The sequence below is a fragment of the Lepidochelys kempii genome, chromosome 6 (genome assembly GCF_965140285.1).
Source record: "Lepidochelys kempii isolate rLepKem1 chromosome 6, rLepKem1.hap1, whole genome shotgun sequence".
In the NCBI taxonomy this organism is placed as follows: domain Eukaryota; kingdom Metazoa; phylum Chordata; order Testudines; family Cheloniidae; genus Lepidochelys; species Lepidochelys kempii.
Window position 1 is genome coordinate 26,639,074 of NC_136385.1, and position 104,156 is coordinate 26,743,229.

General features: G+C 49.6%; 1 protein-coding gene across 2 annotated transcripts; it reads right to left on the reverse strand.

The window, feature by feature from the left end:
• Positions 1-1,975: 1,975 nt before the first annotated feature.
• DUSP8 (dual specificity phosphatase 8) lies at positions 1,976-85,132 on the reverse strand. Of its 2 annotated transcripts, XM_073347225.2 has the most exons (7): positions 84,837-85,132; positions 65,693-66,071; positions 49,857-49,995; positions 16,092-16,258; positions 12,623-12,782; positions 11,887-12,010; positions 1,976-11,243 (listed from the first exon to the last, which is right to left on the reverse strand). In XM_073347225.2, exons 2-7 carry the CDS (start codon positions 65,921-65,923, stop codon positions 10,115-10,117), a joined length of 1,950 nt encoding a protein of 649 aa, XP_073203326.1. In that variant the 5' UTR covers positions 65,924-66,071; positions 84,837-85,132; the 3' UTR covers positions 1,976-10,114. The 2 variants fall into 2 exon arrangements, with proteins under 2 accessions (XP_073203326.1, XP_073203327.1); XM_073347226.2 differs by lacking the exons at positions 49,857-49,995; positions 65,693-66,071; positions 84,837-85,132 and adding an exon at positions 26,914-27,268.
• Positions 85,133-104,156: the final 19,024 nt, after the last annotated feature.

Below are 104,156 nucleotides of genomic sequence, written 5' to 3' on the forward strand. Positions count from 1 at the left end.
TCAGACTTAACAATTACTGAATTACTTCGCAAACACTAACTAATGTATGCTCACAATGACCAAAGCAGGCTGTTACAATATCAGGCACTGCTAGATCAAGAGGAAGCTGCGAGTGTTAGAGGTCATTGTTGGATAAACAACTCCTCCCGCTCTAATTTGGATGGGGCATAGTTGGGTTGCATTGCAAAAATGTAAACAGATATAACTAAACCTCCTGTGTTCCTGTGGCTGTTTGGAGTGAAGTGTGTTCTGCCTCAGTCATGACCAGGAACACCTCCCAGCGGGTCCAGTCTGAAGCAGAGACTGGCCAGCTTTTCACATTGTGTGGGTGGGTGTTGACAGAGTATGTGCATGAACAGATCATGCATTTTAAAGCCAGAAGGGACCTTTATGGTCATCTAGTTTGACCTCCTGCATAGCATAGGCCATAGACCCTCACTCAGTAATTGCTGCATCAAAGTCTAACTTGCGGCTGACTAGCCAGTGATGAGCTGCCAAAATCTTAACGGGTTCCCTTTTCACCCCACGAGGGGGTCATTGCCCACCCCCCGGGACTCCTGCCCCATCCAACCCCCCCCGCCCCCCACATTCCTTGATGTCCCCCCAGGACCCTTGCCCCATCCACCCCCCTCCCCTGTCCCCTGACTGCCCCCAGAACCAGGCAGGAGGGTCTCGTGGGCCACCGTAGTGGGTGCCCACCCCACCCTAAGAGCCAGAGGCACCTGCTGGGGGGCGAGGTGGGGAGTCCCGGAGGTGCTTACCTGGGGCAGCTCCCAGGAAGCATCTGGCAGGTCCCTCTGGCTCCTAGGGGCAGGGGAGCGTAGCTGGGGGGGAGCAGAGGGAGCGGCCGCTCTCCCACTGATCACATCAAAAGTGGCGCCTTAGGCTGGAGTGCCCACATGGGCTGGAGCACCCACGGGGAGAATTTGGTGGGTGCAGAGCACCCACCAGCAGCTCCCTGACCCATGCCCAGCCCCAGCTCACCTCACCTCCGCTCCGCCTCCTCCCCTGAATGCGCCACCCCGCTCTGCTTCTCCGCGCCCCCCCCAGCTTCCCGCGAATCAGCTGTTCGGTGGGAAGCCTGGGAGGGCTGAGAAGCAGGCGGCAGCTTCACACTCAGGCCGAGGGTGGCGGAGGTGAGCTGGGGCGGGGAGCGGTTCCCCTGCATGCCCCCACCCCGGTTACCTGCTGCAGCATGGGCTGCCCTCCTCGCACCGCCCCCGCCCCAGCTCACCTCTGCTCCACCTCCCTGGGCCTGAGCGGGAAGCTGCAGCCTGCTTCTCAGCCTGCCTCAGCTTCCCATGCGAACAGCTGATTCGCGGGAAGCCTGGGGGCGTGGAAAAGCAGAGCGTGATGGAGTGTTCAGGGGAGGAGGAGGAGCGGAGGTGAGCTGGGGCCGGGGGTGGGGTGGGGAGCTGCCGGTGGGTGCTCTGCACCCACCAAATTTTCCCCTTGGGTGCTCCAGGGCTGGAGCACCCGTGGAGTTGGCGCCTAAGGCACCACTTTTGGCCGGTTAAATTTAGAAGCCCTTTTAGAACCGGCTGTCCCTCGTGGAACAACCGGTTCTAAAAGGGATTCTAAATTTAACAACCGGTTCTAGCGAATCAGTGTGAACAGGCTCCAGCTCACCACTGGAGCTAGCAGAAGACATTCAGTCTTCATTTAAAGATGTCAGGTGATGGAGAATAAACCACATTCCTTGGTAAGTTGTTCCAATGGCTAATCACCCTCACTATTAAAAACACGCCCCGATTTCCAGTTTGAATTTCTCTAGCTTGAGCTTTCAGCCAGTGGACCGTAGGTGGACAGATCTTCCAGCAGGGCTTACCTGTGCCGATGGATCCCACCCAAACCCATTTCCATGTGCAACAGACACAATTTGAGCCTGCTCTCCCAAGAGCAACTGTTCAGGATAGGATCCCATGGCAACCCCCACACGATGGTCTCACCATCAAAGAACAAAGCCAACACCGGCTGTTAAAACATCTTTGTGGGCATTTATTACAACACATTGTTCCAAAGTACAAAAGAAAGGAAAAGAAAGAGGGTAAAAAAGCACTGCTGTTTACAGCCTCCAGTAATAAATAAATAAAGACAGGGCAGGGCAGAGCTGGTCTCTCGGTCCTGCCAGGCACCATCTGACTTCAGCATTGGTGTAACAGGCAGGAGATGCGTTTGGTTTCAGTGACTAACTGAGAAGGGAATGGAACACAGTGGGCTGGTTGCAAGATACTGTCTCCCCACCTAGCACTTACAATGCATTCCAGGTGCCCCTGTCCGTTCTGGACTCAATCTGTCTGCTGAGGGGCACTGTGTGTTTGCTAATGAAAGGCCTGGTGCTCTCCCGTACGGAATTGCACATTAATGGAGGCTAAGAGTGCTCAGCCCCTCACATGATCAGGCCCCAAATGCACAGCATTGTCTGCGGGGCAGGATCCTCCACCTGCCCAGCCACATTTAACCCCCTAGCCATCTCTGCCTGGAAATGCACTTGAGAGAGGAAAAATGGAGCCCAAACTGGATTTCTAGAAGAGCTGGAATGGATTATACATATGGCTTCTGAGAAGAGGATAAAGCCTGAACTGGATTTCTCTGCTCCTCTAGAATGGATTTTGAGTAACAAAATAAATTCAACACAGCACAAGGAAAAGACGATTCCTATCTAGAATAAATCACTCATGTTTGAGACGATAGGCCATTGCATGGCTGCTCTTGGAAGGGCAATATTAATCCCCTTGATTTAAAATGACTTCTAACTGGGCTGGCTAGTTAAAGAGATAATATTTGATACTGCGGTACAGAGAGGATTCCCTTCCTATTGCACTGATACTTTCTCCCAGCCCTCCTCCCCACCCAGTTGATTGGGTACTTGTAGGCTTCAGGACGAGTCCAGACTATGGGTACAGGAAGCAAGTGCTAGGTACTGGCCACCAAGGTTACTCAGAAATCTTAACCCTGCTTCCTGTGAATTCTTAATGCTGGAAAACCATAGTTATTTCTGCCAGCAATACATGCACTTATGGGGCTGTTCCCCCTCTCTTCTTGCATCCCTATCATTATTAGAGACCAGTCTGATCAGATCTCTCTTTGCCCATGGGCTGGTCTTCCACCAAGCCCCTTCTGGGCAGTCTGGAGCTCTGCTGCCCTAAAACTGAAAATCCTCATTCCCTAGAAGGTGTTGCTCCTTGGACAAAGGAAGATCATCGGGTGGCTGGGAAACTGAACCCAAGAAAGCCCAGGATTGCTCCCTAAAGTAAGGTACGATGGCTTTGGGCAGTGGGGAGAATGCTGCCAAAATAGCTGGTGGTGCCAGGCCATTAAACCATTCCTGGTAAAGATGAACTTCCTGGATTCAGCCACCAGACTGGGGGATCCTAAGGGCATGTGTGCATTGACTGTTTCCTGGAAACCAGGTCAATTTTCCTTTAGTTTTAAGCTTGTGCCTTTAAATTCTCCATTCCTGCTCCCTACAAACTTGAGTAGACTCCAAGGCATGCGTGTGTGGGTGTTGGGGAGAGACAGGCATTGCCCTGGGCTTTGTTGGTTTCAGAACCTTTGGAGTTTTCACCCTTACAAATCCACTCACGTGGGCCTACCAGTGTGTGTGCCTTCTCCAGGGCAGCTAATGAGCTAGGCCTGGCACAGTATAGCGCAGCCAGCCCCAGACTGGTGGGGCAGGTACAGGGTTGAGGCAGGTGGGGAATGGAGGGGTAGTTGGGGGGTGGGGGTGGGGTCTGCACTTATTCACAACAGAGATCCAAAGAGCAACATACAAAGATTAAGAAGAAAAAATTACACAATAGTAATAATAATAATAATTAATAAATACTTAAATCTATAATTCATAGATTGCAATTACAACACTGATAGTTTATTATTGGTAGTTTAAGAGGGAAGGCAAAGGGGGTTTCTTTTGGGTGTAGGCTTCCTAAAACAGAGACATGACAGGGATGCATGGCCAGAAAAAGAAACAAACACAGAGACAAGAGGTTGGGAACACAGCACAAGCTAGGAAAATACCTTTGGGCTTCAGTGTTGCCAACTCCTTTCCTCCCAGGCTCCCTCCCTTGCCAGTCCCCTGAAGCTACAAAAGACATGGGGATGCTGCAGGGGGTCAAGGAGTTGGCCAGTTATGCCTGACTGAGTGTGGCTCAGCCTTGCACTCCTTTAGAAGCTGGGAGATAAGAGGCACTCTAGAGGAGGGTCATCTGGGTAGCTTTACAGTCTGCCCTTAAGAAGGCTGAAAATCTATCAATTCGCACCTGCACTCCAAGCAATGCAGCTAATGCAGAAAATGATTGGATGATCTAAGCAGCAGGGCACAAATCAGATGCTTTATAAATTCATTCGATAGTCCAATGAGGGGCCTCATTTACTCTCCTTAGGGCCAATTCTACTTCAACTTAAATCAATGGGACAGAGTCTGATCTCACTTACACTGCTGTAAATCAGAAGTAACTCCACTAAAGGCAAGGGTGATACATCACTGCAAACCAGGCCCAAGTGAGATCAAAATCAGGCCAATGACTCTGTGGACCAGAGGTTCTGGCTGACAGAGTTCATTAAACAAATGCGGTAAGGAACGGGGACCAATTAGGCAACAGATAGAATCCTCCAAGGTAACTAACCTGTTCCTTGATACAAGAGACAGAAAAGATCTATTAAGCCATGTAGGGCTTCATCCAAAGCCCAATGAAGACAATGGGAAGACTCTTATTGAGTCCAATGGCTTTGGATCAGTCCTACCGCTCGAGGCTAGTGGAGGAATCTTCCCTTAGAGGAAATTTTTCTAGTGTTTTTCTAGTGTTTAAAATGATGCAAGTGCGGGGGCTGCCAATCCCTCTCACAAGAACCATCAGAAAGGGCAGGGCAAATGCTCGCGTATTCACAACACTGATAAGATGGGTTATAAACGCTCCATGGCTCTTAAAACCTTTGGCTTAAGTGCAGAATGGACAGCGGAGTAGGTGGTCACCGCAGTGCGTGCAGACGCAGCGCTGCCAAAAGGCACTGCTGACAGTCTAGCGTTCTTTGGGGGAGACTAGATAAAAAAACAAGAGACCCCCATTTTTGCATGCACCACAACAGCCATGTCTCTAAAACGCCACAAGATGGCAGCTGTTCAGAGCCCTGCTGCTATTTCTGAGCAGGCAGCTGCTCATGTTGTTCTTCTTCACTGACCCTGTCTGCTTGTTGTTCGTAGTTATAAAGGTTGAGATTGCAGTGTCAGGCGGAGGATGGCCTGGATGTGTCCTAGAGCACAGTCTGCCGTGACTTCATGCAGGACTAAGGGGTTGAGCTCCACCATATCTCATGTCACGTCTGTCATTAGGATGTGTCTACACTAGATTTTTAACCCCCAAATTTCCCACAATTGCAGCTCTAACAGTGGTATTAGTGCTGGGGGGTAATAGCGTGGAGCTCATAATTCTGTGTACCACTGTGTCATCCGAGCCCACCCAAGTCTTGAGGTCACAGTGGTAAAAATGCCAGTGCTTGTCTACTCTAGAACTCTACTGTAGCTATTCATGGGTAGGGCTGGACCAATGCTAGCAGTGGTGGTAAGACCCACTGCAACAGGCAAAGGGAACTCTTAATTCTCTCTAATGCTGTCGGATTAAAAGACGGGAGACAGCAACTCTGGGCTGAGCTGGTGCTGGCAGCTATGGAATGCCAGTTGTGGTGGAAAGGAAATACGCCTTTTGGTTCCCTCCCGGGATCTCTGCTAGCCTCTGTATTGTGTCTTTGGGGTGCTGTTGCAACTGCTGCGGTTCATACTTCTCCCAAGCTTCAACCAATAATGTGTGAATAGGAGTGAGGGGTTGCCTGGAGGCACCCTCGTTAGCTCCTCCCTCTGCACTGCAGTACAGCTGGGTCACATGTCATGGAGGGGAAACTATCATGAACTTCACCGCTGAAGAGGTCTCTGTACTAACTCCAGTTCTGGTGCAGCAACCTTGGGAAGATCAAGGGCAGACCCTACATAAACAGATGCCTGTGCGACTTGCAGAACAAGTGTGAGTCATTTACTGCCACTAAGCAGCTGGATGGCTCTTCCCCCATCATAAGGCAAGTATCCTTTAGGAATGCTGATCGATACTGTTGAAATCATCTGAGAAGCTGTGTTTCTCAATGGAGACACTTTGGTACATGACAGCCCTGCTTTCAGGTCAGGTTGATGGCAACAAGGATACACATGGGGATTCTCCATTTGTGGTGCATGATCCTGTACTAGGCTCATGGAACATAGGTAAGATGTGAACATGGAAACACTGTCCTGCTGGCATATTTCACAGTGTAACCACTGATCAGCCAATTGACCTGGCTTGGCTGAGAATCTCTGAATTTATCTGCTGAAATTTAAAAAGGGGGAAAAAAATTTAGACAAACATTTGTTCTCTTTTTTGTGACCAGCTTCTAGGGTTGGTTGGAATTTTTCAAATTTCACTGAAAATGCAGCAGAGAGAGAGAGAGAGAGAGGAGTGGCAGCCCAAAAAGGGTTAAAACACGAGACAGGTCATATTGCAGCCAATGGTTACTGGGGGTCCCAATGGTTAAAAGCTGAGTGGGAAAAGCTCAAGAAGCCCCTTGGAAGCTTTTCTTTGTTGTAAACCCCCCGATCTAGCTGGGATGCTATGTAATACACCAGTTCCCTTAGAATCACCGCCTCGCCATGGTCTCCACACACCTTATCTCTACACTGGATGGGGGTGCAAGAAAGAAAGGGGAAGGGTTCCTCCTACCTCCTAAAACATAGTAGTCGGCAACACTGATGCTGATTTGAGGTGCTCACTGTAAATATGGATGCTGTGTTTTTTAGGAGAGAGAGTTGAAATAAGTATCTACCCCCCTTTCAAAACAGCTGTAGGAAAAAGAGGAATGGGGTAGGCAGAGGGATCCAACCATCAAAACTTGTATTTTATTAGTACTTCAACATGGAAAATCAAATGCATTTAATCACCCAACTTTCCCCTGCCCCACTACCAACTCCAGAACATTTTGGGGTACCAGAAGGGATTATTTGAGGTTTCCATGCTTCTCACTTAACCCCTTTAAAAAAAAAATCAAGAGGCTTAATGCCAGTTATAAGCCTCCTTGGAGATTCCCCTCCCCCTTCCGCCTAGGACACGCGCACATCAGCAGAGACAGACAATGGTCAGAAGGAAAGTGACAATCTGATGCCACCAAAACATTAGAATTATTATTGCAGCTCCTCACGGCTTCGGTCTGTGGTTAAGTTTTAAACCTGAGATCATTATTTTTGTCTTGTGTAGTTTGATTTGAAAATAAACACAAACAAACACAAAAGAAAAAGAAGGGAAGGTGAAAAAAACCAAAGAGCTGGTTGGGGGGCGGGGGGGGGGATCTAAAATTGCACACAACACACACATGAACAAAAACCCCTGAGGTATTGGCTTGGAAACCAGCATGATACTAAAAGGAGGAAAGCAAAGTCAGCTACAGAGAACGAAATGTGCTTTGCAGCAGAGATAGATCTGTGCCCATAACACCAAGCAGCAGCTCAGCAGCAAGGTCTAAGCATGTGTGGGAGAAACACCGTTTTTGGGGTGAGGGCTTTGCTCCCCTTTGAAACAGGGACTTTCATAAAGGGGAGAAGCAGCCAAATGTGTCTGAGAATCAGAACAGAAGCCACTCGTGCCCCTTTGTCATTTTTCTCTTGACTGCGCTTGCTAAGTGATGGAAGCTTTCTGCACTGTGTGCTCATTGGCCTGCTTGAGGGCTCCCTCTAGTACCCTTGGCTTCAGTAACAGCAGGACCTGGCCCTTCCTCAACACCTGTGTTAGCTTAAAGGTCCCACCTGGGCCCTACGCCACCTCTAAAAAAATAAATCAAGGGAAGAATCCCACGCAGGAGGCCTTCCCTAGGAAATCCTCACCCTTTACCCACCCGAACTCCCAGAGGGAGACGGGTTTTTGGCAGGGATTCCCTTGGAGGCTAGCATCCTACCTTCTGCTGGGTAAGAACAAACCATCATTCGCTTCAGTCACTCTGAAAAGGTCAATTAACAGAAACTCTCCGAAGCAAAATCCCAGGAAAAGAAAAACAGTGAAACCAATCTTCTTAGCAACACACCTGAGTGTGGGAGGATGCTGCTGCAGAGGGAGGGAAGGAGTGGGGGTTGGAGATAGGAGACTGGGGTGGGGTAAGGAGGGAGGGGCATGTCCTCACACTAACATCCCAAATCTTGGGTTTGGTTCTTAGCCTTCCAATGCATTTCCTGGTGTTTCCTCTCATTCTTTTCCTTCCTGATTGGCTTCTCCTGTGTCTTTGGACTGTTTTCCCTCTGCCCCATGTCACTTGCACACCCACAGGAGCCCCATTATCATGCTCTCTTACACACACACACACACACACACAGAACTGGTGCTGGAGTACTGAGCAATATTGTATGCTAAGCACTCAGAGGTAACTGTCTAACTGTCTCGCAGTGGGAAACCTGTCGCTGTCCTCAGGATCCCCTGGGGTTCATTCTGGTACTATAATAAATAACTCTATTTGTTCCTAAGGATGAGGTTTGTATTTTCCTCCAGGGTGCAGCCCCTCTGGACAGCCATGTGGAGTAACACTGGGAGAGTGAAAGCAGGGCCTTGAGGGCTTTTCATCACAATCTCACCCATGCACAAGAGTGAGAAGTGTTCCCTATTTCTCCTGGACCCCACCTCCTCCCCAGAAGCCCCCTGAGCTAGTGGGCAAGGCAGTTCCTGATGGGAGTTCACCCCGCACAGAACCCTTCGAGCATTATTTAGGGAGTAATTTTTTCTCCAAAAGGACCCAGTAACCTCCAAATTCTCCAATACAACCCAGTATGGGTTGCTGACCCTTTAATTAAAAGCCTCCTCTCCTCCCTCATTCCCCACATCCCAGAACCCATCCTCCGTTTTTTTCATCGTCTCACCCTTCCCCTCCTGGTTTTCCCATAGACCAATGCCAGCCCTTCTGTCCCACAACTGGGAGAGGAAAAGATGCTATGGCTTTGATGGAGACAAGAGAGAATCAAATAGGAACCAAGAGGTAAAGCAGCAGCTTTCAGGAGAGAATTTCCTGCTCAGTTTGTGTTGAAAGAAGATGTTTGTTTTGTTTTGTTTTTTCATTTTTAAAAAGTGCATGAAAGATTTTCCCTGCCCCGGTTTTGCTTTGTGCGCAGGGAAGGGGGAGTCTGTGTCGCCGATGTGCGCTACAGAAGGAGTCACAGGCTGCGGATATTGCTTAGAAACTCGTGTTTCAGATTTAAATACCGTAGACAGTAAAAACAGAGCTGAAAGTACCGCCCCTCAATGTCTGCAAATCATTGCCAGAATGAACAGCTTCAATAAATTAAAACAAAACCATTGAAATATTATTTACGTCTCAATAAAAATTGCAGTAAAACCATTTACCTTTTTCTTTGTGTGGTTTTTTTATATTATATATAATATATATTTATATATGTATAGGGCTGCGGTAGTGCAGCATTATTAAGATACTTAGCCAGAAAAAACACAGGCAGAACATGCTTAGTGCACCAGGATGAGAAAAAGGCTTAGGGGAGGAGCTAATGCAAATGTCCCCGCCCCACCCTTGAGAGGGAGCCACCTACCTTCCGTCCCTGACCCCGATACAAGGGACAGAGAGCTGGGGTGAGCAAAGCCTCTGCCATTTCCCATTGGTCAGGACAATGCTCTCTTCTAAATGAAGGCACCCTTACTTTTTGATTGCACATCTGCGGAGAAAATATAACCTCCCCCCCCCGCAGAATTTTAAGCTGAGAATGATGCTCAGATGTCTGCCCCACTTCAGTCAAAGATCAGCTCTTCCATCACCCCAGTGAGTCGCTTTCTGCCCAAGGGGTGAAAAGGTTAATCGGCTCCTTCCTCCCAAAAGGGAATGCAGCCAGGGTGGAGGGTGAGGAGGGGAAAAGGAGACCAAAGGGGAGGGGCACTAAGCATGCACTGTCATGTTTCCTGACTTTGGATTCATTCATCTTTGTTTTGTTTTGGCGTGTGTGCACCTGGGAATACACACACAGGTATAAATACTGTCCCCACCCCACCCGCACCTTGCCTCTTCCCAGTTAAATATCCACCCCTCACTCTCCAGTGCCCCAGGACGAATGTCAGGACACCTCAATGATCTCCATGCTGCCCGAAAAGCTAGACTGTTTGCCTATTTTGCCCAGGTCTTCCCGGGACCTGCCCTCTGACATGGTCTCCTCGAACTCCATCTGGCAGCTCCTCCTCTTGAACTGCTTCTCCGTGGCGGCATCCTCGTGCCAGCTGTGCCGCCCGTCCCTCTGCTCCGCCCTCTGCTTGTCCCTCAACCTGATCTCGCAGCTGCCCTGCAGGGTGCTGCAGCTGAACGAGGAGTACGAGGCAGCGCTGGCAAACAAGGCCCCGCTCCCTCCGCCGCCCACCGCTGAGTCTGTGCCAAAGTACCAGGGATTCTCCGATGACGGGGTGCTGGGTGATTCCAAATGCACGCCCCAGGCGCCGACCCCCCCTCCGCCGGCAGAGTTTGGTGTCGCAGCTGGCTGTGTGGGCTGCTGTCCCACGCCAGGGAGGCTCAGCCGCAGCGTCTGCTTGAGATTGTCCTCCACGCTGGTGCTTTTGTGCACGGCACACACCCCGCTGAAATTGAGGCTCATCCCGTGGGCAGGGGAGCCCGCCTGATGCCTGTGTTTCCGCCTCTGCCTCACCTTGGCTTCCAGTAGGAAGTCCGGCCCGCTGGGCCAGTCGGGACTGTCCGGCACGGGCGAGAACTGGCACAAGCCATTAGGTCCAGAAGGGCTGTCCAGCTTGCAGAGCTTGGGGGCTTCCCCGGTGTCAGCGGGGCCTGGGGTGTCCTGCCTCAGGCTGGGGGAGTAGGCTGATTTGATGTCCAGGGAGAAGGAGCGCTTTAGCCGGTTGGTGTCTTGGATGCGCTCCGAGGACAAGTGCAGGCCGTTGAGTCCTTGCTGTAGTGCTGTGGGTGAGACAATTTTGGGAGCTCCTGCTGGCCTCTCGGGCTCACTGCGGGAGGGTGCCAAGCTTGTGCTTTTCGATATGTCCTCGGACTTTTCTGAGGTAGAAAGCTTCAGGTGCCTGTTGCTCTCAGGCACTTCAGCTGGGTCTGGCTGGGCATCCCCCTCACTCCTATCACCTTGGGCCTTCAAGGCCTTGAGGAGCTTCAGGCTCCTCTCGTACTCCAGGAGCTGGCCCAGGAAGTTGAAGTTGGGCGATATGGATGGGCGCCGGTCTTTGACAAATCTGCAAGGGTAGACAAACAGATGGGGTCATGACTTGGTCTTTGGCCCACCACCTAGGCTACCTTAGCTCTGCCGGCCTCCTCAGCGGGAGAAGCTAGTGCATTCTACCAAAAGCTCAGAAAGAAACAGGTGACGGGCGATCCACAGTGCCTCAGGGCAATCTGCAGAGAAAGCTAGGACTGCTTAGGCTCTAGGAAATTTATCGCCTCATTCTACTTTCCCATGGGCGCCCCCCCATGGCATGCTGTCCATTGTGATATTTCAAAACTGCTCCTGAAGGACAGCCCTCTGCCTCCCATGAATGTAGGGCAGCACCAACCAGCTACTAGGCCAGCCTACACCAGATTTCAACCTAGTCAAGGGTTTTGGTTCTTGAAGCTGAGCCCTTCATTTCCTTTGACTGGGGCAACAATGAGGGGCGTGCACGGGCACTGCTCTGTGGTAGGGCACACAGCATATACCCCACCCAGGGCCCAGTGTCAGCCTAGCAACGTGTAACTCAATAGAACTCAGGAGAGTCATTCAAAACAATGCTTTGAAACCCTTTCCGACAGCTTCTCTCCGCCTGCGCCCGCCTGCTTCCCTTTACTAGAGCAGGGGTACATTCACGTACTTCCTCATTCCCCTCATCCAGTTGCACCTACCTGTAGGCGTCGTCTGAAGACATGCCCATGGTCTTCATGATGTAGGCGATGGCAATGGTGGCTGAGCGGGAGATCCCTGCCAAGCAGTGCACCATCACTTGGCCGCTGGATACCTTGGCCTTGTCTGCAGCACGGTACAGAAAGAACAGCTTTCAGAGGGGTGCCCCTAGAGTTTGGACAGAGTCATTTCATCCTCTGTCCCTGTGGAACATCTTTGTGATGCCGTATGTCTAGTGGCCAGCACAGAGGATTGGGAGGCAGGACTCCTGGGTTCACCCCCTGTCTTTGTCAGTGACTCGTTACTTGACCCTGGGCTAGTCTCTGCACCTCTCTGTGTCCCCATTACCCCATGCATAACATGGACATAAGGACACTAGCCCTTGTTTCTCACTGAGACCCTCAAATAAAAGGCTGTCTTACAGGAGTGGAAAGTATGATCGTTTGCACAGAGAGGGTCACACTTTCAAATGACTTTGGTGCTGGTCGAGGTGCCAGGTTTTCTCAGGGAGGACAGGCTTCTTCTAGTGGCCGAGTGTGCATGTTTCACTGTGGGTGAAGGGACAAGGTCTCTCTGGACTAAGAGAGGAGCTGGGGGAAGAAAAGCCTGGGTTTTGTTGGCTGGGATAGGCAAGGAGTGAGGAGTCCAGCTCTCAATGTCTGGGGCCACCACAACAAAAATCAAGACTGGAGCGGGAAGAAGTAAAGAAAGGCCCAGAGAGCCAGGGAGATGCCTCACCGATGAACTCAATGGACTTGTCCAGCCAGGGAAGCAGCTTCTCACAGTAGTTGTCATTGACAGGAATGCGCATGAAGTGACTGTCACAGATGAAGTCTGGCTTGGGGCAGGAGTTGCTGGCATTGAGGACGTAGCTTATTCCATTCTGAGTCATCAGGTCCTGGTGACAGAGAAGACACAAGTGATGTGGGCTCAGTCAGTACAAAGTGGGACCTTCCCATCTACACTCTCATAGGCCTCATGCACTCCAGTGTTGTTGCCGTGCAGTTCCCCCACCGTTGCTCCAGTGTGATTCGAAGTAGCAACCTGGGGAGCACCAGCACAGATGAGCCAATGAAGCATAAGCCAGTGTCATACGGACCTGCTCTGAGCATGGTTAAGCTGCCTGCAGTCTCTCTGCACTAGTTCTTCCACCATTGCTCCCGCACTGTGCTGCGGCATGAGGGTCTCACATTTGGGGTCCTGATCAGGTGTTGGGGGTGCTGACCACCTTGCCCTTCCCATACTGGTAAAGAGAAATGGGTCCTGGCTAGATGGCAGGGAGGGGAAAAGACTGAGAACCCCAGAGCTAGAACAATGGTGGGAAATTTTAAGGAGGAAAAACAGAATAGTCTTAGGGTTACATCTACTGTGGAAAAAAGCTTAGAGGGGCCAGGTTCAGGGGAAGAGAGCATCTTACTAGCAGAGCTAGTATTCAATGAATGTAGCCCTCTTTTCTGTTCTCAAATCACCTGGCAACAAGTCAAAATTTCCCACAGATTTGTTCACTGTTTGAAACTCTCCACTGCGTGATTTACCGGAACCAGTTTCAGTCGATAAGAGACTTGTAAACTGTTTACTGCTGGTATCATTTCCAGCATAGGAGATTGGCAATTCACAACATTAGCTGTTTTGTTTGGGACATATTTAGGTCATGCGATTTCCTTTTGGGATGAATGTAATCATGGCTCTGGAGTGAACTCTTTGGACGAACCAATTGAGAAGTAGCTTTCCATGAGTGTTCTGCCATAGTCATTACTAGTCACCATTTCTTCCCAGCGTTTCTGTCAGTAACCTGACTCGCCTGCATGTTTACAGAAAGTGAATGAAAAAGTCAGAGGCTAGTTCAAAATGTCTAGTGAGTGTTCATGGATCATTTCTTGCCATGTTCTGCTCATTGGGCACACGTACGTGACCTCTCATCCTTCCCAGAGACAAGGCTAGATTCACCAGTATGCATTGCCAGAGCAGCATAAAACAGCCAGAGTGTAGTGGTGAATATGACCTGTTGTTCCCCCGAGAGTGGAAATCCAAGCCAGATTATGTCCAAAACCAGGGAGACGATCCGTACCAAAGATCTGATAGTTCTAGTCCTGTGAATGCCTGTTCTGTGCTATTTCAGGGAGAGGCGGAGGAACACAGAAATGAATGGAAGGAAGGAGTTGAGAAAGAAATAAAGGTGCCATAAAACAGACAGTGATTAGGGAAATGGAGAGATAAAAGAAACCTCCCCTGCCACAGGCTGAGCCCTGTAGCATGGCAGCAGTGAGGTGCAGAGCTGCGTAGGGTGACCATACGTCCTATTTTGGCAGGGACAGTCCCTTTTTTAAGCCCTGTCTCGGCCATCCCAACAGTTTTTTTCCAAAAGGAGGCATGTGTCACGACTGCTCTTGCTGACTTGATCAGCTGGCAAGAACAAACAGGACAAATGGCCACTTTTGTCTGGGGTGTGGTGCAGAGGGGGCGAGCAGAGAGGGGGGGAGGCAGCGCTGGGGGGAGGAGGGGAGCAGCATTCCAGCATGTGGGGCCCCCCGCTGGGTTCCAGCAACCGAGCAACAGCCTGGCATGCGGGTGGGGGGTTTCCAGCGACCGGCAACAGCATTGGGGGGGTGGGGGGGGCGGGAGCCTTGGATAAGTCCCGTTTTCCCTTTGGGAAATATGGTCACCCTGGATTTGCGTGCTCACAAGGGACCGTGCTATCCCATCACAGAGGGTTGTTCTCTGCCAGCCCTGCTCTCTAATGCCCTAGGATACGAGGAGGGAGAGTCTCTTGTCCTCAATAACGATCACCAGGGCGCAGAGAGGGAAGCAAACACCTCTCAGAATGAAGGGGTGAGCAAAAGGTCGTGCTGAGATGGGGTGGGGGGCAGGGTTGAAGCCCAGTCAGTCTGACGCCTGATGTAGGGCTCTCAGGGGACATGGCCGAGATTTCCTCCCTGAATTCCATTTAATTCACCCTGTGGTTCCTGTCCTAACTAAGCTTACATAAGAGTCTCTTCCTCAGCAGGCTCCCTAGAAGCCTAACCTCAGCTCCTAGGAGCCAGCCCAGCTCCTGAGCTCACATTCTTGGCATTTTTCTCTTTTATTTCCTTCTACTCCCTGTATCTAAAAATTTCTCTCTCCTCTTTCTGGACCACCCCCTGCTCCTCTCAGATGCTTCTCCCCTGGCCCTCTCCCCAGGCGAGAATGTCTGACTGGCTCCCTCCTGCCCACGGTAGGCGCTCAGCGGAATTTTAACTACAATTTCTGTTTCTTTCTTCTCTCATTTATTTTTTTCTTCTCTTAAAACAAAATTCCTTCCCTGAGGTGACATCACTTCCCAAGCACTCTGGCACCTTTAAAAGGACAGTACCCCTCTTTTCCCTCTGCCCTTCCCTTCCCGAAGCAGATCTTTGTCTATTCCCAGGCCTCTTTAAAGAGCTCTTTGCCTTGGACTGTGGCTGCTGGTCCCCTCCCCACTTCCCCCGCCATGATTAAACATCCCAGCCTAACCCCTCTCCCTCTGGCTGCCAAGCTGGGCATGGAACAGCTGAAGTCAGTGTTGGGAGCCCAGCTGGCAGGGGGGATTAGTGGGGAGAAGCTGGCTCCCTCTGTGTGAATCTCGCAGGGGCTCCTTGGGGCGAGGCACCCTGGCAGCTCTTCTTCTTCCCCCCTTCCCAGCTCCATTGTGCCCGTTCTGCCTCTTTCCCCATTGCTCCTCTCTGCCCTTCCAGCTCCCCTGCCCCTTCCTGGTTTGGATGCCATTGCCACTCACCAAGCCCAAAGAACTTAAAACTTTTCTATGTGCATTTTCTTGGCCATGCTCCCTCACCCTTTGCCACGGCTGAGCATGGCAGTCAGGGGAATCAGGCAGCTCCCCTCAGGTTGCGGAGGGAAGGACAGTCCTTCCTCACACATCCCTTCAGGACTGAATCAAACCACGGCAGGACAACACCCCTTCCAGCCAAGAACTCTGCCAGGCTCCTCCTGCGGATGCTCTCCACAGCCCCCCCCCCCCAGGCCTTTGTATGTATGGGCCATATCCGTAGCTCCTTATTTGGCGAAATTGGGCAGGACAAGCCACTGAAAGTTACACGAGCATTGTCCTCAAATGGGAAACAGACAGCTAGCTTCCCCCACGTGCCACCCCGACTGGACAGGCCTGTTCTAATTGATTAGGGACAACAGCAGCATGGGGCAGGCATGGGGCACCCCACCAGGAAGGCCATACCTTGTTTAGGACATCTTTCTGGGAGCCCAGGTAGAGATGAGGCAGGATGCGGGTGGGGCCAACATTGGCCACTGGCAAGCATGGCTGGGAGATGCTCATTGGCAAGATGGCAGCTGGTTTCCCTTCGCAGAGTCCTGGGAAGCAAGATGAGAAGGTGGCAAAGCCCCCTGCAGACAGAAGGAGGAGATTTAGACTATGTACAACTCTCCAGGACAGAGAAGGTCTCTCATTGTGTGTCTGTAAAGCACCTGGCAGAACAGGGTCCTGATCATGGTTATTGCTTCTTGGTGCTAGCATAAAACTGGAAGAAAATACCAACAGTCAATTATAACCAAGTCAGCCCCATAAGAGACCTGTATTGAGACCTGTAAGAGACCTGATGTATTATGTGTGTTGCCCCACTATTTCCAAATTGAGTTAGTACCATCTCCCCATGTAGTCACAGTGGGGTAAACTGTTCTTCATATATTTACCTAATACATTGATCACCCCCACTGTTGTTAGGAAGATGGATGGGTGCGTAATAGTCTGCTGGTATTTAACTGATTGTAGGCAACCAAGTAGCTTAGCGATGGGCATCAGTGTCAACTTACAGATAAAGAAAATATACTGAAACTGCAGGGGGCTGTGGGGGAACGCAGAACTAAATGACCTATGTTAGAATTTGGCCAGGACCCCAGGGCTAACCCTCTTCCTCGTATAAATAGTTCCATGGGATTTTTAGTGGCTACAAGTGGTCAGCGCCAGGATTTTAGATCTGATCCAAATGACAGCAACCCCAGCAGAACAATGGTTTGCTAGCACTGTACTGGGCAGTGGCTCAAGGGAAGAGGGTCAGCGAGGGAACATGGCAACTGCTCTCTGCGGTACTTATGTGTTCTTTGGAGGTCTTCAATCTAATCAGTTGGACCCTGCTTGGCTTGTGGGTTTTGACGGGATCATAGCACAAATAGCTGCAGGCCTTTGTACTGGAACAGGATCAGCGTCAGAGTCACGCAGTGTTTTAAGTGGCATTTACCCCCCTTTCCCCAAACACACAGCTCCTGTCTCTTTCCTAAATGAATGGCTCCCTGATTATGCAGCCCTGTGTACAGTGCTAATTAGAAAAATGAGTCCGCACACAGAGGAGGAGGCGGGAGGTGGGCGGCTGGGATGCAGAAAGTATTTGGACCGAGAGGGTGGAATCTGACTTTTTTTTAAAACAGATTCCTGAGCAGTTTTTCACGGTCAGATGTTGCTAAACGTGATAGCAAGTAGTGTCCGATTCACTGCGTCAGCCCCGGCTGCAGCCCTGCGTGTGTCAGTTTTGCTCAGATGGCCCCAACCACCAGATTCAGAGGAACAGCTGTGGGGCAGCAGAAGCAGGTAGAGGATGACAAGCGAAGCTAGAATTCTGAGAACTCTAGTCCGAATACAGAGCAGCTCTTCAGAGGCTGAAAATTCTCGCCAGGCTCACACGGCAGGAAGGGTGAAACAGGGAGGGAATCTTGTTGCACTTTCTGGCCAGGGACCTCCAAGCGCCATATGAACCTATACAAATCCTCACCTCCCCATGCGATTAGGTAACAGCATTAGTTCATTTTGCAGATGGGAACACTGAGGCTCAGAGAGGTGAAGCGACTTGCCCAAGACCAGTGGCAGAGCCAAAAATGGGAACTCAGGCTTCCTGTTGCCACACCTCTGCTAGGCCGTAGCCTAGCCAAATGCAGGATTTACCGAGAGGAGCACACAACACGGTCCCTCCTTGCATTGCTTTAACTTTGTTATATATGCAAGAGACCTGCATTCTTGAGGAAGTTTCCTAACACCCACCGACTCCTTTCTCCACACACAGAGTTAGGCCTAGCAACCCTTAGCGAGAACTACATCTGTCTAGGTTACCAAGCCGAGTGCTGGTGTACAATACGAAGGGTCCCCAGTGGTGTAAGTCCCCACTCTGTGATTTTGATAGTTGGGACTATAGATAAATACAGACTGGGAGTTTCACAGAGGCTGAACAAAGTTCCTGACTCCTGATTTTCATAGAGATCTGGATGTCTAAATCCATTAGGTCCCATTGAAACTCCCAGCCATTGTTTCGATAGGGACTGGTTCTGTTTCTATAGAGATGGGTTCAGTTAAAATAAGAATCCCTGCCCTTGAACCCAGTCCATCTCCATAACTGTACTAAAACTTCTACTGAAGTTCACTTAACGACCTTCCACCAATCCCTCCCCCAGGTCATACTCAGCAGGGTCCTGCCAACTTCCCAACAAACCCCTCCAAGAGTCCCCATTCTTACCTTATTGGATCCCAATGTGGGATTCTGATGAGCCCTGACTAGTGCTGAAACCAAATCTCCAGTGCTCTGGGGTAAAGTGGGGGAGGGGTTGACACAATGGTCTCTGCAATGCTTAACCCTCATGCAGACAATGTTTGATAGCAGCAGCCGCCGCCGCCAGGCCTCACAGACTGAATGCCTGAGTCCTGGGCCCTGTCTCTGCTCAGGTGGGGAAGAGGTCCTCAGTCCTCCAAACAAGGGAGATGCCTCATCTTCCATGCCATGGGACCTCCAAGTTGCTTTGGACGGACACCAACCTCCTTGCCGTTGGTGCTCACTTTGAGTCCTTTGAAGAACAATGCCTTTTCCCAACATAGCCACACAGCAGCCAGCTCAGTTGTACTTGCCCAAAGAAACCACCATATTGGAAGAGAAATTGATCTCCAACCTGCAATATGTCTCCTCTGGCCACTTAAGCTTTCCTGTGTTGCTGGCAGTTATCACAAGGACAGCTCCCAAGACTTTGGAGATGTGGGATATGAAGAGTTAAAGCACCTTCCAACACTTCCTCATCCCTGGTTCCCTCCAACATGACATCACCCCCCTCAATTGGGATATTAAATCAGAGTGAAAGAAAGACGCTTGGCACAGGTGCACACAAGCTCTGGTTACTCCTGCTCCCTCCCTACCCACATCAATCTCACCAGGAAGCATGAATCACGAGGCGGAATGGGGTGTGCACATGACGATTTGAGTGCAAATAGCCCACATCTGGAGGCTGCAGTAGAGGTTCAGTGGACACATGCAGCCCTCTGGGCAGCCAAGCAGAAGGGCTACCTGTTGCTCCCTCCCAGAGACACCTTTCCTTCTATCAGTGCATCGGAGCCAAGGGAAGGAAAACAACCAACCTCCTGTATTTTCATTTGGAGGGTGTATGTGTGGGGAGGTATAGTCTTGCAATGAATGCATGGCCGTACCAGAGCCAAGCTTGGGCCCCTAGTCCTGTGTCCACTCAAAAGGCTTAGGAAGTCTTAGTAGCACAAAAAAGGGTGTTTTTTATCTGGAGCAAGGTGTGCGCCATTTCCCTGGAGTACAGGCTAGGAATGAATGCCTGCCTCCCCGCCCCTCTACTTTGCTCGTGTTCATTATTGGCCCATACAGCTCGAAACTCTCTTTAGGAGCCAGGCGTGTTAGAGGTGACATCATAGCTAAAGCAGGCTGGCACTTGCTGTGACTCTCCTAGCAATGCTCCCCCTCCTCTTGCCCCCGCCAGCACTTGCCTGCCTGCAGATCCTTTGCTGGCTCTGCTGGGGAAAGCACAGGCAAGTGGCACAGGGGGCTGGGAAGTATGCACGGGGAGATTCACTGAAAGGGACAGAGTCACCCTTGCCCCAAGTTTGTACGTCCCAACCACCCCTAGGGAGGAGACATGCTCCCTGTATGGCCCACAACAAAGTAGCTAAGCACATGCTTAACTTTAAGCAACGTGAGTCATCCCTTTGAAGTCAAACTACTCTCGTGCTTCACTTCTGTGCTTTGCTTGACAGGGACCTATCTGAGCAAAGCGTTTACCATTTTCTGCTCTGTCCCTTCATAAACCTCATCCCACAGCATTCTGGTGGCGCTACAGGGCTGTCCTTATTTCCCTTCCCAAACATCACTGCTCACAGCCATAGACCAATCCCAGGGTTTCAAAGGGAACTGCGGAGACAGCCTTGAGCTGAGGACAGCAGGCCTCCAAACTTTCAGGGATACAAAACCGAGCCCTAGAACATGCAGCTACAGCATGCTTTAATTTTTGGAAAGCAAAGCGGCTTCTTAAAATCACCCCAAAGGCAGGAACTGTCCCTGGCAGCATTCCAAGCAATACTTGGGCTTTCCCTTACCTACACAATACTCCATGTTTTAGCATTAATTCAGAACAAGAGGGAGCAGTTCTAGTCTTTTATTTGTAATGCTAACACCTCCCTGGGGCTGGCAGTGGGATTCTCCTGGCACGCATGGAACTAAGAGTGGGGGTGACAATCTGTATTTGGGGTGGAGTGGGTGGAAAGAGATCTCAGGTTTCCTATAGATGCTCCCTCAAGCAGGAGCACTGGCTGAGGCTTTTGGATAAGGAGCTGGTCCCTTGCAATGCACAGAACCTTATCCTTGGCCTGGACTCCAGCATTCCTGAGGGCTTTAGAAAACATTCCCTATTAAATCCAATGTTTTCCTGGCTTCTAGAGTTACCTACATCATGCGAGGGTGGAGCCCAAGCGAACAGAAGGATGTGTGTGGATGTGGGGCCTGAGGCTAGGAGAAGTGCTGATACCTGCTACTCCCACTGAAGCGGAGGAGAGAAAATTACAGGAGGTGAGTGCATCACAGGATCAAGACGCTGTTGGGACTCCCCACTTATCCCCAAGCTTCATGGATCAGTCAGTCTCTCTGAAGAAAGAAAAATCCTTCTAGCTAAGGCTCTCAAAGAACTTTACAGATAGTAAGGAACTTAGCACCCCTGGGACATAAGGAATTGTTATTGTTCCCATTTAGCAGATGGGGAAACAGAGGCACAGAGTGCCTAAGTGACTTGCTCAAGGTCACACAGCAAGTCTGGGAACAGAACCCTGGTCTCCTGCCTCCCAGTCCTGTGCTTTCACTACTAGACCCTGCTGCCTCCCTCCCTTTGTAAAACTACCCAAGCGTCCCTGTAAGAGGCTTTTCTCAATGCTCTAAACAGTTTGCTGCTGGTGGCAGGAGTCGTGCTCGCCCAGGAGTGCAGCATGGAGTTCTTGCCTACTGTACACTGAAAGGAAAGAGGCTATTTCTTACTTCCAGCCCTTCTCCTCTTCCCCTACCCCACATCCCAGACTCTCATCCCCCTCCCCCTGCCACTTCCTCCAGCCTCAGATTTTCACAGAGGATATCAGTGACAATTGCCCATTGAAAACAAATTTCACTGGGAAAACTGTGACAGTTCAAGGGTGAGGGCAGTGGGCCTTGGAGTTCTTTAAAAGCCCAGACATTTGTCAGAGAAAGTAGCTGCCGTTCTCTTTGAGTTATAACATCTTCATATACCACCTGGCCCGCTGGTAGATCGCGGAGAATCAGGAGAGCTTCCCCCCGGGACAACAGGCGGGTGATAAATACAACAGTCAGAGGGTTACAGAGAGAATAAGGAGAACAGTACAATCATCTCACTACATGCCTGGATAATTAAGAGCCAATGTACAAAGCACATCTCAGCAAACACCAAGACAAAAATAGATGCACACTCGAATGGTGCTTAGCTGCTTTGTGCCACCAACACAGGGGAAGAAAATACATTCACAGACATAGCCTAGGAAAGAGAGAAATACAGGTGAGGGTCTCCATAATCACTGCTGAATAATGATCAAACCTGGGATCTCAGGGTTTAAAAGAAGCTGCCTCCATTGCCTGCGCTAGGAGACAAGCTTCACATGTGGCCTAACCACTGTCCTCAGCTGGCACAAACTGGTGTCGCTCTACTGAAGTCAATGGAGTTGATTTACACCAGCTGAATATCTGGCCCATGATTTGGACAGTCATAGAAATAACAGTCGAAGGACTTTTCTCTAGACACCCCCACACATCAACAACGCCCACGGTGTTCTAGACCATGTCGAAGAATTTGGGGATAGTACAAACCTAGTGGGCCATCCAATCCATCTCTCTGCCAGTGCAGGACTGCTCCCGATGGTGTGTTCCATATGAACCTGTGCAAACTGTAACAAGTTCTAGGTGAAGGTAGGAGCAGAGTCCTATTGTTTCGGCTCCTGGGTGGTAAACCCCAGCTTTGTGGATATATACATCCATAAAGGGAAGAGTATTGTAGAGTATTAAGAACAGTAATAGACGCAGGTGCAGCAGAACAAGAGACATCCCCTGCTGTCCTTATTCACACTCAGCCAGGCAGCACAGAGCCACTCCATCGCCGCTCTCACTACGATCACAGGAAAAGCCCGCAGTTGTGAAAGCAGCTGCAAGGGCAGGGGGAAGGGGACTTTGATAAAAGGTATGCACTCAGAATCAAAAGATACCAGTGTTTGCCGTCCCAAGGGAGGATGGGGAGAGAGGGAAATGTGATCCTCATTCTCCTCTAGGGATTAAAGGGCTTGGAAAACCCTTTGAGATATGAAGGCAAGGCAGAGAAATGTGGGGAAGTACTGAAGTGAGATCAAAAGGGACGTGTGGCACATTAAACAGGGCCATCCGCATTCCCCACTGTTAGAACCAGCGGGACATTCCACTCGAGCTTATGGGAGTGTGTTGGGCCTCGTTAGCCGTGATGCTTTGCTGCTCCCAGACAGGTTTCCTTGCAGGCTGGAAACAACACCTGACGCCATGGAGGGCCCAGAGAGTGTAATGGGGTCATCTTGGCTTGAAAACCTGTTACCCCTGTTGTTTTGAGGGCCTCAGGCTCCCCGTTTATTTCCCGCCGCATGGGCTCACCCCTCCAAGTCTCCACTGAAACACCATGCTTATCTGTGCCACTGCGGCCTCGGTCCTGCTCCCATTGGAATAAAAGGGAAAACTTCCACTGACTTCAACTGGGAAGGATTAGGCTTTATATAAACAACCCCCCCCCCCCCCGGGTAACAAGCGCCAAAGTGATGCTCTAACACAGAGACAGTGCTTTGCTCTCGGAGGTGCTCTCTGGCACTCTCCAGCTCCCATGGGTGCCTCTGGCGCACTGGTGCACGTGCTTTCCACAAACACCCCTCTCCCCTGAGGGCATAAGGGCTGTCTGTGGTAAGCCATACTGGACAGCAGAAAAAAGTGTCCCATGTCCTCACCCCTCCCTTTCTTTTGTGCACGCAACAGGGAAGGAGGGCTGCACTTTCACACCAGCAAGAGCAGAGCTGTCCTGAGCAGAGAAGAGGAGGGGGACAGGGGCACAGCCCCAGAGCGGCAGCCTCTGTTTGAGCTAGCTGGCTCACGGGCCATTCTGCCCCATCTTCCTCTCTCTCCGGGGGCAGCCAGTAGACACTGGAGGTTTGTTCTAGGGACAGGTTATGGCTGGTCCCCATCTTTCCAATAACTGCTGTTTAACCGCAGAGGCTGCTTCCTGGTATGGCTGTGATGTCAGGTACCTGAGCCGCACTGCAGCCTGAAACCCCGCCTTCTGGTATGACCCAGAGCGGCACAGGACCTACTCCTGGGAGATAAACGCTGCCTCCACCTGGAGGTGCTAACGTGCATCCGCTGTAGGGTGAGACAGTCCCTGCTCCCCCAACAGCTCTGTGCCTTTGAGTGGGAGAGTCACCGTAGGCTCCTCCCTCGCTGGGCATTGGCGTCGGTCAATGCAGGCAGCGGGCTCATGATTCAGAGATGCTCCCTGATGAGCACGTGGAAAAGGTGCAGCAGTGCATGCAGTTGCCCACGCAAGTCAGGTACAGCCTTATGAACAATTAGTCTCATGTTGCTCCTGCACAGCCCTGCCAGGGCTGGCTCTCACTCCAGGATTACATAAAGCCATCTGCTTCCAGATCTCCTGCCCCTCGACAGGAAACAGCTCTTCATGCTGGTCTCTCTGTGATACCGCCATTTAAAACCTAAGTGCTCATAACTGTGGCTGGGCTTCCCAAGCTGCTTGGCAGTGCCAGCAGTGAATCCACAGCCTCCGATGTGCCCGGGGATAGTCATTACAGGCTTTTAATCAGCCGGACGCATTAAGTGCTCGTCTTTGAGAAACAGAGATGTCACTTTCCTCCTTAAGGGTCAAGGCCTCAATTCAGCAAGGTATTTAAACACATGCCTAAGTGAAAGGACAAGTCCCACTTAAGTCAATGAGAGATGCTTAAAGTTAGGCATGTGCTTAAGTACCTTGCTGAACTGGGGCACAGACCCTATAGTCCTTGCTTGGGCAGCGAGTCAATGAGAGTTCAGTCTGAGTAAAGACGTGAGAACGGCACGATCTGGCCCCTAAAAAATACCAGCCCTTTGTCTCTTATTCAGTCTCAGCTAAACCCACCCTGTTCTCCTAGTCAGTGACATGACTGAACATGCTGGCCAAGATTCCTTCGAAGCAGGGCAGAGAAAGGGAGAAAAGCACATAGAGCACAGGGGCTGGACAAGGACAGCTGCCTTCAGATACCAAAGTAGCATCATTTTCTCGGCCTCTGGGAAAATCCCTCACTGAAGCATTACCTCCCCTGGCTCCTACCTCATTCTTTTGCTTGGTGGCGGCCCAGTCATGCCAGCTGCTGAGTGAGATGATGAAAGGGCATTTACTAACACCCTTACTCATCACCCTTTGGAAAGTTTCTTGCTGTGGGTCAGGGCTTTCTGCTCTCTGGGAAGTTTTAGATTTCCCCTCTGCCCCACCATCCTCATCATTTCTCCACTGGACGAGGTCCCATGTTTGGCCCTTTTGTTTTTGCACAATGACTGTCTCAATGCACAAGAACGTCTCCCACCCCACCAAGCTTCCTGCTGAAATAAGTGTTACAGCCATGGCTGGGTCTCAAGGGCTGGGGAGTAAGTATCACGGCTGGTCAGGACCCAGCACTGCAAGAGCAGGGGTGGCTGCAGGTCAGGACTGAGTTGTATGGGCACCTGCATGGGAAATTTGTGGCTTTCTGTGGTCTTCTCCATAATTAAGAAATGAGTTCTGGTTTCCCTTCTTCCCAACTAACTAAAGATCCTGCCCTCCGCTCAGTCAGGTCAACTCGCCCTGTGCTGGACAATGCCTACATACGTCTCCAATATTCCTTTTTGTAGAAGACATGGCCAGAACTCCTTAGAGCATTCCAGATTTGGCCTCACTGATTCCTTACACAGGGATAGACTAGAAGGCCCCTTCAGCTGTGTTTGCTGGCTCCCCAGACCCTCCTTCTGCTCTGTGTTTTATGGCCTACGAGCATATATTCTCTATTCAGGGTCTTCCACTCCGTCCAACCTTATCACAGTGGAGGGAACATACATCTATCCTCCCTGCTCCTAGTCACGCTGAATCTCACAGTGTTGTATCGACTGACCTCTCTCTTTATACCCTCCCGCTCCCTTAGTTTGGCACCATCAGCAGATTTCAACACCCCATTGCAGGATCTTCCTTCCAGGCGGTTGGTATGAGAAGCAGATGAACGAGCGCCCCATTATTGATCCATGTACGTTCCCCACTTGTCCACTTCCTTCCCTCCCAAACTGCTGCCACCCACCAACCTTGAACCTGCTTTGGCTGTCCTGGCCAATACTTATTCTTGATTTTATGCCAGCAGTTGTTGACCTCGTAGATTCATCCTCTGAACCTAAAGACCAGGTAAGCCTTGTTGCCTGCTCCTCCCCTCGTCTTGCCAACTGGGTTTTTGGTATGTCCTTAAAAAAGAAAGCTCCAGCCCCCAAAGTTGCTCTTCCTGATTTTCCCCTGGTGACCGTGCCTGCTCTGGACCAGCTTTACTTGTTCTAAGTAAAGAAGAATGTGTCATTTCCACGACTGACCTATTACTAATTACACCATCACTGGGTTATGTGGCTCACACCACAAAAACATGCCAAGCTCATTTAGCAGATTCCCATTTTAAGGGATGACGATGGTTGGGGGGGCGGGGAGTTGCTTGATTAAACCATTTGGTAAACTAGGTCATTCGAGGCTAGGCATATTTTAAGCCGCTCTATTTCATTTCCCCCTTTCCTCCTCTCACCCTAGTGCTGTGGAGCTAAGACACTGTAAAATCCCTTTTTTGAAAAGGCACTTGCAAGAGGGGAATTCAGTGATTGTCTCAGTGGGGGAGAAGTGAAACGGGCAGCAGGGGCTATTTGGTTGGTTGGTTGGAGGCAGGGTGAAGCAGTGTCATTTTCTGAATATTGTTTCTGTGAACACCCTGTCCGTAATCATCACTTTCATCTGGGGGAATTGCTCCCTTTGGCCCCTGCCCCACGGGAGACAGATGACGATTGCTTCACTGGCCCCTCGCAGCCCAGCAACTAGTGCACAATGCTGCTCAATGCTTGGAGTTGCCTACAGGAATGCACCATCTCCTCTATGTCCTCCCGTCCTGGAGGCGTGCAAGTCGGGGTACATAAGGACGGAGCCCCCCAACCTTCCTCCTGGGAGTGTTCTCTTCCACCCCTGCTTAGCCACTCCAAATTTGCAGGATTTAGTCCCAACTTAGCTAGTTCCACCAAACAAGCAGCACTCCTGGTTTCTAGATGGGAGCCCAAGCAAGTCACACGGGGAAACCCAGCTGACACCACCTCCTAATGCCAGTCGCATCCTTCCCTCTCCCCTTGCAGTCAACAGCAGAACCTCACCTGCCATACTCCGCAGCAAAAGATCTCATTTCTTCTTTTGCCACCCCCTGAATCCCCTGGAGGGACGGGCCAGATGCCCTCCAAAAAGCTTCCTGAAATTGCAAAGGTTGAAAATTCCTGGTATTCCACCCCCATCCAAAAATGTTCCCTGGATCCCTCTATCCTCATGCCTGCAAGATGCCAGCTGCCTGACACCTTTACATTGCCTGCACATAAGCTGCTCTGCAAAGACAGCCTCTTACAGCATGGGTCAGGCTCAGCAAACAGCCCCCCCAGCCCCCAAAGGAAAGGAGCTAGCCAACAAACCTCGCATGTCCCTGCTCTCCTTCATCCTCCGCACCCTGATTTTCAGCTTCATCTGCCCCTCATGCATGTCCATCCAGAACTGGTCCTCGGAGGGCACAATCATAACATCCAGAGGCATCCAGGCAGCTGGGCTGCGTCTCACAGAGGCACTGCTTGCCCTAGCAAAACAACAGCTGACAGGCAAAAATAATAAAAAAAAAAAAGCCTGAACTCCCCCCAAAATCCAGGGTCCAGGAGGAATTAAAATAAAGGGGGGGGGAAGATGGAGAAGAGAGAGACCCTAACACCCTTTCCCAGCACTACAGCTTCTTTTCTCTCCCTTCTCTCCCTGCCTGTGTGTGCGCGCACCTCCAGCGAGCCCGAATGAGCTCAGCACATGAGCAACAACCCTGCTGATCACAGCTAAGGGGTCAGGCATGCAACCGCATTCCTTACTCAGCACACAGACACGCAGTTTAACTCATAGGCTACACCACTGACACATGCTTCACTCAATTGCTTAAAGGGGCAACATCCCTTTTTTCCCCATTGACCTTGCTTGCTCTCGGAAATAATTGCTCCCTGAATGCCTGCAGGCGAGGGCCAGCTCCCTGAAGGCAAGAGGAGCTGCAGCAAACAGACCTTTGTTCCATTTGAAGTGAGTGTGATTTACTTTGATGAGTTAAGAGTCCTACAGTGAGTTGAAGGTAGAAAGCTCTGTACTGTCTATCTAATGCAATTATCCAGGGTCCATCGCCATGGAACCTAAGCACCAACACAAATGCTAAGCACAGTGTTTTTATGGTTCTGGATGGAGCGCAGCAAACCTTTCCCCATCACCCCGTGTTCTCAGTGGTAGATACAATGAGGAGACTGGCTTGTTTCTTTTTAACTCTTTGATATTCTTTTTCACTGAAGCCTGAGAGCAGAAGGTTTTTCTTGAGAAAAGGAACTGGGGGGATGGGAGGAATAATCTGGCAGAGATGTAGGCTGCAGGTGAGGGTTGCTTGGAGGCCCATCAATGATGAGAAGGGAAGAATGGTCCAGCAGTTAGGGCACTCACCTGGGATTTGGGAGACCTGGTTTGAGTCCCTGCTCTGCCATGGACTGTGTGACCTTGGAGGAGGCACTCCGTGCCTCAGTTCCTCATCTGTAAAATGGGGATAACAACACAACCCTACTTCACAGGGGCATTATGAGGATAAATCCAAGAAAGATTGGAAGGTGCTCAAATACTGCAGTGCGGTGGGCCATATAAGTACCATAGAAAGAGCAAGAAGAAGGGGTTGATCTGGGATTAGTGGCTACACTGGATTTAAGTGGCAAATCAGGTCACCCTGATTGATTTTGCGGAGGTGGGGCTGGAGTTTGAGGATTTGGAGGATCTGAGTCCTGTTCAGTCTTACCACACCCCTAACCTCAGCACCTGGTGTAACTGCTTACCACTAGACACAGAGTTCTGCTTGCTTCCTCTGTCAGAAAATCCTGGGGGAGTTCAGAGAAATCAACAGGAACAAATTCTAAGTGATTCTGTGGGCAGTGTTGTTGTAGCTGTACTGGTCCCAGGATATAAGAGACACCGCTGATGAGGGAATATCTTTTATTGGTGTTAATGAGCCACTTCACTTTGAATGGCCTCTTAAAAGGCGTGTTAACTGCTTATGCTCAACAATCTGTTCCACCTTGTATTTAGCTGGGAGGCTGAGTACATTTCCCAGACCTGAAGAAGAGCTCTGTGGAGCTCAAAAGCCAGATCTACACTATAAACTTACATTGGTATAACGCCATTGCTCCAGGGCGTGGATTTTTCACACCCCTGAGTGACACAATTATACCAACCTAAGCCCCAGTGCAGACGGTGTGATGTTAACAGGAGAAGCCCGCCTGTTGACATAGCTACTGACTCTCACACAGGTGGATTAAGGACACGGATGGGAGCTCTCCCGGTGGGGTGGCGTAAGAGCATCTTCACTGAAGTGCTCCAGGGGCACGGCCGCACAGGCGCAGCGTTTTACTTGTAGACCTGCTCTGAATGACTTGCCCAGGGTCACGCAGGAGGTCTGTGGTGGGGCAAGGACTTAAATCCACTCTCCCAAGCCCTAGGCTAGCGCTCTAACTATTAGGCCATCTTTACTCTCTCCCCCTCTGCTTCTTGGTCTCTATACTGAGTGGTGACGCAGGCCATCCACACAAAGGCCCCAATGCTGCCCAGTTACAGTGGTCGATTTTGTGACATGGTCAAGCGTTCATTAAGACCTGGACTGAAACCTCAGAACTCACACGGGCCAAACACTCATGAGAAGACAACTTCCAATAACTCCCAACCTGCAGTGGAGTCAAACCTGCAGGCTAGATGCAAACGGCTCCCTATCCCATCTGCATTCTCCTAAGCCACAGCCTCTTCTCTATTTGAGACACTCCTCCATACGTACACCCTACAGTCTACTGAAGGAGACGCATGCATTGCCAAGGCTTCTTTTCAGGTGTACGTAACTTTTCACTGTATTTTACATGAATGGTCTGTTCCCATTCATAATGTGGCTTGATTCATAAACTGTGACCTCATGAGCAGATCCTCTTCCTCTTTTGGGAGAGGAGTATTCGTTCCCCTTCCCTGGCTCCCACAAACCCTTGGAACTCTTTAAACATCTCATCACAGTTCTTTAAAGGTTTCTTGTTCTGAATTCTTCCCAAACCTCCAGGAAATTGCTCAGGATTAGACTAGGCAGATGGGACACACTGTATCTTTGAACTCTGAAGATTTACAGGCGGAGAAACACAAGCTGAGTTATACATGGGAGACATCAATGTTTTTCCTTTAAGTGACATCACGTGAGATGAGGTCACCAGCACTAAATGAACTCCCCTTCCCCCCATCCCCCCCCAGCTCGTGGAGCCAGTGTTTTAACGAGGCTTGTTATTGTGAGTTTTATTACTGTCAGATGTGGGTCAGAGCCTCAGGTTGGATAACACTCAAAGCACATTCAAACCAGGTTGGAAAAAATGATCAGTGTTAAACCAAAAGCAACACTTGGGAACCTGGGAAGTTGTTCCCACAAGATGGGGTCTCTTCCCACCAAGCACAACATTGACTAGCAAAGAATATGGGGACAACAGATGTTGTTGCACTTCGTGATGGTCCTGTCCATGCTACACTTGAAACGGTGATGGGGGAAGTGTAAAACATGCTTCTGTCACGTAGTGCAGATTCTCATTGTCTACCCAGGCGGGCAGCTGAAATCATGGGGAAATTTCATAGTCCTGTCTACATTGCATGGTCTCATCTATGCTGCAACCATGTTGGAGGACAACTCCGCTGCAACCAGTTCTTCCAACACACTTGCATTTGCAGTGTGGATGGGAGTGAAATTACACCCAGATGGCAGCACGGGCAATGGCTGGATAAATCCATTTCCCATGAAATGGTCTAATTACTTCGTCGGCTGCATCTGACGAAGTGGGTATTCACCCATGAAAGCTTATGCTCCAATACGTCTGTTAGTCTACAAGGTGCCACAGGACTCTTTGCTGCTTTTACAGATCCAGACTAACATGGCTACCCTTCTGATACTGGTCTAATTATGGACTCCATGCAGGAATTACTGCGTGAAATCCTATGGTCTGGCCTATGATACATGATCATAATTGTCCCTGTGGGCCTTGAATCTATGAATATATTGTCTTCATTTACTATCCTTTAGTAACAGGAGGGACTAACTCCCTCATGGCTGAGAGATGCTAAAGCTGTTATTTTTGGGCTGCGGGTTCCTTCAGGAAGAGTTCGGACCTGCTTTTTGGCTCTGCCCAGCATGACTGGGGCATCTCTGGCTGAGATCTGTAATGCAGGATGTTTTATCAGAGCCCTTCATAAGAAAGGCTGGCCTATGCTCTGCATCCCCGCTCACCCTTGTAAAAGACAAATGCGCCCACAGGCAACAGAACCCATCTTCACAGGGAGCAGTAATGAATCCAATTCCAACTGAAAATTCCTCCCTAGAAATAACATCTCTAGCTCTCCCTCCTTAGAGTGGATTTACACTGCAGCTGGGAGATGCGGGTCGATAGATATGTGCTACCCTCCAGCAGAGCTAGTGTGCTAAAAATAGCAGTGTAAATGGGATAAGGTGGGTGGTGGCTGAGGCATTTGTCTACCCCAGCTGGGAAGCATGCTTCCAGCTGCAGTGTCGACATTCCTTTAGAGTTGCTTCTCCCCTGCTCTGCTCCTGAACCTCCACCCCTTTCCTTCACCAGGTGTGACCCTCGTTTGGGGGCTAATATGGGGGGGGGGGAAGAGAGATTTCCTCAGTGCCAGAGACACCCTTTCTCATATTTACCATTCCTTTTAGATCATTCTGCATAGACACGAGAGATGAAAAGAATCCCTCAGCCTGCCCGAGGCTCTCTCTCGAGTTGGCCACTGCAGGACTGGCCCCTCTGATGTCTGCCTCAGCAGGTGGTTCCATCTAGTTTTTAGTGGCTCCAGGAATAGGACTTCTTACACACAGGGCTCTCCTGTTTGTTAAATATATAATGGCAAGGGCAGTAATGCAACATTGGGATAAGGGGGCTCTTCAAGAAGAGAAGGGGGAAAGATCAAATGAGCCATTTACAAAGGAGGTAACACACACTAAAATGATGATCAGAGAGAAAGCATGGTCTTGTAGGTAAGCCACTGGGACTCAGAAGATCCGGGTTCAGGTCCTACCTCTGCTCCAAACTTCCTGTGTGACCTTGGGTAAGTCTCTCTGTGCCTCAGTTCCCTCATCTGTAAAACAGGGACAATGCTTCCTTCTTGTCTATTTAGACTGTTTGGGACAGGAACAGTCTCTCCCTAGGGGTGTGCCCACTGCCTACCCCAACTGGGTCACCTAGTACTCCTGCAGCATATATTATCATAAATGCTAATGAGGGTCAGAGTCATCCTTGGTGTAACTCCACTGAAGTTGGCAGCATTATACTTGGGAGGAAACCGACATGAAGCGTCTGCAACACCAAGGAGCAAAGAGTCGGTCTTCAGCACTTACACACATATGCAAGGATTGGCGATAACCCAACTGGTTAGTGTCCAGCGTTTCCCTCCCCCTTCCATCACAGGGAGCTTATAATCATCACAATTTCAAATCTTTCACATGGGCCTCAGGAAAAGGGGGTGATGGGGGGGGGAAGGGAGGGGGCACTAGGTTGCTCAAAAGGAAGGAAATCATAACTGGGCACAGGTTCCTGTCTGTCAGGATCCCTTACTGGGAAAAGTTTCCTTCCTCCCCTTGTAGCTTTCCAGAAATGAGATATGAAATGACATGATGGTTTTGTAACTCTTGGCAACTTGTTCTCCCAGTCCCGTTCCGCCCCCAGCCCCGCTCTCTTTTTCCTCCCCTCACATCCTTGTCTCCCTTTCTTCGTCCAATTGTTAAACATGCAGCCGTGGGGGGGGGGGGGGGGTGGCAAGGGGATTGTAGCTCCAAGGAATAATTATAGAATCAGGAAAACAAGTCCTCTGACGACAGTGTTACTAAACAGGGATGTTTAGAACATAGGCCAGGAATACAATCAGCTCATACATATGTGACCTAGCTTAACCCATCCCAGCAATGCAGCCACTGCTCCCCCGGGAAGAAAACAGGCAAAGATATCCATGAGTTCAAATGCAAGGGTGGGGTGTGATGGGAAGGGGTGAGAGCTTACCAGGATGCTACACCTCAGCCTGGAGAAACCACTCCTTCCTAGCACCCAAAAGGGGATTTGGATATTACGCTCCAATCCCCACTCACTTTGCTTTGATAACAAGTGACCATAGCTGGATTTAGGTCCCTACCAGAGCAGTGGTTGTGAGGTACCGTAAGGTAGAAACCTCCATGAACACTACCCTAGAAAGGTTCCATTTCCAAACAGCCTGAGCTCACCAAGCAAGCAGAGTATTCGGGGCCATAGCATCTCTGCCCTGGCTCAACCTAGGCAGTTTTACAGGACTTTGCTGCAGTAAAGAAAGCAGCTCCTCTGTTATTTTGAAACTGAGAACAGCCATGTGATAGAGTTAGTCAGTCAATGGGGCCACGATTGTTAAAAAAACACACACACACAAAAAAACACTAGTGCCCACAGTTAGGATTCTAAGACCATATTTAGACACAAACTAGTGATTTGATTTTATTTTTTTTTTTTAAAGTGCCAGGCTCTCCGCATCTCATACTGTGTTCAACTGTTATTCTGGATGCCCGGTCCCTCTGAAAATCAGGGGCTTGGGGAGAACCAAGAGGAAAAACACACTGCAGACAATTACCACTCCACCAACCATAGGCATCGTCATAGGACATCCAAGCGACAGACGACAATTTCCTGCAATATCTCCTGCATGAACTTTATTGAATTAGGTTAATACCTTTGGGGTCTATTGCATTAAAAAGACAACTGTATATTTGTTATTGGGGTACTATGTATTTCCATAGGAAAGGTAAACTACTGAGGTGGAGAGGTGCACATATACTGATTCAAACTAGACTCTCCAGGGACCAGCAGACAAAGAAAGGGTTTTTTGGAGTAATAGTCTGGTTTTAAATAGACTCAGGGCCTTCTTTCTGATTCAGCAAGTGGACAAGATCCCTGGGCCAGAGAGGACCCCAGCTTTAGGGTAGGATTGGAAGGACTGTGCCTCCTGAGGCAACATAAGAATGGGTGCTTGCTCTGAGCTTGAAGTTGTGATGAATTTGTCACCACAAGGAATCACCCTTGGGTGGGGATCTGAAGAACTGTTCCTGCCAGAATCCATGTTAAGGGTGGGGTGAATTCTGCTGATCTTATTAGCATGCATGTAGTTTCTTTTATTGTTTTTAATGAGTTTTATCTGTAATGTTTTTTACCTTTAAGAATGAAGCAGGCTTGCATAGGAAATGCTGTGTGGAACCTTAAGTGCAGCAATTACACCTGTTACCTGACTCTGAACAGACAGCAACCAGTGTCCTGGGCAGCCTGTTTGTCCTGGGAAATACACACTGAAGGGAGGGAACTGGCAGCCTGGAAATACCCCCATCAGAAGGGCGAGAGGTGCGAGTCTTCACCCAAGAACAGTGGGTGGTGAAGCATGAGCGTGCGTGCCTTTGCTGGACCACTCAGGGGAAATACTGGTGCAGTTGCCCTGGCCAGTAACACTCCACATCTAGACACCTATGTAGGTACAAGGGGGTCTAAAACTGGCACCTGCATTGACGAACACCCATGCGGGCATCCTAAGGTGGGAGCTAGATGTTCTGTTAAGGTGTCTGATCGAAAGCTGAACTTCTTGCTGTATTGAGTGGTATATTCTTGCTCTCTTTTTTACACACAGCTGAAGAACAGTGTCCTAAGGCTGGTGCAGGCAAATTAGTTGGGCTAGGGGTCCTCCAGTAATTATCCATAAAAAGAGCTGCACAGATGTACTGAAATGAGAGGGAGGCACATTTCTGAACAGGTTCAGAGGCACTAGTTGGACTTGAAACGGGGCTGCATGGGTGAAACAGAGGGCAGAATTTGGCCTAGTAACTAAATGACTTGGACAGCAAACATACCCTACAGTAATTGCACTGTGGGGTATTAAATCATCAGGACTAGGCTTAACATGTTAGCATGTGGCCATGTATTTTCAGGTCCATACATTAAGTGCAGGCCCTATTTGTATCAGAGGAGGGCCACTGCCCTGATTTAACAGCATTTATGATCATAGAAAGGATCATAAATGCTAGAGAAAGGAAATACAGTCCCTGTGCAGGAATATCTGTTGTGATTCCTGCAGGAGCACAACAGTAGCTAGTTACACAAGGACATTTCAGCAGAGGATATAAAGATATTTACAGAAGCTACCCTGGAATTAGGTGACCTCTCAATCTGCTTAGCACAGTGCTGGCAGTCTCCATTCAGTCAAACTGCTCACACTTCCCCCTTCAAGGCGGATGAGACAATAATAAATATTGGGCAAAGTTATTCTGTGTCCAGAGCGTTTCATTAAATAAACCAGCAGAGCCCTGTGGGCTCCTGACAACTCTTAATGTTGTCTTTTCTCTGGCAGCTCCCTAGTGCTGCATCTACAGAGCCTTGGACAGGATACATCCCGCTGTTCCCAGACACCACCACTCTCTATGGCCTCCTGCAACAGCCATCAATGGGAACAACTAAAAGAGCTCAGAGAAAACTCTTGTGAGCTCAGGACAGAAAGTGTTCCCTGCAGTAGACTCTCAGCTGTGGAACTCCCTGCCACTAGATATCAGGCAATGAGTCTCTGCACCAACAGAGCCAAAGGCGCCAACTTCTCCTGGCACCAGTGAGTGCTCGCATGCCCCCGGCCCTGCCCCGACTCCACCCCTGCCCCACCCCCCATTCCAACCCCTTCCCCAAATTCCCGCCCCCGCCTCCTCCCCTGAGGGTGCCGCGTTCCCGGTCCTCCCCCCTCCGTCCCACAGCTTGTTTCGCCACAAAACAGCTGTTTTGTGGCGGCAAGCCTGGGAGGAGACGGCGGAGGTGAGCTGGGGAGGAGGGGCGGGGTGGGGTCGGCGCCTATGCACAGAGCTAAGAACCAGACATGCCTTCCAGAGCAGTCCTTCACTCACCTCACAGACAATCTGCAAATATAACTGGGCAACATGTTTAAAAATGTGATGAAAATCTGATATTTTAAGAAAAAGAGTTAGTGGGGGAAATCTCCCCGCCCCTTTTCTTTGACCAACAACCTGGCACAGACTAGACAGACCCTGCTTGGTGCATGCTTGGGCTCACAGAATGAAAAAAAAAGAACTCAGGCTGCTATGCCTAGACACTGCCCTACCAGATCTGACCACTAGGGCGCCAACTAGTCTGGAATCCTGGCTCTCTCTGTGGCAAATACCGAACGCTTCAGAGGAAAGTGCTAGAATGTCCACAATGGACAATGATGGAACAACCTGCCCAGAGGGCAGTTTCCTCCACAGTGCCCCCATTAGTTATTTTCTGATTTATGACTTGAAGCAGGAGGGTTTATATTTTTTCATCTTATCTAATGTCAGTGTGGATGCTCTCATTATCCACAGAAGTGCCCTGACCCTGGTTTTCAATTCTGCTAGGCTCTTAGCTTCAATGATACCTACCACAGTGCGTTCCACAGCTTGTCTCAGTTCTGTGTGAAAAAGTGTATTTTTCAGTTTTAAACTTGCTGCCTTTCAAATTCAGTCGCTGCACCCTTCTTCTTGTTCTGAGAGAAATAGATGCACCTGATTCTCCATCTCTACCCCACCGGGCATGTCTCTTATCCATCTCCCCTCTGAACTACACAGTTCCAGCCTCTCTTCACATGGCAGCCTTTTCCCATCTCCGTTGCCTGTTTCTGGACTCCTACCCTGGCCCTATCTTTTTTGAAATTGGGTGGTGACCAGCACAGAACACTATCTGCCAACCAAGGGCATACCATTGATTTATATAACAGCATGATAATAATTTCAGTATATTAGTCACAAGCAAGTCTTCAGTTAGCATAAAGACTTGTTTGCCTTTTTGCCCATCCACACCCACTGAGCGGAGGTTTTCATGGAGCTGTTCACAGTGACACACAGCTCATTCCCCCTGAGTGTGCACAGTTAACTTAGAACCCAGCAAATGCATGGGCAGTTCAAACTCCCTTTTATCCGTCACTGGTGAATTTCATCTGCCAGCGCATTGCCCATACACCGAGCTTGGTTGGGTCCCTCTCAGGGTGGAAAAAAATCAATGATTAAAAAAATAAAAATAAAAATTGGATTTTTTTATTTAAATGGATTTTTTTGATAAAATGCTTTTTGAGGAAAAAACCTATCTAAAGAATTTTAATTAAGACACATTATAGCTCAAAGATCTCATCATGAAATAGGGATTATAAATTATAATTCTATAGTGTGAGACAATATATTCATATAATGTTTAAGAAAATTTTTGTAAATGAGTTCCAATATTTCATGGATTAGGGACCCAATCTTATGGGGTTTCAGGGGCTTCTGTGTAGATTTTTTAGGTTAATCTTTCTATCTACCCAATGGTGCTCAGTCTAGAAGATACCATCAGAGATGCTTAGTTTTGCAGTTCTCAAACTGTGGATTTGTGTCTCCAGAGATAACATGCTTGTTAACAACAAAAAATGTTTTAAATAAATAAATAAATAAATAGAGGTGAGAAATAACAGACCTCAACCCTATTGCCCCTCTGCAAATTTGTGTACACAGAGTCCTCTCTCTAAAAGTGCAAAGTTTCAGAAAGTTCAATGAAGAGAAGATTGCTGGGGGCAGAATAGATCGGGACAAGGAGACGAAGTCTGGAGATAAATTTGAGAAGGGAGGGACAGGGAGTAGAAATAAAAGTGAAACTGCTTGAGCAGCATATTCCAGAAGTCTTGAGGTCTTTCTGAGTGTAGCCTTCATTGATTTGAGATCTACCATACCATTCTCTCACTAGAAGGGAAAACCTATAATGGCAGCAGGCCATAAGAGAGACCCAGTTTGGGAATAAGAACCATTCAAGAAATATGTTTGCTGATGATGTTTTAAAGAAAGGCACACTAGTGAACTGGTGGAAGTCACTTAAGCACTTGGATTCAGATACTGTTGGAAGTGATAATCTCACTTTTAACAGTAGTAGCTTCTTCTGCCAGTGTAGAAAGAATATTTTTTTCCTTTGGACTAATTCATTCCAAATTAAGAAATAGTTTGGGACCTGAAAAAGCAGGAAAGCTTGTTCTTCTTTTCCAGATTATGAACAAACAGGAAAATGAAGGTGAAGACGACTGAGTTAGCTGCAGAAGCCAATATTTTAAGTTTCTCATGTTGACTTGGCTGACATAGCCCATTTAATTTTTGTTTTTCTTTAAAAATATTTCATTTAACTATTTTAGTGAAACATTTTTAACAAAAACAAATTTTAAAAAATTTGAATGTTTAATTAAATTCAGGTTTCAGAGTAGCAGCTGTGTTAGTCTGTATTCGCAAAAAGAAAAAGAGGACTTGTGGCACCTTAGAGACTAACGAATTTATTTGAGCATAAGCTTTTGTGAGCTACAGCTCACTTCATCAGATGCATTCAGTGGAAAATCCACTGAAGTAAGCTGTAGCTCACGAAAGCTTATGCTCAAATAAATTCATTAGTCTCTAAGGTGCCACAAGCACTCCTTTTCTTTTAACTAAATTCAAAAATTCATATGCTTGTTTTGTTAAAATATTGTAAGTTTGCTGTTGAAGAAAAAAATCCAGAATACATAACGTTGTTGTTTCAGTTAAAACAAACAATTTTAATGTCTGTTTGGTGATGTTCTCCTCCTAATACAGCATGGCAAGAAAATCCTCCAAATATTAATGATAAACCTGTTGAATTGAAAATATTTATGAAGTCATTGGGAGGTGAACCATCTGCTTCAATTACCTTTGGTAAATGAAATAACCAAACAATCATTTGTTTTCTGATATAGCTGTAAAACTAATCTGAAAAGTTTTCAAAATTTTAAAAATGTATACTGTGTACCTTCTGAAAATGAAACCTGCATCTATCTCTGAGTTCTGAAGAATATGTATTAAGGTTATAACAACCAACAAGAATGCACTTTTACGTAGAAATTCATGATTAAAATCAAGTCTTCCTGACTACTGATTTAAATCATGATTTAAATAAAATCCACCCTGGTCCCTCTGGAGTTCTTCAGTCCTCTTTAGTCTTGACTATCCTACACAATTGTGTGCTTTCTGCAAATGTGGCCAAACCTTCCCTGTTCATCCCATTTTTCAGATCACTGATAAGCATATTAAGCACCATCACAACCTTGAGACAACTCCACAGTGTTAACCTGCTGCCATGATGAGGATTGGCCCTTCATTCCTATATTGTTTCCTGTCTCTGAGCCACGTCCTAGTCCAGTACAGAACTTCAGCTCTCACCCCATGGCTACTTAGCTTCCTTAATAGCCTCTTGGGAGGGGCTTCATCAAAAAGGCATTTGGAAAGTCCCAATAAATCATACTGACTATTTCTCCCACATCCACTATTTCACTGACACTTACTCAACAAAAATAGGGCCCAGACAGCTTGTTTTTACACCAAGCTGGAGGGCAGTACTCCTGCTGAGTACTCTGGCTGAAAAGGGAACAATTAAATAGACCAACCCAAATACTGGCAGCTAGCTCGTCAAACCAGCATGAGAGGCATCTCCAAGGCTCTTAACACACGCCTGCAGCCTTCCCCTAGTATTTATCTTCTTGCAGGAAGCAAATGAGAGGGTGAGTCGACATTTAAGCTGCTCCTGTGGAAGATGCAGGCTTGCTCCTGTACCATTAGGCTGTACATGATCTGGGCCCCTCGCCAGCTCTGTCAGGGCCAATTTGCTTGCCAAAGGGGGAGGAGGAGGGGAGATTTCTCACCGCTGATATTGTTACATTCTTTACGAATCCTGGGAGTAAACAGACGCTCCAAATTTAGAAAGAACAGGACTGGAAAATTTTAAAACATTCCTTGCAGACCTGGGACAAACTGAGGGAGTTGGGGACTGGGGATGATCTCACACATACATCAGAGCCAGATGAAAAGCTCATGACTGGAGTTCAGAAAGCAAGTGAGGGGCCTGTTTCAGGTTAGTGCACAAGATGGGAAAGAACAGCTCCCCCCCTCTTAAAAATCTAACGCCTATAATCCTAGTGGGTCCCAATTCTACCCGCTGTACCGTGGCAGAGGGCCCCAGGGACAGCCATCACTCCATACCCCTAGTGCAGGCAAGCAAAGGCACTATCTGAATGGGCACAGAGTCCCCTTTCCTTAATGCTGGCACCAGTTATAGCTTATGGTGGTTATAGGGGTTTGTACCAGCACATACACCAGCAGCTTGAAGTAGGGCAACCCCTCAGCATAGACAAGGCCTAGATACTTCTTCACAGGATCCAAACACCTCCCCAAAATTAAAAATCACGCCTCTGCCCTGGCTCTTTCCCTCTTCTACCCTACAGGGGCAAGGCTCTCAGTCATCCCACGTACATCTGGAGTAACTTCCCTGACTCCATGATCTGTCAAGCACCGGAGGCTGTTCTCTCTTTTGCACCGAGTGTAAACCATGGAGATACAGCTCGCTTTGTAAGCAGCATGTCCATGCTAGGGGTTTACGCTGGTGCCGCAGCCTCGGAGTAAATCAATAAAGTCCCCTTTAAGTGGTAATTGGGAAGGGGTCACCGTGTTGCCCAACTGGCTGTGCACCTGCCTTATTAGTCAGGAGAGTGGCTTCAGATTTGATTTTCAGAGGGATGTCCGAGGCCAGCTAGGAACAAAGCTCTTAGCTCTGGGCTTTGGGGAAAGGGAGGGGCTATAACAAACCGGTATAGGCTGTATGGCAGCGTGGGCCCAGGCATGCAAAGTGCCATGCAGATGCAACCAGCTGGGGAAGCTTCCCAAGCACTGGGCTGCAGCTGGAAATTGTAAAATGGGAGAACACTGACATGGGAGCCTGCCAGGGACCCCCTGAGTCCCACCCATCCTTCCCAGGCGAACGCAAAGGGAGGAGAAGAGCAGGTGACATGCAATGGTGGCTCAGCTCCAAATAATACCCTGGCTGGTGTCAAGTCCTCCAATACAAGAGCCTGCAGTCAGAGGCCATCAAGAGCTGCTGCTGAACAAACAAACAGCCGTCAATAAAAAACAAAGACGGAGTTTGCAAAAAAGCAAGAGTTTATGCTGAACTAAACAGAGGTTAAAGAACAGTCAGGCTCCTGCTGGAATAGCACAGTTCGGAGGGGAGGAAAAGGGGGCATTACGTAATGCAGGAAAAATGCTGGCTCCATTCAGTTTTCCACCACTTCATGTGATGTCAGGAAAACCATATAAATCAACAGGCTTTCTGCTCCCACGGATGGAGGGCAGCAAGCAGCACTATTTATACGTTTAAAAAAAGGAAAAGAAAGCAACAAGGAGATGATTTCCAAGACTGGGAATAATGGACTCTAAGGTTCCACCCCCCAGACTCTTTGGAATCATCATGCCTTCTGGTTTGTTAACTCTTTAGGGGCTCCCGCCCTCTATCCCATTACCCCCCTCCTCTTCCTTTCAGGCCCATCTGCGGCTGCTTTCACGCACAGCATGGCACTTCAATGCAGAAGACTGGTGCTGAGGAGTCATGTGGGATTGTAGTGGGGCAGCTGCCCCACTCCAATAAGCAGGGGGTTAAAAGCCACCAAGCTAGGCTGATTGGGGAAGCAGCCACAGCTGTGGCCAACTCAATTAGGGCCCAGCTGGCCCTGATAAGAGGCTGTGGGCCAGAAGCTGGAGGAGTCTCTCTCTAGCAGTGGAGAGAGAAGGACCTAGCTGCCTGGGAGCAGGGTACAAGAGGCAGAGCAGTGCTGGGGAAAGGCAAGGGGAGCTCCAGCCTGGTAAAACCCCAGGCTGCAGGCCTTGTTAAGGCCTAAAAAAGGTACGGGGCTGCAGAGATACAGCCTGGGAAAAGGCAAAGGCAGCAGATCCTACCCCCTTGCCAATGATGCGTGGCCATTACAGACTGCAGTCTGCCCCAGGGATGATGGCTGGCGGTAGCCACTGAGGCAAGGTGGGCTTAGAAGGTAGGGGGTTCCCTGGGAAGGGGAAACCCAGAGTAAGGGGATACTGCTGGAGGCAGAACCCTGAGGTAAAGGGGCACCAGGGTCCAGGAGGGACACGGGGCCAACGGCAGGCGAGACACCAGCCTGCAGAGGGTGCGCCGTACGCTGGAAAAGAGTTAATTCCTAGATGACCTGCAGGAGGCGCCACACCAGTGAGTCATCACCTCGCTATAGAGATAAGAAAAAGAGGGCAGGGCTCTGAATTTACATAGCAAGGGTAAACTGTATGTCTACACCGCAATAAAAGACCTGCGGCACGGCCACACCTGGCCCAGGTCAGTTGACTTGGAATCCCAGGGCTCCGGCGGAGACACTAGAAAATGTTCAGGGTTGGGGTGGAGCCCAGGGTCTAAGACTCATGAGGTTAGAGGCTCTCAGAGCTCGGGCTCCATCCCATCCCAAACATCTACAATGCAATTTTTAACCCGTACCCAAGCCATGCAAGCCTGAGTTACCTAACCTGGGTTCCGAGACTTGGTGCCGCAGGTTTTTGATCGCAGTGTAGACATACTCCCAGGCACAGAGAGGGGAAGTGACTTGCCCAACACATCACAATGAGGAATAGAAGCCAGGCATCTCCAACCTTGCTCAAGCTACTAGACCGTGCTGGGAAAGCAAAAGGCCTTTATCTATTACAGGGGAATTCCTGGCTGTCCAGGACACTACTGCAAGTTTCATTAGCCACCATGTTTCACTAGCGTCAGCCACAGGGAAATTCCAGCTCCATACTGCTGCCAGTGGGAGTAAATCATTGGTCGGAGAACAGGACACACAGATTTAGTCCTCATCAAGAACTGCTCTCAATACACCTTCGCCATGAAGGTCACAAGTGCAATGAGTTTAGAGGTCTCATCCATGCCCCTTGAACCAGAAAATAAACCAGATGCAATGTGATTTAGGTTTTCTGTTTCACCTCAGCAGTCCTGAGCCTGTAAGATTGCAGGGGGTGGAGGCCTTGTCTACACTGAAATTTACCCTGCCAACAGTCTCCAGCATAGCTGCACCAGTACAAACTCCTAAAGCTGATGGGCAAAGCTGCCATTTGTACTGGTGGAGCTAACCTGCTTGAAGCCAGGGCACGCTGCACTCAGGGCTTATACCCATGCAGCTATACTGGGTCCAGCCACCAATCAACATCCACAGTGTAGATAAGGCCTCAGCACAGACTGAAGTGTCATTCTTTGGAAACTGAAGCCCAAAGCTCCCATCATCTCCAAAAAAGCAGTGGGGGAAAACGCACCTTTATGCGCCAAGGAGATGCAGGCGAACACCCCAGCATGATGCAGGCGTTAATATACCACATACAGGAAGGGACCGAAGATGAGACTAGGAGTCTGTGTGTGTGTGTGTGGGGGGGGGGGAATTGGTTTTTAATATCAGAATTTGTAGTTTTGATCTAAATGCAAAGCACGAGTCAGACCATCTGGGTGAGTCTTCCCCACTGGGGTCCTGCAGCTGGGACTTAGGTTGGGTTCCCCTGCATTTGACCAAATGCCTGGGATGAGATTTGCTTTCTTTCCTCCATTTTAAACAATGATTTCGCCTGCCTTGGAAGAGCAGCAGCGGCGGCGGCTTTGATAAACAGATGGAAAGGTCTGGCTCAGGTCACAGAGCTTCTGTCAGTGTCAACCTGTGCTCAGTTTAGCCATCATTATATAACGGCTGAGAGCCGCACTCTGAAACACAGCAGATACCCCCTCTGCACCTAGCACAATGTGCTATTGAGGGGCCCTGGGAAAGGGGGACTGTTCCTCCTTTCACCCAGCAGCGGAAAAATACTGCAGCCCCTAAGCTAAAATCACAGCACTGGCATTCTCCGGGCCCTTTTTGACTTTGACTGGGAGTGCCGCTGAGCAGGTCCACGAGCCACCATTTTTCAAGAGTGACTAGTCATTTTGGGGACTCCCTTCATTGAGACCACTTAAAGGGGTCCAATTTCCAGGAAGTGCGGAGCGTCCACCCTCCAAAAACCAGGCCCCTTTAAAAGGTGTCTCGCCCACCCCAAAATGGAGGCATCCAGAATCTCGAGTCACTTTGGAAAATCTTGGCCCATGTCTTTACCCCTCTGGGAAGACCCAGGCCCGCTATGGCACTAGACAACAAGAAGCCAAGACCAAGAACACCTGTTACGAGAAGGGATCAGAGGATGCTTTCGTTATTCTCTCTCCCCCTCTCTCTTCAGCCTCTCTAGCGTTCTTCTTTTGCAGTTTCTTGAAGGCAGGTGTTTTGGCAAGTGAGATTGGCTGGCCAGAGATGGGTCATTATTATTATTATTAATATTACAGCACTGCCAAGTGGCCTCAACTAGGATCAGGATCCCACTATGCTAAGCACTGTATAGAGACACAGTCAGACACTATCCCTGTGCTAACAAGCTTTCAATCCAAACAGACAAAACAGGACGACTATCCCCATTTTACAGATGGAGAACGGAGGCAGAGGATGAAGTGACTTGTCCATGGTCAAACACAGGACGTGTGTGGCAGAACTGAAATACAGATTTCCTGAGTCCAAGTCCAGTACCTTAGCAAGGAGGCCAGCTTTTGCAGGAAGAGATTCAGTCTAAAACCTCTAGGAGCAGACACCCCAAAACCTTCACTGAGAACGAGCAATAGGATGTGGGCAAAGGGTTAGTCATGGGCAGCAAAGCATGCCCCTAAGACACTTCCACTGGAGAGACTAAGGGCTTGTCTCCAATTTCACTCATTCGGGTGTAAATCCAGAGTCCAACCACTGAAGTCAGCGGGGTTATTTTGGATTGACACTGGCATAAACAAGAAGAGAATCTGGCTCCAAATCTCCATTGGAGGCTGCATTTCTGAGCAACCCCCGAAACCTTATATACAAGCAGGAGACGGGGCTTCATTCTGGTCCTCTTTACGCCAGATTTGCAGGTGGGTGATGCCACTGCTTTTGGTGAAGTGCCTTGCCATTGGCATCAGACCAGCATCAGTCCCAGCACGCACATCCCCCTCAGACCTCCCAAGCACTGCTAACGGGCATCTAAAATAACTGGCTGCTGCCCCACATTACAGGAAGGAGAAAACTGCATATGTGCGCGCGCGCTTAGCCCCCCCACCTCCCGAATGTTTTCGGCAGTATTTCTGAGTCACGATTTCCATATAAAACTCAGCAGCAATGACCCAGTGTTCTATATTTTGGTTCCTTTTTTCCACACATTAGTGGTCTGTGCTTCCCATTAGCGAACTGGCAGGCTCTAGGGTGTGCAGCTCGTGATGCCACAGCAAAAGGAACGCGAGAGGCTTTGCCAAAACCTCAGCAAGGCAACTACCAGCCACTTCTGGGAACATGTTCCGCCCCCCCCGCCGGCTGGCTGGAACTTCTCTTCCAGGGTTTCTTGTACACAACTATTGTTTTGGAGCTGGAAATGCAGAAGGCTAGACTTGGCCCATGCTACCGAACAGACAGATCGCAGCGCAGAACCTAATGCTTGCTGTCAACGAGTAGGGCAAGTTTTAATTTACAGACAGAGTGGGCAAAAGGAGCAGCTGTAGTGAGGCACTGGAGGGAGGGTGAGGGAATAGGCCAGCTTTACAATTGGCAGACAAGACCCAGGATAATGGAAGAGGCCCATCAGCACAAAGCTTAATTTTATTTCCATTATTTCTTTGCTCCATCCTCCTCCCAGCCAACCAAGCTGTCACTCACAGAGGTTAGGTCTGCGCTGGAGCTAAAGGTGTAAATTTCCAGCTTGGGCAGAGATACCCGCGCTCATGCTAGATGGAACTACCGTGCTAAAAATAATAGCGTAGCCATGGCTGCACTGGCTAATGGCCCTGCTGCTAATCCCGCCTGACACCCTAGGGGTGTACGCAGGGCAGCTAGCCCTTCCCACCACGCCTGCAGCCCCAGCTACACTGCTCTTTTTTTAGTGCGCTAGCTGGATCAGAGCCAGTGCTGCCACATCTCCTCAAGCTGGAAAGGAAACCTGCCAACGCCAGTGCTGATGTACCCCTAGCGTGTGGCACCGGGGGGGGGGGGAGGTGGGGGGAGGTAATAGGTAGTTCTGTGTAGAGGGAAAAAGGGGGGACCCATAAAAGTCCTAAATGCTGTCCCGTAGCTGAGAAGACACGACACGAGTTCTGCCAGCCAGACAGCAAAGAGTACGGTGAGAAGAACTCTGCCCCCAGTTAGCCATTCCCTAGGCACCCGTACAGCACAGGAGAGTTTGCATTTTGTACTTCACCTTATGGACTCTGTGAGCTAAAGCGAGGAGACGCGCACATTAGCACAGATCCTCAGAGGGGCTGAGACACCCAACTCCTATTATTTGCAATGGGAGTTAGGTTCCTAGACACCTTTGAGGTTCTGTGCCACTGTACTACCTGGTCATGCAATCCAGTACGAGGAGGGTGACTCACACCTTTCTGCTCTCATGTGGTTTCTCATTGCCTAGCCAGTGGCATGCAAATCGCTACACATCTGGGAATGGGGCAGCATTAGCAATAATTACTGCTCCACGCCTGGAGCTGGGTCTCTGCTCTGGAGGGAGGGCCTGGGCAAGTTTGCCAGCTAAATGCACTGGAACTTCCTCTTCTTCGACCCTGGGAAAGCAGAAGTGTTGCTGGTGCATTAGGGGTCATGGCAAGGAGGATGCTCCTGACACATCCCCATTGACTGAGCTGGCTCCTGCAGAGGTTGGTAAAGAGGTTTCTTTTCACCTCGTTGTGCAATTTATGCAGGGCTCTGCACTGATTGATGCCGCAGTGACCTTGGAGCTGCAGAACAGGCCCTGCCGACCACAAGCCTGGATTACTGCTATCTCCTCTCAACCAGGCTTCACTGCACTGGTGGATTGTTCAAGACGCAGCAGTATGCTCGCTCGTTGGCCTGAGGTCCTCTTTCACATCACTCCCACCCTGTGCCCGACTACGCTGGCTGCCTCTGAAGTGATGAGGGGGATTTTAAAGCCCTGGGTACAGTCAAAGCCTTCTCCTTGAGCATTTCTTCTGCATACGACAATAGCACCTTGAGGGCCCAACTAAAATCAAGGCCCCCCCCTTGTGCTAGGCACTGTACACAAACAGCCCCATGAATCTCAGAGCAGTTCAGATTACTAAGGTCATACATTCATCACAGACTTGTCCTTTGTGACAAAAGCCTATGCTTGCTATGTGGTTTCCACAACTAGATGCAGCCTTTGTACCTGGCCAGCACGGAACTGAGCCAGACTCTTCCATAGGTGCTAACAAATTTCATCCACATTGCACAGAGGGCAAAAAAACAGTTGCTGCCAAAAAACCCCCCCAAAAAACAAAAAAAAAAACCCCCACAGCACACCACTGGCAGAGTAAGGAACAGAAGCTAGGGGTCCCCTGCTTTAACCTCCAGAGCGTGACCTTGAAGGAGCCAGTCCTACCAGCGCTAACACAGCTTGAGTCGCTGCACGTGCCTACATGTGCCTTGCGTCCAAGGGCAGGAGCAGGCTGCCGGGGTCCAATGCAGCGAAGAATGCACAGGATGGCTACAGGATGGGAAAGAAGCCAGGCGGCCCTGCCTTCCTAGCTGCCAGAACGAACACCCGCTCACCATCTCTTTATCCCCTTCTTTGTCCTGCCAAAGAGAGCGCGTTTCATTCATTCATTCCCTATGCTGCTTTTCGTGAGCTTTGTCCCGGCACCGGGAGAACCACACTTGCTCTGCAGCAAGGCTATAATTAGAACATCATGCTCACTTGCTCTCATGTGCTCTGTCTTCTTGGATAACACCCAGGGGACCCCGATTCATTCCAGCGATAACTCCTCCACCTCCACTCCTCCTTTTCTGAATGAAGAAACCCCCCCCCCCCGTGTTTTTTTTTTAATAGGCGCGAGAATGAGTGGTGCTCTGGAAGGGGTCCTGGTAATTCATTCACTTTTTAAATATTAAGCAGCATGGGGTGGATGATTTCATCTGGGAGAGAGTAACTGGATACTTTCAACAACCTCCCTGCCCTCTCCACCCACATCCTCCCATCCATGCTCTCTCCTCAGCAAAGCTATTCTGTTACACAACAGCCCTGCTGGCTGCTCTGACTATGGGACTGGCTCCAAGCAGGAGACAGGTGGAGAACGTCCCCTAAAAACATCGGAGCTAGAAGGTACAAGAGGAAAAAGAGCCAGAAGAGCAAACAAAGCCCTATCCCTACAGCCGCCCTGATGTCCAGAAGCCTTGCGTTTCTTCTTGTGGGAGCTTGAATGGAGCTGTTTTGTGTTGATGGACAACACCGCCCTCTACTGGGGGGAACACATAGAACAGACACCAATGTTTAATCAATGAGTTTGCTTTACTGACTGAGCTCGGGGAGCTGTTCCTTGAGCTCAATAGACAACAGCCATGCAGACTAATCCCCACGTAGCCTACAGAAAGACTGTATCATCCATGTCTGTGTGTGCCCAGGAAACATTACAAGCTGTCATGCTGCCCTTCCACAGGGAACAATATCACCAGCCTACGGGCTGGATGTGCCATGCACCCCCCCGCCAAAGTCAGCCTTAAACCCAAACCTCCCCTGCGGTTGCACACCGTGCCACCAGCCAAGCCAAGCTAGCACAGCCTTTGGCTCATACCTGTTCCCAAGTGACAGCTCCCTGGGGAAACGCAAGCTCGGGTGGCAGCCCAGCTTAATGCAGAGGGAACAAGTGAAGAAGGGCACAACTGAGCGGCGCTGGCAAATACCTCAAGAGGGTGCACGGCTCTGAAGCCCATTTACAAGTGAGACTGGAGACATCTGGCAAGCTCACAAATGGCCCAGGAAACACAGCTGCAAAGACTGCAAGGTTCTCTGTGGGAGCAGAACCGTGCTGGCTACGCCCATGCCTCGACACGCTCACTCCCAGCAGGGTGCTAGTGTTTTTTCCCCAGAGCAATGTGGGCAAGGGCTGTGCTGTGCTGGAACCAGGACATATAGCCGTGGCCTGGACAGAATGCTTACCAGGAAAGTGCGCAGCATGGTTTACCTAGGACGAAGTTTGGGAAGAAAGAAAAGAAAAAGAACCCCACCCCAATATCTACCATTATGATGTATTCTATTTTGAGTGCCAAGGTCTCTCTGGAGAAATCATGCTAAAACCATAGCAGAAACAGTCATGGATGAACAATGCTGGGCCTAGCATTGTTCAGATCCCACTCTGGATGGGGTCTCTGTCTGTGTGGAGCAAAATGCAGGCACTAAACATACCCAAGGAGTTTTGTTCCAAGTAAATTTGGTCCTTTGGAGCCACCCCCAGCTCCCTCTTCTCGCTCACACCCACCTTCCCTTGCCAACTGTATCTCAATAAGACCTTTAGACAGTCCCCTCTTTAGGGCCACATTACCGATGCCTGGGCACTATGCAGAGGTCATGATCCCTGTAGTAGGTTTGACATGGGCCAGCACTGTAAGGTATCAAGGAACATACACACCATTAACACTCAGCACCTCAAGACACGGAAGACTGTCCTTATTCACCCTCCATTCTTGAGCCAAGAGTGGAGACAGCCCCCTTGAACATCTGACAGCCCTGCGTTGCTAATTGTGGGATGTGTTAGTGAGACCCTGGGCAGCAGATCCGCACCATGGCACATGGGTCCCTCTTTCAGATATGCGCAGCACTGGGTGTGGCTGCATTCCATGGGGAACACACCACATTTCTTCCCTCTCTCAGGCTGCTGAGCTCCCAGCATTGAACCCAAGCGCTCTCTTTAAGAGCGGATCTAAAGCGGGCATGCTGAGCACTTGTTGCAGATCCCATGGTGCAAGAGAAAGGGTGTTAATCCTGGTGCCCAGGCCACATTCCAGCTCAAGTAATTACATCCTGCCTAACGCAAACTTCCTCTACATTTTCAACTGTGGTGATGTTAGTCTTCATTCCCTACCCTAGAATTCTTCACTTCCTGTCTTAGAAGCACTGTGGTATTTTTCAGTGTGGTATTAAACAGCTGCTGGGTTCCACCCCAGAAGTCGTTGCCTTCCAGTGGCAGGTGAAAAGACGGACTCTCATAGGTAGACTGAGAAGTGCGTTGGGATGAGAGGCTCTACAGATGTCTCAGTCCCCCATTATAGCACCTGCCTACAGGTTGTGGCACCCAAGGCCGGCTTAGACAGGGGTACGGATGAGCAGGACTGGTGATGAACCAGATAGATGCTGCAGCCAGTCTGCCTTCTTGGTGCCACGACACCCTCTAAGGACGTCCCATCTCTGGGAGATGGCACAGTTCATCCAGGAGTGTCACCTAAAGGCATGGAGGCACTCCCATGGGCACCCTAAGGTGCTGGTGACCCAGTGCCTGGCCCGGAGATAGAAACACTAGTCACAACCACTTGTACTCAAGGGAGACATCCTCCCCATCCCCGTTCAGGGGCAGAGCTCCCACTTCTCCATGGCATCCCAGCCAGATCCTACCTGTGAGGATGGAGACGCTGTGGAAGCAGCTGTCCAGCTTGCCCAGGAGGATGGAGAGGAAACTGTCGGCAGCCAAGCCACTCACGTCCCGTGTGCTCTGGTCATAGACCACCACGTCCTGGTGTTCTTCCGCCTCCACCTGGGGGGGGGAACCACCACAACAGAGCATTACAGCATGTAGGGGGCAGATAGCAGACGGGCCAGGGATTGGATATGGGTAGTTCTGTTGCTCTCCACTTAGGCTCTGTGTTGCCAAGGCTTTCCTACTTCAGTGCTGGAAAAGAGTCCCCAGACGGAGGTAGGATGGAGTGAATCCTCCTGCTGCCCACACCCAAGGAGACAACGGTCCCTCCAGACCAGGGATGGAGCAAGAAACAAGCAGGGGAGCTAGAAAGGGAGGGAGAAGAGGAGCTGGTGGCCACAGTAAGGTTATGGAGCTGATTAACTTTGCTCCTCCAAACTGAAGGAGCATGAAGACTTGGCTCCCCCACTCACGCCTGAGGATGACAGCTCTGCCAGAACAGGTCTGGGGTCTACTGGCAGAAACTAAGAGCTGAATGGACATGGAAACTGAACTCCCCAGGAGAAGATGGTTCCTGTAGGTCAGGTCTCAGGATCTACTGAGGCAGTTGGATGGAGAAGGCCTGTCCTGAATGGACATGGAGAGGGAAGCCCCCTGGCCCCCATTATAACTCAGATGAGAGATGGGAACCACTGTCTACATGAAGCAGAGGAATGAGACGACAATGACATTTACTTCAGCCCTGCCCCTGCCACCTCAGCCTGTGCAGGACTCTGTCCTATCCCAAGCGAGGAGGCTTCGCTCACCACTCCCCAGGCTAGCAGCTCTTACAGACAGGAAGGGTGGGGTGTTCTGACATACTCAGCATTGGCCTCACTTCACTCCCAGCTCGGTCACTGAGCGTTTTGCCATGGACTCCAGTGGGAGCGATCAGGCCAATTGAGATCACTTCTGAGAATCCCACTCTCAAGCCCCCCCTCCCACCCCAATACCCTGCCTAAATTTTCCATTCCTTCACTTCATCCCCATCCTCCAGTTACACCCACACACGAACCATTCCTCCCCTGCAGCTCCACAGGACAAACACTCACTTCCCCGTTTAGCCAGCTTTCAACTGTCCAGCTCTTTCAGCAATTCCTCACAAGCAAACCCTCCAGTCCCCCATTTCCCTTGTCCTGGTCTTCTCCAATCTGCCGGTCTCTTTCTGGTGCCAAGGTAGCTGGGACTGAACCCTGCACAGCAGGGATGCTCTCAGGGCCAGCCAGAGAGAGGGAGGCATAGGCTGTAATTGCCACCTTATAATCTCTCTGCACAGCCAACCTCAAGAATCACATCTGTTTGTTTTGATAGCACATCAGCTCATACGCGAAACAGTGAGGTCCCGTGGATTGGGCACTGGATTGGGACTCAGGAGCCCTAGGTTTTATTCCTGGCTCTGCTACTGACCAACTGTGTGACCAAAGGTAAGTCACTTCATCTCTGCCACCTTGGGCAAGTTATTTCCCCCCCTCCCATCCTGTCTGTCTGTCTTGCCCATGTCGATGTTAAGCTCATTGGGGCAGGGTCTCTCTCACTTGTGCATGTACAGCACCTAGTACAATAGGACTCCCGCTCAGGTGTTACCCCAATGCAAATCAATTACAATTTGCCAGCTGCTCTCACCAGCTCTCTGAGTCTCCTTTGTTAGGAGAGCTTAAACCAAGTCAAAGTCTCCTGCAGACCAAGCTTAGCCCTAGTACTAGAAGTTGTGGGAACATCCCCACGTCAGCTGTTTGCCATGTGGCCTCTCATTTCCCCCTTTCCCTAGGCATTCCTAACAACAGGGACGGCACACAGAGAGCACTGTGGGGGGTGGAGGGGGTAGGAGATCATCAGCCTGACCCTCCCATGCACCTTTCTGTGCAGTGAGCAGTGTACAGACCCAGCTGCTGTTCCCAGATCCTCAGGAACCCACCCCAAGACTTGGTGACTTCAGGCGCACCAGTGAGACGTGCCAGCTTTCAGGGCTTGCGCCTGGGGTTTCAGCCATTCTCAGGAGGGAGGGCTGAGAGAGGAAGAGATCGCTCTCTGATGAGAGGTTCCATGGTGCCCAGTCCACAGCAGGATTAGAGAGAGAGTGGGAGACACGGCCAGGGGCTGCTGTGTCTAATGAAAAGTTAACGCCTTAAAGGCTGATCAGATCCTTGTGATGCCACAGCCCAGTGCACCTGCTGAATAGGCTGATGGGTGGCATACGCCTGCCTTGCAAGCTAGCAGCCTCCCGCTCTTTGGGGCGAGGCATATTTATCATTCTGTGGTAGGTGGGAGGCAGCAGCTGCGAAGCAGAGCCAGCATGAAACCTGCTAGCAGGACTTGGGGGGCGGAGGGAGAGAGGCAGGGAATGAACAGCCCTTTCCATTATATCCCAAAGAGCAGTTTAGCACAGATACTGTGCAGCTGGGCAAGGAGTTTACAGTATAGGGCTGTCTGTGTAGCGAGTTTGCTGTGCCCTGCAATGCAGGCTTGTATTTGCGTTGGCGATCTCAGTTCCCCAGGTATCGAGAGCTGGGGCTGTCACTCACCTGCTCCAATTCGGTTTCGGGGCAAGCGCGGGGAGGTGCCTGCCATTGTGCCAGGCTCATGAACCCTTCAGAGCTTTGATTCGGCAGCAACCGCCACAGAACGACACGCTTAACAGAAGTCCCTGGCCAGCAGCATCGCCTGACAACCTACTGACTGCCCTGCAGACAAACATCCGAGCTGCCTTTCCCTAGCCCGCCAAGCACTTCCTGCCCCATCCTATCCTCAGCCATCGGAGACGTCCGTGACCTTGCCCTGGCCCTGCCCACCATTCCCAACGGCTACCTGGGCTGAGAGCAGAGCCTGATGGGTGGTAACTCTTGCCACTGTGCTCGCAGTGACTTCTGCACTCCTGCCCCCACTCTGCGGGGCTTGGTGCCAAATGACCACTGCCTTCAGAGTCGCCAGGCATACCCCACCTCAGCACCTCCCCTGCCACCCTGTCTGGTGCCCTCCAACCCATCTCACCCTGAGCTGCTGAGTGACGCCAACTCCCCCAGGGCATAGCACAGCACTCAGCCTCCACCCCACTCCCAGCTTCTTCAGCTCTGCTCTGCAGCACAGGGAGGTGAGCACTGTTGCTCTCCAGTGTCCTGAACAGCAAAGAGATCCACAGCTGCCTACATTGCCAGGCTCCAGGCCTGCAAGAACAGGAGAGGCGGGAGGTCTCTGGAGGCCAGCTTGTGAACTTCTGAACTGAGGACAAGTGGTTCCCCCACTCACACAGAAGGGCTATCAAGACTGAGTGGGCCATCCGGGAACGTCACAGCACAAAAGCTGGTTTAATGGTCCCCTCACACACATGAAGGAGCTAGTGTGAGAAAGCACATCCCATTAGTTTGAATTCTAGGAGAGAGAAATAAAGATAGCGGGCATGAAAATTATTCATCACTTTCCTGTTCAGTTTGGACTTCCAAGGGCTGGAGCTAAGAAACAAAAAGCAGAGATTCCCCAGTGTCAGCCCTAAAAAGACATTCAGTGCGAACAGATTACTACATCTCTGTCACCTTTTGGAACCACGGACTGAACTCATTTGTGTAAATATGTTGCCTGCTTTAACCTGTAAATAACTCTCTTATTTCCTTTTCCTAATCAATAAATCCTTAAATCAATAAAGCCTTAGTTAGTTTACTATAGGATTGTTTTTGGTAGGAGATCTAAGGCACAAATGGATCTAGGGTAAGCGACTGGTCTCTTAGAACAGGGAGCAACCTGAATATTTTGTGATTTTTGGTGTGACTATTTATCACTAAGTCCAGCTTGCCTGGGTGGCAGGCTAGTCCCTTTGGGCTCTCCAGTCTATCTGTGATTTTATGGTAAGACTGTTGCAGTGATCCAGGAGTTCACATTTGTTAGTGGATTGGTGAAATCTAATTATAGAATTTATCACCAGTTTAGGGTGTCTGCCAACCTCAGGGCAGATGTCCCTTGCACTTTTAATAATCTAAGGAGCTATTGTTAATACAGGTTCAGAGTTTCATACGACAGGGTCAGATCCTCAGCTCACATAGTCTGGAATAGCTCCAGTGATTTCCAGGGAGCTATAATGATATACACCAGCAAAGGATCTGGCCCAGGATTTTATTTGATTTTTTTTAACCATTAACTACATCCCTTTATGGCACTGTTTAATAACCCAAATCCAAACAGAGCCCAAGTGTTGCTGAGCCATCTGCAATATCCGCAGCTCAGCCTCTCACGGGGCTGAGACAATAGTACCCTCCAAGCTCCTTCAGGAATGGTTTAAAGGGAGAACTTCCAGCCTCAGTAATACTCAGCGCTCCCTATAGTGTGTCTCATCTGTGGAGCTCAAAGCATTGGAGAGAGGCTAATTAAGCCTCGTAACATCCAGCTCAGGTAGGGAAGTACTGTCCCATTTCACAGATGGGAAAACAGAGGCGAAGAGAGGATATGTGACTTTCTAAGGGTCACACAGTAAGTATGGGGCAGAACCAGGGATTAGAACCTCAGGCACCAAACTCTCAGGTCCTACCTCAAACTCGTAGGCTGCCCACTTTCCCTGGCTGTTGGACAATCAACAGTCTAGCATAGCCAGCAGTGAAAGAAAGGAATGGTCTCGTAGTCACACTGGACTGGGACTCAAGAGCTGTGGGTTTAGTTAATCCCCAGCTCAGTCACAGTGTGATCCTGGGCAAACTTCTTAGTCCCTCTGTGCCTTAGTTCCTTTGTCTGTCTTGTCTATTTAGATGGTAAGTAGGGGCAGGGACTGTTTCTTGCTCAATATCTGTACGGCACCTAGCACAACAGGGCCCCAACCTCAGCTGAGGGTCTCATGCCGCTACTGTAACACTAACAACATTACAACCCAGGTGGGTGGAACCTCCTGTTCAGAGCCTGGTCACCTCCCAGTGCTCCATGACATAGGGAGGAGGAATAGATGTGGACCAAAACATTTGGAGGGGGGAAGGGGCAAACAAAAGCACAGCATGGGACAACGCAGCTGCTTGGCTTTGTACACATTTCCTAAAGCCTCTCCGTCGCATCCTGGATAGACACTAAGTGTCCTCTACTCCCAAAGAAATCAATAACCCTGATCTTGTCAGGAGCCCATCAACCCTACACACCACGGCATTGAAATGCTCCAAATGATCCTTTCCCAATAGGGTGGGGACACACCCTGCCATAGAACATATACCTTAGCCTCGCACACTAGGGTGCCCACTCAAGTGCAGGGGGCCCCCAGGGGAGAGAACCGCTTGCCGGCCAAATTATCCCACAATAGGATTTAGTGTTCCTCCACACCGGGAGGCTTTGTTTTGCCCATTACTGAAGGGTTGCTGGGCAACGGCAGATAGATGTGACACGGTTTACATCTTATTAAAGTTATAAGCTTTCAGGCAATATAAATGCCAAACAAGCCCTGGCCTCGCATGGCCTAGCTGCAATAAACAAACACTGCGTTTGCGGGTGAGAGCTCGGAAACAGGCTGACAGGAGGGCCGGCTTTTTTAAATGTATTAAAAATCCCCCCCCCCCCCGCATTTTTCCTTTGTGGCAAACAACAAGGGACAAATTCAACCCTGAGCTGGTGCTTTGAAGGAACAGAGGACAGACAGTTTGGGCCTGCCCTGACCAGCAGCTGCAGGCTCTAGTACTCCCTCAAGCAAGCCTCACTGCTGCCTTAATTGCCTGACCCAAAAGGGCTTTGCAGGGTTACAGAACTGCTGGGGGACAGGTCCACCTCCATCTTTGTTCTGTCCCCTGCTGCAATGGGCAAGGGGACAGGGCTGGATTGACATACCAAGCTGGGTCATGCCGCTGGAATTTTAAAGCCTCTCACGGCAATGCTGTGGGGAAGCTCACAATGCTGGCAGAACCTCTCCTAGCACAGCTATAAGGAAGAACACAAGGCCGGAGCCTTAGCTGGCATTGTGCAAGTGTTCAGCGGAGAAGCACTGGACTCCTGTCTGAAGAGTCTGGGAGAGGTGAGACAGATGAGTCCTAGTAGATTGTCTTGGCCATCCCAGGGCATGAGTGCGGTCTACAGTAAAACACGCTTCTGACACTGTGGCAGGCTAGGCCATCTTTGGGCCTAACCATACAGAGGGGAAAGTTGACAGGGGAGCCAGGTGTTGAAGCCAGGATCTGTGTCTATATGGATACTATTTGAGCAAGCATAAGCCTGGAGGAAACTCTACAAGAAAGTGAAAGAGGAGGTGACTCCTCCTCGCACATTCTCCAGGGAAAGCAGCAGCTACCTGGGAGGTGACCCAGTGCTGCGGAGGGATCAGGAAGCACTGGGGCTAATTAACCATTTCACACCAAGTGACACACCTTGCTCTCCCAAGGGCCAATCTTCATCTAGCTGGGTCCGGACTGCCTGAAGTTATCATCTGAATGGAAGGACGCTCTACCACTAGGATTCTGAAATGCCCATCACCATGGTAATCCACTGCCAGAAAGTGCCTCGTTTGACACTGTCAAAGGGGTTAAGAGATCACACCCCAAGTGCATCCTGAATTACTGTGGGAAGACCAGGACTAGAGTCAGCTTGCAAACAAGAGCTGGTATTTCAAACCTTCCCACCCCACCCCAACTGCTGATTCCAGTAGGTGCTTCTTTTTGTTTAGGGGTCATTGCCGGATACCAGACAAGACATCCTGTCCAAGGTACCTGTTGTGGCAGCGAACAGGTGATCACCACTGGACACCTGTCCTCTACTAACTGAGCTTCCTCAGTAGCTCAGACAGTAGTCTACAGTCTTCCCCAACATGCCTTGGCTCAAGACAAAGGGAAGCCCCCTTTCAACTGGAGAAGGAATCTATTTCTCTCTCCCAAGACCATGTCTTAACTGCCTGAGGAATCCCAGGTAATGGAGACTTCCCAGAGTTTGGGAGACATTTGGCACAGCCAGCCATTTAACGCAGTTCCGCACATCACAGGCAGCCATGCTGACATTTCCAGACACAAAAGGATAGTCATTGGCCAACCAGTCAGATGGGACATGGAGACAGGGAGTTTCCTCTTGCTACACAATTGATACGAGCTACGCTTATTTATGTCATGATTGCCTCAGCAACCCACGTCCTCACGAGAAGGATGTTGTGGGCATTCAGGATCACATGACTGCTCTACTGTATCTACAGGGTGCCCTGCAATGCAGCAGGTAGGGACTTTTAAACAATCCAGGCTGGAACCTTCTCAGTGAACCAGGACTGATGGACGTTTGCAGCCAGACACCTTCCACCCACAGTCCCATAATCTCATTAAGGTTCCTGTACTGAAGCCTTTGAGGAGGGGGAAAACAAAAAACAAAACAAAGCCAACACCCCCTCAACCAGCTGCATTTCTGAGTGTGACTCAAAAGGTCTCCAGCTCAGTGGCTTTGGTTCAAAGAAGAGTTCACATCCCTTTTCGTTCCAGCTTTAAACGAACCCATCCGTTCAGAGTCCAGGTGCAGCTCAGCAGAGGATAAAGCCACGGCGGTGAGGACAACGCTTTTCAAACTTCTTGCGCTCAAGCCCCCTTTCCTCAGCATGAAGACTCAGACACTGCCCTGCGTCAAACAATTCACTGCAATAAAACTGACCCCCACCCCCCTTTCCACTTGCTGGTGCTGAGGATGGGGACTCTTGCAGGGCTTTTCCCTACAGGCTATTCTGCCTGCTGCAGCCTGGCTTAGGAGAGTTCCCTCAACCAGCTGACAGGATGCTGATCAGTGCTTTGCAGGAGGGAGAATAAAGCCTTTGGAGGGCACCTGGGGACATCCTTCTCTAGGTATTATTATTTAAACCCGTAATATAATAATCTGGGCCTTTGGAAAGGGGAGAGGGAGGGAGCACAGAATGGTGCAGAAGTGCCCCATCAGAAATCCTCACATCCCTCCTCACCCAGCTGTGAGAACTCTCTTATAGAGTCAGTACTCAGGTAAGAGGAGGAATTGTCCAGAAGTTGGGGCGCCAGCCCAAGACTTGGGAGACCTGGGCTTCCATTTTCTGCTCTGCCACAGACTCCCTGTGTGACCTTTAATGGATTTATGCTCCCAACACCCCAGAGAGGTAGGATAACAGCATCGGCCTCTCTCTCTGGGGTGTTGTGAGCATAAATCCATTAAAGTTAAAGACTGTATAGAACTCAGATCCTATGCAGATGGGGGCCATATAAGTACCTTAGCCAGGCAATAGCCTGTTTATCCCCACCCCGTTAAAAAAGTCTAAAAACCATTCTCTCAGAAGTGTTTTTGATTTTCATAGCACTCCACACCCGAGCAGGAGGCTGAAGCTTTTTCAAATTCTGGCAAGGTGCGTAGATTCTTGCAGCGACTTTTGGCATGATCCTGCCAGCTCTCACAAGCTGCCCGGAGGGCGGTCAGACCGCTTGCTTAGATAGTAGACTTCCACACAACACCCAGGTGCTACTGGGACTTCCCTACAAGTCAGTATGATGAGCCAGTGCCACAGTATCATGGCAGGAGGCAATGGGGATTTCAGATAAGATGGAGTATGTAAAGAATCGTAGGAGTCAGGATGCGAGTCCAAGAGCTTTAGCCAAATTCTTGCTAATCTAACCCTCCCCTGAAGTTTCAGTTGGGTACAGCTCCTAGCCCAAGCAGTTGAGTAATTTTACATATTCATTGGTTTAGATTACAGAATGACACTGGACTGGGGCTTCAGACCTGGGCGCTGTTCCCAACTCAGCCACCGGCCTGATGGGGGACCTTGGACAAGCCACTTCATTTCTCTCTGCCTTGGTTTTTCCATCTGTAAAAGGGGATAATTATACTTATCCCTCTCGTGAAGTGCTCTGAGATCTAGAAATGAAAAGGGCTACATGAAAGCTAGGTATCATCCAAACACGTTAGAGACCTCATAATACTTCAAAACACAGTGACTCATTGTACCAAAGTAAACAGCAGCTCCGTATCACTTCATGACGTGCAGGCAGCGCAAATAAAACGATCCCCTGCTTTCCCTATACACATCACCCCTAACACAATAGTTACTTCCTCAGCAGCCCTTCAAAAAAGATGATGGCAACATTACACAAGAGTGGCCATTGTTTAACCGCTAATGCGGTTCCACCCCAGAGGCAGCCGCGTTTCCGAACTGGGTAGCAGGTGGAGCTGGCTGCAAAGTACTAAGCATTTCCTGTGAAATGTTCCAAAAGCAATTAAATTCTTATTCCTCCTACCCCCCCGCCCAAGAAAAATAATTAGCAGAAATTTTCCTTTAAAAAAACAAACAAAAATACAACCATAAAATGCTGTTTGTTGTTGAAAAAGCTGTAAAAGTTCAAAATTTTGGTAACCTTTTAATTTAGTGTAAAGGCCATCTGTTAACTGGAAAAAAGGGTTCCAGCCCCAATTTTGCAAACAGCTCTAGTAGCAGAGCTTGATGTTGGCTAAGAGGCCACAGGGGTTGTAGATCTTTGATATTTCTCCTATTTCCTGGGCAAGAGGATCCTGCCTTGTTGGTGGGTCTGCTGAGCACATGGGGTTAGGAACCCTATGGCTTAGATATGGTCTTTCTTCTTGCACTCACTCAGGCAGGTCAGGAGAATCATATGCCCATTTCAATACAAGCCCCAGAAAAAACTATTTTAATTTTCAATACCTGCTGTCCAGCCAACATGCCCCTTTGCCTGACATTTTAACAAGGGAAGCCAGGTGTCAGTATTACTCATCCCTGGCAATGATCCAAAGCAGGGCATTTGAAAGGGTTTGTAGGGGGGAGGGGGGGAGGAAATGTTCCTGATGCCAAGATAACATGGCAGAGATTATTACCCCTCTTGATGCAGGGAGGGAGGGAGGGACGGAAAGAGGGTGTGGCAAGAGCAGAGTGGGAACATCAGGGTAGCCACACTAAACACTGAAGAGGGGACCAGGTGTTTGAATGCAGGAGAACGGCCGGCACAGAGCTGGAAGGGGATACATACCCCTCTCCACCAGCTCCCCTCTCTCACCAGCAGCCATGCCTACCTAAAAGAGGAGTGGCAGGTGGCTTCCACAGTGAACTTGCCCTACCCCCTGGGTTCTGCAGTAGATGGGAGAGCATGGCACGGCAGGGGCTGCTGTTCTTGGAGTCCGTGCCTCCCCCTACCGCCCAATGAGGCAGGGCAAAGGCCACACCAATCAGGGAACCACACAGGTAGCACAGCAACCCCCTTCCTCCCTTAATGAGCCGGACAGCAAGAGAGGACAAGGCAGGATGGCGGGGGAAGGTGTCAGGGACACCCCCAAACCCAGAAAAGTATGGGGAGAATTGGTGTGGATCCCTGGCTGCCTTTGTCTCTCCAGCCCCAACTCTGTCAGCAGGAAGCCAGCTAGGAGGGCGGGAGGCTTGTCAGGAAAAATAATGGGGTAGGACAATCAAGCCTATGATGTCACCCTTCCTGCCATCTGCTACTCAGCAGCAGCTTCCCTGGCCCCAGCCCCCTCCCCCGCCAAACACCCCCCCACAGGATCACATGAGGGTGAGCCACTCAGCTGGCACTCCCACTCCAGGAACCAAGAAATAGTGGTGATGGGGGAGGGAGCATGTATTTAACACACTGGGCTGATATTGTTCAAAGTGCCAGGAATGGTGCTGCATCAGTGGGGGGGGGGGTAGGGGGGACCCACCAGCAGCCCGTACCTTGAAATAGACAAAGAGGGGGACCTGGGTTGAACAGAGATCCAGAGGGAGCACACACTGTGCATTACCTGAACCAGCCACCAGAGGGAGCTGCTGTTCCACCAAGGCCCAGCAGCTGGTGTAATTCTGTGGCTGCAGACAACAGGGGAGGACAAGCCAACCCGACCCTGTCCAAATCGTTGGCGGTAAACCCAGCTTCAGGTCAGAGGTCATAGCCAGGGCCGGCTCCAGGCACCCGCCTTCCAAGCCGGTGCTTGGGGCGGCACTGTGAAAGGGACAGCAGTCTGTGTGCCGTCAGAGCGGTGTCTCGTCTTTCTGCGGCCGTGGCAATTCGGCGGCAGCTTGTCTTCAGACGTCCTGCTTGGGGCGGCAAAAATGGTAGAGCTGGCCCTGGTCATAGCTCAAGCCTCTCTGTAACGGACAACCTACCAGCTGGGAATTCAAACTGGGATTTCCAAACCTCGCTCAGCACAGGAGGTTCAGCTCTAGGAGCGGAGTTTCACCCATTAGAGAAGACTGGGGTGACCAGACACCAAGTGTGAAAAATCGGGATGGGGGGGGTGTAATAGGAGCCTATACAAGAAAAAGTTGGGACCGTCCCTATAAAATCAGGACATCTGGTCACCCTACAGAAGATCCGGAATTCAGAGCTGAACTTAGCGGTGATATCTCTGAACCTAGTCAGGCAACAACCCCTTCCCACTCCTCGGCCCGGACCAGCCACTTCGTTCTGGCATTACATTCCAATGCCAGCTTCCTCGGACAGATTCCTGGCTGCTCCACCATGCAGTCAGCTTTCATAGAATATGAGGGTTGGAAGGGACCTCAGGAGGTCATCTAGTCCAATCCCCTGCTCAGGACCAATCCCCAGTTTTTGCCCCAGATCCCTAAATGGCCCCCTCAAGAATTGAACTCACAACCCTGGGTTTAGCAGGCCAACGCTCAAACCACTGAGCTATCCCTCCCCCCCATGGACCATTAACCCAGCAGGCTGGACCACTGGCTCATACATAGGACATAGAACGGGAAGGGACCTCCTGAGTCATGGAGTCCAATCCCCGGCTATCATAGGCAACCCTGTCTTATACTCCTGATCATAAATGGATCAAGCTCAGTCTTAACACTAGCTAGGCTGTCAAACCACTATAGGAACAGCGAGCAGGAATACTGCATACGCAGACGGGCAACAGTTTCTCCTCTGGAAGTGAAGGTGGGTTGTTTGTCCTCCTTGGTGTTTGCTCTGTTTGTGCTCCTGTGGAGTGAGATGGGGAAGGGAGTAATGGCCAGATTTTCACAAGTGCTCAGCAGCTCCTATTGTTCTCAATGAGAGCTGCCGGGTGCGAAGGCCTTAGGAGAACTGACCTTAAATGCATAATGCTCTTTTGTAGGGAATTAGAGCTGGCAATAGTGTTGGTTTATTTATTTAAGAGTATGTATGTTTCCTGTTCTAGCTTTAAGCTTCTAATTTGCAGCCACATTCAATTTCTGCTACCCATTCTGCCCATCCATGCCAGCAGCCAGTCCCTACACCTTCCTTGCAACCCCAAGATCCTGATCCAAGTCCCATTCCCTGCCTCAAAAACCTCCTCTTAAAGGTCCCCTGCTATCCCATCCCATCCACCTGACAAGTGCTCTATCCCCAGCTCCTCTCATCATCCCAACAGCTTTGATGGGGAGGAACAAAGAGGGACGCTGGCAGCTCCTCCCCTCAACCCTGCTCTGGGTGACTCCGGAATCGTTGTCCTTTGCCCTAAAGGAGCAGTTATCATCACCTCCTCTTCTGCCCCACTGGAAGCAGACACAGAAATTCCTCCTTTCCCCAAGAGGCCAGTTATTAAGAACCACAAATCCCATAAGGCCCCACTCCCCTTGTGGTGCAATAAACCACTAGGTGGAATATTCAGCACTCCCCAGCTCCCAAACCAAGCAACAAAACCGAGACGCCCAATAAAAATTTAAGAGTTGGTGGATTTTTTTTGGTGGGGGGCGGGGGGGAGAAGAATTTTAGATTTGGGGTCTAAAATATGCTTTTAAAGGGACATCAGCAGGCTATAAGGCCCAGTCCTGCTCCTACTGAAATCAATGGCAAACATCACTTTGACTGAAACTACTGGGAGCAAAGTGCATTCTTGACTCATCAGTTACTGCAGTCGGACTGTTTTCATCAGCCCAAAGTGCACTTCCTTAGGAGAGGTGCAGTTCAGAGGCCTGATCACAGGACTTGGAATCAGGAAAACCACGGCCACATCTGCTGCTGGTGCACAAATAGAGCCAACAGAGCTTTACACTGGATTTATACCAGTGGAGGATCTGGCCCCTAGATATCTCGTCCTAGCTCTGACAGGTACCCTTGGCTTCCTGGGACAAGTTGCTTAACTCCCCGAGGGTGCCTTGAGGATTATCTCCAGTGCTATGGAGGTACAGCATGCCAGAGGATATTAACGAATGGCTCGCTCGGAAGTACAGTGGAAGAAAGTTCGCGTCGGGCTTGGGAAGCACCATGAAAAATTTCAGCCTTAAAGAAGGTAAGAGAAGCTAAACCAATGAGTGTCTCCTCTCCCAGCACCGCAGTGTCATTCCCAGGGGATTATAATTCTGTCTCTGGTCAATGCCCGCATCGCTATGTAATTACCCACTACGGGGTGGTCTTCTGCACCCTCCTTTGAAGCAGCCCCTGTTAGAGATGGGATACTGGGCTAGGTGGATTACTGGTGCGAGCTGGCCAGCAATAAAGGGCCATGCATGCCCTGCACCAGTCTGAAGTTTGGGTGCCATCAGTGACTTTAAAGTGTCCATATGGGGGGTAAGGATGGGAAGAGAGGAGCAATGGGGAGTGCTGGTCCAGCTCCCTTTGGCTACTGCTGTGGGGATTTCCTTGGCCTGGCTGCAGGGATGCTGTGCTCCTGAAGCCCTGCAGGTTTGCCAGCAGAAGGCACCGGATAATCACCAGGTTAGGCTCTTCCCTGCCTAGCACTGGTCACCGCCCCCATGCACACATGTAGAGCATCCGTCCTGCCTTGCTGCTGCTGCACATGACCACGCCCACTGCAGAGGTAACCCCAGCCCAGGGGACAGTGGATACGCCTCTCTCTCTCTCTCTTTCCCAGTTAGTAAAACCTGCTTATTCTGCCTTATTCACCAGCGGATTTAAGAACAGCTAAATCCGTGCAGGAGGAATGCTCGGCAATCCCCTCCAATCCTCTGGCCTGAAGCATCAGTAAAGCAGATTGGAGGCAAGGCTCCCCCACCTCACCCCCCCAGTGCAAACCTCCTTGATCCAGGCAGGGTGATGTCACCGGCAGCCAATCAGGAAGCCCGTGTGCGCGCGTGCATGGGGAGGGGGTGTGAGGACGCCACAGATGGCTCCAGCTGGGTCTAGCATTTGATTAATCGCCTGAATTACCCTCACTTTGCCATAAAAAACGGGGGGGGGGGGGGGGAGAGAAAGGAGAAGAATGAACAGTAAAAGCAGGAGCAACTGCAGGGAGCAAGCCACAAACAGAGAGGCCTCAGGAGAGAACTTATTGTTAAACGCCCCAGCATACACCTGGGTTAATGCAAAGCATGGGGAGGGAGCAGTCCTGCAGACAGAGGGCGAGAGAACAGGGGATGCACCGGGTGGCTGAGCAGTTGCTGCTGCTAGGGTATCACGTGCCCCCAGTGCGGGCAGGTTTCCAGCTGCATGTTGGTTTAAGCCAATGCCAGGGCCACCCTGCAGGAGGATGTATCCCTAGGGGGGGCCTCTGGCACGTTACTCCTGAGGAGCTGCATCAGCGTGAACTCTGCCTTGGAGGTCCCAGTCCAATAAGCCCCACGCCTGGCAGAGCAAGGAGCCGATCCCATGAAGCACAGACATGGCAAGCAGCAGCTGGGAGAAATTGCGGATCTCAGGAACAGGCCCTGGTGGAAGGGGCCAGGGCACCCCCTTTAGAAATGGGCATATTAGTATCAGGGGTAAATAGGCAACAAATGGGGCCCAATCGGTTTGGATTTTCCCCAAGCCCCAGAATGCCTCTGTGGGTGGAAGGGGGAAGATCAGCACTAAACCCCACCAACAGAGCCAGTGTGGGAGGGACCACCTCGTTGTGGGCAGAGGTGAGGCTCACTCCTGCCCCTTAGCCCGATGGCATGGCGCCCCATCAGCAGCCCAGCCCTGCCCCTACCGTTTACCCTGCAGGCAATTAGCTCTCATTGACACGAATCCCACTTGAAAGGATTATCCCCCGCTTAGCCCCTGGACTCCCAGGGGGACAGCTGCTAGCAGGTGGGTTTTGCACAGCTGCTTTTGCAGGGGCGGTTCATCAGGCAAGGAGCTAAGAGAAACAAATGAGGTTTGCACCATTCAGTGCACGAGAAACTAGAGTCATGTAACAAAGAGAGCTTACAGAAGGGTAAGTGCAGCAGCCAGCTGACTGGCTGCAGGGGAGCGAGGAGACGAACAGAGATTGCGTGCAGCAGTGCTTCTGAGCCGATTGGCAAAGTCCACCCGGTGGGGGCAGGACTTGCTCCTGCCAGCACTGAAGCAACCATCAGGGCATCAGTGCCATTTTAAATCCAGGCGGGCCTGCACCCACACAGCTGGGGGCAATCAGAGCCTGATCCAAACTTGGGGCTCAGCCCAACAAGGGGGATAAGTCAAGAAAAAGCAATGCCACTGGATAGGAGCACCGGCGTCCCACGGTGGGAGGATTACTGGTCCCTGAAGACGGCTGGCGATGGAAGAGGGAAGGGAGGAGTTTTAAGTGGGGATTAAGTACTAGCTATGAGAGGGCTCTGGGGGCTGGTTTTCTAATGCAATGCCCCTTGCCCAAGGCTGACACACCAGGGCAACCTCAGGCGAGGGGACAGTAGAGCAACATGAAAGGGCAGCCTCCTTTAATGGCTCAACCCCCCTCCTTGCCACATTATTTGGCAACACCTCTGTGGGCTGTGGACACTGCGAGCGGGGCGGGAACATAACTGCTCTGCCTCAGTGAGATGGCAGGGCCGGAGGGCAGCGGCTGGGTTCCACTCAAAGGGACCGGAATGAGCAGAAGAGCGAGCTAGCAGCAGGCACTTCCATCCTGTTGCTCCATATGACGGTCATGTGCCCTCTCAGGCCAGGCCCCTATCTGGTAGGCGAGGAGCCCTAGTGGAAAGGCAGGCAAGGGCCGGATTAAGTACCTTCATCTTGGAGGCTGGCTGGATGAGCTCCGTGATGCAGACTTTGTCCTGCTGAAGCCGCCTCTTGACCAGCTTGGAGCAGCAGATGTTGACAGAGCTGAGGATGTGCCAGGAGTTATACTCCACAAAGGAGCGGCTGTCAATGACCAAGGTGCCCTTAGCCCCATTCCTCAGGAGACTGGCCAGCTTCTTTGAATCCATCACTTTGTGTGAGAGTCTATCCCCGGCCATAACAGGCCCGGAGGGAAGGCCAGGGGCAGGGAAGCCAGCACCAATCTCCCAGAGGAAAGAGGGAGCAGGATACAGCACGAGCAGGGCAGCACCTGTCCTGATCTTGCCACGCCGCTAAAGCCCAGGAAGCCAAGTCATCGTGCCGAACCTGTTGAGAAATGAGGAGAGGGGAAACCCAGAGTCAGGTGTTATGACAGCACAGGCAGCCCTGGGAATTCACCTGGAAACAAGTTTCCAAGAGCCAAGACCTATCTCAGCCACATGGGCCAAAAGCTGAGTCCAATGGGGTTACTTTTGATTTACACCAGGGTAGCCAAGGACAGAACCTGGCGTGGACGGTGGCACTTTCTACATGGAATGTCAAGGTACATTTACTTGTCAGATCGGCCAGCTGGGCACAAAGGTGAAAACGGAGACTGCAGAATGGAGCCAAGAGTGCTGGTCTTCTAGGTCTCTGCAACACCTGCTGCATCCCCTCCCTACCTGAGTGTATCCCTCCTCAGGGCCTGTTCCCTCTCACAGCCTGCCTTACCACCACACAACAGCTTCTCCCCTCACAAACACACACAACTTCCTCCTCAATCCCTCTCTCTCACACACCTCTCCCCCACCAGTCGAGGGTATGGTAGGAGGTGGCTCAAAGGAGTAGGGTTCAGCATATTGGGGGGCAGTCTCGTTAAGCGCCGTAACCAGAATCTTTCTGCTCTCCCGATCACTGATAGTCTGGCGGTGGTCCCCCCACCAGGCCAGCTCACTGAAGCACACTGTCAGAGGCAGGGCCCGTGCCACGTGAAGGGCAGCAGCCGCGGGGCCCCCACCACCGTGAGAGTAACGAAGAAGTTAGATGGACGTGGACTGGTAAAGACTAGCTCATGACCCCCTCATCCCCAACCTGTAGCTGGCTGCCAGGGCGTGCTGGGTTCTCAGCAAGTGCTCTCCCTTCCTCGAAGGAAATGAAGTTATTCAGCCCAGCTCTCATCAGGAGCACCCCTGCAGTGACCAGCCAGCATAAGCCAAAGGCCAGCACACAGCAGGAGCAGCTTTTGCATTACCTAAGCCCTGTGGCCCTTGGGTTGGAAGAAGCAGCGGTCCAGAAAACTTTAACACAAAGTTAACTGGGGAGATCAAGGGGGTTTGAACCCAGCACTTGCGCCAGAGTGATTAGCTATTCTGGGTGCCTTAAAAGGGGCCTCCTTTTTAGAAGGTAGGCGCTCAACACCTGCTGAAAAATGGGGCCCTTTCAGATGTCTAAACTCTGTGCACCCACAAATCATTAGCAGCTTCCAAAAATATTGGACTCTGAACATTATTCCTGGCTCTGGTGTGCTGTGTAACCTTGGACAGGTCACATAGCTGTTCTGTGTTTCAGTTTCCCCATTTGCAAAATGGGAATAATACTTCACTCTCCCCAAGGGCTGTCTTGGAAAGGGGCTCATTTGTGTTCGTGACGTGCTCAGAGATCCTCCATGGAAGCGTCCGTAGAACTGCTAAGTGCTATACAAAGCCCCAGAGCTCAGCATCTGGGAGCATTCTGCTTACATCTGCAGGATGTCTGCCTGGCAGGCACAGGGGAGAGGTTCAGGCCTCTTCAGTTTTAATGTCAGGCATCACTGTAGGACACAAGGAGAGCCATTTATAAATAGTAACTAGGTTATTACAGTGCCGACCACACTGTATAGAAAACCCACTGGCCATACCAGGGCAGCCCAATGTGTCTGAGCTGGGAAAAGTGAACACCACTTCTAGAGGGACCAGTTCAGGCAATGTCAAGATACATGCATCCGATGAAGTGAGCTGTAGCTCATGAAAGCTCATGCTCAAATAAATTGGTTAGTCTCTAAGGTGCCACAAGTACTCCTTTTCTTTTTGTGAATACAGACTAACACGGCTGCTACTCTGAAAAAAATATACCTACTGACTTCCTTGGAGCCAGGATTTGTTGCAGAGATAGTAGCAGGCATCTGAATCACTCAAAGGATGCCGGTCATTCTCAGGCATTTCCATATTCTGATCACACACACACACGCACGCACACACACCAGTTCAGAAAGGGCAGAGCAAGGGTTGTTATGTTCTCCCGCACGCCCCAAGCTGGAAATCTATAGAGCATCAGCCTATTCACATTTTCCCACGCATAGCATTACCCCAAGAGAGGAGCCTTTCAAATGACAACTGGTACGTGAGTCCAGACACACAAAGAGAAGCATGTAGACTTCCAATCTAAGTCCTGGCAGTCAAATCATTAACTCTGCCATCATTTTAATAGTAATAACCAGCTTTGATGTCAACTCCCACTTAAAGCCAAAAGGAGGGGAAAAAAATCATTCTGCTGCTGCTATTTCAGTCTTTACTGTTTATTTGTATCATGTTAGCTGCAGCTTCCAGCTGTCCCAAGCGAGAACAGGGCCCCATCGTGCGAGGCACTGTACTAAAAACATATGGTGAGAGAGCATCTCTGCCCCAAGGAGCTTTCCATCTCAGTAGACAGGACAAAGGGTGCAAGCTCAATATCACATCCATTTATATGGCGAAGGCCCTTCCTCAGCCAGGAGGAGAGAGAAATCCTGCTCTTTGAAAGGTAAGTGATTCTAGAGAACACAGCAAACATCCAGGAGGACATAAATCCTCAGAACATGGGGCTTTATTCAGCATCGGAAGGCTTCTGTTAGCCCTGCTGATGAGCAACCCTACAATAATAAATCCCCTCTTCTGGGCACAGAAAGATCCACACCTCAAAGCACTAGAATCTATACCCCCAAACCTCCAGTGCCAAGATTCATGCTCCCAGCCTCGGGACAGAATAGAAATGATACACCAAAAAGCCACATACCCACAGCCAGCCCTACCACCCATCACCATATTAAATTTAGCTTAAAACCCACCAGGAACTGATTGTGGCCCCCTTACAGCAGAGAAAGCTTCTCACAGCTTTGTGCAATCGTCCCCGTACATTCCCCTGCCCCATTGTGTGCTGGTGTCGCTTTATATCTCAGCACAAGGATTCCAATCGGAGCTCAGCTACCCCTTCCTGTGGTCAGCTCCCAGTCCCTCCCCACCACTGCTATTCACACACTCCTCCCTCCTGATATTTTTTTCTTTTAGGGAGGGTTTCAAAAATTGAAACAGTTCTAATTAAGAGGCCTGGAGGGAGCAGGGAGGAGGAGGGAAGGCTGGCTCCTGCTGTGATATGACACACCTCATTATGCAGTAACAGCCTCGCCTGAGACCCCCCACTGCACTTGGGCTATAGAGCATGGGCAATCAGAAAGGATGCAAATTAGCTGGCTTTTGCTATGTTTCTCTCCCTCTCTCTGCTCCTGTCCCCTCTCCATCGGGGGATACAAGCTGCCAATTCCCCTTCTGATTCCCCAAACTCCAGCCAGGAAAAACAGGAATTGGAAGAAAGAGACAAACAAAGAGGTGGAGAGAAGGTTCAGACTGAGGGATAAGTATGAAATGCTGGAGTGGGATGGAAGGGTGATACAACAGAGACGGGAAAGGGGGAGAAAGACAGCTTGTTATCCAGGGAGATAATAGGATCCATTCCCCTCACTCTCCGGACTGTGCACATGGGGTGGCTTTGGGGTTTTCAAACACAATCAGAGGGGCCTGGGGAAGATAACAGCCCCTTTATCTCCTAATTGCTCAAAGAAAAGCCTGTTTGGAAGAGGTTGTGCAGTGTTCAATTCTGACAGGCAAGTAAGCATCTAGATGGACAAAGCCAGAGATGGTGGGGAAGATGACGCAGGGAGAGGCAGCCAGGCCCAACCTATAACCCCCACTGCCCCAGAGAGGACTTTGGTGTACATAGGTGGTGTGCTCTCCCCACACACTAGTTCTTCCAAAATGAAGGCTGCAAGGATAGCCCAGCAGCTCAGTCCCTTGATCCCTTGACACCAAGAGAGTTGTTTATTCTAGTGCACTCCCACCCCAGCCAGCATCATACGAGGCAGCGGTCTGCTAAGGGAGAGTGAGCTAAAGTCTGGTCCTGCTGGAACATCAGACTAAGTTCCACTTGCAGAATCTTTATTGCTGGGGATGCAGGAACCAGAAAATGCTGCATCTCTTCACTAGTCTCCCCCATCCCCAAGCTTCCCACCATTGCTACCACCTGGTTCAGCTGTACGGATGGTAACAGCAGCAGCAGCGCTCGCACAGACATAAGCTGCTGGCACTAGTTATTCACCTTACAGAAACACCCAGGAACCCCGATCAGCAAGCAAGGCCCCGTTGTACTAGGCACTGTACACGCAAAGAACAGAGTTCCTGCTCCAGGAGTCAACCAGGAAGCAGCAGAAAGGGCGGTCAGTGCTTTTATCACTACACTATGCAGCCACAGTGAGAGCGTGTCCCGTGGTAAAAACACCAATGGCTGCTGCTATCTGCTCGATGCTATTGCTCCCAACCTTGCCAAAACCAGTGGGGACAGCAATTGGAGGAAATTGTGAGGGAGGGATGCAGGGAAAGCTAGTGGAGGTAAGGTCAGCAGAGCCCAGCTTGACTCTCACATCACAGGCTGGGCTTGGCTTGCAGGGCTGGCAGCTAGAAGAGAAACATTTTTATTTGTAAATGAAGGCTATTTGGTCTACAGTCACTGAAAGACACTGAACCGGACACCCTGCAGTGCTGTGTTTGAGAGATAATCTTAAGAGCACAAACCAACTTTAACATGAAGTTAACTGGGGAGATACCCAGAGAGGAGAAATAAGGGAAGTGTCTTCTTCCTTCTTGCCAACTGGGTCAAAGTGAAGAAGCAGGAACGGATGGCAGATGCTGCTGAGCAAAATCCAGAGAGGTCTCCCATTACCTCACCACCATGACAGGAGACCACAAGCTCCAAAGGAGGGGAAAAGGTTAACCTGAAACCTAAATTTGGGTTTCAGAAACAACCGCTGTGTCCCTCTCTTATCAGTTTATTAAAGCTGCCTTAATCTTCTTGAGCATTCCTGAAGAACATTACCATAATCCTTTAATCCCACCTCTCCCCGGAGTGCCTGTAATGAGGAGATGGGCCACAAGTTTAGCTGAATGGGGACAGCAAAGCAGGAGGCACCATGCTGCCGCTCAGGGACTGAATGACAGCTTGGTGTGTGCATTACGCTCCCCACGCACCCCCATCTCAAGACAGTGGGGCAGATTCGTCCCTGGCATGCAACTCCATTGAAATACACATCAGCAGAATTGCGCAGGGGTCAGCACCAGGAGTTAAACCACACGCAGTAGGGCGTGTCCTTCAATGTAAACCCAAAGTGGGGGCCAAACATTTCTATGCAATAACGTGGAAACACTCAGCTCCCTGGGCCTGAATTGTGCTGCCCTGAACCTTGGGTGCTCATTTGCTCAGGTGCACAAATGGCCATATCCAGTGAGGGGGGGGAGGGGAGAGGGGGATGGAGAATCAGGCCCAGGGTTTTTTGCTGCCCATTCAGGTCTCCAACTCCCCCATCAGCCCTCATATCCCCTCTATTACCTTAGGGCTCAGAATGCTTCTTTTTCCTGCTGCTGGTGCAGGACCCTCCTGAGAACACCTTTCACAGATTACAGGCGGTTTCTTGGGGGAGGCACCCAGCCAGGAAGCTTCAAGATGAGAGCTGTGGGCAATCCTGAAGAATGCCAGAGGTGGCGGTACCTGGCCTTCAGAACATGGAGTTGGGTGAGGATCAACGGCCAACAGGCAGCCATCTGTCCTAATCCTTCTCCCCCCCATAAAGGGCCCACAGGTATTTCTTCAAGGAGGAGGAATGCATGGGAAGGTATTTAATATTAGCAACACCCAGCTCCATTCAGACAGTATTGGCCCCCGCCCCAACATCCAAATCAGATTATTTCCCCACAATGGGAGTATCAACATCTCATGCCCCCCTGCGTATAATAAAGCACGGCACCTGTTCCACACACACAGTTCTACACACTTAGAGAAGCCAGGCAAAGGTTCATGCGCCCCAGATGTGCACCTGTTTTGGCAGGCTAGGAAAGCACATAGGAAGCTCTGGAGAAGAACAGAGCCTGAATTCATCCCTGTGCCATTGCAGAGACAGCGCTCAGCCTCTCAGGTCCGCCCTATCTTGCGCCCTGGCTGCAATTAGGCACCAATGGGCAATTGCAGCAGCACAAAAAAGAACCAACTTGGTATAGCAATGTCCTGTCCACCCCCGCTCCTGCCCTCAATACTTCACCCCCCTCCCCTTGGCTGCCTCAGAATGCTCCCTGCACTAGACCTCCTACTGGGGACGTGTGCCTAGGAAGGGTGCTGAGCTGGCTCCTGCAGAGGGTCTCACGCTGGGGGGTGTTAATGAAGGGACCTCTGCAGATGTGCTGGTGTAGCTACCATTAGCCAGGCCCCAGGTAGCCAATTTCAGGTCACCACATTGCTTTGTGCTAGCACTTGTGCCTCCGTGATGGCTCTTCCCTGCAGTACACTGGTCTAACTCAGGAACCGCCCCTCTTGCTACCTTTGGCAAGTCAACTGCGCTGCAAGAAGCAGTGGGTTCAACACTGTTCATGCCTCAGCCTGTTTCTGGCCCTTTTGTTCCTGCTCTCCCCATCTACTCCTGCTCCCTTCCCTGGTGTTTTCTGCTCCCCTTTGTTTTTCCCGTCCTAAATATAGATGGAAGCAGCCAAGGCTCAGAGAAACGGAAACAATCGGATAGAAGGTTAACTTTTCCCTCGCAAGGCCAACGACTAGCTCGTGTTTCTCCCTCTATTTTCTCTTCCCCCTTCCCAGCCAGTAGCAAGCACAAGGGCCATCAATGGAAAGGGCTCATCCACACGCTGCTTTCTACCTTCTACCGGAGGTCTCCCTTGCTGGAGAACCATACTGAAACGCCAGAGACTGTTGACAACTCAGGGTCCGACTGTACTCCCATCAAAAGCAAAACTCACATTGACTTTGAAATGGACAGGATCAAGCCTAAACATTGGACATGACTTTAAAAGAGGTTAGCTTGGGCAGAAGCAGCAAAAGCAGATAACTCCAGCCTGGATACAGCGCTGAGTGAATACTGGAGAATATACATAGGGGACAGCCCTGCACTGGGTGGACTAGACAGAAAACAAGTGATGGAGCAAATAGTTTTCCCCATCAAACACGGTCAGTGCACATCTTGACACAAAGAAGCAAAGGGGCAAGGAGAATACCACCTAGTTCTTTCCATCCATGACCTCAAAGTGCTTTACAATGAGAGGAAAGCATCATTATCCCTGTTGGGAAAGCTGAAGCACCGAGAGCTCAAGCAATTTGCCTATCACACAGTGGCAGAACTCAAGTCTTTTCACCCTCTGGCCAGCACCGTGCCCACCCACTGGGCTACGCAGCCTCTCAAGGTGCACACAGGGCAGGTGTTGACAGAACTTGTCAGTAATTCTTGGCTCAGCCATTGGGGAAGGCAGGAGATTATCTGCCGGAAGGATTGCTGAGAAAGTAACTGTCAGCTTATGGCCTGAAACACTGGCAGGAGTGTTTAAGCTTCAGAGCTCTCCAGGTGCTTATTAAGATGTAAATTCTGGCACGGTTGCCAAGAATCGCCCCCCCCCACCCCACCCCCATCCCTCCTAGTACTTAGGCACTTAGAAAACCCCCTCTGCCAGCTCACACTACATGAGGGATCCCTAAATCATGGGACTATTACTAATTATTAGTATTTTGCAGCAGCAACCAGAGATATGGGGCTCATTAACAAGTTAGCACCTCTGGTTTCCACAGCAACCATGTAGCTGCCAGGCAACAGCTGCATCTCAAGCCCCACGGAGACATGAACTGGGTTTCTCTGCAGTGAAGGCACCCAGCAAGCAGCAGGAGCCTTGGCCCTGTCTTAACTGCACTGGCACTGCCTGGGCAACTCCAACCAGCCTAAAAATCTGCTTGGGTCAGGGGGGAGCGAAAGAGAAAGGAATGCCCTGACTCAGACTTGAACTCACAGAGAGGACTACAGGCTGCTTCCACCCCCTTCGTCACACACCAGCCTACAGCCTTTGCCTATCTGCAGTTTCCCTTTTTGCTACCGAGGCTAAACACGTACAACCTAGGTTAAATGGCAGCTGCAGCTTCCGAGAAAGACACCCAAACACGCAGCTAGGATGGGGCACGTTAGGACTATGAGGTGGTGATCGGAGGAGGCAGCGTCAAGTGCCACTGCTTAGGATGGCCCTTGGAGATTTGTCAGCAGCCAACTTGCGATGCCCTTTAAAAAGGGATTCAGCATCACTTCAGGGAATCTCCCCTCAGAAGGGGAGAGGCATTTTAGTTAACATATCCCTGGTGAGGATCCTCATTAGCGGAACCTTGAAACACCGTCACCAAGATCTGTCAGCTCAAGCACAAAAATCCACTTAGCCTCTTCAAGGGACAGGTGGGTAATGAAAACAAATGGCCATTAGAAACCCACAGATGATATTTTATTTTCCCAACAAGATAAAATGACTTGCCTCAAGGTTGCATAAGGGACAGATCCCTCAAAAAAACAAAACAAAACAAAACCAAAAAGAAGCCTGACGGACGGGAATTGCCTTTCCACCTCAAAAATTAGGATATCTACCAGAGAGCAAATCCTCATACAGGGATATGTAGTTACTACAGTGGGACCTAGAGACCCCAGCCCAGCTCAGGGCCTCATAGTGCTAAGCACTGTACTATATATAACACAAGAGCTTACAATCAAAATAGATCAGATCAGACAAAGGGTGGGGGGGTAAGGCAACCTGCCCAAGGTCACACTACAGATCAGAGAGAGATCTGGGGAAAGAAGAGAGAGATCTGTCTCACAGTCCAATGCCCTACCTAACCTTGGAGAGGATTCTCCCAGGAAACAGACAGATACACAGAGGGGCAGAGGAACCAATAAAGAAAGGAGAAACCACCACACTCTCTCTCACTTGAGACTCTCTCTCACTTGGTCCTTTGTACTGCCTGACCTCCCGCACCTTAAGACCAAGGCCAAGCACAAGTTATAGTGCTCTCACTGCAGCACACCATCTGTGCAAACAAATCTCAGAACACCTTAAGAAGTCTGGAAGGGGAGCTTCCAATTTTGGCCCAGCACGGCAGCTCAGTGGCAGTTGGCGCATCTCTTGAACATACACAGGCCCAGCTGCTGGCTGGATCTCTTACCTCCCCCCCCCCCCGCCTCCCCTCTATGCTGCTGCATTTCTTCTTGTTTTATAGTTTAATTCCCACCCCCAAGTCTTATAATGATTTCTTTCTGGTGTTTTAATGCTGGCAGGAACTCATGGTGGGAAACAGAAACCTCCTAGGCTTTACGTATGCCACTCTATGCTGCAAATGGATCATGGTCCATCTACATCTGTACTTCTAAGGTTTGAATTGTGCACCAAGAACCACCAAACGGTCAACACACATTTGCATTCTTGGACACTGGGTTTTCTGTAAGAGTCTAATTGAGCCCCTAAGTCCAAAGGCACAAAGGTATTTCTCATCATAGGATGTTACATGCACTAAGGAGTCCTAATCTGCTCAATGTGATGAATGGTGCATCAAGTACCATAAAGAAGTGGCACGGAGGCCGACCAAAAACTCTGGCACATACTTGCATAGGTGCAGGCTTTTGGTCTGAGACTGGGGTTTTTATGGACTATCGCAGGCTTGCCTCAAGCACCTCAAGATCAGCTCAGCTGCAGACAGTCATAATTGTCAGATACCACTGAGCAGACAAGGGGAGCAACAGGAGGAGGAGGAGGATGAACCCTCTCTAGACAGGCTATAAGAACATCTTCCATGTGTGCCCCTTAGTGGCCAATGTGGTGTACACATTGAAATCAGAAGGGTGCGGGATCAGCTGCTGCAGGGAGAACAGGGTATTTAGTGGGGGCCTAGATAACATACCCCTTCCCACGTGTGGCCATAAAAGAAGTCATGATCTTGCACTGTCTAGAATGGGAAAAGCCCTTCGTGTGAACAGGACACTCATGTTTAAAACATGTGACAGCAGAGACCCTAGGGTTTGCCATGACCAGCCGCCATGTTTTAACCACAATTGTCCTTGCCCAGGCTCAGGGCATCTTGGAGGGTTTCAATGGCTTGATCACCATGTCACAATGGGAATGGTTTGATGTATTGTGATGGGACTGGCCTACTTCTCTTTGTTCAGGGGTCCTGGACACCCTAAACATACACTGGATAAATTTTCTGCCTCCTGGGGAAAAAAAGCACAAAGTTCTGTTCATAGTTGTTCCTAAGAATATTCCCCACAATGTTATTGTATGAGAGGTAGTGATGCACAAGATTGAGCTGCAGGAGTCGAAGATGGAAGCTTTTCAGGGTTGTGTGATGTAGGTGAGTAAATGCCTCACCATTTCACCACAGAAGAACAGGTGAGATGAGTTTGGGGGTCTCCACCAAGTCCCAAATGTACATTGTCTAAATCAGAGCTATTCAGAATGAGTGACAGTCACTGGTGAACCTGGGGACTGGAAAAAAGAGAGGGGAGTGCAGCAGGTTAAGACCGAGGTGCAGTGATACATGTAGCCCATTTGCACTGTACAGCGTCATTAGCTCCTCAAGTTTATGAGGAAAAAGATAAAAATTGAATCCACGGTTTAGCAGAAACAACAGTTTAACAGCCTTGCTCCCTGAAAGGTCTTACACAGTTTCTAATGACACCCATTGCAAACTCTGGCATATGAATGGACTTCAGCTTGGGTTCTCTGCTAGTGTAAGTCAGCACAGAAGTCAAGGGAGTTTCACCATTTTATGTCATCTGAGGATCTGGCCCTCCATTTCTAGGCATCATAAAATCCAGAAGTTAAACTCAACTCCAATAAAGATGCTACACTAACCTTCCAAGGGATTGCAGATCCACAAACCTCGTCACATATAAGAAGTTTGGCTGTGTTTACATCCTGCCCAACTCCTTGTAGACCAAAAGAAAGTTTACCCCAATGCAGGGGAACAATCTAGTACTTGTCATTTCAGGCTCTACCCTCCTATCAGAGCCACAAAAGGAAGCCACCACTCCTAGATTTTGAGTGGCTCATCTATATCTAGAAGAATACACCAGGTAGGACGAGGAACATCTGGTATGCAACGATATCCTGCTCTCACCTTTTCGCTTAGGGCTTGTAATTTATTATAGGGTGGTTTTGTTTGGTGACTCAAGTCATGAGATCAAACCAAGTGACTTCTCATCTCTTCCATCTCTCCTGTCCAACCCAGACCAATTTATGGACAGTGGCCACATACAGTCAGGACTTGCTGTTGTCATGCAGGCTCTCTTTCCTGAATAAGAAATCTCATTGTTTGCCCCATTGAAAGGGGGGCTAGATATTGCACATTTTCCAGGACAGACCATCTCCTGAGGAGCCATTAGTGTAATAACTGGCAAAATGTGTTTCATTCATTAACCAGTTCACCTACAAAAAAAGGACGGGGCTACACACCTCTATTCTCCCCTCCCAATTCCAGGGGGTGTTTACTTTTCAAGGCACACAAGATTTTGCCATATTGTTTCAGATAACAAGGTGAGCAATAGAAGAGTGACCTGATTCTACATCATGATCTGGCCAGTTCCAACATCAGTGCTTCAGCGTAATGAAAAGCATTTTTGAAGTTTTATCCTTTCGGACCCGTTGCTGCCGCCCCAATAAGATCAGTTCTCTCTCCTCCCCACTTCTCTACCAGAGTCCTTCCGAATTTAGCCATAGCTCAAGCCCACTTTTGTGTCAATTACTGACTGGGGAAGGATTGCGCTGGCACCAGACACATGGAAATTGAGAAAGCAAACAAAGGCAGCCAAAATACAAAGAGACATGAAATTACACGCGTCACTGTTTAGCGAGCGAACAGAAAACCCACCTCCACCTGCATTTAATGGTACAGCACAACTGCTTTGTGAGAATGTACATTCAGTGAGGTTCTGCACAATCTGCAACCAGATGCAGCCATCTAACGGGATGTATCGGTTTTGTGGGATATTCAGCGTAACTTAGGATTCGGCAGTTATTCTGCCCTTTTCCTGCCTTCCACTCAACAATGTGTAACAATTTTTGGGCCTAAACAGGTCGACACCAGGGTCCCAAGCTCCTTTCGACCATTTGGCTGTGCAGCTGCATTCCACCAGGATCTGCACAGTATCCGTGTGCAGGCAACAAGTAAAGGAGAACTCAGTCCATTTTGGCATAACAGAGATTGTGCTCAAGGTCTGGGTCTCAGCCAAGGTGGACTGGCAGAGCTGTGGGAGGCTACTATATAGGACTCAGTCGTGGCCCCGCTGAAGTCAATGGAAACAAGACCAGGTCCACAGCATGTGCCTGAACTTTGCTAGGCATTAGCCAGGTGAGTGCAACCCCGTCCTCACAATCGAGGTGGGGAAAGTTGAACAAAGAAAAACAAGCGAAGCGTTTTGGGTTTCCATGTACGTATAATTTTCACGCATTAGTTTAGTGGCCTGAAGTCAGCATGCTGGCACCATCTCTAAACCATCTCTTGACCCAACAGCTTGGGGGTTCAGCATGCGGACAACTGTATTCCAAGGAGGGCTGCTGGCCAAGACAAATGAAGTTGGACTAAATACACACTCCAGCTACAACTCAAAGAAAACAAATCATATTAATAAGAAGTTCAGAAACAAGGACTGCTCAAATCCAGCCCATCCACTGATTTTCCCTCCTTTGTTTATTTATTTATTAGACTGCTCTAGAGACCAGTAGACCCTCTTCACTTCAGCTGTAAAGTATAAGAGCTATCTAAGACGGTTTGGAAGTCAATGGGAGTTGAGCAGCTTATGAAATCCCAGACTTACATGCATTCTTGTTTCACTCGCCTTGACACAGGGACCACAAGCCCTTGGATAAACAGATTGAAAGCTTGGTATAAGTTTCACCACAATTTCTGCCAGAGCCTCTGTAACCGCAGTTGAAATATAATTTGCTAACTTTTTGCAGCAGCAATATTCCTCAAAGAATTCGTTTTTTTAAAGATTTATTATAAACAGTGGATGTAGGCATGTCACAACCCTACTAGCCAGATGACTCTCACTGCCAGCCGGAGGTTAAAAGGAAAGATTTGGTAAGGTCACCAGCAAGGCTTAGGGGCAAGTGCTGGGAAGGAGGGCAGATGTCAAGAGTTCCAGTAGGGCGCTCTTATTGGATCAGATCAGTGGTTTATCTAATCCAGTACCCTATCGCTGACACTGGCCAAGACCAGGTGCTTCTGGGGAGGGTAGAAGAAACGCTGCAGTAGGCAATTGTGGAATAATCTGTTCCTACACTAAAGTTGCCTTCTAACCTCCAGCTGGAGATTGCTTATGCCCTAACATGAGAGTTTATAGTCTTTCCGCAACTTCCTTTTTACTTTTAGAACTCAGGATGTAAATCCCTTGAGCTCATCACTTGGAAATGGAGAGAATTCCTCCTGCCAATTACTGTTACAGGACCCCAAAGTGCTCTACAGGCGTTCCAAAAGAACAAAAGGTCCCAGCCCCAAGGAATGGATAGGTTTATTTTAGATGAGACGAGTGAACACACACACACTCTAAGGTGAGGAAAGATGAGTTACAATCAGAGCCCAGCATCCCTAGGTTAGGCATGTGCACATTTTGATGGCCACGTAAGTATGGGCTGGGTATGACCCAAACTTCTCCTGGTAGGTAACCTGGAGGAAGCGAATACATAGCAAGGATGTGAGTGTGGAGAGGGTAGTGGCTTGGCAAACAGGAACCATCTGGGCATTTTGAGCCTAGGGAGCACTTGAAAGAAGACATGCAATGGGAGTGGGAACAGGAAACAAAGAGGGTGTCAAGGAAATGCTTCCAGCATCAGCCGGGTAACTAACACACTATGGCTACGTCTACGCTATGGACCTTACAGTGGCACAGCTGTACCGTTGCTGCTGCGTCATTGTAAGGTCTCCTGTGTAGCCGGTCTGTGCCAGCGGGAGACGCTCTCCTGCTGACATAGCACTGTCCACACCGGCGCTTTTGTTGGTGTAACTTATATCGGTTGGGGGTGTGTTTTTTTCAAACACCCCCGACCGACAAAAGTGCTAGGGTCGATAAAGTCTCTGTTACTTGTTTCAGACCCAATTTCACTTCCATGCCACACAACCCTAGCATTAATCCTAACATCAGCTCTTGCTGTTTATTTTTGTAAGACTGTTGACATAATGGGGCAAGATTTTCAGAACTGACTAGTGGTTCTGGACCCCCTAACCCAATTTGGGGAACCTTCATAGGACCAGAGTTTGAAAGAACAGATACTCACACTTTCTGAAATATCAGGCCCCTTCAAGACATCTCAAGTTGGGCACCCAAAGCCTCTGGTCACTTCTGACAACTGTGACTCACAAATGCAAAGTCTTGCAAGTGAGATTGTAGAAAACTTCATATGCGATAAAGAAGGGAACCTCACATTAGTTCAGACTACTTCTTCTCTTAGGGATTGTCTAGGCAGGGACGTTGTGGCATAGCTATACCAGAATCACTTATTCTGCTATAGCCATGCTGATCAATTTCGCCAAGTAGACAAGTCCTTATGTTTGGTTTAGGTCCCTCTCATCCACATGGGGCTTGGAGGTTTGAAAGCCAGAGAACCCTCATTGGCAGCACTTTCCACAGGAGGTGAACTCCTATACACAGTTCCTGGAGCAGAACGGGATAAGCTGTTGGCCCTTGCAAAACTGTATGTTAAATAAAAGAATTGGTGACAAAACTGTGTGCTTCAGCCATGGCTCAATAATGCCCCCGCATGCTCTATAATGGCTTTGCCAGCCAGGTTTAAACAAAAAAGCCAAGGTTACATTGCACTGCAGCCAAACTAGCGTCTAATGTGGTTCGAGCATGTGGACAGGACAAAGCCATGTTAGAAGCGCACTCGGAAAAGCATTCTAACTTCCGTGACCATTAGTACCATAATGTTTACTATGCCGGTGTGCTATGTTATTACAGTACAATTGGGCCTGAGCATCTGGTCTTGCCTGCATGCGTGGGACTGCTGCACTAGGTTATAAATATGTTATGCAACCCAACCCCAACTCTAGCTCTGTCCACCCATGGAGAAACAAGCGGTGTTAGGACAGAGACGTGATGTTACCGTATCATCACACAGTGCCTGGGTACTCTGTCTTTTGCAATGTAGATGCTCTGTAAGCCTGTGGTTTTCAACCTTTTTTCATTTGTGGTCCCCTAAACAATTTCAAATGGAGGGACCCCTTTTGGAAATCTTAGGCATAGTCTGCGGACCCCGAGGGGTCTGTGATCTACAGGTTGAAAACCACTGTTCTAAAATAAATTACTACCACATTCCTAAATACACGGCACTTCCCAGGCCTGCCTGAGAAAATCTCTAAGGAAGAGCTAATTTAGTTTCTTATCAGATGAATTATCTTGGCCTGTTCACCTCCCTTCCCCACGCTGCTTGATTAGGTCAGGCATCTCTTCTCACTTTGCATCAGGCGTGACAGGTGCATTTTAGAAGAAATTCAGAGCTTGAAAAACAGGTTTTAAAACCCAGCAGCCATTAGGATGCAAAAAGCATTTTCAATCAATGCATACTTCTTCCCAATATTAAAGGCAATCACTACAAAGGTTTTGCACTCTGCAGTTTCAAAGCCATTAATACACCTGGGCATTTTGTGTGCAGCATTTTGCTAAACAGAAAGGAAGCGAGAAAACCTCTCATTGCTGTTGATTCTTGCTATCACCTTTTACTGTTGCCATTAAACTCACTGCCAAGGATAAAAGATCTACAAAGGCTTTAGAATATTTTCATCCACCACCGCCACACCCCTCATCAGCATAAGCTATTATTTACTAGCTCCCTTACTCAGTCACCTCCTCCTTCTCAATAGGTTTCAGTTTCCAATAGCTGTTCAAATACAATAGTGACAGGTGCCCTAGGAGTGGATGTCATAAATCAAAAGCACCGAGAGCCAGAATACTATTGCCTTTTTCCAAGTTTCATTCAGGATCTTTAGTTCCTTACAGATCTGCTCCTTTATCACATGCTCCTTAACACAGCCCACTCCCCACTTTTGAAACCAAACTTCAATGGTGCTACCCAGCTTTACAGCAGCTGAGGATCTGGCTCAAACAGCCTTCTAAAAAACCCAGAGGGTGCCACCTATAACCAAGCCATATGTGTACAGTCTGTTGATGGGGTGGAAATGAGGTGGAACATTGCTCCTTCCCACTCATATCAAGACAAGCTTCTTCAGTTTGCGGGGAGGAATATGTTCAGTCTCCCAGGGGTTTGTTTGGTTTTTAGATCTAGGACTCTCAAATTTATTGAGAGGTAGTTTGGGAATAAGGGAGATGGATGACTAAGAAGTCTCACCCTAACGCTGATTGTATTTTATTATCAGTAGCTGTGTGGGGTGTCTAAAGGTAGATTATAAACTCTCTCAAGGCAAGCACCAAGCTTTATTTGTCTGCAGGGTACCTAGCACCCTTTCTTGGGTGCTGTGTAAATAAGTATTAAGGGCCACATTTCCAGGTGTGCTCAGCACCTAGCGGCTCCCTTTGCTGAGTGCTTTTGAAAAATCTGGCTGCTTATGTACAGACTTAAGGCCTTGTGTAGGCTAGGATTTAAAGGCACGATGTTAGTGTTGACTATAGTTAGTTAACTGCCACGGCTTGTGCAGTCGTGGCATAGCACAAAAAACCCCACCTCCGTGAGGGGAATAGCTCCCAGAGCAGGGAGCGCGGCTCCCAGGGCTGGTGCACTGTCTCCACTGGCACTTCACAGGGCTGAAACTTGCCGCGCTCGGGGGGAGGGGGGTGTTTTTTCACACCGCTGAGCCAGAAAGTTGCAGTGCTGCAAGGCGCCAGTGTAGACAAGCCCGTCAGATGCGATAAGTGCAGGGGGTTAAAGTCTACCAGCGTTCGGCGTCGGTGCCTTAGAACAAACATCCGGTGGAGTGTCCAGACTACACTTTACCAACATTAGCCACCCGGCGTTAACTTTAGGACAAAATTCAAGTGTAGACTGAAGCCAGGTGTACGCTAGAAAGTTTTACCAACATAGGTTGCCTCTGTAGGGGTGTGAAAAAATAATCACACCCCCAACCAACATAACCATACCAGCAAAAGCCCTAGATGCAGTTACACTGGCAAAAAAAAATCCTATGAATTACTTGTATTAACATCGTACCTGTATTAACACAGCACAAAAGCAGGCAGTCTCTACTCCAAAGGGCTTCCAGTCTAAGTTTGCCAGTACAGCTTATTTTATGCAGGGTACGGTATAACCCATACCAGCAAAAACTCCTTTGCTGGTATAAGCTGCATCTGGACGAGGAGGACTACAGCTGCAACAAGAAACCCTTTCTGGGGTTGACAAGGCCAAGCTTTTAAGTGGGAGCTACTGCGTTTATCGGCAGGGCTTGTTTTAATTTGTAGACAGCCATGCCCCCAAGGCTTTTGCCTTATATGAAAGTAACTAAGGCCAAAGTAAGTCAACAGATACTGAAACTCATTGCAGGAGTGACCTCACCTGTTATTCAGGGGCAAAAGTGCATCAGATGGCCAATCAAAATCTTTAGTATTCTGAATTTAAGACCTCATTGGTTTTATGTGCCTAACAAAGCCTCATTCACTTATCACTCTGTCTACCTGCCCGAAACCTCTTCGCGGCGACAAGCCTGCAGTGTATTTCTGATTGTAAGCTCTTTGGGACGGGGAACATCTTATTTTTGTCCTGTATGTTCACACCCCCAAGGACAATTGGGCCCGGATCCCACTTAGGCCCTACCACAATACAAATAATAAACATGCATCATCATCGGCACCCAGCAAATCCAAACGTCTTTAACAGAAAACAGTGCTGCAGCACCTCCTTCCTTACAACAAAAACCACAAATTACAGCCCTGCATCTCCCCTCATGTAGGCTGAAGCCCTGACGTCAGCTTTTAAGTATTGACCAAGCATTAAAGGGGTTTTATTAACCAATAAGCAAAAAACCCAAGAATCTTTCATCTAAACTCTTCGGGACATTGCAGTGCTGAATCACTGCACAAACACCCGCATGCTTGCAAGCTTATGCTCCATCCGTGCTAATGCGGGGGAATCGTTTCAAGTGGCAAGCTTAACTCCTTGATCACTAGCAGCTGCCTTCGAGCAATGGCAGGGAAGCACTGCAAACCCCCCCTCCTGCTGACCACACGCCCCTGGTCTTGGGTTCCTTGAAACGCCAAGGGCATAAGGCGACACACCAAACTCCTGCACCGTTGGGAAAGCGCAGGGCTGTTAACACCAGCAGCCTCCCAAACGTTGAGCCTGAGCCCATTGGAGCCCGGCTCTTTCCCAGATCTTCCCTCACACCCCACGGCTTTAGACTAGCAAACCGCAAACATAGGGTCCCCCCACTCTGCAGCCGCCCCCGCCGCACACATGCCTTTAGTTCACGCGGGAGGGTCATGTCATTTTCTTTGCACCCAGCATGAGCAGGATTTCGTTTAAACTCCTATCTAAATAAGCAGGCTGTAATAAGCATGCAGTTCCCTGTCAGCAGCTGCATGCATTATATCACCCAGCACGGGATTTGGTTTTTATGTGTGTGAACGTGCGCAAGGTGAGTTTCCAGCCCGTTTTGCAAAATAACAATGGTTTTAAAACGTCTATCAGCTCTGGGTAATAACACCACACACTCAGTTACATCTCCAACCATTCCCTCCAACGCATGCCTTGTAATCACCAATTCATGCACCCCTTACTGCATCTTCGGGATCCTACCCCGCATGTAAATACAAACGCACAGCGTATCTCTGTGTTGCATTATAGATAATTGGTGTCAGGCTCAGAAAGATGCAGTACGCAGCTATATGAAAATACACCTCTGCAACAGACTTTCGTCCCCAGCTCCAGCCCCTAGGATCTATTGCAGAAATCTGCAGGTCACTCAAATACAAAGCATGATTAAAAACCCTAGGCCACCCCCTTCTTCTTCCCTTACATTATAAACACTTACCCTCCCGTACTTCCTCTGCAGCCGGGGGAATCAGAGCTCCTGAGGTTCTCCAGCTGATTGCAAATTTCTGCACATTCGTCAGGATAATTAAACGCAATTACAGGATGATCAAAGGAGAAGCCCTGCAAGGCTGGTGCCAGTGCTGATGATGCAAGTTCTAGCCTCTTGCAAACACATGCAGGCCCCCACACTGAAATGTAGACAGAATACTAGTCCAGTAAGTGAAGGGCAGGCATGTCCCTGCACGGAGGGGGTGGTGAGGGTGGATGGCACAGATAAGCATTAACAGGGCTGAAGGGATCCAGGAAGACAGAAGGTTGCACTTTAGAACTAAAAATGAACTGAGGATGAGGTCATGCCTTGAAAAAAAAGCACCTGACGTCACCCCCAGCCAATCAGAGAGGGAGGCTCAGGGGCAGGGTGACGTCAGCCTCTGATCCTGGAGCTTTGGGTGCAGATTAAAGGGAGACAGGCAGGCAGAGCTGCAGTTTAAAAGGGGTAATGGCCTAGTTTTTTTTTCTTTTCCTTTTATTTATTCCTTCCGAGGCTGTAAGCTCTTAAAAGGGGAATGCACTGTCTTACCATCCACTGAAGGAGATGGGAGAGCGGTGCAGGGAGTTCTAGGCAGCGGTGCAGCGCAAGCCACTCATGCTAAATCAGGTTGGCATTTATTGTTAGAAGGGAAGGGTGTTTCATCAGCACACAGATATGCCCTGCTGCTCACAAAGAGGAACTGGGAAACATTTTCCAATGCCAAAGGGAGGGGAGAATATTATTGACTAGACCTTCCATGCAGCAGCCTTACGTTTTCAAATCAGATTTCATTTTGGAATGATGCACCTAGTGTCCTCCTAGGGGATTTTACCCTAAAAAAAAATCCCACCACCCCCAGAGCCTTCCTTTTTGCATGCAGGGAGTGACCCAAAGCTGCCTGCTCAGTTTATGGTGCTCTGGGAGGAAAGAAAAAGTACAGTTAAATGATAAGCCCTTAAAATAGCAAAGGAAAGGAGAGCAAGGAGACCCTGCTTTGTAGGTGGAATGTAATTCAGAAGCTGAGATTATCCATCCCTTTCTGTACAGGAATTCCAGACTTCTGCCTCCTGGAGTTCCTCTGAAACAAAGGCCTGATTTTTATTTTTTTTTTAAAGTTTCCCTTACAATCTAATTTATTTCCCATAGGGCAGGGGTGTTTTTCTCCTGGGCATTTATTTTTATTGCCCACTAAACGGCTCAGCCACACACAGCAGGGAACTAGGTGGTTTCATTCTTTCGGTGGTGCTGCTATAACACTAGTGTGCCTGTTGAAGCACTCACTACGGGATGGGGACTCCCTTCAGCTCAGGTACCCTGCTCTCCGACCCGCCATGGTTCAGCCTTGGGAACACTGGGCAGTGTTAAAAAGACAAGAGGACAATTTGCTGTTTGCTTCCCCAACTCCCCTTCTTTACAGCACTTCTGTCCCCCCACGCCTCAGAGGCTTTCCCCCACATCAAGCAACATGCTGGCCGAGCAGAGCGTGGTGTTTCCATCTCACCCTAAGCACAGGATAGCACCGATCGCTTCCCCATCTGCAGCTGTGGGAAATTTCCAGTAAGCACCTTCACCTTCCTCCCTTGCTGTTCCAAATGCACAGGAGAGACTCTCCGCAAAGCCACTATGTTGCCTCCTTTAAATCTCTCCTGTACTGCATGCCTAAAACACACAGTACAGTGCCTGGGCAGCTGGGGTGCTGTGACCACATTATGACTGGTGTAGTGAACAAACTGTCTCATCTACCTTCTACTCCCCCTATTTATTTGATCCACTTGCTTTCTCTCATCATATACTTTGATTTAAAGTTATTTGGGGGCAGGGACTGTTTTTCTTCCTCATATGCGTGCAATAGTGCCTAGACAATGAGGCTTTGTTCCCTAATTGGGACTTTTAGGTACTACCATATAGAATGAACATTCATCAAAGAGATTGGTCCAAGCTGCAACGTTCAGGTTTGGATCTGAACTCCCCCAAAATCTGGAGATATGCCCATACAAACCTCTAATTACAAGCACTGAAGACTCTAGACCAACTTCCCCGGCTTGGCCAAGATGTGCTTGTTGTAGGAATTAGGGTTGAGAGAGGAAGGTGGCTGTCAATTACAGCTATTTGAGAATTTTCCAACAGAACAGTCTCTCCATAAATTTTGATAAAATTGAAACGTTTTGTTTCAGCTTGATTGCTTTGACTTTTCCATTTTATAATTTATAACATAAGAGTTAAATAAATAAAGTTGAAAGAAATGTTTTGATAAGGTTGACATGTTTTGGGGTGTTTTGTACATATTTCTGAGATTGACAAATCTGGCACAAAACCAAAATTCAAAATCTCAAATTTTCCCACAAGACAGAATTTCCATTTTTTGATCAATTCTACTCGTTACCTTTCTGCTTTGCTGATCTTGAATCTGAACCACCACCTAGATTAATTTAGAGCAGCCCCCTGGCTGCTCTAAATTACATCTCTAAGAAAAGTTCCATATGAATTACTAAAATGCAGCATGCTCTGGCCATGACCCCTGCCACCATCAGCCACGCTTCTGACCAACTCAGGAATGCCTCCTACTCCTGGGTAGGAAGGATGCAGAGGCAGAAATGCAATCCCCAGCTGCCTTGTTTGTGAGAATGGGAGGGAGCTCAGGACAGGATCTGGTCCTGTGGGCCCAAATTCTGCCTTCAGTTACACTGGTGCAACTTCCATGGAAGTCCATCAGAGCCAACCCTATTCAAGCGAGGGCAGGATTGGGTCCTGTGTGATTCAGGGGCAAATTACTATTTTTATGCCATGAATTACTTTCTTTATGTAAATAGTGAACGCACCACACAGGAGCCATGAAACCAGCATGTGAGGGGAACAGACTCTGGAGCCTGTTGTCATTTGACTGCATCGATTTAGAAGGGACGGGGAAAGATAAAATGAAGGCAAGGCTGGGAGAGAGATGAGAGTCAAGATATCCATTCTCAAGGCCCTCTGTGAGGGCCCACCAAACCCAAAAGCCAGCCCTCAGAGTCAGCATACATTTGGGCCCCTTGGAGAGCTAACATCATCATGTGATGTTGCAGAGGGAGTGTCATGCTGTGATGGAAGGCCCCACCCCCATGCCACCGTAGTGGGCACAGAACCACCAGCCAGCCAAGAGATCTGCAAAAATAGCAGTCATTTCCTTTGTGCCGTTGGATGTGGCCTGACAGCCTCCAGCTTAAAGAGGGATTACATTTTAAAAGCTGAGGTTTTGCTAATACTTATGAAATCAAGGAGACTCCCTCCCCTTTTCTGCCTCCTTACAAGGACAGGGAAGGATTTTTTTTTTTTTAACTTTTTCCTCTCCAAACATGTACTGATCAGCTGGCCAAATCAGGATTTCAGACTATTACAGTTACTTAGATTGCAGGGGATCGTATTTTGTTTATACATTTGTGCAGTCCTGGCCTTTAGGTGCTTCCATGCTGCAAACCACCACCATCACCAGCTGGGAAGGACTGAGGTCCCCCTTTACAGCCACAAGAAGTTGATCATGGGAGATACGTCCAGGGCACTTTTACAGAGAAACCAGCACTGGGAGTAGCAGGGGCAAAGTTATGGAGGAAAGTTCATTTTATAGGAACCTAAGATGCATAACTGTGCTAGTTACAGCTTTGATTACACCAGGCATCACAATCATTGCAGGCCAGACCATTGTAGTCACACTTCTGGTATAAACCCCTAGCACCAATAGGCAGAGCTGCTATTAAGGTGCAAATCATGGCTGACAACACTCCTGACTGTCTGCACTAGGGGTTTGCCCTGGTATAGTTATACTGGTAGCTAAAATCCCCAGTATAGCCAACACCCTCATTTCAAGCTGAATTTATATATATTCTCTCTCCCCCGTCCGCCTAGTTTCAGCCTTGTAGCACGTTCCAGCAGCAAAGTGATGGGGTTTAATTCTGTACTGCCTTGTAATTGTGAAGGCAGCCCTTTATACCTGGTTAAAGTCCACGCACCACACTGCGAGTTGAATGTTTCAAACCAACAATGGCCTTCTCTCGTCAATGAAAATTCATGAAGGTTTTTTAGGTTGTTCTCAGAAAATTTAAACCAAATGAGTTTGTCATAAAATGGGTTGGGTTTCCTCCCTCTTCCCCCCCCCACCTTTTTTCCTTCTTCCACACCTTTTTCCAGTGGTAAATTTAAAAAAAAACAAAACCAAAAAAAGGCAGCAGGGGGGCAGGGGAAGGAAGAACACTCTGAAAATGTTTGAAATCAAAGAGTTTGGATTTAAAAAGTGTGAAAAATTCAACTAGATGAAAAGTCATTGACTTCTGAAATCTGAGGAAGATTATTTCAAAAATGTTATAGAAAAAAAATTAACCAAGATTTCCAATCAGTTCTAGCACGACGCTATCCAGATCAGAATTCTCCATACAGCTGGCTGAGATGAGGACATCATGGCAGGCACTCTGTTCTGAACCAGAGTTGCGTGAGCTGGGGATGAGGACGCTGGGCTTCCTATTTGCAGTGGTAGGTGGCTTTGGGTCAGAAAACAAGGAATAGGGAGATGGTAAGAAAAGTCCAATGGGGCAAGGGTCCTAGGGGATTGTGGGAAGGCATTGCAGGGCTAGTGGCCCTCTGTTGTGGTACTGGCTTGCTGCATCTGTACTGGATGTCATGAGAGGGAGTAACTCAATGTCTTCCCTCTGCCTCCAGATGTGTTAGCTCTCTCAGGTGATGCCACCCCTGCACATAAATGACTGGTGGGCACGTCTGGAGGGGGGGGGGATCAGAGTAACAGGGACGCTCATGCTTCAGCTCATGCTAAATCGCTAGAGAGGACAAACGCTTGGGAGACGAGATTCGCCTAGCGCTGGGGCTCAGTTGGTGCTAGCAGGGGGTGGAGCAGAAGAGACCAATCACAGATACTTTTCCCAAAGCTTCATGCCAATGCTCTGCACTAGCATGCCTGGCCACTGCCCTACCAGTGCCAGAGCAATGGGGGGGAAGCTCCTTAGTGGCAATAGGCCTGTCACACAAGGCATTGGAGAATGAGGTCCATGATCCCACCCACTTCACCGCAGCAAAAAACACCCTTGGGAGAGTCCAAAACAAATGATTCACAGACGTTAACCTGTTCTCAGGACATCTGAGGTAACAGCCAGATGGTGACATGGGCTTGCAAAACCTGGTCAATCGAGTTGAGGGTTTGACACCCTAGAGCGGAACCTTCCGTGTTCAGGAGATTTGGACCTATGCAGGGTCAGCCTTAGGGAAAATGGCATCCTGAGCGAATTTGTATTTTGGTGCTCCTGGCCCCTGTGGGTGTGACACCCCCCGTTTTTCCCTGGCCTCCATGGGCTCCTCAGGTTCCCCACCCCCTTCACTCCTAACCCCGGCACTGTGCTCCCTTTGCCCCAGCCCCTACACTCCCCTCCTGTGCCCCGAATCCCTGCACTCTCCTTCATGCCTAATCCCTGCCCCCCCTCCTGCACCCACGTGGGGAAACTGATCTGGATGCATGGAGCAGCTGGCATTGCTGCTCGCTCCCCCCGCCCCACCCCCAACACTGCTCCTCCGCATCCCACTAGGGGGTTGTGAGGGAGGGGAGCGAGGAGCAGTGTCAGGGCTCCCTGCATCCAGATGACTTTCCCTACCTGGGATTAGGGTTGCCAACCCTCCCAGTTTCTCTGGGAGTCTCCCAGAATCGGGCTCTATTTGCCAGAGGCTACTGAAGCTGGGAGATTTTAGGCACTAACAGGCCAATGGCACAGCAGGGCTAAGGCAGGCTCCCTGCCTGCCATGGCCCTGCACCGCTCCCAGAAGCGGCTGGCACATTCCTGCGGTCCCTGAGGGGGAGCCTGGGGACTCGTGCACTGCCCCCGCCCCCAGAGCCAACTCCACAGCTCCCATTGTCCAGGAACTGGAGCCAAGGGGAGCTGTGGGGGCAGAGCCTGCAGGCAAGGGCAGCGCACGTAGTCCCCGCCACCCCGGGGCTGCAGGGACATGCTGGCCACTTCTGGGAGCAGCACAGGGCCAGGGCAGACAGGGAGCCTGTCTTAGCCCTGCTGCACCGCCGACCGGGAGCCGCCTGAGGTAAGTGCCTCCCGGCCAGAGCCCTCCCCCCAACCCCCTGCCCCAGCCCTGAGCCCCCTCCTGCACCCAAACTCCCTCCCAGAGCTTGCACCCCACAGCTCCTCCTGCACCCCAAGGCTCAGCCCAGAGCCCGCACCCCATCCCGCACCTCAACCCCCTGCCCCAGCCGGATAAAAGTGACTGAGGGTGGGGGCGAGTGAGCGATGGAGGGTGGGGGGCAGGGCAAGGGTGTTTGGGTTTGTGTGATTAGACAGTTGGCAACCCTACCTGGGCTGTGTAAGGGGAGGACAGGAGAGCAGCAGCCCAGGTGGGGGAAATGACTTGGATGCTCGGAGCACTTGGTGTTGCTCCTTGCTCCCCCCCCTTACAGCTCCTAAGGGGGCACAGAGGAATGTTGGGAGGGTGAGCAGTATCTGTGCGTCACCGCTCACCCCTCCCCCCCACATGTTCCTTCTCCGGGAGGAAGCAGAAAGAAATCTGGGTGCCCCTCCCTGTGGCCCTGTCCTGCCACCTGGGAGCAGTTTCTACCTCTACACCAGCAGCGTGCAACTCTGCATGGCGCCCCGGGCAGTCACCCAGGTGGCCCACCCCTAAGGCTGGCCCTGGACCCATGGCTCTGACTCGGGCATGTTACAGGACAGTGACTCTGTAATAGTTACTATTTGTATTACATTAGTAGCTAAGGTCCTAACTACAGCAGGGCCCTGTTGCACTCGGCACTGTGCATACACACGTAGGCCCCTTTTGTCTCTTGCTATCTAAATAGACAAGTATGGGGAACGGAAGCAGAGAGAGAATAAGTGACATTGCCAACGTCCCACAAGAATGAGGGAGCAGTGTCATAAGGTGATCCCAGAACTCTCAAATCCTTGTCTATTATCTTAATCACAATGCCAGCCTCACTCCATTTCCCCCAGCATACTCATATGTTTACGAGGCAGATTGTTTGTTACTTGAGAGCAGGGGCAGGGTTTTGTTTCAGAGACACACAAACACACAATTCCCCCCCCCAAAGCAAACAGCACCCCACCTTACTTTTCCGTTCCCCCCCCCATTTTTCCTCTTGCCCGAATTTCAGGCATGTCTGAATATAGACTACATGTGAACTGTATGTCTGGAATACAGGTTATGCACTTATATGTGTGTGATCCTTTTCTTCCAATGATTCCATACATTTTATCAATTTAATCTCAATTCAAATGTACAACTTGAAATCTGGGTCACCTATTATTTTTACATTTAATAAAAACCTCAACCTGATCATTTGGAAAGCTAGGTAAAGAAAGCTGGTTTGCCAGGAATTCCTCATCCATGTAAAGTCGGGATCTCAAACTCAAATCACCACAAGGGCCACGTGAGGACTAGTACATTGGCCCGATGGTGCATCACTGACACCTTTTCATACAAAGATATAAAAGCCCCCACCTCTGCCCCCGGCCCCACCCCCATTCCAACCCCTTCCCCAAAGTCCCTGCCCCAACTCCGCCCCCTCCCCAAATCCCCGCCCCAGCCCCGCCTCTTCTCCGCCTCCTCCCCTGAGCGCGCCACATCCCCGCTCCTCCCCCCTCCCTGGAAAGTCCTAAGTGCTGCCAAACAGCTGTTTGGCGGCAGGAAGCGCTGGGATGTAGGCAGAGGACCAGGGACGCAGTACGCTTAGGGGGTAGGGGTGGGGGTGCATCAGTGCAAGGACTTAGAATTATCAGGCAGAGCTGTTGCCTACATCAGCTGGAAGCCAGCACTATTTGGGGCTTATAGCACCGTACTTTAGCTACACTAGTTTGTGCCACTGCAGCTATACTAGGGCTGAAATCAGGGCAAACAACGTTAAAGAAAGGTCCATCAGTTCCCCTGAAGTTGTTCTCTAGTCTTCACTGTGCTCTGAAGTCTCCAAAATAAGGGCCCGGTCTTGCACCGTTTCAGTCAATAGGGAGTGTTGCCACTGACTTGAATAGATGTAGAGTCCTAGAAGAGCAGGCCGGCCCAGCATGGGGAGGTGTCAGAGTAAGCAGTGCTCTGGGTTTCCTCTTACTGTAGCTCAGCGAATACTAGCTCACATGGCAGATCAGCCAGGAATGGCCCCACTGGAGTGCAGTTCCCTTTAGGGCTGGCTGGCTGGCTGGCAACCTTTAAGGGCCCACAACAAAGCTCATTGAAGTCAGGGGAAAAGACCTTCCTTGACTACAATGGACTTTGAATCAGGCCCTAGAAGAGCCAACTCTCCCAGTTAACTGGGAGGTTTTCAGTATACTTCAGTCTACAGATACAGGCGGGGGGCACACTCTTCCAGCCTAGCAGCAGGCCTTGGAATGGAATCACAAGGCTATATAAGAGCTTCACCGTGCTGGAGGCAAGTGACAAGCCACCCGTACCATTGCAAGGCAACTCGCAGGCTGAAAGAGAATGTGCCACACAGCTGATCTGCAGAATGCCGGTCCAAACCCTTTGTATGCAACGCAGAGGGGCCACTCTAATCCAATGGCAGTAATTCGCTGGCTGGAGTGCCCATGCTAGCCTCATCCTTCAAGGGCACCTAGCCCTAGCTTAAGAGCCAGTTGTCAGTTTGGTAGCTTTGTCTGAGAAAGTTGGGGATCAGAGGAGCGATTTATTTCCCCTGTAAATAAAGGCCACCTGAGAACATTTTTATCTGTTAATTAAGTTGGGTAGGGGGAAGAGACCCTAAAACCTTGGGATCCCCATGCCCAAATCATAATATAGGATTCCCCCTGCTCACTGTTGCAGAGCAAAGCAAATCCTTCCTCCCTCCACTCACCAGGGTCTCTGCCCACATACAAGTTGGGGGTGGGGAAGCTTCTCTCTCACCCCCACAAAAGAGCAATCAGTTTAACCATGTGCATGTCTGAGAATGGCTTTAAATCTCATCACCCATTTGTACCCCTGGGTGAACCTTAATAGCCAAGTTATTGGCCTTTCCCCCCCCTCAAATCTCAGGTTTGTCATTTTCAGTGCTGAAAGTGTCTGCCACCCTCCAGCCTGTCCCGTCTCTGCTCTGCGTTCTCCAAGATAGCCACGGAAATGCAGCACGGTGCCCTGGTCCTCAGCCCATACTGATGGATTTGCAAAATGCCACTAAAATGGATACAAAATCTCACCCCGCATTGCCCAGGCATAGGCAGAAGCAGCTTCTGCCAATACTTGTATTGTTGCTGGCCTCAACGCTTGCACTGATTTCCAATTATTCGTTTTGCAGTCACACTGAGAGGCCCCAACTAAGATAAGGGCCCAGTGGTAGGAGTTGTACAGACCTCTAAAGAAAGAGCCCCTGCCCCAGGAAACCCTCAGTGTCATCTGACAAGACAAAGTGGGGGAGGAGAAACTGAGGTGAAGTGACTTACCCAAGGTCACACAGCAGGGCAGTAGCAGAGTCAGGAATAGCATCTAGGGCTCCTGTATCCCAGGCCCCAGCCCTGACTATCCAACCACACGGCCTCTAAGTGCTGCTGCCTAAGGGTCTCTCAGAACATCCTTCACCGAGCAATGGTGGAGCTGATGGCACAGTGGGGAATGTTTTTAGTGAGAAGCCGTACGGTTACGATGCCGGGGGATGGCTGCGTTGTTTATTGACTACCCAGAAAACAGGAATTAGATGCACCCGTTATGTTACCCTGACAGGCCAGCCTCAACTAGTGCAGAGTTCAGGCCGTTGAGGGTTAAGTCTGCTGCTGCCCGTCCCTTGACTCACCAAGCTTTTCCCTGGCACTACAGCACACCTGCGGCCTCTGACCAGCTCCAGGGTAGGCACTGCCCTCCCACTATGGGACCTAGACGCGATGGGCCAGATTCACAGACTGTAATTGACTCCAACCATGCTCAACCAGTTTGCATTAGCTGAGAGAATTTGGCCCAGGGTCTGAAGCTGGCTTGACAGCATTTGCAGCAACCATGGCATCATCAAGAACTGAGCATTTGAGGGAGGAGGAAGGCAGAGAGCCAGCAGGGAAGTGGCCAAGCCAAGCATTGCATAACAGTGGTATGTGTTTTTGTGCACATGCCTGACATACCCTGTGCTCTAGTTGGCCTTGGAGACTGCGGTCCCCACCCCGAAGGGGTTAATATGTAACTCCACACACTGTCCTAGCGGGTGCATGACGACATCAATACATACATATATGTGTTCAGTACAAACATGTGAAGTCACTGTCGTTGGAGGGGGCTGCAGTTGTCACATCTTAGCCAACTCCTGGATGTTTGCACAACATGAGAACCGCCCCATTCCAATAGCTGCCAGTTACACAAGCCTTTCGCTCAGCCAACAAGCTTTCCCTGTTCTCTGGCCCAGGGTATGTGCTTTCCCTGCACACACAGGGGCCAGAACAAGAGGAGGAATCACATGTGAACAGCATAAGGGGGTGTGGGCTCCTCAGCATAATGTAAACAATGATGGGAAGGATGTTAAATGCTGGAGGCTGGGGCTATACTCTGAGTCTGTGCCAGGTGAGCAAAAATCAATGTCACATTCTTCCCTGAGCTCTTCAAGGCTGGCGGCCTTTCAAGGTGTGCACAGAAACCCAGAGCAGGTTCTGTTCCTCGTGTGCACATTGAACAGGCTGAGGGGGCCCTCTGTCTGTTCAACAGAGAACAGCTGTCTGGTTGGTGCTTCTCCACCAGTGACAAGCCCACACTGGAGTTTTAACCTCATCCTCCCGCCAGGGCAGAGTCTCTGCAGAGAAACATGCAGGTCATTCTATGGCACCGTACAGCCAGTGAGAGTGGAGTAGGTCCACACAGGAACTCAGTGGAAATCAGCTGACAGTAGAAAACACTCCACTGAAAACAGGAACGGAACATTGTTTTTAACTGGTGGAACTGGCCAAAGTTTCTCAGCCAAAGTGCCTCCGAGGTGGCTCCACCCCCCTCCAGGTAATTTCAAAACAATGTACATAAAAAACCAAAAGCCTTTCAAAGGTTTGAAATTCTGTGTCTCTCCCTATTATCTGTGCCACTGAGTGCAATAGAGGCCATGTCTTCACTGCCAAGTAAGGCAGGTTTTTACAAAGAGATCACTAACTTGGGTCAGCTCTTATCTTGATGCTGGTAGTTGAGATAAACCCCAGGTGGAGGGAGCATACTGTTGACCTTGACTAGCTACATCAAGGTAAGAACTACCTGTGTCTTGTTTCCTCTAGGATTTTACAGCAAGATAGTTAACTTGCATTATTTATCTTGCTGTAAAACACACCTTTTTTGGCAGTGAAGACATAGCCAAATGGGCTGGGCTTGTCTTCACTAGGAAAAAAGTATGTTTAACTCAAGTTAAAATCCTAGCAAGGACAAGGTATCTTGTAGCTCTCACAAGAGTTAGCAGGTTAAGATAAATTAAAAACGTCTCGTTTTTGCTAGAAGTGTCATAGCCATGTCAGTCCTAGGATATTAGGGACAAAGTGGGTGAGGTAATATCTTTCATTGGACCAACTTCTGTTGGTGAGAGAGACAAGCTTTCAAGCCACACAGTGCTCTTCTTCAGGTCTGTGGTCTATGTAGCTCAAAAGCTTGTCTCTTTCACCAACAGAAGCTGGTGCAATAAAAGATATTTCCTCACCCACTTTGTTTTTGCTAGGTGTTTAACTCCAGTTAGCTAAAGATAAAGATAAAAACCCCAGAGACCCAGCAAACAAACAGAAGTTGAAAAAAGATGTTTGGTTGACTTTTTTGTGGCGAAAAAAGGAATTTCCAACCAGCTCTAATAACTGGGTAGCAATTTTCATCTGTACTAAACAAATGATAAGGCCTGTTCATATTATTTATAAGGGTAGCACCTAGAGGCCTCAGCAGACATCAGACCCCACTGTGGTAGGCATTGTGTAAACACGTTGTAAGAGACAGTCCCTGCCCCAAAGAAGTTACTATCTAAGCTGACAAAGGGGGAAAGAAGCACAGAGTGGTAAAATGACTTGCCCTTTCACATAGCAGGTTAATGACAGAACTTGGAATAAAACCCAGGACCCTTGGTCTAAGGCCCTGTTTACTAGACCACACTGCCTTCTAAGCACAAGGGCGTAAATTATTATTTCTTTCAATGCATAGATTTTCCCTCCCCCTCTGCCTTAGTTCTGGGCACTTTGATACAGTTTAAGATACAATAGCCACACAGTTCCACTCCAGACATAACGGGAATCTCCTGCAGCAGGCCTGCTAAGAGATAGAGCAAATCTGGGAAGGTTAGCAAATCTAGGGTCTGGCAGACCAAGGGTCAGAAGCAAGTTCCAAAGGCAAGATGGCTTTATTGGGAATGCCCTGTTAGCAGGCCTCTCATTTAAATTGAAGGGAACCACCTTGAGCACCTCCACTGAGAGGTGGGGGCCTAGCCACCCCTACCTCACACTTAGACCACTGATGAAGCCCTGTAAACAGCTCTGGAGAGCAACCTCTCTTCTGTACTTCTCTTAACAGCACACTCAGGCAGTGTAGTGCTGCCAGTTTAAGGGGCATGACCTTAATTTAGGGTCCCCCCAGACAGGGACATGCGGTTAATGCAAAACACATGAATTCTACACTGAGGGATCCTTTGCATTAACACCACATCACTTTTCTCACTGAAGATATGGACCTGCGAGCAGAGATACTGGAATCCACAACGGACACATGTATGCATATGTCATGTAGCTGTTCCAGGGCAGATAATCTGTGCTCCAGATCTCCCTAGTGGCACACTTTCCACCAGAGATCTGTGTGTAGCAAGTCCTTTCCAACCCTCACACGTCTGTGTATAGGGCAGCCAGGACCCTAGAGGCCTATGCGCTACTTCCTTCTCACTTAAACCCCATTGTGAAGGCTGAAGGGATACATAGGTCTTGTTCTGACCCTCTGTGCCAATGTCACCCCTTGAATATGAGTTGGTCACACAGCAAAGGTACCCAGCTAGGCCGTGGTATGGCCAGAGCCTCATGCGTCTCAACACACCAGCTGGAGATCCAAAGGTGAGGATGGAGCGGGGCATGCTGAACATTCAAAATGAAAGTGATGGAATTGCTCCTACAGAGGCATTTCGCCTGACCCAGTACTCTACAACCAGAAGAAGGGATGGTCCAGCTGTTACTGGCCTGGCCTGAGAAACCTGGGTTCAGTTCTGTGCTCTTGGGCAAGTCACTTAGGTCCAGATCTTCAATGGCATTTAGGTGCCGAAATACTTTTGAGGATTTGGGCATATGCTCTCTGTGCCTCAGTTTCCCATCTGTAAAATGGGGATAAAAAGCACTTGCCTACAGCACAGGCATGTTGGGAGGATAAATACAGTAAGAATTATGAAGTGCTCAGATGCTATGCTAATGAGGAGCACATAAATACCCTGGATAGAATGACTCAAGTTACCATTACGAATGAGATGTCCTCGAACCACTCCGCACCCCTGCGTGGCTCTGGCTTTAAGAGCCACAGTCTGTTCCATCAGCCACAGCTCACTTACAGAGTTATAATGGGTTCTACTTTTCTGTTATCAGGTGTGTCTTGGCCTCACTTTCCCCTCCGATCCACATTCTTCCTCTCGGGGCAGGGGCAATTTGGGTCTTTTAGACTTTGGCTCTCTGGATAAAGGAAAACTTCCCTCCTTTTGCAGAAGTCCAAAGAGTACGAAACAATTCAAAATGGTCCTTTTGCCCTCACTGTGCTCAACAATTGCAAAGCCTGGCAATTGCTGCCGCGATCAGTAATAAAAGCATTGGGAGAAGCAGCTCCTGCCTACCTGGGCAGTATGGGGGTTGGTTTCTCATTCATTTTAGGTTTGTTTGGTTTTTTTAAACAGAGACATTTGAGGCACTGTTGGAGGGGAGCATAACTAGGCTCGGGTGCCACAGGAGGCACAAGGGCAAAGTCTGAGGCCTTTCAGTCCATCAGGAAGTGGCCCTAGGACTATGTCTATACTGGGGATTTGTCCAGATTCCAGCAACTGGTGGACAACATCACACCCGTGCAGATGCATGGAGTAGACAAGGAAAGCTGTGATTTTCACTGGTGGATCTTACTCACAGTCTATATTAGGCCTAGTAACACACACTTTAGTGCAGCTTATTGTGCGGTTAGAACAGAATAAAATGAAAAAAAAAAAAAAAAAAGGTTTGCAGCATTGATATATTTGGTAGTTCCCACCCCTCCACCCCCGTAAACCTCTTCCCCCAACTAGCACTCCCATGAGCAATTACACCAGACAAGGGGATTGTTCCTGAAGCAACCAAACAAACTAGAATCTGAGGGAAGAAGTCATATGCATGAAGTCATGTGCACAAGTCCATGGGGCCAGATGCATTGCATCCAAGAGTGCTAAAGGAGTTGGTGGATGTGATTGTAGAGCCATTGGCCATTATCTTTGAAAACTCATGGCGATCAGGGGAAGTCCCGGACGACTGGAAAAAGGCTAATGTAGTGCCCATCTTTAAAAAAGGGAAGGAGGAGGATCCTAGGAACTACAGGCCAGTCAGCCTCATCTCAGTCCCTGGAAAAATCATGGAGCAGGTCCTCAAGGAATCAATTCTGAAGCACTTAGAGGAGAGGAAAGTGATCAGGAACAGTCAGCATGGATTCACCAAGGGCAATTCATACCTGACTAATCTAATTGCCTTCTATGACGAGATAACTGTGGATGAAGGGAAAGCAGTGGACATGTTGTTCCTTGACTTTAGCAAAGCTTTTGACACGGTCTCCCACAGTATTCTTGCCAGCAAGTTAAAGAAGTATGGGCTGGATGAATGGACTATAAGGTGGATAGAAAGCTGGCTAGATTGTCGGGCTCAACGGGTAGTGATCAATGGCTCCATGTCTAGTTGGCAGCTGGTATCAAGTGGAGTGCCCCAAGGATCGGTCCTTGGGCCGGTTTTGTTCAATATCTTCATAAATGAGCTGGAGAATGGTGTGGATTGCACTGTCAGCAAGTTTGCGGATGACACTAAACTGGAAGGAGAGGTAGATATGTTGGAGGGTAGGGATAGGATACAGAGGGACCTAGACAAATTGGAGGATTGGGCCAAAAGAAATCTGATGAGGTTCAACAAGGACAAGTGCAGAGTCCTGCACTTAGGACGGAAGAATCCCATGCACTGCTACAGACTAGGGACCGAATGGCTCGGCAGCAGTTCTGCAGAAAAGGACCTAGGGGTTACAGTGGACGAGAAACTGGATATGAGTCAACAGTGTGCCCTTGTTGCCAAGAAGGCCAATGGCATTTTGGGATGTATAAGTAGGGGCATTGCCAGCAGATCGAGGGACGTGATCGTTCCCCTCTATTCGACACTGGTGAGGCCTCATCTGGAGTACTGCGTCCAGTTTTGGGCCCCACACTACAAGAAGGATGTGGAAAAGTTGAAAAGAGTCCAGCGGAGGGCAACAAAAATTATTAGGGGACTGGAACACATGAGTTATGAGGAGAGGCTGAGGGAACTGGGGATGTTTAGTCTATGGAAGAGAAGAATGAGGGGGGATTTGATAGCTGCTTTCAACTACCTGAGAGGTGGTTCCAAAGAGGATGGCTCTAGACTGTTCTCAGTGGTAGCAGATGACAGAACAAGGAGTAATGGTCTCAAATTGCAGTGGGGGAGATTTAGGTTGGATATTAGGAAAACCTTTTTCACTAGGAGGGTGGTGAAACACTGGAATGCATTACCTAGGGAGGTGGTGGAATCTCCTTCCTTAGAAGTTTTTAAGGTCAGGCTTGACAAAGCCCTGGCTGGGATGATTTAATTGGGGATCGGTCCTGCTTTGAGCAGGGGGTTGGACTAGATGACCTCCTGAGGTCCCTTCCAACCCTGATATTCTATGAAACTGTGAAAGAAGACACAGAGTAACTTGGTGGATAGCAGGTAGTCCCTGGGCTCTTCTTTGTCATGTAAAGTGAGTCAAGCCACCCTACAGAAGGTAGCTGCAGGAAGAGGCAGCTGTCCTGCTGGTGGTTAGACTGGGGCAGAATTCACTGACGCATCCTATTCGTGGTGAGTTCTCAACTGCATATTCTTAGGAGTTTGGTGCAGGGCTGGAACATCACAAAAGGTTCAACTGGGACATTAGAACACCGCTTTGGGCAATCAGAGTGGCAAGGGCACATTGTGACTGAAGTAACAGGGCCTTGCCTGCCCCTGGTAAGCCTGTCTATGAGATAGGCCAGGCAGGTGAGGTAACAGATTTGATTAGACCAGTTTCTGTGGGTGAGAGAGACAAGCTTACAAGCCACACAGAGCTCTTCCTCAGGTCTGGGAGAGGTGCTCACTTCTCAGGCACTTCCCTCTGGGCATAGGTCACTAACTCAAACACAGACCAGTCCCTCTGCTCACCATGTGCTATAGCTCCCAGATGATTTCCCCCCTCACCATGTGCTATAGCTCCCAGATGATTTTCCCCCTGACTTCTCTCAGTGCTGTAGGGAAAGCACCAACTTCAGCACAACCCACCTGTTTTCTGTAGCTCCTCTCCAACTGAGCCACTTGCTAAGGTGTGCTGGCTTTTGTAATCATTCCATCCCTGCCCAGCTGGGTCTGATAATTGACCAGGGTTGGCTGGCCCCAGGTCCCCTTACCCCCTTTGCCTGGCCATTAAAGGGCTGACCACCCTGTTACACCAGAGTTGTAATTAATGCTAACAAAAATGTTAGAAGGGATATTAATTAAACCTAATTTTTCTGGGCTAAAGTTAATCCAGAACTAGTAGAGCTCAGCAGTCACAGATTTCAAGGCCAGAAGGGACCATTGTGATTAGCTCACCTGATCTCTAGGGTAAGACCTAAACTGCGGGGAAGGTTATTCTAGCTTTGCCTCCTTTGTGATTCTTACACCTTCTCCTGAAACATCTGTCTGAGAAAGGATACTGGCATGGCTGGAGCCTGGACCTCAGGTCTGATCCAGGCTGGCAAATCCTTCGTACGGAAAACACCAAACGCAGTGTAGATGTTACTGCAAACAAATAACAAATCTGATGACTACCATTACCACTACTACTAATCCACCCTCTCAGGCCCCAACAGTTTATGCATAGAGAAAAGATGAGAAGCCAGTTCACTATTCCCTGTAGTTCATTAAAATACCATCCTTCATCTTTCAGACAAGACGATCCGTCGCAGAAAGAGACAATCATAACTCATTTGTTGCACTTGTTAAATGGAAGGAAAAGCTTGGTTTGGGTTAGTTCCAATGCTGTGTCAGCTTGTATTTTATCTGAACTGTTTCATTCATTCCCTATACAAAGTATGCCTGTCACCCGGTACTTAAAGCCCAAACCTAAAGATGAAGACAGCTGCGGAGGTAGCGGTATTCCTGCAAGAGTTCATAGACTGTAATGCAATAAGATTTCTGAATGGAAAGCATCCTGCAGTACAATCTGTGGCTCTACATGTCCCAAAGCATAACAGCCCATATCTGCTAGTAGTGTTCCTCTCAACTGTCCCTCCTTCCATTCCATCCCAGTTACCTACGTTCCAGACCAACCTGGTGTCTCCTCACTTTTGTTGTGGTAAATGGATTACATCAGAAATGCAGAACTCCGAGGTTATAGTCATTCATATTAAAGGAAGGGATTCATGCAGGACGCAGCTGTCAGTGTCCTGCATGAATGATTTATTTATGCGCCTCATTTTGGATCTTTGTCACACACTGCGTTCTATGTTTGGGCCTTGGCAGGCAGAGGGGTATGACTTGGGGGGGTATAGTTCTGCCCTGGCTGGATAAAGAATATTGGGATAGAACCTTGAGTCCAGCTGAGCTGAGCTTGGTGCAGGGCTCCAGGAGGAGAGTAAAGGTGATGTTCCTCCACCTCTCAGCTCCCCTGATCCTAGACAAAGATGAGGGGGGGCCAGTTCATTCCCTGGCTTAAGCTGGAACAGCTTCAGGGCTGCTTTAATTTACACTGGCTGGTAACAGCCCATTCGATTGCAGCCTAGGATAGTTAGAGTGCAAGTCACTCTCACCACACTCCCAGCTGATCCTTGTCATGCCCTCAGAATGCTCCCTACTCCAAGGACACCAGAAACATGTGACTACATTAGACAGGATAAAAAAGATGAAGGCTATAAACCCCCAGGCTTTGCTTCAGGGAATGAGCCAACTAGGAAATGGCAGAGGTCAGGGAAGCAACATGAGCTCTGGGCAGATTGTTCCATAACTGTTCACTACAGGGATTCTTACACCTTCCTCTGAGGCATCTCATGCTGCCTTAGGCTGTCAGAGACCAGAGCTGTGTGAATAAGGACTTTACACGTGAAATGTTAACAGTGGTACAGCTGTATTGGTGTCGTACTTCAGTGTAGATGCTACCTGTGCTGATGGGAGGAGTACTCCCTGAGAGGAGGTAGCTAGCACTGTGTACACCCAGGGTTAGGTGGGCTTAACTACACCACTCAGGAGAATGAATTTTTCACACCCCTGAGAGATGTAGTTAAGCCGACTTAATTTTCTAGTGCAGTGGTTCTCAAACTGTGGGTCGGATCCCTGGGGTCGCCAGGGCTGACTCAGACTTGTTGGGGATGGGGCCAAAGCCAAAGCCTGAGCCCCACCGCCTAGGACTGAAGCCAAAGCCCAAGGGGCTTTAGGGGCTCAGGGTACAGGCCCCCTGCTTGGGGCTGAAGCCCTTGGCCTTCAGCTTTGCCCCCACCCCCTGCCTGGGATGGTGGGGCTCAGGCTATGGCCCTGCCACCCGGGGCAGCTGAGCTCAGGCTTTGGTCCCCCCCTCCTGGGGTCGTGTAGTAATTTTTGTTGTCAGAAGGGGATGGCAGTGCAATGAAGTTGGAGAACCCCTGTTTGAGTGTAACCCAAGCCTAACACATTTTTCAGTTTTTCTGGCTGTTTTGAATATTGTTTTTAAAAAGCATTTGGGGTTGACTGGAGACAAGACAATATTTTGGCAAGCCAAAAAGGAAAAAAAAGGAAAAAAGAATCATATTGGGTCGAAGGCAACACTTTGTTCGACCCAAAGTGAAATGTCTTGTTTTGTTTTTGAGCCTTTTTTAAAGGGTTTAAAATAAATTAAAAAAAACACTTGAAGTAAATATTGACATAAAAAGACATTTCAAATAGAAAAAAAATCAAACGGTTTGTTTGGAAAATGTTGAAATGAAATGCGCTGTCGTTTTCAGGTGTGTGTGTGTGTGTGTGTGAAACAATTTGGCAGATTTGACAGGAATCAGTGAAATGTTTCGGTTCACCTGAATCTGCATTTTTTTTTGGTGAAAAAGGGTTTTGGGTTGAAAAAGTTCACCAAGTTCTCTCAGAGACAGGATAACAGTGTTGATGGACC

Excerpts from the sequence above, each read along its gene's own strand:
- DUSP8 (XM_073347225.2), bottom strand. The coding sequence starts at position 65,923 with ATGGCCGGGGATAGACTCTCACACAAAGTGATGGATTCAAAGAAGCTG. Across the intron at positions 12,783-16,091 it reads AGAAAGATGTCCTAAACAAG|GACCTGATGACTCAGAATGG; the intron begins GTATGGCCTTCC and ends CTCTGTCACCAG. Across the intron at positions 11,244-11,886 it reads TCTTCAGACGACGCCTACAG|ATTTGTCAAAGACCGGCGCC; the intron begins GTAGGTGCAACT and ends CTACCCTTGCAG.